The sequence below is a fragment of the Pezoporus flaviventris genome, unplaced genomic scaffold (genome assembly GCF_033815535.1).
Source record: "Pezoporus flaviventris isolate CSIRO_AGI_PZ_B2104156 unplaced genomic scaffold, CSIRO_AGI_Pfla_v1 ptg000015l, whole genome shotgun sequence".
Lineage (NCBI taxonomy): Eukaryota > Metazoa > Chordata > Aves > Psittaciformes > Psittacidae > Pezoporus > Pezoporus flaviventris.
Window position 1 is genome coordinate 11208427 of NW_026892563.1, and position 144179 is coordinate 11352605.

Genomic DNA, 144179 nt, shown 5'->3' on the forward strand with positions numbered 1-144179 from the left:
ACGGGGGGTGGAGATACAAACAGCAAAGCATACAGTGCACCCTGCCTCAAGGTGTCAGGGCACTGAAGAATGCCAATTCACAGTCTTATCAGACCTGACATAGTCTTGTCAGGATATAGCTACCCTGACTGGGATGTCAATACTCCGAATTGTATGGGCTTAGTTAGTTCCCTTGAGATAATGAAGAGATGCTGACCACTGATTGCCAAATCCAGCCTTCCTTGCATCATAGATGTTTCAGACCTGAAGTTCAGATTGGAAAGCTGTAACTCCCACAGCCACATACAAATGAAGAAAATGATTTATTTCCTCTAGAAATCAGATCTTCCATGAGATGAACTTCGTAGAACTTCTTGACAGTCAGAGGTATGTATTCTGCCGAGTTGTATTCTTCACATATTGACTATGCTTCCCATGAAATAACAAATACATTTAACATGAAATTGGACGGATTTCACTAAAAAATTTCTCATTTTCACCTTTGGAGAAGGATCTTACAATGCTTAGTGATTGGGCAATAGAACGACAGAAGAAATTCAATGTCAATAGATGCAAAGTGATGCATATGGGGAAAAAGTAGCCTAACTACATACAGAATGACAGTTTCTAAATTAGCTTCTAATGTACAGGAAAGAGATTTGGGAGTCACCACTGGCAAGTCCCTGTGAAAATCAGTTCATTGCTCAGTGGTGGTTAAAAAGATTATTAAGAATTACTAGGGAAAGAATAGAGACCAAACTAAAAAAAAATAGCTATGCTACCACATAAATTCATGACGCATCTGCATCCTGAATATTATGTGGTGAACTCATCACCACAGCTCAGAATGGAGAGCTGAAAGTGGCCCAGGAAAAAGCAGAAGCAGGCTCAGGGAATAGAGTGACTTTTGTGTGAGAAAAGGCAATATATACTGGGTATTTTTGGCTTGGGGAAGAGATGAAGCCTGATAACATCATGAATGGTAATGGGTAGTTGAGGAAAGAGATTAATTATCTTTCCTGACGATATAAGAATAAGGGCTGATGAAATAATCAGCTGCCTGTTTAAAAAAGGAGCACTTCATCACCCAGCATGTGGTGAAGTTGTGCAGCTCATGGCCATGGGATATTATGGAGACCAAAAAAATAAATGGGTTAGAAAACTGATGGGGCAAATTTACAGAAGGTGGTTGCACCAGTTTCTGTTTAAGATGATGTTCAGGATGAAACCCCCAGCTCAGAAGTCACTATGTCACTGATGACCAGAAGCCGGGATACAATGAAAGGTCACTCAATATGGGCATTATATCTCATGTGTTTCACTTAAGCCTTTCCTTCTAACCGCATTCAGGGTATATATCTTTGTGTGATGACAGTATGGCTATTCTTCTGTTAGCTTTTCTGTCTTTAAAATTGATGACTGAAGTATTTATTTATTTTTATTTGTATGCTTTTCTACATCTTCCATCACTGTATCTTGTGGATGACCTAAACATATCAGTGAATTTGTCCCTCACAGTTATTCAGAATGACAGAGAAACAGCCCAGTTCCCACTTACAAGGGGATTCTCACCCTCAGAAGAGTCTGCTGGTCTGGAAAGAGCCGTGAGGGACTGATAGCTGCCTTGCTCCTCCTCACGCTCTGTGTGGTGCCCTGGAGAATTGGCCATGCAGAACCTTGTCATGCCAGACTTTTCTTTTGCCAGCCCTCCCAGAACTGGTCGCCTCTGGGCTGCATCTAATCATTATGACTAAGGCACAGTGAAAGAGGAAAATAAAACCCCTCTGTGTGGCAAAGCCATCAAGTCCTTAGTCAGCACTGAAGTGAAGCCTACATGGTCTGGTCCAAGTCCATCTGTGGAGGAGGTGGAAGCTGGATCCAACCCCTTTTTTTGCTTGGATAGTAACCTGTAATTACAGCTGTCAATGCAAGACACCTAATATATCCTTCATCAATGTTCCTTTTTTCTCTTGCTGTAACTTTTTCTTGCATCCAGTGTGGTGGGTTTTCTCTTTATAGCAGTTAGTTTCTAGGCATAGTCCCTGACCACAAATACTTTTGAGTGGAACATCTGGTTCTACTGTCCGCTCTAGAAATGTTACTTTCTGCAACACTACACTTTTCTCACAAATGGTATTTTTCCTCCTATGTTTGCCCAGAACAGCTTGTAAGCTGATCTCTATATCTGAAGCAACAAAGAATCTGTTTGAGAACAAAGACTTTAAAAGCCACATAAGTGATTTTCCAGAACTCGAGTGGTTGCAGGAGAGGCAGTTTGCAGCCTGGCCGTGCTCATAGGAGCACTCATAGGGGCTGCTTTTTTCCTCTCTCTCTCCATGCTGGCTTTCTCCACTGCTCCTACCAGTAACCATAACTGCAGAGCTAATCTCAGCTTGTTTCCTGGCTGGTGATCCCACCTAGCTATCCTTTTTTTCAGTTCTCCTTCACTTCTAGCCAAACCCATTCAAATTCTCAGAGGAGGAAATATTGTTACCTGGTTCCTTCTGTTGTTTCTCATTGCCATTACAACTGCTTTTTTTTTTTTTTTTGATTTACTAGTTCAGGAACCATCCTGCATTATGTGAGTAAGCAAACCTTCACCTACATGCAGGGGGAATACTGCTCTGCATAAAAGAGGCTGTGTAGTCAGTAAAGTGGAGATACAGGATGAAGCAGGAATGTTTAATGTACTTTCAGGCATGGGAAACATGAAAAGCTAGCTGAACTCCAGAGAAAACTGTAGTGCGCTTCTGGTGTGTTTGCAATGCAGATGATGTAGATAATATATGACTCCTGGAAGGAGTGTAGGAATATATAAAGTTTTACGTAGGAGAGCACTGCATGCATATGGGAGATTCAGATGCATCTACAAATCACAGACTGGTTGCCAAACAGTTCAATGGTGCCCACTGTAAACCAGGCTTGGGGACTGAGTTACTTAAGTAATTAAAAGTTAATTGTGACTCACATGTTGAAAGAGTAAAACGTGCACTGCCACAATCCACCAGCTTATTTAACTTTGGAAAAACAAAGCCCCTTGGTGACGAGGGAGAAGGATTTATTATTCCATTATTTTATCTTTATAAGCCAAGCTGTAGGCAAGTACAATCATGGTTTTTAAGAGTTTGCTTGAATGGGGTTTTCTTGCTGGCCAACCACTTCATCATTACCATAAAGCATAGAGAAATAAATCATTGTTCAAACATGTGATAAAATGTAGCTTAACCATTGAGACCTGAACAAATTACGCATGCTTTGAGGAGCCTGTTGTCCAGCCATGTCTGTGCTGGCAGCTGTGCTGCAGCTGTGCAAGGTGGAGCTTCCTCTGGTGAGGTGCTCCCACCCATCCTGGGATGGACATGTGAGGAGTGTTGGATGGAGAAGCCTCAGCTCCTTGAAGGCTGAAACCTCACTCAGCTCCAAGGAGCCTGCCTCATAGATTTCTGCATCCTGAAAACCTGTTGGTTTAATTTCTGGAGCTGGAGACTTGCTTTTCCAACTCTGCTCTTTGAGGAACATGTGGGATCTGATCTTTCATTCAACTGGCCTGTCTCTTTGCCCAGACACTCTTCTTTATTTACAAAGGAAGTTACAAAGGAAGAGAAGGTCTCAGCTCGATCACAGAATCACAGAATCCTAAGGGTTGGAAGGGACTCAAAAGATCATCTAGTCCAACCCACCTGCAAGAGCAGGGTAACCTAGAGTACATCACACAGGAACTTGTCCAGGCAGGCCTTGAATATCTCCTTGCTTCCCACTCCAAATTCATCCTCTTGTTAGTGTTCCTCCCTCCTCTTCACCCAGAGAATATGCCTAGTGTCTTTTTCAATGTTAGGATCTACAGCTATTCTTCTTTGATAGGCTCATCCATCCATTTAATGCTTAGCAGGACTATGAATGTTTGCCATATGGGCCTGTCTTTTAGGTCATTAATAAGCAATAAAGAAAAAAATTGTCACACTTGAGATAAACAGAGATTTATTTATTTATTTATTTATTATTCCTCCAAGGCCATATTCCTAATATAGCTTCTTGGACACTTGAGAAAATGCTTACACTTTTTCTTGTGACTGTGTTGAAGTGATGCCAATAGGACAGAGATCCCCTCTGTAATCATTTGCATGCTTTTGATGCTATTTAAGCTATGGTAAATATGGTGAAATAGAGGAAAATTATTTATGTTGCTGGAGGTCAATGGAAATTTCAATAATTTTACAAAACATGCCTGGAAAATTATCTGTCTGGGATAGTCACACCAAGGAGACCTTGGTCATTTTGCGTAGAAGCCAGCAGCCTCTTTGAAACCTCCTGAGAAATAAATCAGCAGGAAGTCTAGTCTTCAATGGTTGCTGCACAGGAGTTGCATACAGCCTCTGGAGCAAAGCTGCTTCTGTGCTGCACTGTCACTTTCCCACTGGAAGCTCTAGGAGCATGGTGGCTGTGGGAAAGAGCTTTCATTGCAATGGAGAAAACCAGAGAAAATGGCTGAGAGCTCTGAAGGAGCAGGGAGACTATGCTTTGGTGGTTATTGAGGCTGCAAAAACTTCTCTTTGATATAAATAATTCAGCAGTCAGGTAGGAAGCAGCAACTGATTTTGTCTGCTCACAGATCACAGGGATCACAGCCCTTCGTCACCCACTTAGTGCAGGTATGCAGTGCTAACAGATCCAGCCCTGGGGTCCATGCACACCATAGAAACTCCACAAGGAGTGGGCTGCTGCCAGCACCTGACCAGGAAATGCTTCTCAGAAGTCAGAGCAATCAGGTTAGAGATTGAAGCAATTCATCACTATTTTATAAGAAAAACTGTGATAGAGGGTTTTATCCTTGTTTATTTAAACTATTCGTTGATCTGAAAAAAAAAATCTCATTTTATAGGAATAGTGTTTTCTGGAAAAGGTATTTTGAACTCATTTAGACAGAACTGGCAAATTTTAATTATAGATGAACACTTACTTTAGCACTTTTTAGTCATCTTTTACTCCTCTGAAAGCATGCCTGGTCTGAGTCAGCAGGATTCACAGCTGACTCCAGCCCAAGGAGGAGGTTGGGCAGAGCAGACTCTGCAGCCTCCAGATGTTGTGCACTATTTTCTTTCCAGTGGCCTTTTGTAACCCTCTTGGAGACTGGGTGATATACAGATTTAGGGGATTTTTTTTTGTTTTAAAGGGAGAATCTAGATGACAAAAATTACTAGGAACGGTACAAAGTCTGTTGGTCTAATTCAACAGCATCTGCTTCACTTAAAGCATTGAGAGATTATTGAAATAAAGCAGGTGTCCAGGTTTCATTGAGGAATACATTTAAGCTGTTTTCATAAGGAGGAATGGCTGTAAATGCAAAGTTGACTTATTCTGAGGGAAACGACACAGATGAAAAACAAAACAAAAAAGCAGGGAGTATGAATTTTCAGCTTTGAACTGTCCTTTTTTGAGCAGATTAGAAGGTTGGTGTTTTGGACATGTACCTAAAAGACTGACATTTTGAAGGAAAGGAAGTGAAAGAAAGAAGAAAACCTGCACCTGGGTACAGAAATAGGGTTTTGCTGTGCTGCAGGGGAGGATGGCGACGCATTGGAGGTGTGGAAGCGAATTTGTCTCTCTCCCGACTTTTTCCAAAACACCCTATATACATGCTGTATCAGCATGCTCTTAAAACACCAAAGCAATGTGCAGTTTTGTCAAAATGATTTTTATTTTACCCACCATTCTGATTTCTGCTTCTTAGAAAACAGAGCCGCAGTTGGAAGAAAAGGGAAAAGCCATATGGCAGACTACTGCCAAACAAACAAACACATACAATATAGATGCCAAACAGCTTTTGTACAAACAAAAGGTGCAGAAAAGCAATCTCATCCCTGCTTTGATGCCTTTGCATGCTTTCATGAAAGAGTATGTACCTGAGGTTTAACCTCTCTTTAATCCTTCTGAAGAGGCTTGCTTTATTAGAGTGTGTGCTTTAGGTATTTCCTAATGCATCCCAGTTTTAATAAGATCACAATTTACAGAGATAAATATTCCTAACCCTGTGAATAACTCTGGAACTAGCATTAATTTTAAGTGTTATCACCATATTTTACATAGCTGAAATATTGTGAGAGGGAAAGCAGCTGGCTAGGCGGGGACTGTCATACCTCAGAAATGGCACTTATAAAGGACCTCTGTCAATCAAGACTAAAAACCTACGTCTTGCTCATGCAGTGCCTGCTGTTCTCTCAGCCCTATAATGGCAAACTCTAGAGCAACCCTCACTCAGGCAAGCAGGACCTTGCTTATTTTGGATCTGCTGGGTGGCGGGTGTGGGGATGCTCCACAGGAATCTGCTATTACAGTTAGTGTTATTTATTTTAGGGGATATATCTCACATGATTTTAAGAGCCCTAGAGCATCACCAGTGTACCTTTTTGTAAAAGTTAATGAGGAAACAAATAAAATTCTCTCTCTATGTTTTATTAAAGAAGGAAAGCACATTTTGTTTATTGTGGAAGCATTTTATCTGATGCAGGCTGCACACCAGATATAACTGCATGCACACACACGCACACACGCAGAGCCAGGCACTACAGGCAGCACAAGAGCAGGATGCTGAAATGGGACTGGGAGCTCCACAGGGAAGCAGTGGCTGATGAGGAGTCTTAGAAGAAAGGAACAAAATTGATGTTGAGAGCAGGGGTGACAGTAAAACCAGGGTTTTTGAAGTACATTCTAGAAGGAAGGTTGGAGCAGTTGCACAAGGCAATAGAGAAGTGCAATGGGCCCAGGGCTGATAGCAGCCAGGAAGATGCCTGGGGCTTCCTCCTGTTGTCCTTAAATTGCTCTGTTTCAATGTTCCCCTGCTTTCAGAGAAGGTCTGTGAATGCCTTAAAAAAGTGTTTGTTTTAATCCTCTCTCAAACAGATAAATGTTGAAGAAAACAACTTAATGTCCTCTGCCATTCACCTTCAGCTTCTGAAGGCAGAGATCTGGACCAAGGACTGTGCCATGGCTCCAGGTGCTCCACACTTGGTGTTTGCTGATCCGACTCCCCATGCTGGAACTGATGTATATTTAAAGTAAGAGATGACATGTTTCTTGTTTCCCATCCCCCTTTTTCTCCACATAGATTTGCACAAACATGCTGAAGCAGGGTGCTCAGCCCACACAAGACAGATCTCTGCAGGTCTGGAAATGTGAGTACTGAATTAATCTCTGGCCCTGACACAGGGCAAATCAGCCTGCTTGTCTGTCAGAGCACTTGGCCATAGCTGTGCTAGCCAGGAAGGCCTGAACTTGCCTACACCCCTTTTCACTTCTGCCTGTATTGTGGACATCGACTACAAGAAGGGACTGTTATGGGTTGTCTGTGTGTTCATCCATAAGAAAATGAGTAACTTAATGAGAACTTACCATGGATGTGGTAGGTCTTATTCCACTCAGGAGAACTTGTGTTAATTGATTGTGTTAATCACATCCTCCCCTATTCATCTTAATCTCTGCATTTAATTTTATTTGGGTTGCACAGTTCCCTTGAGGAGCTGTGCGTGATCTTAGCACAAACTCAGTTTAGTTTCTTGACGTGCCAAGGGGCGTGGAAGAATGCACTGATGATACGGCTCAATCCAAAACAGAAAGCACAGAAGGGGGAAAAAGGAAAAGAAATCCAGATGCAAAACCTAAAGTATTGTCCTGAGGCTTGTAATTATAAAAATATTAAATAGCTATGCCTGCTTTAGGAAGTAAACAGAGGGGAAGAACTCTTTCTCACTGTGGGACATGAGGTAGCGCTACGTGCTCCCATAATGTTACATTTTCTTCCTCTCATGAAGCGGGTGTCCTTGCCCACATAGCAAATGAGGGCAGCCATGGCTCAGTGCTGCTTCTGGGCCACATATTGCATGGCAGAGTGCTGATGGATATGAATGTAAACCATGCCAGGTAGTGCACTACTGTGTAAACAGTATGGACATTTATGAGTGCTGTTTGAGCCCAGGCCATGGCTCTGCTTGGTTTGCTGCTATTGATGTAGCTCATGGGTCTCCAACCTGTGGTCAATACACTTTTATTTTGTAAAGTCTCTGAGGTTACAGGGTGCTGTAAGAAGAGGCTGCTAGACGGGAATTTCAGATCCATCTTTGAGATCTGCCACTTTTGCAATTTCAGATTCTTAATATTACTTGAATATAATTTGTGTGATATAATTTGCCTTGGCCTCAATTTTAGGCTGAGAGACATTAGCCCAGTAAAATCCTGGAGGAACAAAAAAACCCACCTAGTCTTTTTCTTCATCATTTGTTGTAAGTGAGGTAGTTAGCAGGGATTTAGAGTAGATAATTTTACCCTTGACAATAAATTGGCAATCATTTGTGATGAGGTAAATAGACATTCAAGCTGGGCAGAGAACAGCTGAAATAGAACCTCAAGAGATTATAAAAGAAACCTGCTGATGTGCAGTATTCTGGCTTTCTGGTGTCAGCACTAAGTGACACTATTCAGGTTAAATAAACCATTTTCTGTGTGGAATAAAGCTTTGCTTCCAAATGCCTTTTTGTACCCAGTGAGGAAGACATGACAATTTGTGTAGGTAGCTATAAAGCCATGTGTCTAATCAGCTTACTTGAATACTAACCACTCCCCAGCCCCCTAAGTTTAGCAGGTTACAGTAACCAATCTGTTTACAATACAGTAATGAAAGCACAAAGCACAGGGTATATGGACCAGGCAAATATTGTTGTCACATATAAAGAGGGGGTAAACAAAGCAACAGTCTAAACTGAAGCATCAATTACAGCCACACCCCTGGCATCTGGAATCAAGACGTGGGTGGACACAGATGCTCACGGTGTGTGCTCTGTGGCATGGTCACAAGAAGCCAAGCAGCATCTTGGGGGGGCTAGAACAGATCAGGGAAAACTCTAAACAACACAATGTAAATAACTTGTTAAGCCATACAGATCCTGATATCCACACAACTGGTGAAAACTCCCTTGCAGAACCTTCACTAAACAGTCCTGCTATGATTTCTTGCCACCAAACTCCAGGAGCAGCCTAGAGGTAAATTGACACTGCACACTGCATCTCGGCCTCTCTGTTGTCCTAGTTAAGAGCAGAGTCTCTCTTTGCTAGAGAAAGGATGCTCCAGCCCAGCTGCCTGTGGGCTCACCAGCAGAACTGGGTTTCCTGCAGATGCCCTGTGCTCTGATCCTGTGGCAAAATGTCTTTTTGGAAGTCACCGTAGAACTACACTTTCTCTGTTTAGAGGTACACAATGCTGAAAGCGAATGTACTCAACATACTTTGCAACAGACTTTGGAAACTCAATAATTTTTAACTTTATCAAGGTTGCCTTTATTAACGGTGCTTTTACTCTTGTTCTCTCAAGGCAAGTCTATTCGTACACTGATAATGCTTGATCCTTGACCTCTTCCTAGATAGATAAGCAGGCTGGCAGCAGTTCTATTCTCCCTAGCACAGTAGCATAAGTTATAGCACCTTACAAGAAATTTTTACGGATCTGAGCAGTTCATATAATCCCAGTGGAATTAATAAACATGCTTCAAGATATTTCTTTTCTTGCAGCAGATTAATTTTTATTTTATTAATGTATCACATCTTTGAATGTTGTAATCAAATCCTAGCTCCAGAAAAATGCTGTGATCCCTGCTACAGATCTCTCAAAATGTTATGTTAGTCACAAATCTATTACTGAGATTAAAGAACTAAGACAGCAAGGGGTACAACATAAGTCTGGTGATGACGGTTACAGCTATGAGACTGCCTTTTCCCCAGGGGAATCATAGTTGTATCCCAAGATTTAGGATCATTTCTTGTTTTTTTTTTTCTTCTGCTAGCATTGTATTAGAATTCACTCACGTATTGGTATGCATTGTGTGAACTTCAAAGGGAAAATTTTTTGGGTAAGGAAAAAGCGATGAGAGTTTTCCAAGAGAAGTCCCCATGAGCACCCTAGGCACTTTTTTTGAAGTAGATATCTATACTTTCCAGCTAATTTAGGCAACAGTGGAGGATTTGACAGCTTCTCTAGGCCATGAGTTGGCATAAAAGACAGACAGCAGTGTTCCTCAGGCTGGTACCTTACCTTCCAGTGCTCTTGCAGGTATGCTTGGGACAGAAATCCTCGCTGCCTTCATACCCCCAAGGCCATACTCATGATTTGTCCTTGCACTGGTGGAAAGCAGGTGCCATGGTCCTTCACCCAAAGCTGTTCCAGGCATCTGTGGTAGTGGTGCAGCTTCTTGCACTGGACTGGACCGGTCTCCACTGCACAGCCATCCTATGCAAGACTGTAGATGAGGAGCTATATGTCATTTTAACTGCTTCATGTACTGGTTTCTCAGCTTCCCACTTTGGTGCTATGAATTCTGGTTACTGCTCAGTGCTGACCTACAGGTCATGCTTATGTTGTGAAGAGGGCTAGAAATGGTCAGGGCTTGTCATTCACAACTTTTATAAAATACAATTGACTGCTTTGCCAAAATGGCTTTGGAAATATTTGAGCTGGTTAGGGGAAGGGTGGGAAAGGGAGGCTATTACTGAAAGTCTGTTTGGCAAACTGAAAAGAAGATATTTTGGGAAAGGCAGGAGAAAATAGTTATTAAAGCCAATACATCTTTTCTGGATCTTCTCACTGAGTTTGTTGTTTCTGAAAATGCAATGACATTCTGAAAATGTAAATGACATTAAAAAATGCAAGAAGAGAAGGAAGTTTTGACTAATCGTAGTGTTGAATGTGGATATGTCTGCCTTCTGTAATAGAAAAAGCTTGTCTCATTCCATCTTTGCCTTTCTCCTCTCCTCTCCCTCTCTCCCTCCATCCTGAGTACTGAAAACATGACAGTTCTTGCAACTGTGCAAATTCTTGTCCAGCCACAATTTAAAATTAGACCCAACCAGGCAATGACACAGTAATGTTAAAACAGTGGCCTTTGAATTTAGGCTGAGCTGATTAAAAGAAAATAATGATAAAAGTATTTTAAAAGCATTAGCAGATTCAGCCTAGCCAACAACACAACAAATAGCACTTTTATTTACTTAGTTCTTCTCTGCTTTTAATGACTTTTGCATCAAAATGGTTGCTAATTTAAAGTAAGAAAATCACCAGCTATGTCAGTATAATTTGCATCAATTAGTCACCCAGAAGTCAGTGCAATTCTATTTTGATTGTGCAAAAAAGCAATAGCCTAAGGGTCTCTCTAAAGTGAGACTAATAAGCAGCCATAGGACATTACTAAAAATACCTCATAGGTGAGCATATCTGCGTAGGCCATAGAGAGCTTCTGCTCCCTGAGGAGAAATATCTTAGTGAGTAAATCTGTGGGTTTTTTTTTGTTGTTGTTGTATTTTGTTGTTGTTTTTTTTTTTTTTTTTTTTAAGTATTTTATTAGTTATTTTATTAGCAACCTAAGAGGCATTTAAATATGGGGATATTGTTGTCTAAAATACAAAGGGAGAAGGAGAACATATATAGTAATCCAGGATAAGCAAACATTCCAATTAACGAATTTTTTTTCTGTCTATCGTTTCCCCAGTTACAGCTGAAGATATTGTTCTGATAAAGACACAGTAGTTTCTATTCAAAGCAATTTCCAGGACTGTGAGAGGTAGCAGAGTTGGCTCTTTGCCATCCTGCCCACCTTGTTTCTAGATATTGGCTGACTGAGTGCCGTGGAAGGGTCAGTCTTGCAAATGTGCTTGCCCTCCTTGAGCCGGTTTGGCCCAAGGGAGAACTGATGACTTAGGCTGTTTCAATACATTGCTTTAAAAAACCCCAAGACAACAGTCAGAGAACTGCAAGTGATGGATCCGAGGGACTTAATTCCCTGTTATTTGGGCTTTTTACTGTTTACGTGTTTCTTTCAAATATCATACAGTCAAGTTTACTCAATTTTCACTCACAGGCCTACCATGGATGAAGGCATGCCTACTTTTCCAATTTGTTGACTTCTTCTGAACATATGAGTTCAATTATAGACTGGTACTTGCAAGAGCAATGATGTAGAATGGAGGTGCCATTCTGGGAAGACAACTAGTCAGCTGCTGTTGCAAAGATTTAGCAGGCTATTACATGGCAGTATTAAATCACAATTAGGTAATTTCAGGTGCTTGCTTTGTCTGTGTGGATGCAGATATGGGGATTGTGGAGTGTGAGTGTCACTACTGTCTGTGACAAAACCGTCAGGCCCTAGAAGGGTCAGCAGGTGGTACTTAGTCAGAAATGCTCCTCTCTTCCAACACAGCAACATGCTTGTAGCTCTTGAGAGGAAAGAAAGCAGTGTGTTTTTCTTCATTGTTTGGGATGATTTTGCCATTCTCTCTGTTATTTGCTGTGTGGAGAACTAACAATTTTTCAGTATGGAAATAATTTCAATTTTCATTTTGATTTGTATCTGGAAATCAAACCAGAGCCTCCAAAGGGCAGGAGGGCCTATATGGCAGCCCTCTGGAGTCTCAGTGGCTACAGTGTGTCTGTCTATATGGAAAATATTGTTTAAAACATGCTTGCTATGAGGACTAAATGGCAACATGGGCTGTCTGCCAATAACCTCAAATCTGTAGTGAAAAGTAATTCAGTCTGCTTGCAAGCTGAGCTCTAGCCTTCCTCTCCTGTATAGACTGTCAATTTCTCTGCGCTTTACTAAGAGTAGGTACAAAGTATATTTTATTAAGGCAACATCTTCCACTCCAGTCATGGTTCTCAAAGTAAAATGCCAGCATTTTACTCACTGTCTCCGCAGCACATTTCAGGCCTCCTTTTAAACTTGATATACTATGGTGAATGCAGATCTTCATCACCGGTGGTAGCTTTCAGCATAAGTCATAGTTAGATCTAGCTGCTGCTCTCTATATATCACCAAGTAGCTTGAAGTGAATTCATTACCAGAAGGCTGGTGTGTGTCCTTGCTGCATTTTTCCAGCTTATCTAAACTGCTGAAATATTTGAGTGTCGAGCACTTAAAAGCGGAAGTCCAGAAGTATCAAGCTGAGTTTCAGCTGGCTGGTAGGTGAAGATGCAAGTGACATTTACCACTTGCTTCTTATCGAATCTTGTAACGGAGATGACAGAACGTCTCCTTGAGAAAGCCCTTGCTGTTCTTACCAAAAGCAAACATGAAACTACGGAAGTCAGGCACGAAAGATGTTTAATGACCTATTGTAATAACTGCCATGTGTGGGTTTACAGACATGTAGTCTGAAATACATCTCAGTATCACTCCTAATTGCCTTTGGGGCAGACCCTTGGAGGCTGCAGTCCCACTGCAGCTTTCAGACAAGCTGCATTGAATGGTGATGTGACATCACGGTGTGATGGAAAAAAGATGAGCCTCAAAGGAACTGTAGAACTGCCCAACTCAACATTTAGTATGGAAAAGGAATAAACATCCAACCTGTGTGCATGCTAAAGATTTGAAAGCCTGTAGTGCTGGCATGACACAGCTCTGTGGACTCAGCGGTGAATGTGTTAAAGCATGACACCAGTTTTTGTTCAGCCAAGTTAGGAACTTGCCCCCCACAGTCCTGATGTTACTCTCTGCTGTTAGTTATGTCTCTAGTCACATCCTTTGTTTGTATAGCACAGGATAGTAATTTTACATATTTGCACAAAAATTAGTTTTCAGGTTGTAAGGACTGCACATGAAGTGGGTGGTTAAGCTGAGCTAACTGTGGGCTGCTGCCAAAATAAGCAGCCCCACTCTTCTTCCCTCCATCCAAAGAGCAAGACTTCTTGCTCTGGCTGCTTCATTTGCACCAATATTGCCCTGTGTTCAGCTCCACGATGTGCTGGTTCAGGGAGTTCAGCAAACAAAACATACATGGAAGAGCTGTTTGGCCTGAGTTGGCTGCTCACATGGTTATATCAATGCTGGTTGTAGGAAAAGAAGTGGGGCAATGTTGATGGGGAGAGAGAGCGTAAACATACCTTTTTTTGTCGCAGGGATGTTTCATCACGGTTTTAGGATTAAATGTCACCCTGCTGGAGTGCAGGGAGCATCTCACCCATAGTAAGTACATGTACTGCTTGAAAGAAAAATGACTAACTAGGTCATTATTCTCTGTATTCATGCTCAGGAAGGGCTGGAGGTCACTGGCCACACAAGTAGTGATACCAGGCTGTGTCTGGCCCTATTAGCCCAGGGGAGATTCACGTTCCTAAAAACAGGTTGTCAGAGATAACAGACCTACAGGTTGTATGATAATAATGATTTGATTAAATATTGAGTTTATCAGCTGCAGGTAACACTTCGTGTGATGCCTGCACCTGAACAACCTGCGAAGAAAGGAGGGGTCTGAAAGAATGGGATCATCCCTAGGGCAGCATCCTATTTTAGGCCTTGCCTAAGGAGCTGGAAAGTAATGAAGGTGTTTGAGTTCAGCATTAACTGCTCAGGCTTTCTTAAGGCTCTGGCTGTGGCTTTTGGAGCTGAGACAGGCCCTGACAGCACTTCAGCTGGATGAAATAAAGAGAGCAGCAACTGGAGCCAAGCCAGGATGCAGTTAGCTGAGAGAGAGTGCTTCCTTCTCATTTTAAAAAAATTGTTCCAAGACTGTTTTATTAAGCTTATTCTTTCTTTGCAGAATGCTGGTCTAATTTTCAGAAGGGTTTCAGGCTGACTGGCAAACCATTCTGCCCACAAGGACACATTGATCCCAAATGCCTGCCTGCTCCTGTGGAGCCTAGCAGTAGGCACAAGGCTGGAGTGCTGAGGAGATGGGAGGATCCCCCCTTTGAGATGGACAGGGACTAACTTCTCCCTTGGAGCCAGCATACGCTGTCCTTTGGTGGGGCTCTGGCTGGGCTTTACAAGGTGTCTTCTCAAATGCATAACAACTAGGAACAGGGAAAGACTATGTAGCAAAATCCAGGCAGACTTAGCGCTAGGTTACTGTAACTGCAGCATTGCTGTGATCGAGTTCCCTGAAAATTAAATTAAGAGGGGCTTCCTAGAAACCCTGTTGCAAAACTAGCCTTTTCTCTATGTTCTTATGGCTGGTTTGGGCTGCAGAAACACCTCCCTGGCAAGTGAGGGGCACACCTGCAGGAAATCTCCCGGAATTTTGGGGCCATCCGTCAGCACAGACAGACAGAAACCAGGGAGCTGGAGCAGACCTCCAGACAGCCAGACTGACAGAGAAAGGAGGATCCTGCTGCAAGAGTGGCAGGTGTTCTTGGAGTGTGCTGCACGGAAGATAAAGTTGCTGTGATGAGAAAATTAGAGGCCAGAGTGAAGATGCTAAATAACACTGATCTCAGGTACAGACACAAAAGGAAGAGTTTGAAGAAAAGTGTCAGAGGACCAAGTGGGGAGGTTTATTAGAAGAAGGAGTAACAAGCCATCCCTGTGTGCTGAAACTCAGTGTGCAAGTGAAGCCTTGATTTTAGGCACAGAACAAGGGAAAAGTATAACTGTAGGGAAGGAGTTGTAGGTACATGCTGGAAATATGGACCAGCCAAGTGCCTTCCCTCTGAGGCCAGAAGTACTGTGCAGCAGGGGATACTGGTGCTGTCAATGGGAGCATGTGTCTCTTAAGTATCCATCATAACCAGGGCTTTGGAGACTGATCCTGAAAGCTATTCAGAGCTCCCACTGGTACTAGACATCACAGCCATGGGAGCAGAGAGAAAAGAATAGCAGAGCCAGGATCAGGTCCCATCAAAGCAGAGGCAAGCATTTCTTTGTGGGACAAAGTATATATATCTTGATTAACAGGAGAGTATTTAAGTCTGCATTGAGATCATAGGTAAGACACTGTAGTTTAGGATGTGGATCATGGTAAGAGCGAGGAGACTTGAGCAAATTGTATTGCAACTTGAATCAATTTGTATTTGATTTGGTCAGCAAGCCCCAAAGCCTGTATAGATATTTGTATTTCAGAGGAATAATGGATTATTCCAGGTTAGGTCATGTGAGAAAGGAATTGACTTCAGCCAAGATTATAGACAGGTGCTCACATTTGGGCTGGACTTGTTTGTAAAGCTGATGCCCCTTTGTGCTTAAAGGACTAAGCGTGGGCAACTCAGTTAATTCCTGCAGCTCAGCTGATGGACTGTAACCTCTAACTGAGGGCAAACCCTGTAAAAAGGTGTGCAAGCTGTTTGCCTTTAAAGCTGAATCAGTGAATCCCTTTAAAACCAATCTAAACATCTTATTGGAAAGAAGCTTTAGAAAACATATTTTGCTTTTGTTTGATTGCATCAGCTTAAAATACACCTTTCAATCAAACTAGTAGAAACTCACCTGTAGTCTAGTCTACTCTTTAAGCAATACAGTTCTCAAAAATTAATCTGGCCCCAGACTGAAGAAAAATGAACAGGAGAGGAAAAACCTATATCCTAGTACAGTGATCTTGAGAGTGATTCTGTTCTTCTCCAAGTTTAACCTAGTACAGTGACACTGATATCAAAGCAGATATTCTTCTTTTACATGTAATTAAATCTGATCAGTGGTTAGGATGTTAATTTGGTATTATTCAACTAGATGTAAGGTTTTTATAACATTATTAGTTTATTCATAGTTGAAAAGTTAAACTTTACATTAGTGTCAGTGATGTGGGGGAGAAGTAGAATGAAGAATGAAGAATGGAAAGAGATGATAATGTTTGCCCAGGGCAGATGATTAAAGAGCAATCTACTTTAACAGTGTCACCTATATATAATTTCTCCTTTCTACCATTGTCACAGCTTTCCACACATGAGAGGCAGAGTTGAAATTCTTGTTCATGTGAGGTGCTCCTATTTATATTTATTTATTTATTTATTTCCCCCTGAAAATCAACAAGTAAAACCACCTCCAGACTCTGCAGAACAGCACAATGAAATTAGTCCTGCTGCTGGCAGCAGGGAGTCAAATGTTGCATAGCCACTGCCTTTCTGCTCTTATTTCATTGCTTTGGCAAGATGACAACTCTGATTTTCACATATGTTAATACATTACATGGGTTTTCTGAAAGATACCACCAGCTTCTCTTTCCTGCTTATTTATTCAGCAAACCTTCCTCCATAACAGAAAAAGAACCTTTAATTTTCAGGAATCTGTATTCTTTAAGTTAATGTCTGTTAAAATGTTCTCTTATGTTTAAAAAGCCTAAGCTCCTACAGTATTTTGTATCTACTTTTCCTATAAGGTTGTGTCTGAAATTATATTACTATTGGTATAATCTTCATGCAACTTCTGTTGTCTCTCAATGTTAGCCACAGGTTTCTGAAATTCAGGTATGGTTGTATTATTCTGCAGCCTGCTAAACTTTGTAGACAAGATCCCCCAACACTATTAATGTCACGCTACCACATCAGTGACATTGAATGTATTTTGTTCAGACTGGAGAAAATATAGCTTAGGGGAGACCTTGTAACAGTCTTCCAATGCCTAAAGAGGGCCTACTGGAGAAGAACTTTTTACAAGGGCATGTAGTGATAGAACACGGGGGAATGACTTTGAACTGACAGAGGGTGATTTAGATTAGATATTAGGAAGAAATTCTTCACTATGAGCATGGTGAGACACTGGAACAGGTTGCCCAGAGAAGCTGTGGCTGCCCCATCCCTGGAAGTGTTCAAGGCCAGGTTGGATGGGGCTTGGAGCAACCTGGTCTGGTAGAAGGTGTCCCTGCTCAAGGCAGGGGGTATGGAACTAGATGAGTTTTAAGGTCACTTCCAACTCAAACCATTCTATGATTCTGTGTTTGATAGAGGGTATTTCTCATGCAATCAGTAAAGATACCTGGTTTGTTTGTGTTTCATTCCAGTGTTGCCTTACCAAGGATGCTGGTTCTTAGGGGGGTTTACTCTTGGAGGCTGACTGCAGGGTTCCCATTGACTTTTATAAGAACGTGAAGTGCAGAAGCCTTCACTTCAGAGCAGTTATTTAGAGAAAGTAGGAAACCCTTTGCTGCTACAGTACAACACAGGGATAAGTATGGAAGCATGGGATTTATCTGAGGATGGAGTTTGAAGAAGGTCATTAGTCTATCAAGTCTGTGTGTTTTTAAAGCTTTATGGTTTGATTTGGCCCTTATTTCAGTTATTACATAAATTACCGGATCTGTTATGAAAATATTTGAAATAACAATCCTTATAACAGGGGATAAAAATTTTGATGGAACAATTTGCTTAAGGACTGAGTTTCTCCAAGGGTGTGCTCACTTTGTGTGCTTCGTATTTTATGGCCCCAGCCTCCGGCAGATGCCTGTCTGTCAAAGGCACTGCAGATATACTCCTGGATTTAGGACAGAGTTTCAGATGTGCTGTGCTGTACCCATGAAACAGCATCACAAATGCCTCACTTAAAACACGCAGAGAGAATACCTTCATGAGCATTTTAATGAAATGTGGCCTTAAAGCTGTTGCATTTCATTCCAAACCTTTGTTTTGCATTTTGTAACCAGCAAATAATAATGAGCTTTTCACTCCTGCTGGTGGTTGTGAATAGGATAAATGATCTCCCAAAGATGCATGTTGACAGATTCCTATATTTAGCTTCTGCTTCTTTTGTCTCCTTCCCTGGAAATTTTACAAGAGTGCCCATTGCCTTGGTATCTAAAATCTTTATTTTTTTAACTGTCCTCTTTTGCTTCTGGTATTAGCTTTTGGGTTAGTTACTTCTGTGGGTAAATATAAAGCTAGTTTACACAAGGAGTATATATTGGTCCATACCTCCTCTTTCCGAGGCTTAGACAGAGGCGTTAACCGTATAGGATGAACCTATATGGCAATTCTTAAAGTTGATTTGAATGTTTCTTGCTTTCTTATTGCACAAAATTTAATTACATAGCATTTATTTGTCTTAGGGGAAACTAATTTTAAGAATATCTTTAATACTACTTCTAAATCTACTCTAGGAAACATAGACCAGAACTGCAAGGCTAAACGTTTTTAATATAAGCTCTATATAAGAAATTCCAAGTTAATAATAACAACAACACAGCAACACTTTTCATTTCACTTCATTTTTAAAAGCATATCCTTCACTGGCATGATATTACAGATCAGGCTAAATGTTCAAAAATGAAAAAACAAAGCTAAAATGCTGTTATTAACTTATCTTTAAAAGCTCATGTATTTTCAAATAAGCCTTATGGCTTTGGTTGTAGAAAACAGTCTTTCTGTTCTCAAGTCTGTCTTAAGCCCTTAAATTCTGACCAGGCTGATGTGACCAGGAGTTACTACCCATTCGACTGCTCTGTGATCAGCTACAAAATTTAGAGCTGTAGAGGTCAACTGTTTGGCTGTCTGTCATAATTGGCAAGTGTTGAAAGTCTTAACAACAACTTCAAAGAGGGAGTAACTGGTAATGAATACAAAAGCTTTCTCAGCCTGAGGGTCATGCTCATACAGCTGTCTATTGGTCTCCATAACGTATATCAGTTTTTTTACACTGGCTGTGTCATGTATGTCTGCCTAATCTGGGAGCAGAGGGTTTGAGAGGAGCTCCTGTGGATTTCACATCTCTCATGAGGTCACAGTTAAAGGTAAAACAGAGCTGGTGCCTGCAGGAACACACAAATAAACACCATATGATAAACAGCTTCTGAGAGACGATCTTCTTGTGTGTCACCTGAAATTGTACAACATATGGCCATAATGTTCCAGCAAGACTCTGAATATGATTTTTAGGAGGTCTTGGCAGGGAAATCTAGACAGCCTCTTTTATTTTTTTAATTTTTTAAATGGAGTATGAACAAAGTCAAATACTTTGATGTCTTGAATCACACTATGAAAAAAAAGGGCTTCTGAGGAGCTACTCTCTGCATTCTCTGCTTTCAGTATTATTGATCATTAACAAATTTTGAAAATCAATATGTTGACAGAATGTGCAGGAGCAGATTTTGAACTTGATTATTGGGATTCTTTTTCCTTGAATCCTTCTTTTAGAAAAAAAGAGAAAATGATGAAATGGCATAAAATTTTCAAAATCTGATGTATGTGCAAGTTATCAGAGCAATTGTATAAAAGTCTTTTCATGCTTTTTTAATCAGGAATTTCTCTTTAACAAAAGTGTAGATAATAATTTTATTTTATATTTTCTTTGAGTTGTTTCAGCAGGAGGCTGAGAAAAGTACTCATAGAAATACTAGAGTATTAAAAAAGGGAGACTCGAGGTGCTTACTTAACTTTCACCATGGCATGTTCTTTTTTATGTATAGAAGATCTGAACTGAATTTCTTGTATTAAAATACTCCCCATATTGAAAAATGCAGCCTGCTGAGTAAAAAGACCCTTCTGACATGTACAGAACTTCTAAAGATCCTTTTGCATGCAGTCTTGGCATGTATTCCTGTGAACATATTGAACAAATAGGTAAATTTGTCAATGATGGGAGGTGATAATATGTTAAATCAGTTGTGTGGCACTACCACAGCTACTTCCTAGCAGGGTGTGTTGGCAGTTGTCTCTCTGAAGCCAGTATTCACCAAGGGAAAGAAAAGCAGCAAGGCTTGTAATGTTTGATGGCATCACTTAAAAAATGAGATTTGCTTTTTTTTTCATTGCCTTTGAATCCCTTTCCTACTCTATCTGTCAATTAACACTGCTAACATTTTTCTTATGGAAAACCAGAAAAATCCATCCAAGGAAGGGAGGTGATCCTTTCCCACAATATTTCAGGTCATTTTGGCACATTTGAGAGAATGTTTTAGATTGGATATAAGGAAGAAGTTCTTTACTGTAAGGGTGGTGAGGCACTGGAATGGGTTGCCCAGGGAAGTTGTGAATGCTCCATCCCTGGTGGTGTTCAAGGCCAGATTGAACAGAGCCTTGGGTGACATGGTTTAGTGTGAGGTGTCCCTCCCCATGGCAGGGGGGTTGGAACTAGATGGTCTTAAGGTGCTTTCCAACCCTAACGATTCTATGATTCTGTGATTCTATAACGAAGAACCAAGTTATTTTACTGTGTTGATGGGCTGCGATATAGCAACTGCTTGTTGGAAACAACTGGCTTACTTTTCATATACCCAAGCATAATCAACTTAAAAATAAAAACTGTTGCAGTTGTTTTGACTGAATGTCCATGTAGACTGTCCAGAAGATCTGGCAACCAAAGCCCAGGGAAGGACAATCCTGTCTCTGTTTTCCCAGGTAGGAAACCACAGCTCAATCACACAATCATGGCTAATTAAACAAACCAACCAACCAAACTGTTAAAAAAAAAAATCCTCAGCTCTGAGTTTCTAACCCAGCATCAGTGCCCATGTCACTGCAGGAACAAGTCCTTGCCCTGACTTTGTTTTAATTCCCCTGCACCCTCTGGCATTGGCTCCTGTTAATCTCTGTGTAGCTGGGTTATTGACAGCTCATTTTCTAAAGACAGATCAGAGACTCTGCAACTTCATACTATCTCAATTTGGTATTTTAAAAGCAGGACTGGGCTAACCCCTTCTTCTGTATGAGGTCAGGCTAGGGAAGATGCTAGCCTTTCCTTTCATTTTCCCTGGAGTGGATAAAACCCTTGGTCTGCCAGGGACAAAAAAAGGTCTAGCAGTTTCACTGCTTGTCTTCTGCTTGCTCGCCTGCAGGGAATGACTATAATGGTTGTCTGGCAGCTATAGCACCCTCTTCTTCACAGCATGTGCCCCCACCCAGTGAAAAAGGTGCTGCTCAGCCCTGTGCACATGCATCGAGTCCTTCAAAGAAATGCAGTTTTGCTTTCTTCAGCTTGCTGAGGGTTTGCCAGAAAGCAAAGCCTGATGAGTTTTTACCCATTCAAGTATGAAGTCTAATTAGCAGAAATGGTTGAAATAATGCAGCTGTTTTTAACAGGGAGAAAAGGAGAGAACAAGATTTTTGTTTTGCTTTTAGAATTGGGGTTTTAATTTTTCCTAATGGAGTAATAAACACACAGCTTCACTTCTGGTGACTAGCGTATACTCCACACCAAACTAATAAGACAAAATACATTTATGACTGAGACAGTAGTGTTGGTTCTGCTTCTGAGAGCACACCCCATGCAGGCTCTACCTTCTCTTCAAAGTACTTGTACAGCACAGGGGACAAGAGGGTGTGGGCTGCAGCTGAAGCTCACACTGCTTCCTTATTGTTCCTGTGATGGGGTTAAGAAAAGGCTCAACTGGTACTTTGCTCAGCTCAGGAGCAGGAGCAATGGACTAACTGCGTCTGCATTTATTAAAGAGCAGAAGTCAATTATAGCACCACCCAAGAGCAAGGGCAATTGGGGTACAAGATTCAGTGGCAGGTCTTTGCCAATTCTCCCCTTTGTTCAGCACAGTTATATATTCAGTTGTGCATACATTTATATATTCAGTATTATGAATGTAGGCCATGCTGTGGAAGAAATCTACCTCATGCTTGAGATTTAAAAGCAAACTCATGTTTGAATAATTCAAATACAAAAGGCCTCCTAATTTTTATTTGGGATGTATTTTTGTTTCTTTCTATGGTTGTGTAACACACAGGGATGTGAGGGAGGTCTTTGTTCTCTCTATCGAGGGTGCTGTACATCTGCCCAATGCAGAACTACCTTGGCTCATTGTACTGACATTAAGAAAAAAATGATCTTTGTCTGCAGACTGAGCATGAGGAGTGCCAAGAATGACGAGAGTTAAGTCATGAAGGCAGAAAAGTAAAGTTTTAAGGTGGCTTTTGGTTTGTCTGACTGAATTAGTTATAACTCTCACTAGCAAAGAAACCAGCAGTGCAGCATATATCCCAGGCTTACAATGATCAATACTGTAAAGTGATAAAGCAAGTCCTGAATCTGGAAGCTAGGAGGACTCAGGTCTTTTAGCTCTGCTTCGTAGAAGAGGACACTGATTTCTTCACTCTGTTAAAATCTGCTGTGTCACTATGTATTACCTTTGGAAATATCCAGGTCCTTATTATTATCATTATTATCATGTCAGGTGCTGCAGAAACCTAGAAAAAAAAAAAGATGCCTGCTTTCCTAGGAAATGTTTAGTATCAGAATGAGAGGCAGCTGTCAGAAGCAGTCAGGAGATAAAACAACACAAAGGAAGAGTGAAACACCATTTATCAGCAGGAGAAATAGTGGTTTCAGCATACCAGGAATATTTGAACCATTGGCTTTCACTGCTGGTGATGAAAAAAATGATTTTCCACTGCTAAGTTACAAAATCCCACTGACTTCGAAAGGAGATAATTTGTGCTTTTAAGCATAAATGCACAGAGATGACCTAGTGCAATAATATCACAGAGGGCTCCCTAAACACTACTTAGGTTACAGCTTGCTTTGGTTGCTGCTTATTTATTTATGTGATGACAGCTGACAGTTTTAAAAGTCTCAGACACTGTCACAAATCACCATCATTGTTATGAAAACTTCCTATTGATATTAGGCTAATAAAGAAAAACAATTTTGAGCACGTGTGCACTTACCAGCTGCTGCTGGAGCTGCTGAATGTTGTGTCAAGCATAAAGGTGGTTGATCTTTTTAATGTGAATCAGAGACTCTAATAACCTGTGCTCCCTTTAGTTGCTTGCAGAAATCAGCATTAATATGTGTACTCCAAAGAGAAACCCAGAGTGTGATTTATTGCTGCAGTAATGCCACGTTGTCCATTTGTAGCCAAGGTAATTCATATACCTGTAAGAGTTAACCAGGGCAGGTGCAAGATACCAGGCATATGGTATGTTGTCTGAGCAGACCCTCAGGTGCCAGCTAAGGGACTTATTTTAGATACTGGGTTGAGTTTCATATCATTAAACTGTGCCAAACTGTAGATATTGACCCCAGCCCCAATCACCCCTGGGCTCACTATAAGTCAGCCTGGAGAAACAGGCAGTTCTTAGGTTCTCAATCGTTTTAGAAGTCACCTCTGAACAAAGAAAACCAGTTATTTGTCACTGCGAACTATGACAGAACCTCAACAACAAGTTTCAATGTGGATATCAACAAGGTAGATGATACACATATTTGGTTTGATGATTTCCACACTAGATACTGCCTTCATGCTCAGAAGAAACTTGCTGAGGAGCCTAGGTGAGGATGGCCAGCCCCATGGATGCTGGGCTCTCTCACAGAGGAGACTTGGCCTCATGACAGAAAAATTGACTATCCTGACTGTTAGACTAGTGGAGGACAGAAAGGAAGGGCCCTCTGTCTCCTGTGATGACTTTTGGCATGGACAAAAAGTATTTCTGTGCCCTTTTTAGTTTACCTTTTCTGATCATGAACTGCAGTTGACTGAGCTTGAAAATACATTGGACTTTCTGGGGATTGCTTACTTCTACAAATAGAAGAAATGATGTGAAAAAGGACAAAATTCAGATGTCCCTCTGCATCCCATCCAGGACTGTTTTCCCCTTCAGACAGTCTCAATTCTCCATAAAGGAACGTCACCTGTGGCAGGAGAGGAAGGCAAAGATATTTTGTGTTGTCCTGCTCCTTCCAGCCAGTGACCAGAGATTTGCAGAGGAGGTGACCTGTGCCCATGTGTCTGCTGATGGCAATACAACCACAGAGAAGCAGAAGGGAGAAGTAAATGCTGTGGCCCCATGCTCTCCCCAGAGCATTGTCAGTGACAATGCAGCAGAGCTGCTCTGCCCCAACCCTGAGGACAATCCTGCAAGGGCAGGGAAGTTGCCTTTAGCAAGGTGGTGTGCAAGTATATAGCATGTTGCAGAAAAATAGCAGTTTAATTACTTCCTTAATGGGACCGTCAGCATACCCAGGTTAGAAGGATATGGCAGGCTTGCCCTTTCACTTTGTTGTGGCATTTGTATGACACAAAATAACCCCAAATGTGCCCTCCCCATAACTAAGCCTCACAGGCCGGTTGGGCCATTGCCCGCACCAGCCGCAGTCCTGCTTCTCAAAGAAGCTCTGTGTAAAGAACTGGCTGCTTCTTCACTGGGTGCTTAGGTGTGATGAACGAAAAGAAGCCAGAGCAGGAATAAATGCATTATAGAATCATAGAATGGTTTGGGTTGGAAGGGACCTGAAAGCTCATCTAGTTCCAACCATCCCCAGCCATGGGCTGGGACACCTTCCACAAGACCAGTTTGCTCAAAACCCCTTCCAACCTGGCCTTGAACACTGCCAGGGATTGGACAGCCACAGCTTCTCTAGGCAACCTGTTCCAGTGCCTCACCACCCTCATTGTGAAGAATTTCTTCTAATATCTAATCTAAACCTTCCCTCTTTCTGTTTCCAGACAGTCCTTAGCAAAAATGATGGAAGAGCATGGGGAGCTTCTGCACATCACCTTGCCCTTCATCTCTGCAGCCCTGCCTCCTTGTAACTGCAGGAGGCTTGGCTGGTATGTGTGCTGCTCTGCTGCTCTTTGCTGAAGGGTGGCCTCCTCCAATGAGCAATCACTCAATGGTAAATGATAAGGGAAGGCTGCTGAGGCTTTACTAACTGTGTTCATTACAAATGTTGTAATTGTAAAGATTTGCTATAATTTAGTTAGCTGCCCTAAAACCCTTGGTGAGCTACATTATTGAAATTATTATTGTGACAAGATTGTTGTAAATTGGAGTCAACCATCCAGACGTGAAATTGTCTTTTTTATATCTGTGTGGTAGGCAACTGTCTTCTTCCTTCTATTTCTTTAAATTAAAATCTCCCGGTTATTGTACCTAGAGCAACATATTGGACAATGGGATCCCTTCCTAAAAAAGCAATTAAAACTTCTCAACAGAGGAGACTTGCATCCTTCTAATCTGGGAACTCACACTGTTGCTCCCAGAAGGATTTTGGTGTTGTAGAAAAACATCTGTCAGGGATTTCTTAGGTACAGTTAACTCGACTTTTCAGTCCAGCTGGATTGGACCAGAGCTTCTCCACCTGTGTCCTGTGGGAATGGCTGCAAAGCAAGCAGACTGATCCAGGAAAAATATATGTGGACATTTTTGCACACATGCCAAATGAACACATCATAGAAAAGTGATTAATAAATGTTCAAAGTTTCAGCTGATCTTTATGGGTTATAAACTGGAGAGCTGCTGTGAAAGCTCTGCAGAAGATGCCCTGCTAATTATTTTTGGAAGAGAATCCCTGGATTTGAAGCGGTGGAGAAGCACTGGCCTAGCCCATCTCTGAGGCTTTGCAAATCTTGACTCCTGCCTGGTGTTCAAGACTGGTGTTTATTGCAGTCTGAGGAAATAGGTGATCCTCTACGCTGCTTCTGCTGGTCCCATTGTGTCCCTTTGATGTTTCAGTTGCCATAGCCCTAATGGAGGGGATCATGTGCATATCTGGGACATGTCACCTGTCATTGGCATAGGCAGGTGAATGGCTGGAGATTATTCCAGCTATTACAAATGCCAGTTTAAGGGTGGAAGTTACTGTGCCTCTTAAAGGAATAAGATATTGTGCACTATATAAAATGATACCCCCAGTTAGAACTTCTTAGGGCTAGGTCAGTAGCTGTGGCAGGCTTGGTATCAATACTCTGTGGGAGAGGTTCCTTTTACTTGATAGGAGGTGCAGATATATAAGTGTCAGGCAAAATATAGCCATAGTTGCTGGCAGTAGCTGTTCTGGTGTTTATGTGTCTTCCCTGTGGACTGCCAGCTGAGTCAAAAAAAAACCTGTCTCTATTCTCTGTTTGAGCTCTGTGCCCCAAAGGAGCAAGAAGAGTTGGAAGGAAAGAGAAGTTTGTGTCAGTGGGTACCTCTTTAGACTGCATGGCCAGTTTCCTGTCTAAACGAGGATAGGTGTCTTTAATCCTGGGTTTGTACCTTTAGTGCAAAAAGAACCAGTCCTTATGCCTCTTTTGGCTCCCTTGTCAAGTGATAGCACCTGGTGCTGCTGTGGAAATTGTGGAAACAGGCACTTCAGCTGTACTTTGTAAAATCCTTAAAATCCTTTCTCTGATAAGCAAAGATTCATGTTGTTTTGGAGCTGAAAGCATAGCTAGATCCCAGCAGCCATGAAGAAAACAGGGGTAAAAGGAACAGAACATAGCTGTCTTCAGGTCTCAGAAACATGGATGTTCTTGCTGCTTTCTGTTCCCTGTAGAAGCAAAACTGCCCCAGAGCCTCCTTTCATCTCTGCCTGATACATAGAGACCAAGCAGGGCAGAGAAGTCTGGAGTGGGAGAAGGAAAAACCCCAGGGCTTCTAGTCTGGGTGTATGCGGTCTGCCATCCTTGCCTGGTAGTGCAGCCAGGGATGCCCCCACTGCTCTTTCCAAATAGACCTCCCCCCTCTACGTGTAGCAGCACTGAGGAAATATATTTTGCTCATTTCTCTCCACTGTGGAACAAAGGGGTCATATCTTGGGGGACACCCTTTCTCTTCTTCTATTTTTGACTGAAAGAAAGCGCAGACTGCCCTTACAATCTGTCCCCACACACCATCAGCTAGAGCATGGGTGGCTGTGACAGACACCCCAGCAACTCTTTTTGGACATTTTTCATTTATTTTTATTTTTACCTCCTTTTATTGTCCCTGGGTGCATGTTGTCATGATTCGGTGTGCTGTGCTGCGTTCGCAGCGCACAACCTGCCAGACAAGGGAGAGCTTCAGCCTCAATTGTTTGGCTTCAACTCTGCCCTGCTCTTAGGGTCAGTCAGAAAAGTTTGTTAGTGTGTGACTCTCAAGGGTCCTTCAAACCATTACAGCATTCATCAGTGTCACTCAAGTACTGCCTACCAAGCTTTTTTTATCTCATACTAGAAAAACAGGTGACTTGACTGTGGGGGCCATGAAAGATATTGAGAAGAAATTCACTGGAAAATAAATTATTTTCTTCCTAAATGAAAAGGTGGCATACCCTCAGGGAGGAAATACCAGGTAAGGTCTATGGATGCTACTCCTACATAGAGCCCAGCAGCCAGTTGTAGATTTTTTATCATATGAGCCATGCAATGGTGTTTTATTCTTTTTAATTCAATTTTCTGTATTCAACTGAAACTGATGCTATTGTTGTCTCAGTAAGATCAAATATCCTAAGTCCAAGTCATTACCTCCCCTGGGAAGGGAGAAACATCAGATGTCTTGCAGATGAATTTGGGGTAAAGCTAAAAATGAAAAATTGCTAATATCAAAGCAGGCAGTGAGAGTGCTGGTAAAATTGAGGGCCAGTTCCATTACTGAGCTGAATATAAAGCTCTTTGGTTAGTTTTTGGTGTGGTGTTTTTTTTTTGGTTTTTTTTTTTTTTTTTCCTTCATCAAAAGGTTTTCAAGGCATTTTAATAAAACCAAAATGATACAATGAGTATAAGCCCATAAGAAGTGACTGAATTAGTAAGTACAGCCAGTGCTATGGCTACATAATGTAAGCCTTCAGGTTTTATTAATTCCGTGCTTCAAATTCTTGATTAAACAGACAAACTAATAAGTCAAAACATTGATGTAAGATCCAAAGGACAATGGCATTGTCACTTTGTATAGCAGGGCACTAATTCAGTGCTTAATTAATACAAGAGCTGTAATAACATGGACCATGTTTAATTAATAAGGCTCCTAACTGGTCATGAAACTTTTAAGAGCTTGTGATACTGTGAAATTGTTGTACTCTACATCTAGTGTGCTACAAAGCCTCAGATCTCTGCAGGCCATATGTGATATTGGGTTAGTAACTGTATGCAGGCAAAGACTTCACCATGTTGCTGAGCAGTGAGGGGTGAAGCTGGCTTTTGTTTCCTGGGGAGGTGAGTATTCACAGCTTGCAGACAAAGGGCTGGAGCCTGGTGAACCTTCTTTGTGGAAGACTCATGTGTCATGGGGACTGCGTATGCAAGACAGAGAAACTGGGTTGTTCCAGAAAAGAGGTGAATACTTTTGTTAAAACTAAGGCATGAACAACCTTTTTAAACATTGATTAAGAGCACTTCTGAATTTTGGCTGGCGGTTTGTGTCGCCTTCTAATGTTAGTGTTGCCCTGAGTCTAAGGGATGCTGTATGATGGGCAGTAAGCATGGGGCTTTCCTCTCACAGACATCCCACTCCAAAGGGGAAGGTTACTGGCTGGAGGGGAATTTCACTGGATACAGGCAGCACGTGTTTATCAGCATACCGCAAAAGGAAAACTCATATGTGAAGGAGTTTTACCACCCATCTAGTTAAAAAGACTGGAATTCATCTTATGTTTGCTTTCTCCTCAGAGGGGTAGGGCAAAATGTGGAAAGCCCAGGCAGTCAAGGTGAAGCAAATGAAACACTTGGTGATGTGACCTCCTGATCATTAGCTCCTACTATTCCTTTTTTACTGATGAATCCAACAAGCAAGCACAGACTGATTATCTCGAGAATAGGGTCTCTTCACACTTTATAGACTTTCCAGGCAGAAGCTTTCTATATTAAAGGAACACTGTTCACTTTAATATTTCAGCCATATGCCAGAATATATTATCCTTCTCATTTAAAGCAGTTCATCTAAATTTGATCCCAGTCTTGTGCAATAAAAAAATATAATTAAAAGTGAATGTAAAAATTATTGAACAAATATAATAGAAGGGCAATTAAAGTGATCAGAGTGAGAGGTTATAAAATTGCAAGAAACTAATGTTAGCAATAGCCTCTTAAACTATTCCTACAGCAAATATATTTAATCATGCAGATACCATTCTTTCTTTATGTCTTGCAAAGACCTACATGAAATGCTATTAAATCAGGGACACATTCTGGGTATTTTTTCTCTAGTACCTACTAAGATTCATAGAAAGGATAACTTGCTAGTAGCATAGGCTTCTCTACTTTTTCTTGAAATTAGAATGCTCAAGGGAGCAATGGACATGATGAGCACAGCATCTTGTTTAACAATTCTGCATGGGTTTCCACCTCCTCCCCCAGTGAATATATCAATCTCTTCTTCTAAAGCTCATGTGAGTTTTCAGCACCCTCCATGTTCCATACAAAAGGACTTCAAACCTTAATTCTGTGAACTACCAGCTCTACAAGTTTCACTTAGTGCTCTCTCTGGTGTTAGAGGAGACAGTGGGAGTCATTCTCTTTTCCCTTTCTTGTTCTTGCCTATTCCCAAAAAAACATTTGTAGAAGAGCAGTCAAGTCAAATTGAGTACTCTGCATGAGGTCATCCTTCATCCTAAGATAAATGGGAAAAATGTTCTAAGGAATGGCCATCTGGAGAGATGTTACAGCCAGAGATGGTGTTATATGGTGACCAGGGGACTTTGGAGGAGGTGGAGCTGAACAGCTGGTTCCTGGAAGAGAATTAGCTTCAGACTGCAAAGACACTGACAGGAGATGTGAAGAGAAAACCTCCATAACCATATTATTAAGTTTGAAACCACACTAATCAGAAAGTAGTTTAACAACCAAACTTGACAAATGAAAAATAAGCATTATCAGTATCTTGTGAACATGAAAATAGTGTATTCAGTATGCTCTGTAACTTGAGAGCAGCATTTAATGTGAGGTACATTTTTCTTTCACCAGATTGTTAATCTGAAATCTAATGCCATTAGCAGGTGTGTTGCAGTGAATCTTCTGAGCCTTGTGGCTGTGATCAAAGATGGAGCTGGCTGTGAATGGTGATTAATGAAGATACCGGCTCTTTTTTTTCAGTGAGCTAAAGCTGAGAATTTGTTTTTAATCCTTCATAAAAAAAAAATAAATAAATAAAAATCAAGCAGAAGATAAGTCAGGCAACCAATAAGGAGACACTTCTTTGTGTGAGGTACAGCAAATAAGATAAAAGCTAATTGTGGATTTAGTGGTGGTTGCTGTTTAACACCTATACATTCTCTAACAGCAGTTGTTTCTGCTCAGTTAATGCACTTGACTCTTGGTTTGCTGGCTCGTGGCTTTGCTTTGTGGAAACATTTAAAAGCTCACTGATGAAAGGAATGCTTCAGAGTGGAGTTGAAGATGGGCTGGAGTTTTTGAATAACTTGAAATCTCCTAGTTGTAGGAGAGTGGCTAAAGTCTCTAATTTTCTACAGTTGCTCTCTGGCTTGCTGTATGGGTACTTAGTAACTAAAGCCCATGGAGTGGTTTGTGCCATTCAGTAGCTACATTAAAGTTGATAACTTCTGCTGCATGGCAAAGGTCTGTGCTTTCATGGTTAGGGCCATCAAGAATATTGTAATCAGCTGCAGTGGTTCTTGGGACCCACAGATGTTCTGTTCTTCTGTGACCCCTCAGAGCCACAGCCATGGGGTCAGGGCTGCCCTGTAAGGAGTGGAGTAAGAGTGGTGGAGGCTGCCGGGATGGGTAAAGACTGCAATGCTGTGCTTGTCCCAGGCTCTGCAGTAGCTCTTGGTGGCCCCACTACTGACCAGCACTGCTAACTGCTTTTCTGAGCTGTGCTTCAGTCAGCTCTGGGGTCAGGGGCCTCCCTTGGATAAATAGGAATTTCTCTTCTGTCATAGCCATGTCCTGGCAAAGCAATTGTTTGCTTGAGAAGGGACCACTGCCAAGGGAACAGTGTTTCCCTCCTTTTGATCCTTGTCTGTAGCATCCATGTTAAAGATGTGACACAAATGCTGGATTTGGAGGAAAGCTCTGGCTAAAATCCTGTCCTCACTGAAGTCAATGGCAGCCTTCCCATGGACTTCAAAAGAGTCTTGTCCTTTATCCTTCTGTTCCCAGCCTCTTCATCCTGGAGAGGATGTTTGCTTAAACCAACAAATGTGATATATCATATGTATGATCCTAATGTTGGAGAAAAAAAACAATGCTAAGAAAGATTGCAGTGGCTTGGGAGTGCCTGGAGATGTGAGGGATGGGGGCTTTTCTCAGGAGTAAGGCCAGCTGGCTTCCAGACACAGGCTATTGGGGATGCTTAGCTAATAGTGTGATGATAAATGCAAAGAAATAGCAAAGAGAAATGTCCCAAAGCTTGGGGATATTAGAAAAAGCAATAATAAGCTCAACATCTGTCTGCCAGAAATCAAACTGACACAATTTAGGAGGAAATATGCTGGCATGTTCCCCCTTCCCCCTTCCGTTTTTTATCTTCTTTCATTTTTCCAGCTGGCTCCAAATTTGAACTGAGTCTGACTTCAAGTTCCTTTCAGGATTTTGCGGAATATTTTACATAGCAATATGTCCGACATCATTACATGATTGTGAAATCTCCAAACCACAGTTTGTCCTTGCTGCCACAATGAAAACACAAATGATAGCAGTGCCCCATTACCCCTTTAATGGTTGCAGCACAACTTCCACTTGTGGTCTCTATGACTTGGGAGAAAACTATATGCACTGGCTGAATTTTTAGCAGATGTAATAGCAGACCAAGTTTGGGAATTTGGGGAGAGGGAAGCATAGTATGAAACCAAACACAACTAACAGCTGAAAAATGCAGTGTGCTAACAAATGTTGGTAAGTTCTTATGAGAGGTGGACTTGAATCAAAACTTTGACTACACCACTCTGTGAAATATGGTGGGACTTGAGAATACAAGCCCATATTAGCCATCATGTCAACCCCTCTCTCTGTAAAGGATTGAACAAAACTCACAAAACTCCAGGTCTGTCAGTTAAGAGTCCCATCAGACATGGAGACCAAAATAGTGCAGCCTGCATGAAAACAGACTACGTTATTTTGAAGCATGTCAGGACAAAGACAGTCAAGGAAATGTATTGCAGAGGTGTTTTATTGCCTTTTCAGATGATTTCTGTGGAGTGTGTTTTATGAGCTTTGGCCACATTTTTACATTATTGGTGGATAAAACTCTCATTGTTCAAAGGGAGTTGTCTGGTGACTCATGAATTTCTTCAAATGCTGCTTAAAAAACTCTCGTGTGATATTGAGAATGCTACTACATATACATAACTATAGACCTACAGAAAAATGAGCCACTTCTGTGCTTGATCAGTTACTGGACTGGGGAGGCTTAGACAATTCAAGATTGATAGACACAGGGAAAAGGCGAGAGTGTAGTATCATCTCTGCTCCTCATGGTAAATAAATCTTCTTGATTTTGTGTCACAAATGCTGATTCTGTATTTCCAGCTCAGGACCTCACTCTGGAAGTATGAGTTGAATTTAAAATGAGTCTATGTTATTTTTTAATGAATGTCTGCATTCTTCCTCCTTGAGTGAATGCAAGTGCAGACATGCATTGCACAGAGCTAACTGATAACAGGGAAGTCAAAAGGATGCTTAGCTAGGCAAACAACTCTTTTGCATGATTTACCTAATTTTCTAGGTCAGTCTGGATGAAGTGAGTCTTTCAAACCAGTCTTCTTTAGCAGCTTTGCAGTTGTGTGCCAGGAGAGTCCCAGTGTCCTGTATGCCTTCAACCCAAGCAGCATGCTGGTTTTGAGGGTAAGTGACCTTCCCAGGAGGGTGAGGGACTGTAGTCCGGAGCTGCAACTTCATAGCTGGAGTTAATTTCAAAAAGTAGATTTTAGGGCAGAAGTGCACCAAACCACTTCATAAAGCAGCTGCAGTTTAATTTCTAGTCTTAAAACATTTGTATTGCATTGTTGAATGCAAAAATGTCAGCAAAAATGTAAAAAAAAAACCCCAACTAAACAGTTTCACCCCTCCCCAGAAGAGTGCCTGGTTATCTTGTAGATCAGCTTTTGCCATATCTAACCAAAACTGCACCTAGTGCACATGTGGCAGATTTACCTACATGTCAGCTATTGGGTTTCTTTTTTTCTTCCATTAGTTTACTCTTTCATCATCTAGTATGTTATGGACATTTTTGAAATACAGTACATCATCCTCTGGCAAAAACTGGTTGAAGTAGTTCATAGATCCATGTTAATGTCTACTAAAAGGGGTTGGTAAAGATATTTTCATAAAATGTTTTAAACTCTTGAGAAATATCTTTACACTTGGTATCAACAGCTGGAAATGCACCCTGCCTAGGGAAGAAAATGACAGAACAGTTTGGGGAAATCTGAATGCATGTTTACAAATGAGAGCTTGAGATTTTATACCCATGATAGTACAGATGGGACAAATTGCATTTGCTACTATTACAGACTGTGCCAAGGGGGATGGTCTTTTATTGTGTTTCTTACCACTACATACCTGTGGAGCATCAAGCTCTCCAGATGCTCTCTTGTTGACCATGCTAGAGTTTGAACCAGGGCTCTTAGAAGATGGAAGGTATGTGAGGACCAAGGGCAGCACTGCTTTCTGCCTGCTGAGAGAGAGTCATCCATTTTGCATTGACAGACAGGGCCATATAAGGGGTACTCACAGCTGAGTTTTGTGCCTTGTCTTGAAATGGGTCTGGGGAGAGCAAGTCCCACAAGGCTATGTCAGGGAACTTGAGAGTTGCATTCCCCGAGCAAGGAGCATTGATATTATCACCCATCTCACAACGTCCCTTCTCTGGGAGGCTTTGCTGTATTTTCTATTTGCATTCTACAGGTTTTTCTACGGAGGGCTGCTTTAGGCAGATGGTTACTGTGCTCCTGGAAGCACAAGTGGGAGAACTGGAGAGCCAAGCTTATTCTATACCAGAGGAAAAAAAAATGTATCTTCTTTGGCAGCAGGGCCTTCAGGAAAACTCGGCATTGAAGAATTTTTCCCTTTTCTGCAATACTGAAATACTAGAAGGAAAGAGGGAGGGCAGGCAATCTCATTATAATTCCTTCTTGCCTCAGAAATAAGGAGTCAGGGGACATCTGCAGGCAGTTCCTCTGGGAGCCGTGTAAGATGGTCTGTGCACTGACTATAAAGGCCTAAATAACTGATTAAAATGTACATACAGATGTTCAGGATTACCAGATTTTCAGAGGTGCTGAGGACTCACAAATGCATTGGAACAGGCTTCTCTGGTAAGGAAGGCGCTGAAACAGGCTTCTCTGGCAAGGAAGGCATTGGAACAGGCTTTCCAAGGAAGTGGTCAAATCACCATCCACAGAAGTGTTCAAAAACTGTGTAGATGAGGCCCTTGGTGACATGGTTTAGTGGTGGACTTGGCAGTGCTGGGGGAATGGTTGGACTTGACGATCTTAAAAGTCTTTTCCAACCTAGATAATTCTATGATTCTGTACCTTTGGAGACGTGGTATATTTGAGACTCTGGTACTCTTAGAAGCTGAGCTTAATAAAACTGAGCCATGACTTGGTACAGATCCAAAAATACGTAAAAATGGCCACCACATAACATCATGTACCAAGCAATTTTAAATGCAACATTTTAAGAAAAGATAAAAATGAATGCGGCGTAATAACTTAACTTACAATGTTTAGTGAAAATACTGATATTTCTGTCCTAAACACTGCACCTTTAATGAGAACACAAAACTATGAGCAATTTACACACAAATCAATGCATTGACTAGACAACAAATCTTCAAGTTACTCAACAACTCAAAGTTAGTGTATTTCTCCATGTAACCTTTCATATAATTATCGGCAGAGTCCTAGTTACTCATGTGAATGCAACAACCAACCAGTAAATAGCTAAATATCCTGTGCTGTTACAATATGTCTGACTGATAATCCTGCTAAGCTTCCTCAGTTTACAAAGGCAATACTTGAACAAAACCATGTGTGTTTAAGGCCTCTATGTCATCTTTTCCCAGTGCCTGCATGCTATCTGTAGTCCTGTGTCCTCTAAATTGGGCTGCTGTGAGCAGCAGCCGTGTTCTCTTCTGGTGACTCCCCTGACTCCAACCTAACTTCATGTCACTGTAAGTTCCCCAAATGAACATGGGTCCTTCTCCCTGGCAGTGCTTCCCCCTCCACAGCTAGGATAGAAGGGGCCCAAGCTGGAAGGGAGCGTGCTGTTTTCTGCTGGGTGGATTTTCAGAGGACCCCAAGGATATCTGCAGCAGGACATGCCTGTCATTCATTTCCCATGCATTACTGACAAGTACTATTTTCACCTTGTCTGTGGCCACCACATACCTGTTTTGACCTCGTATTATGCACCAAGAAGGAAGTCTTCAGTACTGTCAGTTACCCAAGTGGCTAAATGGTGAAACATTGAGTGAAGCAACTGTTTGTTTATGCATCCACTTCTTCCACAATTACCATTGAATGTGTCAGTCAGTGCCCTTTTGACAGAGATTTTGGTACAGGGCAGGCACATTTCCAGTGTGAGTTGAGTTGACACAATTAGCAGTGAAACAGATGCTTTGTTTTTTCCTTCCTCTTCTTCAGGAACAGTTCCAAGCCGCTGTTGTCATATGGTGAAGCATGGGCCTGACCACAGGGCTGGGTGAGTAACGTCACTGAATAACTCATCTGGACACAGTCCTTGCATGACCCACTTTATGCAGGACATGGGAAGGAAGGGGTCAGAAAACTGGGCATTGAAGGAAAGGGAACCATTTACTGGTTCCCAGAATTACCTTTTTAATACGTGAAAATTGAGTTTTCTCTGAAAAATTAACTTTTCCCCTGCAATGGACACTAAAGGTGACTAAAATGCAGCCCTAACCATTTTATTTCAAAGAGATCACAGGAAGCATCGGGTGGCAGGGACTTTTCGTGACTGATGATTTGAGTTACACTTTTCACTAATATAACTCCTGGACTCCAACCCCAGGTGCTGGAGGGGAAACAACTGACCTCAAATCATTCTGCAGAGAGTACAGGGGATTACACAGTGTTAACATGGGAAAAACAAAACTAAATCTTTATCCAGCTAAAATCCTTCTGCAGTTAAGCAGCAGATTTCATCATTCTTACTAAATGGGGTAAGACATGTACCAAGGGGCTCCCATTCTGTAGCATCACTACATTATCTATTTAAGTGCTGGCCAGTTTCAGAGCCAGGGAGATCCTGAAAGGGTGCAAGTACCAAGAGACAAATATTTTCCATTTTTGATTGATGACTCTGAAGAAGTCTGACTTGGACACCTGTGGTTAAAGAGGTGAAGTCATCTACTATGGACGTAAATTCTCTGAGAAGCTCGTAGATGATATCCATGTTTGGCAGCATTCCCCTTTTTAGTTTGAGTTTTTGGCTTTTTTTCAATCTCTAGTTAAAGCTTCTGCTAGACTTCATTCAACCCCAAAACAATTAATTCTGTTTTCTTTACTAGGTAAGGAAATACTGGAGCTCTGTTTCTGAAAGTGATGATACCTGTGTGCAGCAAGGGCCAGCAGCTCCCTGGGAGCAGAGAGCCACAGAGGTCTCCACAGGAGCCTGCAGGGTCTCATCAGTCAGGGCCCATCCCACCTCTGCCTTTAAAGGAGCAAAGGAGGCTACTAGATCACAGACAGGCTTTAATGAGTTTTCAGTTCACCATGCAAGTTCACGCTTGCAGGTGATGCCCGGGTCAAGCCAGGAAGTCAATCCACAGGTCAGATCCAGTGAATGCCAGGTAAGTTCACAAAGACGAGGGAGGTCCAAGGCCAACCTGGAAAGTCAGTCCCTTGAGGAGGTCCTTCCAGGCAAAGACATGGTTGTGGCTACATATTAGAGTTTTTAAGAACTGTAGATTTTAAAACTGTAGAAACCAATAGCCAGTACTGTTTGAAAAGTTAATGTCATATTTCTTCCACATTCGTCTGTCCATCTTAAACCATGGCATTGCTTGAGAGTCCTGGGTCAATTTTGCTGCTCCAGTCACAATGACAACATGGCCCAAAGAGATAATTCTTGCTGCAGAGACCTTAGATAGGGATGAATGTTTATAACTGTAGGCTTATAGAGCAGGCACAAGGGTACCGGTGCCTAGATTTCCCCTAAACACTTCACAGTGCATGGTACTACAAAGAAGAAAAATGCGAAAAGTAGAAACCTGTCCTATATAATTTAGCTCGAATGTGTGCAGTCACTCCCAAGAAGAGATTTAGTCTACTAGACTCATTTGTAGTTTTGCTCCAGCCACTCAATTGTAAAGGGGTTAAGCTGGAGGCAGTGATTCAATTTTGTGATGAGACTGAAAATATGAATATATCTACTGCTCCTGTGTGCTAACTGTAATGCATGCCCAAGTGCAGGATGCTTTAATTGGGTATAATAGCTCCAGGTCTGGACTTATGTACATGCATATCAAATCACTCCTTTTAAGCTATAAAATGCTATTCAAATAATAATTTTATTAGCATCATCATCTTTCTATATGGAAATGTGGAGCATATGGTAAGCTCAACAGATGTGTACAGCCACCATCCAGATAATGTTATTAAAAAAAAAAGAAAAGCTATTAAATTTTTGGCATATTGGCTTAGAACACTCAGGAGGCTGAACTGGAGAATGCTGTTGTATTTGTCATCCTGCTGATTGCCTAATGTGAAACACAGAAGGCCAGTGAAGTGTGAGGAAGGGAGACATTGTGGAGGACCAAAACCTGAGCACTGGGACTAAGAAATTACAAGCAGTGACCTACAGTAAATATATAACAAAAGTGCAGAAACCCAGCTTCTTTCTGCCAGGGGACGGGCTGCTGACTGAGAACAAAGCTTCAGATTTCTCTGAGTGATTAGAAATTCTCAGTGTTCTGCATGCCATGTCCTAAAAAGTCCTGGAGGAAGAATATGGGCAATGGACTGCCAACTGATTCATGGGGAGCAGCTGCAGAGAAAATGCCTCTTCCTGCCCTCCCAGATGGATGAAAATCTCATGAAAGGGCCCCTACAAAGGAGGGCTGGGCTTCAGCCTCCAAGCAGAATTGTGAAGGGGTACTGTAAGTCCCCAGATAGAAAAAAAACTTTCCAAAATTCCTGAATATCCTGTTCAAAGGAAAAGCTGCTTCTCCCTGTGAGAGGTGTTCAAGGTAATATAGGGCACCAGGGAACAATCCTTTCTGCTCTCTTTGAGCAGGAGCTGCTGCCTGCATCTGCTGGTTTAAAATTCCTGTGAAGCTAGGCTTTTCTGAGTCGGAAAGTTTCCTCCTATTCCAAAGAATGGGAGAGAGGAATGGAAAAGGAACTTCAAAGAGAAACTCAAGATGGGGAATCATGTGTGAATGAATGCCCTTGAAAAAGAAGAGCAGATGCTTGAGCTGGGTGCTTATTTATTCATTTTTTTTTTTTGTGAAGGCTCTAGAATGGGGATACTCTTGATTAGATTTGCTTCTTTCTAACATCTCTAAGCAGCGCTTTCTCACAAGCAGAGTAACTATAGGGAAATACTTTTTTTTTGCTATGGAAACACCATGGTGATTTATATCAGCTTAAGGAGCCCCGCCTCTGCAAGTCCTTCTTTGATTTCTAAGCAGGAATAAGAGATTTTATTCTTTTTTTTTTTTTTTTTTTTAAATAGGGAATGCTCCTGGTACACAACATGGTGCTTCTGACACTGCCCCCATCCCAGAATTTTTGAGTATTTAGCTGGGTATTCAATGGCAATATACAGGTAGCTTGGACTGAGATGGGGCAGCTGTCTTTGGGTTTGAAATGTGCATGGGTTTTGTGTATTTGAGTCAGCATTGGTTGCAAACAACCAAAATCAGGGCGAGTTATGAAGGAGGGTCTTAATGTCTCTTTCTTAGGAGAGCCATGTGAGTAAGAGAAAGGAACGTGTGTCTGTGAGAGAAAACATATTCGTCTTCTAGTGCCATCTATTTCTGCCCAAAATTTGTAGGGAGCTATTGTGTTCTTTTTCCATGACTGCTTTCAGGAGACATACGCAGAAGGTAAGGAAACAGAATGTTTCAGATAATTGACTTTACTGAGCAAACACACGTGGGGGTGGAGAGTTTACACAGCTTGTGTGGAGCTGTAGGCAAGTGGGCTTGCTGGAGCGTGAAGCAGGACTGACCAGGAGTGCCATCTTCATCACAGATCGCATCAGGCACACCTGCACTTGCAGATACGCACTGTAACTCATTGGGCCATGGTAAGTGACTGGTGAAAGAGATTGATTCATTGTTAATCTGTCTTTTCTCTGTCTAATAGCCTGTGTAACAAGTAGGTTAAAGATATACACCAGCTAATTAGAAGACATTTTCTAGATGGGAGTCAGAGCTGCTTGATGTGCAATTCCTGTAATCAGTGAAAAAAATGTAAGGGTCTTGTTTACACACTTCAGATGTCCAACTTCAGCTACACTGCCACGAATGGCTGAACTTGTAATATACCTTTCTTCCTGCACAGTAAATATTCTGTGAGAACTGGTAATGCTGCCTATAATACCAGTCATTAGGCTGCTCTTGAAGTATGGTTTGTGTGCAGAAAAGCTTGACCATATTTTTCCAACAGGAGCTGTTGCTTGAATAAAACATGTTGTTACACATCCCCTGCAAAATTTGTTTCTTGTCCTTAATATTTTCTTCCAGTGATATTGCTAGTGTGATTTCTAGAGCTCCTCCAGGTTTCCGTAGGGTTTTTTCACCCTTAGATAAGGAATGATTTATTCTTCACTACCTCAAATCTATCATTGTTTTTGCTGCATGCTCCCCTCCTCCCTTACAATACTTAAATGATTTGAAGACTGTTTTAAGGAAATCCCTAGCTGTTTACCTCTGTGGCATTCATTATTAGCAATTATCACTTTACTGCGCTTTTTCCTTACTTAGATGTGTAAAATACACAAAGAACTCATTTTAAGTGTACAATAAATACATATTACAGTGACAAATATAAAATAGAATTGCTCATACAGCATATAGTCATTATTGTATGCTGTATAATGTTAGTGTATGCAATAATATGTATTATACACGCTATGCAGTTGGCTGTATTCTGTGCACCATACAGGACTTTGAATGTAACAAAACCAAAAAATAGCTTCAATGGACTATAAGCAAGCCCTACTTTCAACTTTATTTTTCCTTTTTCATGGTTGCATTTTTGAAGTTGAGATACTAGAAAGCCATGAGGAAGTCTTCATCATGAAAGATGACCTTCTTCAATATATCAGATCCTGTATGGTATATACTTTATCCATGGCTAAATGGCTTATGTGTCTATTAGGACCTTTAGATACAGAGCCTGCCCACTTGGTGTTAGCAGGGGTATATTCTGCCTTGTCTGCTGTCAGTGAGTGCTATAGCACATTCCAGAAAACTCTAGAAAACCTGTGGAGAAAATGTGTCATAGGTTTAAGACTCATGAACCTTATATTGTTTGGAAAACCTTTAGATAAAGTTTGAGAAAGACACAGGCTTACTCATTGCAAATATTGACTAGCTAAAGGACAAGGCTTAGCAAATAAGACTTGATAAAGTCAATGGAACTCTTCCTATTATGTGTAGATTAAGTGCTGCCTTCCCACTTTAAAGGATTTTATTTTGCACCCACTGACTTTTTAAAGAGGGTTCCTGTGATCCTCCAGGATACTGACAGAGGAGTTAAATTTGCAGCAGGGAGATAATAATTTTCAGGCTGTCACAGAAAAGCAGACTCTGGTAGAAAGAGATTAGGCCCAAAGGATACAATAAACCTCCACCAACAGATCAGAAGCTGTCCTGGAAATCTGAAGGGTCACACCAAACTTCTTTACTTGAATTATCGAGTTTATCAGGAAGTAATTAGAGGTGTGAAGATAGAGACTCCACTAATGGTGATACAAAACTAAACTCTGAAAGGTTGGAGAGCTATGTGAGTCTTTAGAGAGAGCTATTTTAGAAACAGAAGGTGGATCTTAATATCCATATTTAAAGATTAATCGTCTGCAGTTCGTGTGAAATATTCACAAGTGAGAATAAAAGGAAGCCTTCAGTCCTTCTGGTAAGGAGATAATCAGGTGGTTATAACATTGCACTGACAGCAATAGTTTCATGCTTTTCAGGGCCTTGATACATGGCATATCCTTGTCAGCAGGCCACTCCTATGCATGTTCTGTAGGTGGTTATGTGATTTCCAGGCTATGAAGTGTAACTGCTTTTTCACAGGCATGTTTTTACTGAGACAGTTTCTAAGATAATAGCTCATTTTTTACCTAACAACAGGAGTCAGAAGACAATTGCTGCTTAGTCAATAACAGAATATAATTTGTCTAATTATAATAATGTCCATGAAAAAAAAAGCACAAACAAAATTCTGTAGACCAGTGATTCCGCAAAACATGAATGTTGGCAGAAATGCATGTATGGATACCACCATGATCACTTCTTTCTCAGGCCCTGGGCTGGTCAGTGAATCCACCCTGATTTACCATGTGCGAACCGGGCCCTTGATAGGCAGTGGTTGCTGCTAGCTCTGTGAGTAAAGCTGAAGTTCAGCTCAAGGTGAGCAGGAAAAACTTGTCCATGTGAGTAAAGCAAATGGTCATGGAAATCAACATAATTTTAGAAATAACTGAACAATTGTACAGATCAAACAATATTCTTTATCTCCTTCCATTACCTTTGTGCTCTGAGGCAATCAGCTATGGGAATTCTATTTTAGTTCATCTTGACATCTTTTTATTATGTGGTGTATGTAGAGGAATATAAACATATTTTGGCTCAGAAGGGCTTGGTGAAAAAACTGGGCTTGATGACTAAGCCCAAAGAGTTCTGGTGAATACAGTTAAATCCAGTTGGTGGCCTTTCATAAGTGGTGTTCCCCAGGGCTTAGTATTCAGGCCATTTTGTTTAATATCTTTATCAATGATCCGGATGAGAGGATCGAATGCACCTTCATTAAGTTTGCAGATTACACCAAACTGGGCAGGAGTGTTGATCTGCTGGAGGGTAGGAAGGCTTTACAGAGGGATTTGGACAGGCTGGATTGACAGGCCAGGGCCACTTGTAGGAGGTTCAACAAGGCTCAGTGCTGGCTCCTGTACTTGGGTCACAACCCTATGAAACATTAAAGGCTTGGGGAAGAGTGGATGGAAAGCTGCCTGGTAGAAAAGGAACTGGGGGTGTTGGTCAGCAGTCAGCTGAATGTGAGCCAGCAGTGGCCAAGTGGTCAAGAAGGCCAACAGCATCATGGCTATATCAGAAATAGTGTGGCCAGCAGGGCCAGGGCAGTGATGGTCGCCTGTACTTGGGACTGGTGAGGCTGCACCTTGAAACTGAGTTCAGTTTTGGGCCCCTCACTGCAAGAAAGATGTGGAGGTGCTGGAACAGGTCCAAGGAAGTGCAACAGAGCTGGTGAAGGGTCTGGAGTGCAAGTCTTATCAGGAGCGGCTGAGGGAACTGGGGTTATTTAGCCTGGAGAAAAAGAGGCTGCAGGGGGGACTTTGTTGCACTCTACAGCTACCTGAAAGGAGGTTTTAGCAACATGGGTGTCAGTCTCTTCTCCCAAGTAACAAGAGATAGGACAAGAGGAAATGGCCTCAAGCTGTGCCAGGGAAGGTTTAGATTGGATATTAGCACACATTTCTTCATGGAAAGGGTTGCCAAGCATTGGAACAGGCTTCCCAGGGAAGTGGTGGACTCACCATCCCTGGAGGTATTTAAAAGGTGTAGATGTAGGTATGGTTTAGTGGTGGACTTGGCAGTGCTATATTAATGGTTGTCCTTGATGATCTTAAAGGTCCTTTATGATTCTATATACAGTTGTCAGCAAATAACACCACAGAATGGGAAGAAAATTGCAACTGTGTGATAAAGACTAGAGCTGGCCTTATCTCAGATGCAAGGTCTCACTAGAGCCTCCAAGGCACCTCTTCCCATCATTGGAAATAGTCAATTACTTTTCTGGGGAGCAGCTGGAATGTGTGTGTGTGTGACATCATTTGGCACAGGCAAGTCTTTTCCCACATGATTCTATGATTCTAGGATTCATACTTGTTAAATTGCAACATAATATTCACCAGAAAAAGAAGGTAACTGTAATACTTCCAAAATCTGCCTGTCTTTGTGAACACATTTATGTGCGTGTAAGTAAGGCTCAGACCTGAACTCAGTATAGGTTGTCCAATGCCTAATAAAGGTTGAGTTCATGCTGTCCCCTCCGCTAATAGCAGGAACAACAATCATGGTTACACAAGCTTAAAAATGAGGCTGAAAATAATTTATTGCTACAATAGTATGTAACTCTTTAACATCACAGAGCCACATTCCACACACAGGAGAGGTCCTAGAGAAAGACAAGAATGAGATCCAGAAGGAATTACAAAACCTGTCAGAAGTACTAATGAGCTACGGCAAATTGTGTAAAGCCGGGAGAGATTCTCTCTTCGTCCCTGTTCCCATCTTGTTTTGTTTTTGCTCTTTTATCTGAGCATCAGCTTCAAGAAAAATGATGTTTTAACAAATCATGTTATTTTGAAAAAAAAAAAAAATTGCAGGAATACAGTATGTATAGGCAATAGGCTCTAAAACTCAAATTAATATGTTATCAAATATTAAAAGTAGAGTTTTGTTGAAAAGAAAATACACAGGTACCTGGTATGTAGGAGGCTTATACTAGAATAATAGTTTGTTTGCTCTCCTTGCTCATAAACCATGTGTTCTAAGTAGAAACATTTAATGCTTTCCTCCTGGATGACTGTTGACATTTTTTCCGACTGAGTACTCAGATGACTTGAACCAATCACCTCTGATGAAAAACTACACTGAATACTCCAGGGAAATACAATTTTCCGTGTTTCTTGAACACGGTGCTGGTAGAAAAAAATCATGAAGAAACCTTACGCTCCAACCATACTTCGTGTCAGGGCCCCAAGGGCACTAACAGGTCTTAATTGCCAGACCAGCTTCACCTGTGGCATCCATACATATCACCTGCCCATAAGCCTAGGAGCGTATTTAAGCCAGGTCCTGGGCCTTTGTGACCTGTTTGTGTAATGCTGTTAGAGTGCTGGTCTGCACATTAATTAATAGCTGTGCTTCTGCCTAGTTATGGGTCTTCCTGATCCAAACCAGGACCTACAGGCTTATTTCTTAGCTGGGTAATTTTAAGACCTGACCTATGGATTGACTCTCTCTGTTTATTTTCCACTTTTTGCATTGCCATGAGCTTGCCTGATGTTTTGGACTCTTAGATGGGCCTGGCCACCTTCCTCAGGTATGCCCTATGATGGGATGTGACTTGGCTGGTAAAGGCCTGTGGACATCCTGTGGGCTCCTTGCTTCCTGTCCTGGAATTTGTCTTGCTGTGTCATCCTAGTGTAGATTGTAGGTGGGTAGGAGACTAGACCACTATTTGCTTGAGTAGTGAATTGGCACGGCTACAGAAAGTACTGTCTCTTCTCCAGGAACACACCTAGACCTTGCTGTCCTTATGCAGGCTGCCAGCAGCTACAGATATGAGATCTCTGCAGCCCCAAGGCGATTCTTCTGCAAGAAACAGTGAAAGAGGGTGCAATGTGTGCTGCCTTCCTCTTATCTTTCTGGCAGTGGGCTCTTTAGGTTTGCTCTATGAAACGTTCATCTTTTCCTTTCATGGTGCATGGTAATACACTATGAGAAGCACTTTGACCTTAACTATGTGAGATGATATCTTTGGTTGCTGCAGTGATAAACTTTGAACAAAGCTTTTGCACCTTGGTTAGAAATATCTAGCTTGGATTGAATCCTAGATGCTTGATTGACAAAGAGTAACTTTTTTATTTGTTGTTCTACAATTCAATTTAGGTTGACTCAAAATGGGTATTCCTTTTGGTAACAGCTATTTATTTATTTTTTAGCATAATACAACCAGTACATGGAGTAATCAATGTTTTATTTTGGTCCTGGAGCTAAGGCTAAGAACTGTACAGTGTAGGTCAAAAATATAAATTCTGGGGCTAATCAGCTGCTGATGTGTTTCCTAGAGGAAGCTGACAGCCACTGGACACTGCCTTCATCATTTATCTCACAGTGTTCAGCAGTTGTTGCTCATTTTCAACAGCAGATTTGGGGGAGGACTCATTTTCCTCTTTGAAATGTCCAGGGCTCTCGCATGGTCTGTAGAAACAGAGAACCAGTCTTTCTTCCCAGATTTCAGTAGCCACATAGCATTTCTGGGTAGGTGGTGATGTTTGCAGCTTCTTTTGATAAATAGAAACTATAGCGGGGGAGTTGTTAGAGGAATGTTATGGTTAGGTCTTGCTTTAACATCCTGCGTGACAAAGCTGTTTCAACACTGCTGCTCAGGCTGCCTCCAGATTCTGGAAGGCACTGTGACATCTACTACTTTTGCTGCCATTGTCATGCTCTACTTAAATATACAAAAGAACAGCCAAGCTCAGAATGACTCGTAATTCCTCAGGCAGGGGTCTGTAATGGCTGGGTTGGCAATGGCTATGCTTACATAGCCTGTCTAGGAGCTGGCCCGTTTTCCCTTTTGGTTCACCACAGGTTTTCAATTTTCAACTGACTTAAATGGGCTCACTACTTAGAATCTGTGAGATATGGTCTTAAAATTGCTTAGGTTATTACTATAGTCCAATGATTTGAAAGTTGATGCGGTTGCTATGGTTTTACACAAAGGGCAGAGTGATCTTATTGCTATCTCTTTTCAAGCGATCAGCACTATTTGATCAGTACTATACTTACAATATGAATATTTGGGAATGGCAGGAAAGAGACAATCATAATCGTGCAGAACAAAATGACAAAGCAGTCCCACCATGTCCTTCAATGCAACTGAGCAGTCTGCTGATAACTCAAGCCTTTACAGAGTGTCTTCTGCCTTGAATAAAGTAATTGCAAGGGGTCATGACGCACAGCAAAGAAGAAAACAGCTGCAAACCACAGTGGCACATCAAATATCTACATGATCTTAGGAATTTCTTCATCAGATCATCATGTAATGAAGCAGGAGAAGCAGTACTATCTGCAGCTTTCAGAGTGATGGAGAAAAAATATTGTCACTGCTTTGCACTGGAAAGACAGATGGGCAATCATCGTGACAGGCTAAGACAGCATTGCCAAAGCAAGTGAATGTACTGCCTCTAACATTGCTGACAAGTGTATGGGGTCCCTTCATATCTGTACAAGGGGCTAACACACACTGAAGGCTCACTGCAATTATAAGTCATTGGTAGGTGAGCTGATGGGTGGGTTACACATTACAATTGTGAGAAATGTGGCTTCTTGTGAAATTTTGGGCTAAGAAAGAAATGTGCAACGTATGTGATCAAGATTTTAAGACCTTAAAGCTTTAAATGAAGTTCCATGGCAGTGGTCACTGTTATCTGGAGACTGAATTACACAGTAAAATCTCTTCTTTTTGACCAGTTCTGAATACCATAGACTCTTGTATGTCCTGGATCCAGCTCTGAACAGTGGCTTGCAGAGCTGCAGGGGACTTCCTCTGCATGATGTGCTATGGCAGATGCTTTCCATTTCCTACCTCAAACAGTAATTTCACTAAGATCTTATGTGGTCTATATGTTGATAGAAGAGCTGTATTGCACACCCAGCACCCAAATTACTCTTTCGAAGGGTTAAGTACAGACCTTTATTTCCAGATAAATACAAGTGTTTCAGGGCAGAAGACCATATGGTCCACTAAAGCCCATTCCTGTAAGGCTTTAAAAATTATCAGCCACTTTTCTATTCAAATTCAATTACTGACAGCACCTTTCCAACCTCTTCTCTTGGAAAAGTGTGTCCAGTCATCTTGTAGGCACTCTTTTTATATATTTAGTGCCGATTTTAAAAAATAAAGTGGTTGTAGTCAAAACAAATAGTCGAACTGTTAGTCTGTCTACACAATGTAATGTGTTTGCTATCAGGGAAGGGAGTATCAGGCTCTGACCCCTTGTTCACAAATTGGATATTATCTTAAACAGCTTACTGCATTAATCTGTTAACCTTTTTCTCTTACAGTCTCTTTATTCACTAAGCCAGAGGCCGCCTTAGGCAAATTGTTCTCCTTGAGTCATGCTCTCTGAACCCAGCCTTAGCAGGGGTTTCCACCCTACCGGTCCTTCTCTAATGAATAAAGGTGGGGAGCTAAACACCACTTAGCTAATATGCTTTGTGATCTTGTAAAATCTTGTGACAGTTAGCTAACACTGTTATTTTGCACATCTATATTATATATTACATGTCAAAAATAAAGTTTAAATAGCTTGAAAAGTCTAATTTGAATCTCTCAGAGTCATAAAATTCATCATGAAGACTAAATTCTGTCCTTTAATGAGTATACTAAATTCTGTTTCTGCATCCCTAGTTTCAAGATGTGTGTAGAAACATCCAAAAGACCTTATCACATTGACAGGCGAAATAGTGCCCCAACTGAAGGTGCTAAAGGCAGATTTGGTGGATATAAAATCATACAGTTTTGGCAAGACTGCCTACTAATAATTGCTAGGAATCAGAGAATGAGAACTTGTTAGTAAAGAGTTGGGTGGTTTTGTTTTTTTTTTTTTTTTTCTTTTGATTTAACTCATTTAAATTTGCCATATTATAAAAAAGAGATTTGAGTTTCTTCATGACATTAATTAAAAATCTTAGTAACTTCACAGAGACTGAAATTCAGAAGCTCACTGCTTTGAAAGAATCTATCAGTGTAAAAATAAGTTCTTTATACTTAAAATGAAAATCATAATAAAATCCATAAGGATATTGCCTTGCTTAAGGCAATTGTGAGTAGTAATCTTCTGTTGATTCAGTTGGTGCCAGTATTTACTTGGGGACTCAATTACAGGGAGTAAGAATGAAATTATTTTATCCCAGAGGAGTTTTTGTGCCTTTTTTTTTTCCCTTGCAGAGTAGGGAAAGAAAACTGATATCCTGAAAGTTTTCACGGCCTGGTAATCCAAGATAATCTAATTTTCAAGTAGCTTTTAAGAGGAAATTATTAGGAATTATTGAACAGAAGTATTACAAACTGGAAAAACTCTCAAAGTTCACATTTAACTTTTGTGTTCTGAGTCCTGTGAAAGAGAAATCACCTATTGAAAAAGCTGATTTATGAAACATTCTCCATCAAAATCAAAGATCAAATCATTTTTCACAGAATCACAGAATGGTTGAGGCTGGAGGGTACCTCTGGTGGTCATCTGGTCCGACTCATCTGTTCAAGCAGGGCCACGCAGAGTGTGTTGCCCAGGACCATCTCCAGGCAGATTTTGATTACCTCCAAGGATGGAGACCCTACAACTTCTCTGAGTGACCTGTATCAGGGCTTGGCCAACGTTGCAATAAAAAAAGCATCCTGTGGTGTTACACAGAGCTGTCTGTGCTTCAGTTTGTGTGTGTCCAGTGCCTCTGGTCCTGTCACAGGGCACCACTGAAAAGAGCCTGGCTCCATGGTCTCTGCACCTTCCCTTCAGATAGCTGCACACATTGGTGAGATCCCTCTTGAGCCTTCCCCACTCTGGCTGAGCAGTCCCAGCTCTCTGAGCCTTTGCTCACAGGAGAGATGCCGCAGTCCCTTCATCATCTTAGTGGTGGCCTTTTGCTGAAATTTATCAAGTGTTTTAATGTCTCTCTCGTACTGGGGAACCCAGAACTGGATGCTGTGACCTCACCAGTACTAGAGGGGGAAGGACCACCTCCCTTCATCTGCTGGTAATGCTCCTCCTAATGCAGTCCAGGATACTGTTAGCCCTTTGCAGGAAAGGTACATTGCTGGTTCATGTTCAAATTTGAGCCCCCAGCCAAGACCACACAGGGCCTTTTCTGCAAAGATTCTTTCCAGCTGAAATGTGTTTCAGAGAGAAGCTTTGTGTGTAAGGTATTTCTGAAATAAAACAGTAGCCTTTAATATGCTTCTGTGTACATAAGACATATTTTGTAAATATATATGTGAAGTTAATATGCTAATTTGGCAGTCTTGTCTGAGTGCAAATCCTGAACGCATAAACAACACAAATGAAATAGGTTTCAGACTGTCATTACCTGTTTTCTTCATTGGATTCCTATCCACTATATATGCCTTCATGCAGATCATTCAGTCCAGCTATGCTGCAGCTGGCCATCTGTAAAGCAGAGGTGGTGCTGCTTTCTTTGCCTGTCCCTGCTATCCAGATTGTAAAGTGCGTGTAGGCCTGCTACTTCAGGTATAATTCAGGTCCTCCTGGTTTATCCTTCAGCACGCTCAGTGTTAAATCTGAGTGCATCTCCACCAAATGAATGAAAGTTTCAGATCAATCTGAAGCCTGATAAAGCAGAGGAAAGACCCATCAGAGCAGCTATGAAGGAGAAAGCCCATGTAAAGGCCTGCCCCAGGGCATAGAACTGTTGTCCATCATTGCCCTTCACAGAGGCAGTTACAGCTGTTGCTTGCTATGTAGGCTGAATTCTTTACCTCCATTTCTGGCCTTCAAAATGACATGAAAACTGCTTACAAAACACACCTCTTAGTTAACATTGCAAACATAACTTTGTCCTTTTTGTAAATATGTCCTTTTTGTAAAGATATATAAATATTATTATGCATAAATATAATATACATGTCCTTTTTGTAAATATTAGTAAATATGCTTTGTAGTTGTGTTTGATATTAGTAATTCCAAACTCCTCTATGTAATGGTTCAACAGATTTAGTATATGTAGCGCAAACCCACTTCCTTCACCGCCATGCTGCGCAACCCCACTCTCAAGAGCTTCATATGTTTAAAGGGGAATGTGCTTTCTCCCATAGAGAAAACAAGATTATTTCTTATCTACACTCTTCCTTCGTGGGTTAATGAACTTAGTTTGCTGTTTCCAAAGTTCAGTGAGGAAATCCAAATGTTAACCTTAAGCCCTATAAAGATACAGTTGTTATTGCTTTATAAGGACATACGGGTCTTTGTTGGTGTTATAGAGGGTTTTATAATAAACCCTGCCTACCACAGGAGCCCCTTTGTCTCTTCAAAAATAGATATGTCTATTTTCATGAATCTGATCTGTCCTTCTGTCTTTCTGTTTAGAAGCAGATCTTGACAGCTGATCAAACCTGAGAGAATGAAATCAACCAAAGTGCTTCTAGCCTGATATCCCAGCTGTTGTGGTTGCAGGCACTATACAGAAGATTTCATCCCTTTTTGTACTGATCTAACCATATCTAACCATTCGATATCTTGAAAAAGCAGCAATTCCTTGCTTCTTACTAACCTTATCCTCTGTTGCACCCACAGACTCCAGCTTATGCATAATTCTCCTCAGCAAGGAACATCACCAGACATCACTGTGCTTTAGCCTGTACTCTGTTCAGGCCCATTTTTATCAGATGACCGATTCCTGTCCTGGGTCCTGGTACTTTGTAAGCTCTAGTCTGGTGTGCCCACAGTCTTATAGACAGCTCCACCTGAGACAGCTGAAACCAAAAATAAGATTCTCACTGAATTTCTATGTGTAAGATCTTACCTGGAAATTGGGAAAAGTCAATTGTAGAGCAAAAAGTAATTCTGTCAATCGCAGTGTGATTTATTTGCCTAAAAATAAACATGGAAGGTAATTTCATATAACCAACCCTCTTGTGTGGTTTCCAGGAGACTGAGAGACATGGCACAGGGTTTCATCTAAGCCATACCTCCTGGAGCTGGCTGGGGTATCCAAACAGTAAAAAAAATCTCAAACACATTTACACAGCTGAATCCTCCCCTTAGAAGCAAAGAGAAACAAGAATAGGAAACCCCCTCAGCCCTGGTGTGCTAAGTAGCAGCAGCAAATTGTTCCAAAGTAAAGCAGAAGATGGCTGCATCTGACCTGCTGGCATGAGAAAAGGCTGCAGTCTTGCACCTTCTCTGACCTTCCCCATTTTCAGAAAGGCAATAAAGTCTAATGTTCACTCTGTCAGTCTGACCAATAAGCCTCAGTGTTGTAGAAATACTAGTAATGAAGAAAAAGTGCTGGTTTAGGCGTATCAGTCATTTTTAATAGGATTTGTCACACAGGTACCCACCAGTGAGAACAGAGGCTGGATTATATGTTCCTACATTTGTTCTTGTTCCCAGGAACTGAAATGACTGTGCAAAAAGGATCACACTGGAAATAGCTTCTGGTTTGGGTTTCAGCAACATGAATTCAATTTTTTTTTTTTTTCTCATCAAAGTGAGACCCAAGGAGATGGCAAAATTCTCATAGACTCTAGTAAAGGCAGTTACAGACCCCTTGACTTTGCTACTAGAATCAAATAAAGTGATAACAGAGCAGTAAGGGGGATCAGTCACTGTCCAAGCAGGTGTCACTCTGGAAATCACCAGACATACTGAAAAAATGTTAAAGCTATTGTGGGACTGCAAGAAAGGTGAATAGGATTTATAATTACAGGAGGGGTTGCATTTTTTTTCTATGTATTTGCTTAAATTTCTGTTTACACAGTGTTTCTATTTCAACCCCTAGGTGAACAAGGATAATTTTTTAAGTTCACAAGCTCACTAGCTTCACAAAAAGGCAATCCAAAAGGGAAAAAGTAGACTTCCAAGTCTTCTTTAATAAGCAATGTGAATTTTTGCTGGTATTTTTTTTCTTTTTATGTTTTTGCTGAATTAAAGATGGCTTCTGAGAATGTTGACAGTTCTTCCTGAAAGAAGCTTTTATGTTTGGTTCTCTTATAATGTCATTTGATCCTCTGTTGTGTTTCTTACAATGTGAGAGGAACCACTAATTCATCCATTATTTATTTCCTTTTTTGCTTTGCTACGTTTCATTTTGTTCTTTTTAGTCTCTCTGTTTTACCACATTTTTGTCAGGTGTTTCAAGTTCTTTTTCTCATGTCTTTGACGCTGTCGTAAATGAGGTTCTTGATACTATTTAAACTTCCTTTTTTTTTTATGTAATACTTAAAAGTCTCAGTGTATGTAATAATACATCCCTGTAATAATTACGCAATTATGTAATAATGCTCCATCCCTGGCATTGTTCCAAGGCCAGGTTGGACAGAGCCTTGGGCAGCATGGTCTAGTGTGAGGCATCCCTTCCCATGGTAGGGGGCTGGAACTAGATGATCTTAAGGTCCTTTCCAACCCTAACCATTCTATGATTCTATGAATACCACATGTTCTCCATAATGTACTGTCATGGTTTTGTCTGGAATAGAATTCATTTTCTTCCTACTGGCTGGTACAATGCTGTGTTTTGGCTTGTCTGAAATGACATGTGAGCTTGGGATTGTACCTTACAAATGTCTCATTTCAAGGAGCTCTGCTCATTGTAGTCTTATCGTCAGTTCCATTGCACGTGTGTTTGCTCTTTCTGGCATATGTTGATCAAAATTCTCTACATTAGAAATGCCAGATCATGGATGTGAGGTTGCATAAAGAATCATTGTTATTAAATAATGGCATTCCCATTTATCTAAAGTATTTGTTATGCCTTTTGGTCAGGACTTTTGTTATAAATTCTTTCTTCCATTTGAATCTTTGGGAGCAGTGGGTCAGGCTTGCAATCCTTATCCCAGGAATCATAAATATTTCTAGTACTTTCTTGAACTTTCTGATACTTTTCCAAATCTCTAGCCAGATCCTAGAATTACCAACAAGACAAAACCAAAAAAGTATTCAAAGAAACAGAAAAAAAATGTTTATGTGTATTCAAATCAATCTTTGGTTTGAATAGATCTGACCTCTACCTTTTGACCCAATCCAGTTCTGACCCTGACTGTAACAGGCCAAAGTATTTAATATTTCAGATCCATTTTCAGAAAGTATTCAGAGACTTCATCAAAGACTTAGGAGCAGAAGCTACGAATTTATGTGTAAGAAAGATAATTTTTATATATATATTGATAAGATATATCAGCTGGATTTTAATCAACAAATACAATTTGGTATCTTAATAGTGAAAGATGAAATTACTGCTGTGATTATTCCCCAAATTAATATTCTAATATTCTGATTTGTTAAGTAAGAGTTTAGAAAACTTTTATAGAAAACGAAACCTATTCTGGTATGTCTGGTCAGTGTGTCAAATAACTTTAATTCTAAAATTAAAATAACTAATAAAATAACTAATGAAAATAAAATAAAAACTGCACTTCTGCTGTAAAAACAACTTTGCTGTTAAGTATGTATTTGCCCCAGTGTTTACCTACAAACACTAGTTGTTTGTAAATCAGAGAACTGGAGCACTATATATTTAAAAGAAGGCTATCTTGAAGGCAGATAAGCCATCTGCTTCAGTGCCCATGAACAGGAAAAGGACAAACAAGTTTTTGGAAAGAACTTTATTCCAGCAGTTACTGCAAGCTCAGTTCTAGTTCACAGCACATCTATTTCAAAGTTTTAAAAGGTTACACTTTCTGAAAGGTATTTTGAAAAGAATCATTGTAGAATAATAGAATACTTTGGGTTCAAAGGGACCTTTAGGATCATACAGTTCTAAAGGTCCCTTCCATGGGCAGGGACATCTTCCACTAGACCATATTGCCCAAGGCCCTGTCGTACCTGGCTTTGAACACTGCCAGGGTTGGGGCAGCCACAGCTTCTCTGGGCAAATTTTTCCAGTGTCTCACTACCCTCACAGTATAGAATTTCTTCCTAACATCTAGTCTAAATCTACCCTCTTTCACCTTAAAGCCATTACCCCTACATGCACTTGTAAAAAAGTCACTCTCCAGATTTCTTGTAGGCCATGTTTAGGCACTGGAAAGCTCCAGGTTCTCCTTCTTGACGGCAGTAATGACTCTTGCTTTCTTCTGGTCCTGGAGGAATTTCCCCTGGTTGCCCCAGCCTTTTGAAAATAATTGAGAGTGGCCTTGCAATGGCATGGGCCAACTTTTCCAGCAGGCTTTCTTCCAGCTGCCTGAACAAAACCTCATCTACTACTTCTTCCTGATCAGGCAGCTTGACAATAGTGATGATGTGAAGGTGTGGATGCTGGCTTTGAAGATGTGCTGAGAAGCAACTTGGAGACCATGTCCAATGCGGGACATCTCAACTCCTGCAAGTGTAAGTGCAGATGCAGTTCACAGCTGCAGCTGTTAAACATCCTATATTATTTTAATGATGTCCCTCTCTTTACTCTTTCATAGAATCATAGAATAGTTAGGGTTGGAAAGGACCTTCAGATCATCTAGTTCCAACCCCCCTGCCATGGGCAAGGACACCTCACACTAAACCATGCCATTTCAGTAGAAGAATTCTCTGTATTTTAGCGCTGTTCTCTCATGACATGTTATACCTCTCATACATGTAAAGCACTCAGAAAGACCTGCAGAGCAGTAATAGTTCTATCCTTCTAGTAGAGATGTGGTGTCTCTTAATCCCTTTTGTGTCTGCAGCTGTTTGTATTTTGCATCTGGGTGATGTACATGGAGGGTCTCCCTGAGGGAAGGACAGCAGCACCTCACATCTCATAAAGCTCAGGTACGATGCTTCTATAGGAAATTAAAATCATAAACACAATTCCTTAACCTTTGAGCAAGTAATTGAAGGAGTAGATGTAAACAGCTCCCAGCAAAACCGTATTTCCACAGCAGCCAAGGCAGTCATCAGTTGCTCTGTTTCAGCTTCCTTTGCACTGGGATCATTAAAGTGTCTCTACAGCATCTGGAAAGACTGTTTTCCATAAAAATCAATACACACAATTTTTGGCTATTTAAAATTATCTTAACTTTAGCAACAATGTCACCAACTAGCAGCCTTCATCTAGGGACAAAAAGAAGGCTTTAGCCATATTAATTTTGTAGGTTGCAATATTTTCCTGTCAGCTGACAAGCCCTTTGAATGTTGTTTGTTTGTTTTTTTGTTTGTTTGAGGTACAGATGAACCCCTTAGATATGTGTATCACAGGTTACCACATGCTATACATTTTTCATATGGCAACCCACATCAATAAGATGCTGTTTGGCATTTAAAAATACATTTAGCATTGCCAATTAGTCAGTCACGCCTCTGGTAGCCTTATTCAATGTTATGGTGCTAATCACTTCTTGTAGGCTTGACATATTTTATAATTGAACTGCCAGGTTTGCATTTTGCTGCAATCATTCATATCTAAGTGTGACTTGTTAACCACATTAAGTTGATTTCTTTTGAAGGCTTGTGGGAACCATGGATTCCTGAGTCCCCTGTTTGTATGTGATTACAGTATTCCACTGGAGGAGGTGAAGGATTTTGCTATCATTCTGTGAGGTAAATGAAAGGTTGAGGATGGCTCATCTCACTGCTTACTGACTGACTGGTATTAGTTGTTTGTTTCCTTTTGCTTTCATAGAATGGCTTGGGTTGGAATCAGAATCAACAAGGTTGGAAAAGACCTTTAAGATCACCAAGTCCAACTGTTACCACAGGTTTGCCAAGACCACCACTAAGCCATGTTACTGAGGGCTCCATCTACATGGTTTTTGAACACTTTCAGGGATGGTGATTCTACCACTTCCCTGGGCAGCCTCTTCCAATGCCCGATCACAGTCTCTGTGAAGAAATTTTTACTAATATCTAATCTAAACCTTTCCGGGTGAAGGAACTATTGAAAGTCATTTAGTCCAACCCTTCTGCCAGGAGCAGAGACATCTTCAACTAGATCAGGCTGCTCAGAGACCCATCCAACCTGACCTTGAGTGTTTCCAGGGATGGGACATCTAACTCCTCTCTAAGCAATCTGTTCCAGTGTTTCACCACCCTCAACACAAAAGATTTATTCCTAACTATCACCATGTGTGTGTTCCTTCTTGTCTAAAACTTTGGTCATAGCTTTTGGGATTAGGAATCCTATTCAATTTTATTTTCACAGGCCTTAATCAAGTGCCATGACTTTGAGTTCTAAGTCACATAGAAAATAAACCACTGCCCTAGTATCGTCCCCCTTTTTTTTCCCCGTATTTTCCCTACCTATTCATTAGGTTAAAGGACTTGGCAGCCACAAGAAAGGGACATAATTCCTAGTGTAGATTATTGAGTAGCATTAAGCCTACTTCAACAAACCTTTGCATCAGTAGCACTGCAGTACCTATCCGCATGAAGCACAATCTTCATGGATAAGCTTATATCAAAATGCAAAGACAAGTATCCGCACGCCCAGCAGCAAACTGCTATACCTGCCTGGACTTACTTTCCAAAGTTAAGATTAAGATGCTTGAACTGAAATCTCTATGTCACGCATGGCACTGAATGAAGTTACAAAGAGGGTCTATATGTGGTTGAGACCGGAAAAAAAACAGTTTAAGGAGATACTGTTTCCATGGGCCTTTATGTCCAGAACCCTTAGGTACCTAAAGCAGCAATGTCCATAATCTTTGTAGGGAATTAAAAAAGGGGGGAAAATAACAATTCAGTTGTGCGACTATTTAAATAATACCATCAGGCTGGGAGGTACCTGTTCTTCTTGTATTGCTTACTGCAGCTCCAGTTCTCAGCAGAAACAATCTGTTGTTTATTCTTGCTGGACACATTCAAAATCTGGCATGTTTAGAGTTTTTAATGCTTTGAATTTCAAGAAACCAGGTAGCATTAACTACTTCCATTTCTCTGTGCAGGTCTTGTGAGCCATAAAGAAACTGTAACCTCTTCAACCAGTCCGCAGCTAATTCCCATCCCTTTCAACACATCAAACTGAATTCTTACTGACCCACGGGCTTCAGAAGAGTGGCATGTAGGTTGAATTTGACCTCTTGCACCTTTCTACCATATAGTATTGGACACACTACTTTCTCCTGTAGGCCTATTTAGATTTAAATTCCTGATGCTTGGTAGTTACTTTAAATGAAGATGGTCAACAGCTCTCCACTACAAACAGGATAAGTCTGTTCTTATTCCAGTCCACTGGAATAAGTGTCCACTTTATGAGGAGAAAATTGACTACTAATGTTGGAGCACTAGCATATAAAAATGTAATTAAATCTGAGATAGCTATTTCTTGAAAAAGGTGAGAAATTTATTGTCCAAAGTGAATTCTCAGATTTGATCTTTGGTTGACCAAAATTAATCTCTGAGTCTCAATAAACCCTTATTCTGCTGGAAAAGATCCTTCTTTATCGCTAGTCAGTGATATGCCTTTCAAAAGCACCACAACAATAGCAGAGCTGATAATACTCTAACCAGTTTAAACCCTATTCACCAAAAGCCACCTGGAAATAGATTTTTTTCCTACAGACAAGTAGCTGTTTGTTAAAACTGTGGTGTTCTTTTTCAGCTTTCAGAACATCTGTCCTGTATTTCATTTGCCACATTTGCAGGGTGCAAATAACAGCAGGCACACAGACAGAGCTATTAAAAATGTAAGAGCTATTCCAGTAAATCAGTTAGTTTGCAGTAAATCAGTTAGTTTACCATTATTGAAGTTCTGTATGAAGTGAATCTTGCTGTTGGCAGAACAGGATTATGTAATAAATAATACAAAATATTCTCTGTTTTTAAAAGGGATTTTGTAGAGAGACTTGAACAATAAATGATTTAATGGGATACAGGACGATCAATGGAGCTGCCTCATTGCATCTCAGAACACTGAAAATCCTGGTGTATAAAGAATCTTTGGAGGACCTCTGCCTGCCTTTTAAAAGATTGTTCCTAGCAGCTGACACTTACTCTTTTCTGTTTTTGAAAAGGTAAAATTCTGAAATTCTAAGTCTTGTGAAGAGTTCAGAAGAATGAATTATCTCTCCCTACTGGAGGCTGCAGTAGCAAGTGAGTTACTTTGTGATCAGCAGAGGCATCTACCTTGATGGGCAGAGATTCTTCAGAGGTTAGAGAGTGCAGAGGAAATGATTCCCCGCTGAAAAGGGAGACCACTACAGAGCATTAGATGGACACAGAGTAGAAAGTATCTCAGAAATAGATGGGCTCCATCAAGCAGATTTCCTGCTTTGCAGAGAAGGACAGAGGCAGAAGTGCATTAAAATCTGGGGAAGCTGGACAAGATAGAAAGAAGACATAAGGTGTTATCCTATGTCCAGCCCACCCTCTGTCATAGCCTGTTGTCATCACCAGATACACTGGTATGCCAAAATCTCATAGATGTGGCTCTGTTCTCTTCTCAGATATTGAAGCTACATGTGTCCCACAGGTTGGCTCTATCCTAAATCATGCACAATCAAGAAAAATTTCTACTCCCTTATCACTCTTGAAAATTTCAATTCTCACATTCATCTCACATTCATTATATTGTCTAACACAACTGGATTGAACAGCAGTTTCATCATTAAATATAAATTTAATACAAAATCCCTACATTTATTCTGCTTATACATCTAAGGACCACACAAATTCTAGTAGGTTCTTCTTTGTTTGTTACTCCTTTAGTTTCCTGTTATCTGCATATTTTGAAGATAAAGATGTTCTTTCACTCCAGACTGAAAAAACTACTCAAAACTACTCAAAAACCTAAGGCCAGGTCCATGCAGATACTCATGAGAAACACCTCCACTCAACCGTTTACAGAAGCATTTACAACCCATGTTTCCAGAAATGAAAAAAGCAAAAACAAACAAAAAAAAATGAACTTGCATGCTAAGCAAAGGCAAAAATTGAGTAGGTCTTGAAAGCTCATGGGTGGTTAATCACAGCAGAAGGGTCTGTAGGGACAAGCCTGTAGAAATAGAGGAAAGGAGTCATCAACAAAGAAAACTACATCTCAGTGATCATGAAGTATTAGAATAGACAAACAACATCTGGGATTATGAAAACCAATCAAGGGAAAAATGAATGGGGCCATTTTGCCAGGATGATGTCATGGTCTATGTTTAAATTAATACTTCATCTTTCAGAAAAAAAATGGTCTTCATTCTAGTAAGTTAGGACACAGATGTTGGTTAGTGTAATAAGTGTAAGGAAATGCAAGTTACTGCTCCCCAGGTGGAAGTGAAACTCGAGGTTGATGCGCCTGGATCAGATGACCTGGCCAGTGTTCATCCTATACACTGAATGAAGTAGCATGGAAATTTTGGAGCTTTTTAAATGAAACTAGCAAGGTGAGAACTTGTGCCCTATGATTAGCAAATAGGAAATGTACTGTCTGCACTATCAGAAGGAGAAAAGCAACTTGAGCAACAAGAGGCCCATTAGTCTGAATTCGTGGCATATAAAATTAGAGAACAAATCTTAAAAGATTTGCTCTTTTAAGAACAAACAAGAAAATAATAGAAATAATAGAATTGTAGAATCATTTAGGTTGGAAAAACCCTTAAGGTCATCAAGTCCAACCATTAACCTAACACTGCCCAGCCCATTACTAAACCATGCCCCTAAGTGCTGCATCTACACATCTTTTAAACACCTCCAGGGATGGTGACTCCACCACTTCCCTGGGCAGCCTGTTCCAGTGCTTGACAAGCCTTTCCATGAAGAAATTTTTCCTAATATCCAATCTAAACCTCCCTTGGTACAAATTGAGAACATTCTTCTCCTGACATTTGTTACTTGGGAGAAGAGACTGACACCTACCTTGCTACAACCTCCTTTCAGGTAGTTGTGGAGAGTGATAAGGTCCCCACCTTGAGCCTCCTTTTTTCCAGGCTAAACAACCCCAGTTTCCTCAGACATTCCTCACCACGCTTGTGCTCCAGACCATTCAGCAGCTTCATTGCCCTTCTCCAGACCTGCTTCAGCACCTCAGTGTCTTTCTCGTAGCAAGGGGCCCAGAACTGAGCACAGGATCTGAGATGCAGCATCACCAGTGCTGAGTACAGGGGGATGATCAATGCCCAAGTCCTGCTGGTCTGCAAGCCAGGATGCTGTTGGCCTTTTTGGCCACCTGAGCAATACTTAAATACATGTAGATAAACTGATAAAACACAACTTGGTTTCACCAAAAATAATTTTCATCTGGCTTGCCTCACATTTTTCTTCAATAACTGAATTTTTAGGCAAGAAAAAGTAAATATAATTTATCTAGATTTCTTTCGTTAATATGGTACACACAAGAAGTTATTGGTTATGCTGGTGATATATAATGCTTACAAGGGGATAAGGCACAGAGCAGAGAGCAGATAACAGTCTTGTAATGAAAGGGAAATTATCCAGGTTGAATGGAATTATTAGTGCATTCTTCTAAGGCTGCCCTTGTGACTGATAATCAGTTTATTCAGTATTGATAGCCAGAATAATCAGTCCAATATCTCTTGCATTTTGATGTTGTATGGTTTTCCTTTAGCTAATCAAATAAATTATTGGAAAATTTTGGGCTGAGGGGAGGTCAGTCCTCAAGGATTGTTTTGGGAAACAATGTTCAATGTCTTTTATAGATTACCTTGGCACCAAAAAAAGGATATTAGAATGCTTTACCAATGCAGAGACATATAAAGTTTTGTTTATAGAAGAACAAGGCAACCTTGAAGACTAGAGTGATGAAAATAAAACAAAACATACTAATACACTAGGAAAAGCCATGACTTCAGGGATTCATATGCAGTCTGCTTCCTATACAAATGGGTGTCCTCAGTAGGAAACTGATGAGGAGTGGAAAAACCCAGGTGACAACCTCAAAATAAATCTTATTGACTACATATGGCCTAAACTGATTTAAGAAAAAAACCTGTAAGTCTTTAACCTGAGTTAGCTGTTTTTCCAGATTATCCTCTTAGGTCAACTCCTCTTACAGCCTATCCTTTCATGGAGACATTAATCTCTTACCTTACCGAGATCCTTCCACTCTGACCTGAGGTTCTGTCATGACAATGTCAAGAAACTAGCTGCTCTGAGTTGGAAGGAAAACCCCACACCTGACAACCGTGTGGCAGAAGATTGCAATATACGCCACTACGTATTACTCAAAGGAGTGATAAACTGCCATCAAATTATAAAACACTGGAGACTGCAAAAGCAGCATCCCTGAGGAGTTTACTCAGACAGCAGGAAACTGTGCTCAAGGCAAAAAGGAAAATATGAGTACCCAGGAAATATTAGTAAAAGTCCCAGGTGCACAGCATGCTTCTGAATGTTCAGAGGATTGGCAAATATTGACTCCGGCTCTAGCTGCTTATTATGATTGCTTTGCCAAGTCATAATGATGAAGGGTGATTGTTTGCCTTTATATATATATATTTTTTTTAACATCTTTCCTTGTTACAGGTGGTTAATTTTAGTGTGGCAAAAAGAAAGAAATAGCTCTAGAAATAAAGCTCAACTATTCAGTAGGCTACAGTGAGCAAAGAATAATCTGGGTGTAAATTCTCCCTAGCAAGACTCCAAAAGAGGACCCATCGGTTAGAAAGTAACATTTTATCATACTTTCCAGACGATTCACAGGGTTAAAGCAACTGTGCATACAGTAAGCTCTCTTTACAGATCTGAGAGCAGCACAGGCACCAAGACCCATTTGTTTTGGATGGTTTTCAAGACACAGCTATTGTTTATATTGCACAGTGGCCCAGGGCTGCAGAAGAGGAAACTGTAAATTTTAACAAGCAAGCCAGAATGTGCACAGAGCAGCGCTCTAGGAAACATCAGCTCTCCAGCTGGAAATTGAGGCACTGGGAGCAACTGCAACTGTTGATGTTGGAAGTGAGCTTTTATGTTATAAGGAAAAGCACCCTCAGGGGTTGGTGCTGGGACCAGTGCTGTTTAATATTTTCATCAACGACCTGGATGAGGGAACTGAATGTACCCTCAGCAAGTTTGCTGATGATACTAAACTGGGAGGAGTGGCTGACACACCAGAGGGCTGTGTTGCCATTCAGCGAGACCTGGACAGGCTGGAGAGTTGGGCGGAGAGGAACTTGATGAAATTCAACAAGGGCAAGTGTAGAGTCTTGCATCTGGGGAAGAACAAGCCCATGTACCAGTGCAGGTTGGGGGCTGACCTGCTGGACAGTAGTGAAGGGGAAAGGGACCTGGGGGTCCCGGTGGATAGGAGGATGACCATGAGCCAGCAATGTGCCCTTGTGGCCAAGAAGGCCGATGGCATCCTCGGGTGCATTAGAAAGGGTGTGGGTAGTAGGTCAAGAGAGGTTCTCCTCCCCCTCTACTCTGCCTTGGTGAGGCCGCATCTGGAATATTGTGTCCAGTTCTGGGCCCCTCAGTTCAAGAAGGACAGGGAATTGCTTGAAAGAGTCCAGTGCAGAGCTACAGAGATGATTAAGGGAGTGGAGCATGTCTCTTATGAGGAGAAGCTGAGGGAGCTGGGACTCTTTAGCTTGGAGAAGAGGAGACTGAGGGGTGACCTCATCAGTGTTTACAAATATGTAAAGGGTGAGTGTCAGGACGAGTGTCCCCTTTCTCTGTTGCCATCTCAGGTCAGGTGCAACATAAAACCAATTACCTGTGTTTGATATTTGCAACTTCACATCAAAAGTAAATTTTGACATTGAAGTTCAGTAATTAAATCTTGACATTGAAGTTCAGTAATTAGTGAAACAAACTGATTTAAGGGTGTCAGCATGATGGAGCTAGGTTTTTTTCAGTGATGTCCAGTGATAGGACAAGGGGCAATGGGTGTAAACTGGAGCATAGGAGGTTCCATGTGAACATCAGGAAAAATTTCTTTACTGTGAGAGTGACAGAGCACTGGAACAGGGTGCCCAGGGGGGTTGTGGAGTCTCCTACATTGGAGATATTCAAGGCCCGCCTGGACAAGTTCCTGTGTGATGTACTCTAGGTTACCCTGCTCTTGCAGGGGGGTTGGACTAGATGAGCTTTTGAGGTCCCTTCCAACCCTTAGGATTCTGTGATTCTGTGAAAGAATAAAGAAAATGCTTCAAGGGGATATGGCCAGCTAAGCATGGCATTGACTCAGCTTCCAGGTGTGTTATTCAGCACATTTCTGTTGACAGTAGTGGTGAAAAGCTTGTGAAAGCAAGATAATCAGAAGCAGATTTTGACTGAAATTTTTGGTAGTTTGTTGGGGTTTTTTTTGGTGTGGGTTCTTTGGGTTTTTTTTTTCCCATTAAGGGTTGAATTTTTATTCAGAAAATTACCTTCTGGGGCCTTGGTAAAATTCAGTATGTTGCAGGATCAATATATAAGTATTAAGGAGACTTGTTCAGAGGTTGCCTGCTGGCTGTGGGCATGTTGTTGCAGAGGGAACGATGAGTTTACAGAAGATGTGACAAACACTTGCTCTTGCACCATACCAGATAAATGCAGGACAGACGTATTGGTTGTTTTCCACTTGAGCATCTGAACTATATTGTCCTGAGGTAGCCTAATTATCAAGTGAGCAGGAGAGAGGAGAGACCTGCAGGAAATAGTACTTCTGTGGAACACTTGAGAAAGTTCAGTAGTGAGGAGGAATGAGTGCTGGAGATAGTCTGGCATGTGTCTGGTGTTACTAGAAGGCATCTGTTTAGCCTCAGCTTAAAAGAAATCTATGATAAACTCAAAAGTGGAGTCATGAAGTGGAGATACATGGTATTTGTCTAGACAAGTAAAATCCTTAGTAAATATGTAGTGTGCTAAGCAAAAGAAGACAGAGAATAAAACATGTGCCACATGATCTGTGGGCTGACATGAGGGAGAGGTTGGAGTCAGGAGGCAGAGGTGAAGGCAGGCAGCACAGGCTGAGCCCCAGCCCCAACGGCAGCCCCCTCCCTAAGCAGACATCAAGGCTGGGTGCCAGGAGAAGGCTGATGCAAGCTTGGAACTGAGCTTTGCTTGCTCCTCCTGCAACGGGTAATATCCTTTTCTAATATGTTTTTATTTTCCATTATTAAACAAAGTGGTCAGGTTTCTGTGTGTTTGCTGGTTGGGGGTGACTTAAGGCAATGGGTAAGGGTAAGGCAATGGTATGGTCAGCCTGCCCAGCTGGCTCAGCCCATAACCCTCTGTCCTGGCCTCCTGAAACCCCAGATCTCCCCTTTGCAGCTGCTACCACTCTGTCAAAATGCACCAAGCAGTGGGATGGTTTTATATTAGGAACTATTTTAAACAGAAACTGATTGTAGGACACTACTATGAGATAGCTGAGCTCTATTTTAATCATATTTCTGTCCTTGCTAGCAGGCAGAGTTGTGCTAAACCTCCCCTCCTCCCAGTCCTGGTTGAACAAGACTAATATCTGAACATTGCCATGCAATACTTCAAGAGGAAAAAAAATACAAAGAGAGGAACCAGTGGGGAAGTGAGCGTTACGAGCAGTCGTTTAGCTGAGGTGCTGGGGAATAGAGAAGGTTTAGAGACTGTCACCTGATGTAGCTCCTCCAGCAAAACCCAGAAGGCTCAGTGGTTTCAGTTTAGAGGACTGAGAAAATGGAAACTGAAAAACTAAAACAAAGCAATATGAAGGAGCAACGATGTGACTGTACCCAGACAGGCAGCTGGAGGGATACCCAGTCTCTACAGAAGAATTTAAGTGGAGAGATTTCAGATCTGCCTGAATATTGCTCCTATCCCCATGCAAAACATCACTTGTTTTAGTGAGCTTAAAAGATGGACTTTGCAGATACCATTTTTCATCTGGCTTTTCGGAAAAACATTTAACAGCACTTCTGACCAAGCTTAAATGAAGCTTAACAGGGGTGTGCTTACTGCCTGATGAACAAGGTGTATGTTTCCCTTCCCTCAACCTGCGGGGAAGAAGACTTTACGTATTGTTCTGAAAACAATTAGTGTTCGGAAAATCAAGTTGTGTGAATAAGTGCGTCTTTGTAGGCTGTAATGGAACAACTTCTGTTCACTCAACTGATGTGTCTGGTCTCTTACCCTCTGAAACTCAGAAGGCAGGGATTGTTTATATGAAAGTGCTGACCTTCACCTCTGCTTATGTTGTCAGTCACCTCTAAAGAAAACAAAAGTCCTCGGGTGATTGGTTATTAGACAAGTGTGGCAAGTCTGAGATTTTTGAGCACGAGAGTTGTCTTTTTGTGCTCTTATTTTGTGCTCTCCTGCCTTCTCCCTGATCTGAGATCCCACCAAGTCCTTTCTCTAGACCTTCTTCCATACAGAGATTACCCCCTGCATGCCCTCAACCCATGTGGACCATTGTCTCCACCACTGGGAGTTGAAGTAGACCGAACGGCTTACTGAAGTGTTTTCTTGATAGCATTCCTGGAGCGTGTCATTACCAAATTCACACACAGACTGCTAATAAAGACCCACACTCATCTCCTCAAAGAGAAGATGTCATAACTTCTTTTATCATTTTCACTCTTGTCAGTGAATGTTACCTATTTATGGGGAGTAGCTCAGGTTGGCACAGTGACGGCACCAGTCTAAAGGCTGATTATATTAAGAACACTGAAAACCGTGTTATATCAAAACAGGACTGGGTGAACATCTTCATTTTATAAAACCTTCTGATTTCAAATAGATTTTTTTTTTTTTTTTGACAAAACTGCCAAGAGTATGCCTTTGTGGAGAATTAAGAGAAAAATATGCATGGATGCTCCTATTTCAAAATGGGTATTTCTATCTGAAAGCAGAAATCAGAGTGCTGTAATGACTTTGTGAATTATAGGGTGTTCATCATACATGCAGAGCTGTGCTGCCACGGTCAGTTTGTCTTTCATCATGTCATTCTAGAATTAGTAATTCTCAATACACTTTGTCTCATCTGCAAAAAGTTGGGATCTGGTACATTGAGGGAAAGCCACCTTGTCCCAAGACCCTGTCCCACAGAATTGAATGAGGGTGAAGTCCTGGCTGTACAGCTCTCATGAGACATTGTGGCAACTATTCTCATCTCAGGTTTTGAGTGCTTGAAAAGAAATATGTAGATTTTTATTTGATGGTTTCTGAAACTCCTCTAGAATTTCCATAAAAATTCAATAAGATTTTGTAATCTTCAATTACTTCTGAGTTACTCAGGAAAATCAATGATTTTTGTTAGAGTGAAAATCTTCTCTTTTCTGTGCTAGCTCCACAGTTCACATGTGATCAAAATCCAAGTCTCCTTTTAAGAAAAGGCAACTTCGAGTCTGTAGCTTTTGCTGTTTCCTGTACTGCAGAGACTCTGCACAGTTTCACTTTTCAGCACTCAGCTGTGCCAGAAATAATGTATGCCTATTAAAATGCTTTTTTCCTAAACAATAACTTTCAGCTAAAAGCACTTTAGAGAATAAGATTTAGGGTCAAGGTCTAAAATTCTTGAATGCTGCTGGGAGAGCCTCTTGTGTAGCTCTGGGCTGGCAATCACTGAGACTTTTCATTAGATTGATTGAGAATTTTCCATTAAATGTTTGTCCTTTTGCTGTCAGAAAAAAAAAAGATTTTCCAGAAATGTGAAAGTATCCAAAGGGAATTTTCTACTTAGACCAAAACATTTGCTTTTTCCTTAAGCCATCAAAGTGAAATATTGCATTGCTGTTCAGACCAAATCATAGTGTTTCACTTTTTTTTATATAAAAAGGGAGCCATTTTGTTTTGTGCTCAGCACCAAAGTGTAGATGCCTCAAAGGAGATGTAATTCATGTTTCCAGCTTTCCTTCTGGGTGTACTACAACTTCCCTGAGACACCTGGCTCTCTTAATATTACACTGCCTGATATTTCCTAGAAATGGAATAATTCAGCTGAGCTCTCTGAAATTATGCTAAAATTTGAAGCATTTCTGTCCTGCAGAAAATTTTGTTAATTGTGTCCCCCTTTGGTCTGGGATTAAAGAAAAGTAAAAATATTGGAATTTCTCAAAGGACAGAAATTAATGATTTTTTGCTCAGCTCAGTGGCCTCTCTGGTTATTGCTCAGTCACTCACTCTTGTGAAGAGGAAAGAGAAACTGCCCCAAACAAAGTGCTTTAGTATGGTTACGTCTTCAGTTTGAATTCAGCTGCACTGGGAGAGAGTTTGGCAGATGTGTAATGTGTTAAATGACACAAAAATGTACTTATTATGATATGGCATACATTAACTGAGAATTTCTGATGTAGGTGAAAAATATTGCAGTCCTTAGAAATGGACATCCCTAAAGAATAAATGGTGGGCAAGCGGCAGGGAAATGAGACATATCTTTTAAATTTCTTTTAATGGTTAACTTTGGCTGTAAAAATAAAAATGCTGATTAATTACCTTTTTTAAGCACTTTAATAATGCAACTATTTAACCTTAACGGCAACCTGGTGGAGCAGCCGGTTTTTAGTACTGCCAATTTAGAGATAATTGAAGAGCAGATCTGTTAAAACATCTTCATTTTGGATGCCTGCTATACTTTTAATGCTCACCCTGAGACACCCAGCAGCTGAAGAGACTGTACCTTCTACTCGTCTCAGGCTGAGTTGTGGTACCTCAAAACATTTTGCCGCTGTGGCCCCACTGTGGGAACCTGCATCCGTGGGCATCCATAGTGATACACTGCCCTTGAATACACACTCTTGTGACTGCGATGCTTGGCACAGTCAGGTGGACAGTTGTCAGATACTGAGCAGATGCAGGATACAGGAATTTATCCTGGATTTCCACCCCAAGTGTTTTCCAAGTGTTTCCAGTGGCATGTTAAAATTGTTCCCATAGCAAGACTGAGAAGTAAGGTCTGAGTTTTGGAGCAGGAATCATTTTGATGTACACCTGCAGAAGAGCAGGGAAGGTCAAAGACCTACCTCCAGCCTGAGCTGCCTTTGGCAACTGTCACAGAAGGGTTTGCATCACCTCAAATCATGTTGCACGTAGCCTCAGATAGCGCTCCTAAAGTCCTAAGCTGTAATTGCTAGGGTACGTTTTATCAGCTTGAGATGTCTGAAATAACACTGGGGCCATCTTACAACACCAGATTGGAGAGAAGGTTTTTGCAGGCACCTAGAGGCATGTGTTTCATATACCAGAGTGTGGCATAAGGCTTTTTGAGATTGAAAACCTTTTGAGATAATGCTGGACTGCCATATGGGGCAGAGACAGATAGTCAACTGCATCTGTATTTCCTTCTGGAAGCTGCTGGTGTTTTCACAGCCCTGATAGATTTTGCTGAAGACAACAAAGTTTTGTGTTAGGTCATTCTTCAGCTTGCTTTCAAGGGATGCAAACCTATCATCAGTAGGAATCTGTGTTCTTCTGTCCTGCAGGTTTCGGGACAGTTGCCGGTACCAAAGCAGCAAAAAGCAAGAGGAAGGGCCAAAGAGGATACTAGTGCTTAAAAATACTTCATGAGGGCTTCTGTTCTTACAGAAAAGCCAGCAGGGATGGAGAAAACTTGAAAGCACAGAGGCAAATGAGTAGGTATGGGAAAACATGTGCACTTCCCTGCCACAGATTAATAAGAGAAGGAACACATTTTAAGGCAATGGATAAAACCCTTGTCTGAATGGCAGAGGTTTAGTTCCTGAAGGAAACCAACCATTTGCCAAATCTGCATTTTTTTCAGTTAATAACAAAGTTAACTGTTGGAACAGGAACACAGAAACTTTCCTGTTTAAGGTCTATGCAATCTGGCCTCCTGCTTCTGATGATGACCAGCACCAAATGCCTCAAATAAAACTGCAAGAAGCAGGTCGGGACTGGGTTATGAAACAAATTGCAAGGCCAGTTTCTTTCTAAACTTCACCATTTGGCTTATGCCTTGATGTAAAAGGACTGTTTCCCATTTCTAGTGTTTCCAGATCTCACAGTATATGGTGCCTTTGAAGCCCTGTTATTTCAGATTTCCTTAAAACAATTGAGCAAATGAACCAAACATAAAGACGAAAAAAGAAGAAAAAAAAAGAAACTGACAAAAATCCTTCCCATTTATGAAGGATAACTTGAGAAAAGATTTCAAAGGCTAACACGGGTTCAAGGCAAGAAATAAACGTGCTGTGTGCTACTAATTACACAGAAACCACTTCTACCACAGCAGCTGTCTTTTCTTCAAGATAGAGGCTGGAAGAATATGAGAGGAGAATTATGATCTGTCCTTGTCCTGCTCTTAAGCTTCCCTTGGGAAAAGCAGCTATTGGAGACAGGACTAAACAGATTTTTGGTTTGAGGTCTTTCATACAGTAAATATAATTTACATTTTGAAAAGTCCTACCCAAATTCATAAGCCTAAACCAAATATCTCAGATTATTTATGTTTCATTCACAAGCTATTTTTGGTATATTATCTGGAAAAATTGTGGTTTTTTTTTTCCCAATGTTTAGGATTAAGCACGTGTCTTAGAATCTCCAGGTATTACAACAGTCAGTGTTGAAATACTGGATATTGTAATTTTAGAATGGTAGCATGTTGTATTCTTTATATTTTTTTTTTCTATAAGAATAGTAAGAATGTATTGAACCCTCATAGAAACTACCATTGAGAGTTCTTTTTAAAAATAAAAACTTATAAGGACAGTTTTATTTTAGCAACAATTCAAAATAACCTTTTTTCTTTTTTCTTTAATCAGGGAAAAAAAGCAAACCCACTCAGCTATTGTCAGGCAGTGATTGCTTTTACTGCAAGGCTGACAGCACAGCACAAAGTTACATTCTCCCCCAGGAAACCACTTTCCCACATGGCTTCATTGGAACAAGAACTTCCTAGAGTTGAGTGGGTGCTCAGTGCTTTGCCACAACAAGGTCCTAGCTAAGGGGAGCCATGGTGTCTTAAATAAGCGGCATCCAGCCAGAGCCCCTGGGCTTCCACAGAGATGCAAATTCGGAGGGAGGATAAAACTCTGAGAGAGGAAATGAGCCCGCTGGCTACCCATGATAGAAAAAACCAGGCGGAATTTGTGCATGCCAGCACAAATAGTGTTTTTAAGGGCATAGAGAGCATCTTCAGGGATGTTTTATTTTTAGCTTGAAAACTTTAATACGGCTAATTAACTTCGAATGGGATGTAAGCATAAACAGGCAGAAGCCTGCTGGTGGAATTAATTATTCACCCTAGGAAGGGACAATGTGTATATGGGGATGCTCCAAATGGGAAAGAGGAATTTGCTGCCTGGAAATGGCTAAAAGTAAAGGCATAACCTGAGTTCTTCATGGAGTGCTAGAGGTTTATATTTATGTGATGATTATATGGGACTAAAGTTAAGAAGGCAGCAAAATGCAGTTTGTGAGGGTTTCATTGCACAGCATTTCTGTGTGAGGGCAGAGGCGTTACAGCACCTGAGAAGGTCTCAGTTCATGGAGTCTTCACTGGAGGAAGAAGTTTGTGTATGGTGTCATCTAGGGTAGCACATTACAGCAGGGACAGAACACTCTAGAAACAATGGTTTAAAATGTTGACTAGAAAGGAGAAGGCAAACTCCTTAAAAACCTCTGTAGGATCATCTGACCAGCCTGAACTCTGTAATCTACTGACATGAGGGAGGCATTAAAAACCCTGAGTGTGGTCACTTTGGCTGGCACAGAGGTAGTTCTCCTTGGCTGGAAGTTAAACAAAAACCCCTGCCCCTTCAGTGGTGAAGCCTATGGTCGCTTTCCAGCGAAGCTTTGATTAAGTACTTTGCAGGTGAAGCAACAGGACGTTACACAGGCAAGATGCAAAATTTCACAGCTTGATACTCCCTCATTGTCACAAATCTGTCTAACTCAGTCCTGTGGGAAACAGCCTTTGAAGTCCTGCTGGTACAGTCATAGAAACGCGACATGGTTTGCATTGAAAGGGACCTTAAAGATCATCTGGTTCCAACCTGCCTGCCACAGGCAGGGACGCCTTCTGCTAGACCAGGTTGCTCAAAGCCCTGTCTGACCTGGCTTTGAACACTGCCAGGGATGGGGCAGCCACAGCTTCTCTGGGCAACCTGTTCCAGTGCCTCAGCACCTGCATAGTGAATTTTTTTTCCTAATATCTAGTGTAAATCTAATCTCTTTCAGTTTAAAGCCATTACCCCTTGCCCCATCTCTACATGTCCTTATAAAAAGTTCCTCTCCAGCTTTCCTGTAGGCCCTCTTTAGGTACTGGGAAGCTGCTATAATGTCTCTGCAGAGCCTTGTCTTCTCCAGGGTGAACAACCCTAGCTCTCTCAGTCATGTGGCTCCAGGAACCCTACAGACACTGCAGCAGGGAAAAAGCTGGACATAGCCCAGATGTATGACCTCCCTCTCTAGAGCTAGCTTCAAGTAAAGAGTGCTGCAACATTTATTTTGGGCTTTCTCTGTGTGCACATGTACATATGAAAGAGGGAGGGGGAGGCTGCTCTTTTTTTGTGTCCCTTAATTAGAAGCATTATTACCATGGCTCTTAAAAGAATTCTGCCATCATGGAGATGGCTGTCATCACTCCCCCATGATACAGCTTGCAGTCAACTTTCTGACAGAAGTAGAGGTCAGAGTGGAAGGCAGAGGATATACGTATCAGCTCTGCCCACTAGAGAAGACGAAAAAAAATGCTTGTGAACCACTGCTCAACATGTGTCTGTGAACACTTTTCTGGGCTCTCCACCCTGGACCCCTCAGACAGAATTCAAGGCCACTGTTGCTGGCTGTGCTGGACTCCCAGGGCTGCATCATTCCTCTAGGCAATTGGGCATGCAACCCTTCATTTCATGGCTGGGCTGTTTCTTGACTGAGAAAAAAGGAGAGGGAGAGAGTCTTCTCACAGCTACGCCTGCCTTCTGCATCAGCATGATGCGGTGCTCACACCTCGATGAGCAGTGCAGGCGCTATTGCTAATAAGCCACTTCCACAGCTTTCTGACATGAACAAAGAGCTCAAGCTTCACAGGTGTTTGTGCTGCCTATGTAGGTGCCCATCCCTGCACCCCATGACACACTGGTACCCTCTGCCCAGTTTTCCTTGCTTGCATCTCATTTACATTGTAAGAGATGTAGAGAGATGGGCAGAAAGCAAGCTAAGTTGCCATGAAAGCATAGTCTCTGTGAAACTTATACAGATGTTACTCCTGAAGACAAAAAGAAAGGGAGGGAGGGACAGCAGAAACTTACTGACTTTTCCCTGAGCCAGCAACCTCCCTCAGTGAATGAGTGTATGTGAGCACCTGTGACTGCAGTTTATAAATGCCAATAATTAATTCTGAGCTAGACCACCCAGCAGCCTTCCCCTCCCTGTAGGTGACTCAGTTCAGCAGGGACTGCTTGTACATTCTGGCTGCATACCTCATCTTAGCAAATACGTGATGCACAGCCTGTTTGCGTACGGTCACTTTACTTGCCATCTGTGAAGATGCTGTTGTCCATAGTCTGATCCCATCTCTTCCTCCTTGCAGACTGGATATGACCAGAGGACCCCATTGCCACTGACGTTAGGGAAGAAAAAGGCACATAATTGGCATTGTTTTGCATCATTTTGTTAATGAACCAGCTGTATGGGGAAATGTCACTTAGGCCTCTATTCGAGACAAAACATTTTTTCGTGTCTAATTTAAAGCATTAAAATCTGCTAAATCTAGGTATTGAAACTTTATATGTAAATTAAAGCCATAAAGTTATCCAAACACTTACAGCTTAAGTAAATTTGCTGTAAAATGCACATAGATTTATTCCACATATGGCTCCCCTATGGGAGTTTCACAGCTAAATCCCTGTGCATCTTACATCTTCTTATAAATACATACAGCAGTGATGCACAGAAGTGGCTTTTGCAGTTGTGTCTCACAAGTAATTTTTGCTTGCATTACATTTTTTATAGTATGATAAAAAATTAGTGATGATTTAATATTAAGGAATTCCTATCACTGTGGTATGACCCTCTGTCAAGCAGAAACTAGCACAGAGGTCTTCAAACAGTGGTTTAAATTGCCCAGCCACTCTATTTCACCTACTTGCATATCAGTAATCGTCCATCTGCTGCTGACAGTCTGTTCCAAACATAATAATATAACGAGTAATAGTACTATAGTAATGTAACACATTACAGCAAATCATCCCATAAAGAACACAAAGTATTTGCCAGGGTAGGTTTGAAAATACTTTGTTTGTGTGTTATCTTTTTTTGCCAGTATCATTATGTTATGAATGAGGCTTATGTGAATAATTGCTTGATGCTTGAGCAGAAAAGTTAATATTTATTCACAGGAATTGTCTATATGGAGAAAGATTAATGCAACTGGACACAAGTCTGTCATTAAAAGAGCTTTTTAATATTTTGACGGTGGTAAATTTTTCCTGAGTGCTGTGACTTATAATTTTGCTCCTTTTTTTTTTTTTTTTTTTTTTTCTGAAACCAAGGGTAAAAAACAGTATTATACAAGTGGATTTAGCAGTGGGATACCTACTGGTGTGATGAGAAGGGGCATGACTGTGTCTTCCTAATCCACACTACTGAACGTTTAATTCCAAGATGCACAGAGAAACCTTTTCTTCTCAGCCATGTTTGAAATGTCATTTCCTTTGATGGGGAGTGAGCTAGAAAGAGCAGTGGTAACTGGCAGAGAGAAAAGTACCAGTACCACCTAAGAGGGAAGGACTGCAGGAACCCTAAAGAAGATGAGATCAGCTGAACGCTGTTCAGACCTGTATCAACTCTGCAGTTAAATAATTCAACAGGAACATGAAGCCTTTAGGCACAGTTATGCTTCTATATTAGTGCTCAAGCTTTTATTTTAAATTGTACAAAGGTTTGCATCTGAACAAGTATACATACCTTAAGATTTGTTTAGAGTTTGGGTTTTCTTTTTCTTTTTTTTTTTTTTATTAGTGCTAGTAGATTTATTCCTTCAAGGAATTCTGCCAATGGCATTCTGGATATAAAGTAGTCTTGTTGCTAAAATGAAAGCACTGAACTATCTGCCTGATGGATACTCACATTTATGTGTATCAGTCAAAACTTCTGTGTATGTAAGTGATAAATCATTAAATATTTGTAAATGCCCACCAGTTACTATACCTTTCCAGTGATCCCTCATGTCTATGTTTTAGTCCAAGTAAAAATAATCAGAAGCATCTGATTTTTTTTCTTTTCTTCCTGATGGATGTCCTTCAGGCAGTGTGAGAGGTGGTCAGATAAACAACAGTCCCAAACCATCTCATTGGGAAACAGGGGCTTGTGTTAAATAAATACAGACAGGCAGAAACAAAATGGAAATTAAAATAAGAAGAATAGAAGGGAAGGGAATGGTCTGGAGCACAAGTCTGATGAGGAACAGGTGAGGGAACTGGGAGTGTTTAGTCTGGAGAAGAAAAGGCTCAGGGGGGATCTTATAACTCTCTATAGCTGCCTGCAAGGAGGTTGTAACGAGGTGGTGTCAGGCTCTTCTCCCAAGTAACAAGCAACAGGACAAGAGGCAATGACCTCAAGCTGCACCAAGGGAGGTTTAGATAGGATACTAGGAAAAATTTCTTCACAGGGTGGGTGGTGACATATTGGAAGAGGTTACCCAGGGAAGTTCAGGAATCCACTTCCAGTCCCTGGAAGTGCTCAAAAACCATGTAGATGAGGCCCTCAGTGATATGCTTTAGTCGTGGTCTTGGCAGTCCTGTGTTAATGGTTGGACTTGATGAACTTAAAGGTCTTTTCCAACTTAGCTGATTCTATGATTCTATGACTGATGATACCTGTTCACGAGCCCAGCATAGTGTGAATACATGATGTGGTATGAAGCCTGCCTGTGCAAACATAACCTCTTGATATTGTTTCAGCAGATTTGAGCTGGCAGATTGAATTTATACCGGATCAGTGCTTTGCATTATGTGGCCACAGCATTTCTGCTTCTCTGTTAACAGCCCTGGAGTCAAATTTGCGGTACAGTCAAACCATGGCTTGAATTGGCATAAAAAGAAAAGCTATTTAAGGTCATGGCTGTGGCAGACTGCTGGGTCTGTCTTGTGCAGCTTGTGTAACTGCTCCACAAGCTCTATTGGCTGCAAGAATTGTGGTGTCTCAGTCTGTCACAGTTTTTATTTCTGCAAGGGGGAAAATAGCTGGAGAACTACAAAGGGAACATGCTTCCACAGGTTACCCTTGTTATACAAAAACTTGATCCAGCTACAGCATGTGGTGAGGTTGTGGTTGAAGCAGGTTCTACTCTCCAAGGCCACATTTTATAAAGCTAAGACACACTTCTGTCTTTAAAGAGAAAGCATTGTTCATTAAAATCAAATACTCTGCTGTTGAGATCAAGCTTTCCTGGGACTTAATTATATCAGGTTTGAAAGGACAGCAGCCAAGGATGGTAAGCTTTCTCTCCCATGACAAGTTCCATTTCCATAATTTTAAACTCCCTTTAAAAATAAAGGCTGGGAGAAAGACTTTAGAAAAATTCTGTCTTTGGTTGAGAATTAGAAATGAATATATCTGAATCCTTGCATGAATACTGGTGAAAAATGGGTCACTATAAACCTGTCTACTGTCTAGTAAGAACAGAGGACAGCAGCTCCCTAGATTTCATCTAAATGCTTCAGGGCAGAGGTCATTCAGTCTAGACAGACATTAGCCATTCTTTGCAGGATGGAAAACTTTAGGGTGACTAGGAAAAATAATTACTGAAATATTTAAAGTTAGGCTAATACCTTGGACATGCCATCATTGGTATGTTTCTGATAACATCTTTTCTACACAGAGATTTTTTTTTCCAAATTAATATCAGTGGCTTGATTTTGCTTCTTCTGTCTGGACATAACATCTGCCAAAGATCCAAGGTTCAGATAGAGTTTCCTGACAGATAGAGTTGTTTTCCAGTACCTAAAGAGGGCCTACAATAAAACTGAAGAGGGAATTCTTCCAAGGGTATGTAGTGACAGGACAAGGGTCTTTAAACTGAAAGAGGTTAGATTTAGATGAGATATTAAGAAAGAAATCTTCAATATGAGGATTGTGAGGCACTGCACAGGGTGCTCAGGAAAGCTGTAGCTACCACATCCCTGGAATTGTTCAAGGCCAGGCTGGATGGGGCTTTGAGCAACCTGCTCTGGTGGGCAGGGGTTTGGAAATAGATAATCTTTAAGATCCCTTTGAACCTGAACCATTCTGTGATTCTATGGTATGATTTTCTTTCTCCCTCAGGCACAGCATGAAACTAGGCTCCTATTTTTAAAAGTAGCTTTAATGCACACCGCTGCAGAATAGTTGCATATTTAGTGTAAAAAACATCTGAAGGATCGGAAGAGTTCTTTTTTATTATGACAGAAAGCCACTAAAATGATTTTTTGGAAGTCTAGTGGGACCAGTCTATCAGACTTTTTCAAGTCATGCAAGAGTGTCTAAGTTCAGACACTTGTACCACATGGAAGGAGTGGGTGGAAAGTGCTTGTGGCAGAAAGCAAAGGCTGGGACAAGACAGTAAGATAAAACTTCTCCAGGTGTGTGCTGGAGCTGTAATTCAGGTTGGAGAGCCTCTGATCAGACTGGATATATTACCTGCAAGAGAATCAAACACCTAGTCCTGCAAGGGGTCATGCTCTTACTTTGTTGAAAAGACTCTATGTCTTTGGGAATCCTTCCAGGATGCCACAAAACTCCTCATCTTTTAGCTAGCTATCAGTCGTATACCTATACCAACAATCAATCCTATACCATTTTAAAATGCAGCAAGGTCTTAGGACTAAGGCGTTCTAATAAAGATTCACAAAATAAACCAGCTTCCTTTAATGTAGGCTGGGCCACTTTTAGTAATTTTTAGTAATTTTTAAATTAACTGACCTAAGAACGAAAATCTTTATACAAAATTGCACAGCCCTCCTTTGTCACTTTATGGAATAAAATGACAGCAAAGGCTGAGACTGTTGGTTTAAAATGCAAATAAGAAACGTGCTCTGCAGGACTTACGATGACTTCTGTGTAGACGCAGGCGGAACTTAGGGAGAGATTTCTTCCTCTTTTAAAGTTGACATTTAAAGAAAATTACCTTAATTGGCCACTTTTTGTCTTGATTTTTTTTTTTAAAGGGGCAGAGAAATGAAAAAAAAAACCAAAACAACCAAAACCACAAAGCCAAACCCCATCACCAAACATGTCTGAAACATCTGCAGTTTCATGATATCTGGAATTACACATGCATTTCACTCCAGCATTTAGCACAGTAATAGCATTATGGCGTGAGAAAAAAACAATTGTTCTTATGTAGTGGGATGTTATGCCTTGACAGGATCACATTTAAAAAAAAAACTATTTCACTTTGCCTATAGACAGACACTGTCTTCCATGTTGAATTCCACTAGTGGAAAAAGATGCTTACCTCAGTCTGTCCTCAGTTTCTTGGTGCTGCCTTGCAGCTAGAGTCTATTGCTCTGTATATGTCAGCACAGGCACTTCTGTGAACACTCCCCAGCTTGCTTCAGGCCAAAAGGGACTGGCTAGCTTAAAGAAATCAAGCGGCAGGTGTTTGTTCATAGAGGTCATTTTCACTAGATTGCTTAGGGAGCAATCAGAGGAGCAGCTCTGCATACATGAGCTGGGGTGATAACCTTACCACCAGCACAGCTGCTGGAAAACAAATGTTTGTGTGTCTTGTGTGGGGGCAGACGGCAAGTTACATTACCTGACTACAATGTCAATTGGATGTGAAATTGTGTGAATGGGAAACGGAGAAAACCTCGTTGTTATGGATTAAGTAATATAAATCATCTGCAAGTATTCACTCAAGTATTTTTTTTAAGAACTGGTACATATTTATATTTTTTTACAGAAAACTTTTGATTAAGAATTTATCATGAGGAAGCATGTTTTAGTGGTTTCAGATAGGTACTGTTAAGTACCTCTTCCCACATTTTAACGGCAAATGCATTCTTGATAAAGAGTATTCCTGATTAGATGTAGTGGGGAAACTTCCGATTCACCAAAATCCCTTTCAATGAAACTTAGCTAAAGTCAAAGATGGGGCAACAAAAATATACTGTGTTTTACAGCAAAAGTTTGCAAAGATGAAACCAGAATGTCAGTAGGTACATTTGACTGATTCAGACACTGGTGCAGGAGAAACAGAAATGTGTGTGGAGAATTTAGACAGTTGCTTCAACTTCTGGATCTCAGATTGCCCCTGTGCTGCATCTCTGTCTAGGAAGTCGAATGTAGCTGTTGGTGCCGAGACTAACCAGTACAGTACAGCCCATGTCCATGATGTTGTATCTTCTAAATCTGCTCTTTTGGAGTGGTCCCTGGCTCTTGCCTGGAGACTATTTGGGAAAGTGCTGGCTGGTCCAATCTTGAACTGTACCAGGGACTGCTCTGCCCCAGCCTGGTAGAGGTGATTGAGTTTCAGTGTTTTGCACTGCTTAATAACCTAGCACAGATTTAGCCTGAGCGTTTCACTGGTCCAGCCATCACTTATGGCAGTGGTTCATTGCAGGTTATTCAGTATCACATATCAGATGACGTCTGTGATCTTGTTGGTTGAGTGATACAAGTCTATAAGCAAAACCTGGAAGCAAAACATTATAGTCATAATGTTTCCTGGAAGTCAGGCAGGGCTGGTTTTCAGAGCTATAGCTGCAATTGATATTTATGCATACCTGTATGGAATCTCAGCACTCCACAAACTCCTAAAGGGGAAGATTTTGCCTCCTTGTTCCTTTTCTCTAGAGGAAGAGTCAGAAACCCCCTAGGACTGTTCCTGTGATACTGACAGTACTTTTTATTGTCCTTTTGTTGTTGATAGTTGGGAGGAATTAGGAACTATATCCCAACTATCAACATCCTTTTGAAGTAAATAGTAATGAGGCATTTTAGTTATTTCTACCCCTAAGAACATCTCTGACCCCTGCTAAATCTTGGTACCACCTCTCCTGCCAAAGCTCGGTACCACCTCCCCTGCCACAGTAATTTTGATTTACCAGAATAGATAGGCAACTAGTAAATGGCAGGAGTGAAAAAAACTTAGTGATAACTGCTGACAGAGGATCCACCCAGGATGGTCTATCGATTGCTGTCAGCGTTTCCCCTTCTGTTAATCCAGAAACACTGAAGGAAGTGGCATGGATCAGTTCTGCCATCATTTGTCTAATATTTGCAGGCTGTGATTTCTGTTATCTCAAACATGCTGAAGGAGATGATAACAAGTGCTCAGTTCCGTTTTATCATTCAGCTTAAAAAATCAAAAGATAAAGAAGATGTAGATCTGATACTTAAATAGGATCCAGTACTTCAAAGACAAAACTGTTTTTCTACTCTGGTGTTCAATAAATTTTCTCTCCAACCCCACCCCCACTTTGTTCCTGTGTTTTAGAATATAGAAAACACAAGGTAGTGAGTCTTGCCCCATTTATTCTCACAATTTCATTCTTGCTAGAAATCGAAGTACTACAGAGGAGGCAGAAGTTTAAAACTATCTATTCTCCTACCATTAAAAGATGTCTTTTGTATTCAGTTTCAACAGATTTGAATGTGTAAAACAAAAGAATCTATTTCTAAAAATTTACTCCCTATCAAATGTAATTATAAACCAATTAAACTCTCCAGAACCTTGCTTTTTAACTGTAAGAGCAACTCACAAAAATGTTCAACAAAGAAAAACTTTAGAAGCCTTTATATATATTTATTTATATACACGCATACACTTCAAACTTTAAATGATATTGCCCACTTAACAAATCCACTACATGCATTAAGTGTGATTTTGATCGCAGCCACAACTTTAGTGAGACAATAAAAGTAAAACAGTTCACTGAACTGAACAACAAAATCCTAAAACATGCCTGGGACAAAAGTAATTTATGTTACAACAGTTTCTGAGTGTATGTGTTAGTGCCAAAATAATCCTTCTTCAATTTTTTATCAGTGTCTTTCCTCGTTTGAAAACTATTCATAAGATAAATATGAATGTAATTATTTTTAATGAAAACAAACAAAGCATCATTTCTGGTTATTAAAAAAAAAAGAGCGTTTTGGTCAGTAATACCAAGTATTTGGTCTGTAATACTGAAGGAAGTTAACGCAAAGCATAGAAAAGCAGCCTGTGTATCATGTTGGTGAAGTCTCAGGTAGTTTTTCTGAGCAGCTTTAAGTACCAACAAGATCTAAGCTGAGGAAATGGAGCCCAGGAATATCTCAGGAAACATGAGCATACACAGCACTTCATGCCCATTCTGATTCAGAAAATGCTTACCTTCACGGTTAAATAAAGTATGTTTTTCTGGGGGTGGTGTTGTGCCTTAGCATACTCAGTCACCTGTTTATTTGTGTTTAGCCTCTGCAAAGAAGTTGGAGGGGAATTCCCAAGTTCTCTGGATGTTTACACTCTGCTAATATTAAGTAACTGCCACCACCAGCTATTCCCAGCCTTCAAACTACTGCTCAAAAAATGGAGCAGTAAAGCATTTCTCACGGGTACACACAGAGGTTTGCAGCTGATTGTGATGGGACTTGCACGGGCACATAGGGATGGCATTTGGATGGTACCTCAGAGATCCAAATCTTCAGTTGCTGTCTGAACTTGTAGAGAGGTAAGCACCTTTCTAGCTATTGCTCCGTGAAAGTGTGACCAGTTATAAATGAGACACTGACAATGAGTAAAGGGTTTCTATGCAGTGGTTAATGTAAATACCTCTCTGCATTTGCATTACATCAGATAGGCAATCCAATTAAAGGAGGGCTGTATTATAGGTGCCAGAAGCCCCCAGGTACTATGTGTATTATACAGTTCTGCTACACATGAATGTAAAAGCGAGTTTCATTGTGCTTGCTGCACATGCACCATAAAGCTGACACTGAATTTATGGCACTTCTGCCTTAAGCAAGGTACAAAGTGTCAGTTGAACGGATTCTCATCAGTGACATAAACCACGTGAATAGCATCAAAGGCACTGACCCGAGAAAAGGATTGTACTGCAAGTCTGGACTTGATTCTAGATCCATGCTGTTGCTTGCACGTCAGGTATCCCACAAGCCTGGTGATGAATGAGGAGGGGAAGCTGAAAAATTTGGCATACCAAGTGTTTTTTGTTTTATCCTGACTTTTAAAAAGTGGAGAATGTTTCATGTTTGAGGATGATCGTGATTAAGCAAGGGCCTCCTGAAACTGCTCTGCAGATCCACAGCAGGAAATTTACTTGTAGGTGAAACATTTTAAAAGATTTTATCCCGGCTTGAAGTAATACTATGAACAATCACACAGCTAATTGTACATCACTATGTCTGCCAGCCACCCCTTCACACTAATGTACTGTCTGCACTTTCCATTCAAGGAGATCTATTGAGAGAATTGTCAGTGGGACACTTTGCATCCTCTCCTTTCTTCTCCCTTTCCCTCTTTGCTGCTCCTTAATGCCAGCAGTCTGCTGCATTGCTCCAAGTTATTTTCTACAGGGCTGTCTACAGCAGATGTTATGAGCATTTTGTTTTCACTGACATTTTTCTCCAAAGGCCAAGCCGCACTGATGAGGGTTGTCTCTTCATCTAGCTAGGGGAGGAAAACCCCTCACACCAGAAACATCACCCAGTTGCCCCCAGACATGGTGTTTTCAGCACTAAGAGAGCTGATGGATTTATACTGTGCACATTTTTACCCTTATACTCTCTATGTAGTAACAGCAAATAGCTATTACCTGTTTGTTATTTTCGTTGTTTGCAAAAGTTGTCTTCCCCTGTACAGCTGCATTGAACCTTACCTCCACCTCAATCAACATCAAATCCAGATGATGATTCATTTTGTCAAGTAAGTTTGAGGTTTTCCACAGCTGCTGGCTTTCTCCAGGAGATAATGCAGTAAAAAGACCTGGAGGATTTTTTTAATAGACTAAATCTTTTGGGAATTATTACCGTTCATGCTTGTCCCTTTTCTTCCTCTGTGAGTCATTTGCATTACTGGGAATATAGTCGGAGGGCAGTTCAAGACATAATAAAGTTTATAGTACCATACCTGTTTATCGCCCCTGGTTCTTCTTGAGTAATGGAACACTGTATGGGAAGTTGTTACTAACAGATTTCTTCCTTGTACCTTGAGTTACTGTTTTTCCATTTCTCTTGGCTTGTTTTTTCTTTTTATTCCTCTGTGGGATATTTTTTTGCTTTTCATGCTTGCCTGGATGCATTTTTGGCAACAGTCTTTCTTTTGCAAGAGCCCCAACTGATTCTGCTCCTCCATACCTTCCTCTCCCCTCGGAGAGAAACCAGGTGAGATTACACTTCCACAGATTCAGATGAGGTGCAAACATTTTCCCAAAGACTATGTACCAGATAAACCTCTCTATTTCAGCACATGGTTTATTACTGAATATATTGTCTGCCTACACATGTAGGAACAGGTAACCAGTGATTTATATTTTCATAACGACTACTGCAGTGATTCATCTACTCTGTGGTATATTGGTGTCAGAGCAAATTTTTTATATAAAAGGGGAGAGAGATCGAGAAATGAATGGCAATATAAAGTGAGTCAAAAAGGAGCAGAGGATAAAAAAAAAAGCCTGGACAGACATGAATACTTTTGATGGCCTGAGGCATCGTTGTGGCCAATGAGTTTTGGCAGAAGTTGTGCAGGAGAGTTTTGCTGTTCCTGCTGCATTTTGTCACCTTCTCCCTGTTTTCCTTTGTGGGTTTGCTGCTCTACAAAAGTATGTTGTTCATGCCCAGAAGAACCAAACCTTCCTTCCTCAGGAGGTTAATTCAAGTGTCAGCATGGCATGGAGTTTGGAGTCATAGAATGTGCTTGCTAATGTTCCTGCTTCAAACCTCACACTGCTCAGGACAGCTCCTGACCCCTGAGCAGAAAGCTGGAGGGACTTAGGAAAGCAGTTAACTGCAGGCATGTGGCTTGCCAAATTGGCTTAGCTCAGAGCTCTGCTACAGGTTGCTTCAGAATAGGTTGTTGGTTGGTAATGTTTCCACGGATGTGAACAACATGCTCTAAAATATAACTGTCCATAAGAATTCTTCCTTGGTGTGAAAAATCTGCTATGTATTTCCAAGTGCGTTTTGCATGGCATCAAGTGCTGCTTACTCTTGCACTATATTGAGTGGTTTCTTTACAGCCTGAACATACATTTATCATTACTTGGGATTTCTTTCTATACCTGAAGAAACCATGATGAGTTTAATCTTTTCACATGCCTTGCTTGGGAATAGTCCTCTAGCTAATTACTTTGAAAGACCATTAAAAAATCTGCCCCAGAAAGGCACAGGGAAGGTGCTTAGGACATTCCAAAGAAGAGGCAGTTCACAATCACCTCTACCAGAAAAACTTTAACTGAAGTGGTTAAGAGCAGCTATAGCCAAAATTTAGTAAGCACTGTTTACAAGAGTGCCTAATTTGGTGCTGATCAGCTGTGGGCTGATAACTACATACATGTGAATCTTTGTTTACAACTTCATTCACACAAAGAAATGATGCCTTAAATAGTTGTGCAAGGGTGTGCATGCATCTGGAATGGGAAGTCACAGTATCACAGTATGCTACAGATTGGAAGGGACCTCAAAAGATCATCTAGTCCAATCCCCCTGCCGGAGCAGGTTAGGGAGTCAGAAGCTAATGACTTACCAAATAAAGAAAAATGCATAGCAAATGCTCAAAATTATAAGGCTATGGATACTTGCTATGCATACTGAATAATTAGCTGAAAAACTTTTGACAATAACCACATTTATCAGCACTAAATGTATTCACCGGTACTTTGTAAATAAAAAAGGAGGGTAAGGTTATGAATAAATTGTTCGGTGTTTTTGCTTTTAACTGTTTTTGCTTTTAACTCTGGAATATTTGCTGACAGCATCGTTGAAATCAGAGAAGGAATTTATGTGATAATACTGAATAAATTAAAGAAGAGATAACATCAAGACAGAGTACATTCTGAAAGAATCTCGTATCATTAGGAAAAATAGTGATTTTCTCTCCATAAATTCTTTCACAACTACCTTTCAGCAGTGTCAAGAAAATCAGCTTTTTTTGTTGGTTACATGTGAGCTGAGACTTACTATATCTTCTGATTCAGAAATATTTAGTGGCAGAAAGCATGTCACAGCCAGACTTCAGCAATTTCTATTTCAAAGAAAAATGCAGCTTTTAGTTAACCCAAAGCTCTTCATGAGTTAATGGAAAACCTCGGTGAGCAATTTCTGGTCAAAGTGAAATATTTCACTTAAGCATTTTCATTTTCTTGGTTTTTCTCATTTAATATGGCTATTTGAAATAGCTTTTACTTACATCTTATTAAGCTTTTTTGAAAGTGAAATTAAAGAAAGAGACCAGGGTTTGTGTGTGCATGAAAGAAAAAATTATAAAGCATAATTTCTCCTCAGTTGCCTAGTCTCCCATCATGTTGACCAAAGCCAGTGTTTTTTTGCTATCAAACCATCTTTTCTGTTATTCGTCTGTCTTTAGTTACCTCAGTCATACAATGAGGAGACTGCTGTTAGCTTTCCAAATTATTGGCTTGTTTTACACCCACTGCCAAAGAGGTGGGGGCAGGTTTTACATTCTGCGACTTGCTGGGCAGCACAATGGCAGATGTATTCTGGATGGTAGGTTGGGGAAGGCTTTTCACAAGAAGTTGGGCAGGTTTTGCACCACTAACTCGTCCTGGAGGAATTTCTTGAGGAAGAGATGTGTTTCACTCTGTCATCAAAGCTTCCGCTAATAAAGTCAGCATACTCCCCTGGCTTGCATCAGAAAGGCCTCTGGACAGGGCTGTTCCAGGTCTCTGGCAGGAAAGAGTTTGCTCTTGCCTGCATCTAGCTGTTTTCAGGTTTTCCATTGCTGAGCTCTGAATCTCGATACCTACTCAGGGGACATATTACATGAATTCAGGCAACTGTATAAAATGTAAGCAACTGTGAACTTTTTCTGCTGCACCTGGCCAACCACTCTTATTTCCTGTGCTAAAACCAAAAAACTTTCCTTGTCCTTATTCCATCTGGTGTGCTACAGGATACAGGTAAGAGAAGGAGGGTATATACTGTTTGTCAGAGAGCTGTGAGAGCTGGAAGGCACAGGAAAGAAGAGCTGTGACTTTCAGCCTTCCAAAAAACAAAGCAACAATTGCTCATCCCAAAGTAAACCACTGGAAATAGTACGGATATTTTTAAAACCTGCAGATTGTCTTCACAGATACCCAAGTATGTTTTCACTTGAGCAGTAAGATCTAAGCATAGTGTTGTTTCTGTCAGACAGTGGGTTAAATGTGGTGTAAATGGCTTACAGGCAAGTGCAAATAAATGGCCTCCCGAGGAGCCACCTATGCATGGAATTGGAATCATTTAAATCACCCTTTGCTCACGCCTCTCACGATGTCTGCTCCTTCAGTAATGGAAGTAAAGGGAGAGGAAGGCACAGAGGAATCTGTTTCAGTACTGAAGGAGAAATGTATTGGTGGAACTGGATAATGCTGCAAGCAAATCCAAATCTCAAAGCACGAAATGGGACCCCTCTAATATACTTGTTTCTTGAGCATTACCTCCTTCCTCCTCCAATCAGCAGCTGATGAGGACCAATAAATGCCAGCATAGCAGCTCTTTGGAGAGATATATTGGCATCATTTTGCCTGTGGGAACTAGATGGAATTGCAGTATATCTGGACTGTTTATTTTTCCTACTTTTAAATATTCATATGAATACTTTTGAAGTTTCCTTTCGCCCATTGCCTTGAATGAAAGATAGCAACAGTAATTTGGTGTTAATATTTCTGCCAAGAAAAACAGTTTCATTTTAGCCAGGATGTTGTTGTTTATAAACTAGCTGATGGAGAAGCACAGTGGCTTGTGAAATGTAGACAATGGCCACCTCTATTCTACAGGGTATTTTCCCCTCTCTGAAATAAGCATTGTACCACATACAGGAAAAAGGCAGCTGCAGACAAAATGAGGGGGATCTAAGTCAAAACAGTGCTATCCTCTTCACCTGCCTGAAACAGAGAAGATGCTGTATGTAGACACTGCAGATTTTTGGTTTTCCTTGTTTGTTAATGTTTTCCAACCCCAGCTTTCACTACTCACCATTCTCTGCTTTGTTTCACTGAATCATTCTTCCTCCTGCTTCCTCTCCGTTTTCTCTCTCCAGTGTCTCTGGACTCTGGACTGGGAAGCAAATGGTTCCCCTTTACGTCCTTACAATTCACAGACCTGGAGAGTTTCACATGAGATTGCTATGTTCCTTTATCCTCCTAATTACTTTTTTCTTCCGTCAGAGAAGCCATGATCCATATACACACCTACTTAGTGTGTGCCTGGTTTTGCCCATTTCTTCCATCTTTGGCTTCCTTCCAGTACATCTTCTGCATGTCTCCTCTGCCTGTCCTTCTAATGCTGCATACCATTGCCCCCTCCTTTGACTTCCACTACTCACTCTGTCTTGTTTCTTCTTACCTCTCCTTTGTCATACATGTCATAGAATCATAGAATAGTTAGGGTTGGAAAGGACCTTAAGATCATCAAGTTCCAATCGCCCTGCCATGGGGGGATAAACACACTAAACCATGTCACCCAAGGCTCTGTCCAGCCCAGGCTTGAGCACCACCAGGGATGGAGCATTCACAACTTCCCTGGGCAGCCCATTCCATGTCTGAAAAGAGTATAGAAAATAAAAAAAGCTGAGTGGTTTGTTTGATATTTTGTGTTTAGAGACCTATTTCCCTTTTCCTAACACTTTTTCCGAGGAAGTCTTCTACTTCCCTCACATTCCCCATGTTGGTGGTAAGTGTGGTGGCCTATGCTCTCCTCTCTGTTCATTTCTTTAAATAAAAAGCTCTTTTTCTCTCCTGCATATTGATGCTACATATCACTGTCCTTGGACCTATCTCCTCCAATTTAATCTTATTGGCAAAATATAACTCCTGGTTCTGTCCTTTCTCCTTTCTCTTTCTCCTTTCTCCTTTCCTGCTCACGTTACATAACTTCAGTGGAGAGCTTGAGGACTCTTCTGACCCATTACCTGCTCTTAGCTGGCTTCTATTTGGAGTTTAAATCTCTTTTCAAAGAAAGGATAAATCTCTTTTCAAATAAAGAACTTCACCCACTGTTACCTATTTCTGATCACACTTACCGTAACTTGTCCTTTTCTCTAACTGTGTAAAATTCAAGCTAGATTCATTTTGTTGCCTCAAGATTACTGGAGTTGTCATGACCTCTACAGTCATGCCTGCAATCAGTCAGCGCACATTTGGAATTGTATAGTCAAGTTTGCATGCCAGCCACTTTGTTGTGCCAGGTTTTGTTGTTCTCTGACACCTTGTTTCTCTCTTGCCCATTTTACCTCAGAGGAGTTCTAGGAATTTCAGAGACCTTGTTGAAAATCTCCTTGTCTGTGGTGTCTGTTGAACAGAACACCACTGAAGCTGCACTGCTTATTAGTGTTTCATTATCATTTTGTGTTCACCCATTTGTTTGCATCTAACCCCTGTCACTCCTATTGAGGCAGCCTCTCTTTTGTTCAGTCCACACAGTACCTTGGTCCATGGCAGGTGGTGCTTGATGTACTGCCAGTGCAAACACTGAGGAGAGTAAAATATGACCAGAAATAATGGAATAATGGTAGCAATTATTTGAATCTTTTCTCCTATATCACTTGATTCTACATTTCTTGAAATGAGTTTAAGACACTTGCAAACATGTCACGAACAGGATCTATCATGCAGCTTTTTTTATTTGAAGGGTGTGCTAACTTCTGCTATACTTTTTGTTGAGACTCAAACTTCATCTGAAGCTTTTAGGTCATTATTATTACTCAGACTTTTTATTGTCTAACTCCAACTGTTCTTGAGAAGAAGCTATAAATCATAAAGCAACAGTTATTTTAAACACGTTTGAAACATCAAGAATTATCAACAGGCATTTATGCTATCAATACTGCTAAAATCAGATTAAATTCAAGTATGACCGACCAAAAAAAAAAGAAATTTTAACTGGCTGCTTGAATTAAAAATATCCAAAAGAACTAAATATTAATCAGCATTGATGAGTTTTGTTTTTTGCAGGCAATCAGATAAAATGCATAGTTGTTCCTTTAGATTTAAAACAAACACCACCACCTCCACTGTAAAAGTGAAACTTTGTATTTTTTTATGAAACATTTATCTACCTCAGGGTTTTATTTGTTATTAATTTTCTGATTAATTTCAGTCATTTCTAGACTGATTTAAAAATATCTGAAACAATTAAGAAGAAATTCTGATTTTGGTCATTTTTTGACAGAAAAATCTTAAAATCTAGTTACTTTCACACTTCGTCTACCACTTACTGGCTCCACAGTAAAGAACATAATAGAGAAAACCAGGAAATAAGGAAATGCTTCACTGTGTGTCTCTAATGCTTCCTTTTAGCTATAAGGAACCCAGCAGGTTCGGTAGCCTTTGGAAGCCTTTAACTGAGCCCCATCTGCCTGCCAATTGTGAATGCTACATGCCTCACATGGAAAACTGCCCTCAGACAATGGTTCTTGGCACATGTGGAACAAACACCCCCCAGATTTCGCTTCTGTGCAAGAGCCTCAAGTGGCAAAAATACTGCCACAGTGATAAATATTTCCTGAGTACAATCAATGAACAGCACCACGCCTGTTTTTTCTGTTCCCTTCTTCACCTTGCAAGGATTTAATCCTGTCTTGTTTGACGTTTCAGGGGGATTATGTAGTATAATGATTATTTAGGTAGTATTAAAGTATTTACGGATGGAATCTAAAGGAAGGCAGCAATACGCACACTCTTTCTTTGTTAATCCATATTATTAACTATGCTTAGTTTCCAAATCTGTGTTATTATCTAAGGAAATGTCTAGATAATCCATTCAAAATTGAATATTGATGGATGTTTCTTCAGTTTGCCAACCACCCTCCCATACACTGGATAATGTCTCCCTTTCTCCTCTTCAGTGATGTCTTTCCTTACAGCAAAGAGTGAGCTCAGAAACGTGACCACTCACTCTGAAGTACCGCTGCCATGTTGTGTTAAACAGTCATAGGCAGATGGTGTGAAAGTTTAAAGGATGCTCAGGGCTCAGCCGCGGAACTCAGTCAGGGTTCCCTAGGTAAATCTCCACCTTTGCAGGGGAAGAAAAGCTCATCTCACCCACCTGACCATCACTGGGCATGGCAGTTGAAGGGAGGACCTCAAAGAGCTCAGGGGCTTATAAAATAAGGTAGATGATGGGTCTTGGTAATCATCAGTCAGGCTGTGGGTCACATCATCAGTATCTGTAAGTAAAAGACAGAAGGGAGGCTTGGGGGGATCTTGTAAAGCCTTCCAGATGTCTCAGCTCAATGCTCTTTTATGCATTAGTCTCACTTTAAAATTGAGGTTGTGGGCACCAATAGCTTAATCTGCTAGTCTCTTGGGAAGCGGATGCTGTGATTTGACCAGACATTCCATGGTCATATATGAGAATAATTCAGCATAGCATTCTTAAGAGAGCAAGTAAGCATACTTAAGAGAGCAAGTAAGATATTTCAGGGACAGCTGTAGAGAAAAAAGCAAAAAGAGAAAAACCATTTTTTATGGCAATCTATACTTTTTCTAGCTTGAGATAGTCTATATCATCAGATGGGAACTGATTTGGTGTAGAATCATAGAATAATTAGGGTTGGAAAGGACCTTAAGATCATCTAGTTCCAACCCCCCTGCCGTGGGCAAGGACACCTTACACTAAACCATATCACCCAAGGCCTCGTCCAACCTGATCTTGAACACTGCCAGGGATGGAGCATTCACAGCCTCCCTGGGCAACCTATTCCAGTGCCTCCTCTGACAAGATCTGTCTGCAGAATCTCTTTTTTTCCTGAAAAGGATACTAAGCTGGAAACAAGTGCTTTCTCCCATAATCTTTTTCTCCCCCAGCTTCCATTCTGACTCAAATGAACCATTGAGGGTTTATTACACTTCATAGAATTGATACTTAATAAGGATCTCATGTGTTAATACTTCCCACAAACAGTCACTAATTTCTAAAGATGCTCTGGAAATGCTCATGTCACTTGGTCACAGTGACATGGAGTTACTACCTGGGTAGACAGTAAACAAGGTATTTAAAGCAACACATAGTGAAAGACCTGACACCCAAGTGCAGTATAAACATATCCTTCATCCATTATGAGTTAAGTTCTCCTTGAAGCCAAATAAAGAAGATTTTAGACTTCCACAGTAATTTACACACCTTTATAACATACACAATGGAACACAGACATATAAGAGAACTAGAAATGTTACTCCTTGCTAAGTCATGGTGGAGATCAGACATGACATTAAATAAGTAAAATCTTGCGTGAAAGCCTTCCTGAGTCATGTGACTTTTACAATGGTTTTTCAGACAGAAAACAACCAAAAAGTGAACTGCATTAACGTATCCTGACGGTTTTCACACAAAGGCAACAACCTCAAATGAGTAACATTGATTTGAAATAGCAGATTTAGGAGGCTTTTAAAAATAACAGTCTTGTTTCAGTTGTTCAGTAGATATTCAGAGCTTACATAATTTTTTAATGGCTAGTAGTATTATCTGTATTTTTTAGAAGTTGCTGAGATCACAAGATCAGTCAACAAATCAGTCTGCAATCTTAGCGCTTATTGATCCAGTTGCTTTTCTCCAGCAAAACCAATTATTGCTGTGTTACAAAATCCTACTATTCACTGCTTAGTACGTGCACCATGTTTTGCTATTCACAAAATAGTTGAGTCAATCTAGAACTTACACCTCCTTTCATCACTCTGGGTATCACTTTTTAAACAAATATGTGTAACTATACTTTCTTGTCACTTTTGTGCAGATGGCTAGGGATGGAGTCCCAAAAGCAAAGATAGCTTTGAAACAAAGGGATGGGGAATGTTAAATAGATGTTGGTATTATATGCCTGTGGAAAAACCCGGAAAATTTAGAATACAGTGATGGTGTAATGTACTGTGAAGTGGTCAGAAAGCTCTCTCTGTTAATGACTGAAATGAAATAAAAAATTACAAGACTTTCTTCTACTGGTATGGATGTTTTTTAACTCCTGAGAAACAGGAAAGAAGTAGCAAGGAGACGAGTAGGGCAACATATTCTCCATGAACAGAAAACAAGGAACAGCAGCAGCCCAAGACAGCAGCACTTAGGTTTCACAGGTTTGTCTGAAACAAATCACTTAATCTGTCAGTTTGCTGACAAGGACAAAACCCTTATTGGCTTAACCAGTGTAACTTTCTATTGTGCACTGGTTGCTACTGCTCAGGTGAATGTTCCTGACTTCTGCTATATTGTTCAGCTTGATTCAAACTTATGAAAATCCCTACAGGGGATTACCTGTAGGGTAATTCTCAGGAATTACCAATACATGTAGCATAGTGCACAAGCAGACCTCCCTGAACTAGAGTATATAAGCCTTTTTTTGCATGGAGAGCAGCTGGCCACAACAAAAGTTATGCCTATCATCCGAAGTCACAGTGACCACAATGGTGGACCACAGAGCATGTTGAAGTGACATCACTTTGAGGTTGTCCATCTACATGGAAGTGCTCATACCCGTCTGGAAAACCTAGGTGACTTCAGACCCCTGTAGGAATGACCTGAGTCACCTGGTATATGTGATGGTTATATGGCATCATGAAAAAGCAGGCAGAATACATGGAGGAAACTGGGCCAGACAAATTGCCCTAGAACCCATTCACAGCAAGTTCATCCACAAAAGCTTTTTAAGACTTTGGGGAAGCCAGAACTACATACTTTGGCCACCAGGGAGGCCCAAAGTGGTAGTCTGGCAGGATGTTAGTATGACAGATTAGTGAACTTGGCCTTGAAACTGCTTTTACTTACATGCCTGACCGCTGCTTACCTAGCAACTCACATGAGAGGGCATTAAGAAGTTCAGTCTTAGTTTTTTGTTCTTCCATTGCTTCTTCAGAAATCAGTAAACAGAAACTAAACTGCCAAGAAAACATAAGATATGTTTACTGACACTCTGAATTAACCTAACACAGACTATGATTTGGACCGTTTCAGGACACAGCACTACATTGGTCTTCATGGTACTGGCTCTGGCTACCAATTTTCTCCCCCTCTCCTCCCCTTCCTTCCCCTCCCTCACTTCAGCCTACTTTCAACAGCTTAGACGCTGATAAGCTGGCAAGAAGTGCAATACTCATGATGGAGCTAGGTGGATGTGAAGCAAATAGTTTTTCTGCGCATATCCCAAATTTAGGAGTCCTGAGAAGGACTCAGAATGACAGTAAACTCATTAACTTCAGAACAAAATGCAAAGCTCATTTGATCTGATTCAACTTTCCCATGAAAGAGTGTTGAAAGCAAAATTAGATGGAAAATAGAAGGGAAAATAGAGACCAAAAATGCAAGTGGAAAATAATTGCTTTTCAAGTTGCAAGGTATTAAGCATGAACTGGGAAATCTGGGTGTATGCATTCCTGCCAGGAGACAGACAGACAGAGCCCTAAAGCTTTAAGCAAAGTGGCCATGGCTGGGAGATACTGTACATAAAATGCAGCCATGCATGACTGCAGTACTTGGAGGAGTCAGCATGTTTTGCTCATCCTTCAGCTATGACATTGTTTAAGTCAAAAAATGAGAGGAAGCAAAAAACTCCACTGCTGTGGCATCTTTTTGCTGTCAGATGTAAGAGGTGATGTACCTGGGGCAGAGACAAATGGCTCCAGTGCCTTATTTCAAGTACAATATCCCAGCAAACGGCAATACAACCCTTCCTGAGAAACACCCAGGGATATTTGCATGTGTATTCCCCTCCCTCAGTGGAAGGTGGGGGTGGAGGAGAGTGGTCCATGACACAGTACTTGTTGTTCTCTATCTCCCCGTGGAGCAGCAAGTTGAGCATTGATCATAACTGAAGGGTAAGGGGTAAGAGTGCTCATTGTGCCATTGCAAGCATCCTCACAGTCACATGATGTAAAGCTGCCAGTCTATTGTGCCATTGTGCCATTGCAAGCATCCTCACAGTCACATGATGTAGAGCTGCCAGTCTATTGAAAAGAAAGCAAACAAACGTGCTCATTAAACGCATGTTTTGCCCTCTCTTATTTCTTGCCATGTTAAAAGAAGTCTATGTTCTTCTCAGCCTGAAGCCCGGGGTCTTTTGTGTTGAAGATTTCCGGTTTCAACAGTTAAACTGTACTTTCAGGTTCTAATTTTTATTCCTGGTACCAGCTGGTAAGAAGCAAGTTAAATGATTCGAATTCACACTGATTTAACATTACTAACTGCACTGTCAATTGCTTTCTAGCCTTATATTTTTTAAGAGACTTCAAAAGTTGTGATAAGTTTAAGATCCTCAATACTTAAAAGAAGGGAAAGAAGGAAAGCAAATAAGCCAATAAACCAGAGTGGAACGAATTAGCTATTACAATCAGTTTACTGTGTTACCTAGCACCGTGCCTGCCACAGAGAAGGAAATCAGCCTTTTCATTCTCTGTAGGTGTCTATACATGTATGGCAATAAAAGTATATGATGCTGTTTCACCAGATCAAAGAATGGCATGGAGTGGCATTGCACTGAACACAGTTAAAGAAATAACCCAGGGGAGAAGGGAAAGCCCTTGTTCCCATAGTAACCAGCGAGGCATTAAGAAGATGCACACCTCTAAATGCCGAGTTTTTAAAGTGCTTTTAACTCAACTCAATAAAAAAATTTATTTAATTTCAGCTTTTATTCCCGAATATTATAATCCTGGGTGGGTTGCACTTACTGCTGCTACAGCTCTGTAATACACACCTTCAACAACTGCCCCAAAGAAATCAAGAACACACTTTTGAGTTAATATACGACTCATCAGTAGAACTGAGTCTCTCTCCAGATGCTCTACATCTGATTTTTGTACTAGTCTGACTACATGTAAGAGGGGTGCAAGTGTTTAAGTCAAAATAATAGTAAGAGTATCCTGGAAGTAAGGTGCATACAGGTCTAGTAGCCATCATAGCTTTTTCCTCTGTCATAAAATAAGCTATGCTCATATACGCACTAATGTAGTTGTATTTACTCTGTTTGCATGTGTGTGTGGGATTTGTCCTTCTGTAATTATAATAGTGCATGTAGCAGTCTGTGTAAAAATAAGTTCTTAAAATTATTTTCAGGAGACACATTTTCCCCTTGAAACCTCCTTTGTTTGCTGTTATATAACCACATTTTGCTTTGAAATATTTTCTCTTCTCTGTTGCTGTTGGAAATGCCCACGCAAACCAAGAGTGGAAATGGGCTATAAAGGGAACAAAACGAAACTGAGTATTGACTTAAATTGGTTTTGGTCTATTTCCAAATGTTGCCAAATGCGCAAGATAAATACATAGAGAGTGGAAAAAAACCCTCCTCCTCTCTCGCTTGTTTATGGTGCTAGTAAGTGTAGGTGCCATTTACAAATACTGTAAATAAAAACAAAGGTTAGCACTGCTCCCCATAATTCTAACACATGCAGACTGCTTATAATTATGACTTGGATTTTCAAAAGTATTTAATATTAATATATTTGAGGACCTGGTGAGAGTCAAAAGTACATGTAGGTAAAGAGAAGACAATACTGCCTTCATTACATTTATCTCAAAGATATCCTCTATTTCTCTATTTTTATCATCTATTATTCGCTTTTTTTACTGTTGACAGTCATTCAGGCCTACAATTTTCATGTCATTCAGCCCTACAATTTTACAATCATGCTTTATTGATAAACTGAAGCTTGTTTTACAGTATTTTCTAGAGGCTCAGCTGAAAATTGGACTCTGCTATAAAAAGCTGCACCCACACATGCATATACACCCATGTATAAAGGCTATCCTTCTCCCAGCAAATTTACAGATGGATACTTGAAACCAAGACAAGCATTAGAAATTAAATATGACTAATAATTCATAAATGGAGAACTGAGAGAAAGAAGCGATGGCACATCTAGTATCACATAGGAGATATTTGGCAGCGCTTGGAAACAACCAATTTGACTGAGACCTTATTCTGTGCCTAAATCACAAGACATCTTCCCTTATCTTGGGCCATGCCCCCTCCTTGGCACCACAGTTATGTGATAGCTTTTCAATTTTCTCTTTGGGTGTTTTCTTTTAGGGTAATCTATTTTGTGGTATTTCAAGCATCTCATATTTGAATTCCACCCCAAACTCTCATTTAAGCCTTTCTTGCCTCAGTCCTTGACTAATACAAATCTCTTTGGCTGTGCCTCTTCTTGCCCCAAGTTATCCTTTGCAGAAAGCAGATGCCAGAAGCAGCTTTCCTGTTCCTCCTTTCACAGCATCATTCCCTTCTCACAGAGCCCCAAACCACTGCATGTAACTTAAAGTCACCACCTTCATCACTAACACACTTAAAACTAAGACGTCCTATTATCCCCTGCATCACCACATTGTGTCCTGCCACTTCTGCTTTGCTACCAACACCACAGCTGACTGCATGTGTGCTTCCTTTATCCTATGCTGCCTGCAGTGCATATGCAGGCAATAGGCTTGAGGCACATAAATCAGGTGTTGCTACTGTGAAGACATTTAAGTTTAAGAGAGAAAGGAGCAAATTACGGTACCAACATTGCTGCCAGGATTCACAGTCGCTGGAGAGAAGGGGCTACAATGAGCAGATTTCACTTTATGGCAGGCAATCTGAATACAGCCGTTTATACTTTCTTCAACCTTGACTTTATGGATGGATTGGCTGATAAAAACTGAATCACAAGGTCATTTCCTTTCCCATGATCCTTCTCAAGAACCATTTTTAACTGAGGTACCTGGAAGAAATTAGCCATGGAAAGGGCAGAAGGGTCACTAGGGCAAGCTTAGTCCAAAGGGAGAATTTTTGTGTAGACTTCCTATATTGTGTCTATAACTTGTGAGATTTCAAGGCAGGTATGTCCATAGTTCTGTTGGAGGACACGCCCCGTGAGTGTTACTGGAATACTTACCAATAAGTGACAGGGCTAATACTCAGGACTACTTTTTAAGAGATCCATATGAATGACATTTGCTAAATAGGCAATTGATGCCATCCTGCACCATTTGGGTCACACTCATAAAGCACTTCAGAACCTAAGAATGCCTGAGAGTACCTAAACTCATTGGTGATTTTGGAACCCAGTTTACAATTTTGCACTTCGTGTGCATGCAAGAAATATTTCCCTACTATGTTAAATGGCTCTAGGAGCAAATTAATTCAGAAAAATAAATTCAAATAGACTTTTCTGAATCAATATTGCAGCATTTCACATTCTTGATAACGTGAGCGATAGTGCTGGAGCAATATTCAGATGCTGTAAATTGCCATAAATTTCCATAGCTCCACTGAAGCCAATAACATTACAGTAATTTATGTCATATGGGGATGTGATTTTTACAGAATAGCCCTGACCTTATTTAGTTGTGGGGGTTGTTTGTTTGTTTGTTTTGATAAATGGGGTAAAAAGGGCAGACTCCTGTATTTGTAGATAGAACAAAGGGAATATTTTTGCAAACAAACTGGAGGTACCAGTAAGAAAGCTAGGAATGTCAACAACCGGTATTTTATGAGTAAAAGAGCTCAATCACAGAACTGAATCAGGGAAGCTGTGTATCTTCGTGTATCTTTCCCTCTCTAAAAGACAATGTTGAGTTATGGAAACACATTGGAGATATTTAAAAAATGTGCATGCTGTAACTTCATTCAAATATACTAAGCCTGCAAACGCATACATGTCCCATTGAATTTTTCTTGTGGCCTCTAGAACCTGGCTTTAGCGCTGGTTAGAAACAGAATTTCAGAGAAGGGACAAATGCACAAGGATATTTCTACAAGCAAAAAATGGCAACTTTGGGAACTGCTCATTGAAGAATTTTCTCACCTGGGCAGGATGCTTCTAGGCCAGAGGTGCCATCAGCCCTGCATTCAGAGACTTTCAGTGACACCTGGGAGAAAATTTATGCTCTTGCTCCCATAGCTTCCTGTGAGAATTAATTCCCTGGCCTTATATGAAAAGATTTTTTTTCCTCTGCTTTGAAACTGCTGGTTGATAATTTCATTATCAGTATACCTGCTGTTGTATTGTGAGAAACAATGAATAAATCATTTCCTATTTATCATATCTACCTCAGCCATACTTCATCTTTGTCATGTATTTTCTAGTCTATTACTATCTATTATCTGTCACCTAGTCTATCCACTCTCCTTGTAACAAAACTGTTTCATAAGTTTGGTCTTCCCTTCTCTATATTAGTTCCAGTACATCTTTCTGAGATGGGGTGAAGTGAATAATAAATACATAATGTACAGTGGTAATATACAGTAGCATAATGTTATTTGATTTTTTCTTTTCTCCTTTCCTAATCGCTCATAATGTCCTTTGTTCCTTAAATAGTTCCTGAGCACTGATATATTGTGTATTTAAAGTATTTAAAAAATCTTGAAGGACTCCAACTATTCTTCTTAAATGACATAAGGAAATTTACCATCTACCTATATACAATAGCCTGTGCATACATGCGTGCATGTACATACACACGTATATCTCCATTGCCTGTCTATATTTAAACAGAATGTTGCTCTTCAGCATCACACTGCATTTTCAGTTGGTGTGCGACCAGCAGGTTGAAGGTTATCCTGACCCTCTAGTTTGCTCTTGTGAGACTTCACTTGGAGTAGTGTGTACAGTTCTGGTGTCTTCAACATAAAAAGGACATGGAACTGTTGGAACAAGTCCAGAGGAGGGCCACGAGGAGGATCAGGGGGCTGGAGCACCTCCTGTATGAAGATGGGCTGAGAAAGTTGGGGCTGTTCATCCTGGAGAAGAGAAGGCTGCGTGGAGACCTCATAGCAGCCTTCCAGTATCTGAAGGGGGCTTATAAGGATGGTGGGGAGAGATTCTTCATTAGGGACTGTAGTGATAGGACAAGGGGTAATGAGTTCAAACTTAAACAGGGGACGTTTATATTGGATATAAGGAAGAAGTCCTTTACTGTAAAGGTGGTGAAGCACTGTAATGGGTTGCCCAGGGAGGTTGTGAATGCTCCATCCCTGGTGGCGTTCAAGTCCAGGTTGAGTGTTCAATGCTCATCCCTGGTGGTGTTCAAGTCCACCAGCCTTGGGTGACATGGTTTAGTGTTAGGTGTCCCTGCCCATGGCAGGGGGGTTGGAACTAGATGATCTCAAGTTCCTTTCAAACCCTAACTCTTCTATGATCTTTTCTGTTTCTTTTTTACTAACATGGAATTAGATATGAAAACTTATGATCTTTCGTAATACTTCATGGTACTTAGTTGCCAGCTGGGGTTAAACTAAAACATTCCCCTTGTGAAGGAGTTCCCTGGAAAAAACACCTTTTCCAAAATGATTGTTTATTTCTTACCTTCTCACGTGTCATTCCCTCTCTTGCTTTGTGTATAGGCTATTAATGTCCTCTGGTAACAACACGGCCATGCGCTGCTGCAGTTAGCCTACATTGAAGTCACATTACTTTTCTACCTTGTCCTAACTAAAGCAGCACATTTACCTTCAGATTTTTCTATTGTGTTTCTTATTGTGAATGTTTGTCAATTAGTTCTAGATGATTTTCAATGTGAAAACAAATATTGCAGATTTTGCCTCATTTCCCCCTCTCCCAAACAGAAGCATGCACATAGCCGTAACTCCTTAATCATAGATAAAATCACTGTTTTCCTTTTGAAAACAAAGAAATAGTGAGATGTCTTTGGCTGGAAGAAATGGATTTCTTCAAAGACTGTCTTTGAAGAGCTGTGGTTTATTTCACACAAAAAAGATGAGTGTACCTGTCTGACTGGTTGACGACATATTCTAGGTGTAGACAGGGCGTTCAGAATATTTTATAGATAGAATTTGAAGACAGAGCATTAGGAACTTAGTTTCCCAGTACAAAGTGTAAAATCATATATGGACGTATGAGTTATAAGAACACTTGCTGTCAGTAGATGCCTACTATTAAAGTCCCTTCTGCTGGGATGGGAGAGGAAGAGAAAAGATAGACACACAACGTTCTACACAGGTTGTCAACATGACAGAAAGGCAAAGACTCTGGAAATCCAGGATGGATCAGGTGGGTTATTTCCTGCAGAAAGAGGGGTGTACACATGCATTACTAGCAGGTGGGGTATAATTTGGTTACCCAGGATCATAAATGATTGCTTTAAAGTACAACACATGATTGACAAGGGCTATTAAGATGGTTAGCAAAATAGAGGATCTTACCTACGAAAGGATACTAGAAGAGCCTGGATTGATTAATTTACCAGAATGGGGGTGATGGGAAGCATGGTTTCTGTTGATAGACACCTCAGTGGGGTGAATGCTAAATAGGAATAAAGCTACTGTGGCTAGGGAGTAACGCTGGCAGCAGAACAAACAAGGCACCTGTCATGTGAAAGAAAATGGAGCTTGAATGTCTGAAAGAAGTCCCCAGATGATGGGCTGGTGAGCTTTTGGGGACTTCCTCCTGGAGTACCACGGCAAAGAAACGAACCTTTTCTGAGAGGATGCACAATATTGTCACCACCTTCAGGTTTGAGTTCCTCTTGTGTTTCCTGCCTGCTTACTAAGTATTTAGCCACGGCTTGATGTTCACTGGGCTCTTGTCTCCACACTGGTAAAATGTAGGTAATTATGCCTACGGCTTCTGTAAAGAAGGTTGAGACCCGCCAGCAAAGGTGGTGTTGTGCTCATTTCCAGCTACTTCAAAGGAAAGCAGAATCTGCTTTTTCAGCCATCAGGTGAAAGAAAGGTGTGTGAGTGGGTGAGAAAACCGGCTGAGAGAATAATGGCAGTGTCACCTGCACAGCTGCAGGCAAGACCCCAAGTATTATTCATGTTTTTTATAGAGACAGCATAAGTTAAAGAGAATCTTTATTTATTTTCCAATAATTCACCTCTCACTGTACTGATAATGATGCTTTGAAATTAATAAATTTCCTGGCAGCAGTGACTGTAACTCTTTTTATCTTTTGCTGACATTTTCATTTGATCATTGCCTTTTCCACAATAAGCGTCTGTCCTGAAAGTAGCTGCCTCTTGCTGGTAAATGAATAGCTCTCTTCACGGTCTGTGCCACAGTTATTTTAACTTGATCATGCTGGCTAAAATTAGATGAGTACTACTGAAATCTAAAACTCATCTAAAGGACATTAACCAGATCAGTGTGTTATCAGCTCATTTCAAAATCTTAAAAGATAAATGAAAGCCCTAAAGTATTGGTGTATTTCCCACCAACTGGGGAACATTAATTATGAATCAGAGGGGAGAAAATGCAACTGATCCCACAAATATTTCCAAAACAGAATTTATGGAACCGTTGGACACCCACAAATACATTCCTTCATCTGTGCTGTCAACAGTACCTTTTTGATAGGGATTCATCAGGTATCTGTCCTCTTTGGCCGTACCTCCATCCCTCATAGGCTCTCCAAAGCTGGGAAACACCAACAGACTGTCACTCAATTTGTCAGCTGTGATTTCAGCTGGCGCACAAGGCTATCAGGCTGGGGTCAACGTCAGCATTGTTTGTTCAAAGCATTTTCAGCTCCAGTTTTACTGACATGGGAAATTCTTGACTATGTAACAGTACTTCCATAGCACTGGCAGTATTAGGAGATATGTTCTTTTTTTCTTTTCTTGTGAAAAATGTTTCATCCTCACTCTGTCGGAGGATGTTTAAATGAACAAATAATATTAATGTCATTTTGTAGCAATATTTCTTCTAGATAGACACAGAGAAATACACACAAGTACAGTGTTTAGTTAGTTTTTTCAGTGCAAAGGTGAGTAGTGTCAGTTGTCTAATAGGAATTTTTGCAGGTGGCAGAAGAAACTCTGTATTTAAGGGAGATGCCTCCAGATACAAAAGGACATGATTCTCCATTACTCAAATAAAATTTCTCAGGTTATTCAGATGCACATTTGACTACATTGACAAAGCCTGATAAAAACAGGAAGCCAAACAGAAAAAAATAAAAAAGTTACACAAGCTAAAAGGAATATGAGCTCAAAAAGCTCATTGAGATATAGAGCATGGTCAGGTTTATACTTTAAAGTACTAAAAGGCTGTGTTTGACAGTACTAAGTGTAGTATTTAGCTCTTTTTGCTAGAGGTAACCCCTCTTGATGGGTACAAGCATCTGTCTCTATCAGGAGGCTCACTGAACCAAAGCAACACGTAACTTCTGCCTTCAGCATGACTTTTTATGGTTTCCCTCTCAGTTTGCTTCATCTTAAAGTGCTTTCTTCCTGGTGTCTTCAGACAAATCAAGTATGAAGTGTGTCATGGACTCTGGTAATGCTACCACCTCAGCTGAAGAGGCGAGCTTCTCTCTGGGGAAGTGTCAGTTTAGAAGAGTACCGCTTAACATACATTAATACGTAACACAAATAACACAGTAGCCTCTCACTATGCCAGTGGTACTTCACTACTGCTTCTTTTCTCTGAACAGCTATGAAAATAATAAAGCACTAGTATTTTGAGCTTAAAATTGAAGGCAACACAGTGCATCCACTGACCTAAAATTCTAAATGTCTGCTCCCTGTTACACTGACAGTTGCTAGATATCTTCTATTCTTTTGCATACACTGAAACTGGAGTCCATCTTACGCAGTTTTGTGGAAGTTAGGCATTTAGGTCAAGTCATGGATGTCCCCTCTGTACCCAAACAAGAGCGAAGGACAGTTCTAGAGGACAGGTCCTTCCAGTTTACATTGTCTGTGTGCCCAGCAAGTGAAGATAAAAAGTTTGTATTTGTGACTAACTCTTTAGACAATCTCACCTTCACTGTCACAATTGTATTTTAACTGAGCAATAGTGTCCCTGTTTTGTAAGCTTTTACCTTGAAGAAGGTATTTGGTTCATGGTTCACCAAAACCAGGTCTGTTGGAAATAAAACAGATTTTTTCTTTTTTGGGCAGGCCTCCTTACATATATTGTCTCTTTTCTGAATCACATACCATAGCTTACCAGTTACTCCTGGTTTCATGCAATAAGATAGAACTTTCTAAAACACTTCAAAGCATAGCAAAGGAGTATTACTCATGGAGTATTGCATTCCCATCACCGGAGAATGTTAGGCAAAAGCTAGTCATTAAGGAAGGTTTCAGTATAGCTGAACTTGAAGCACTGACAATATGGGTGACTTACTGAGGTTCCTTCCAAACTGTTTTCCTATATGTCTCTGGAATAACTAAAACACTGAAAGTATCATTAATCTAAAATGACTGGGAGATGGTGAAAAGGGTTATTGCTCTAAAACAGTGTTTAGTGAAAAAAAAAAGAAAACCATGCATTTTTTATATCCCAATCATGTGCTGCTGATTCCCCAGTCCTTCTGAAAAGCTTATTTCAGGATGTTAATACTGTATTACTTGACAGCCTGCTGCTTCCAAAACTCAGAATTCCTGGTGAGCTGCAGTCTGCAGTTAAGATTCAAACATTCAGAAAGGACTGTATCTGAATTTAGATGCATGTAATTCTTAAATTACACAGTGCTGTCAAGTATTGATGTTTATACTTGATAGCTTTAATATTACTATTTATATCTCAATAAATTATACTTGCAAAACTAAAAATGGAAAAACCAGACTATCTATACTAAACATAAATCTCAAAACATAATTGATATGGATATTAGCAGTGTAATTTCAATAATATTAAACGTGCCTATGGCTTGTGATGGGATTTTCTAAATTCCATGTACAAGTGATAAAGAAAATCAGGTAAGAAGTAGTTTTTGCAGAACACCTGATTTGAATGAAAGATTGAAACCTAGATATTGGGTACCAGACACTGATTTGAAGTGAGAAATATAAGGCCTTTGATAAATCAAAGCAAGTGAAAACACATTGTTTTTAATATCACACTAAAATGTGCCTTGAATTTGAGTTTTGCAAATTACTTCATCTTTGTGATTTGCAGATTACATCATCTTTGTGGGTTTTGCAGTGGAGCACACTTGTGTTATTTTCTCCGGAGAGAAGATAACTTCTTACTTACCAGTCATGCTCCACAACAATTGGAGATCGGAAACATCCCCAGAGTAAAACTGTGTCTCTTAAATACCTAAAAATTAGCAACTATAGCAGAAGATATCTGACAAGTCAACTGCTAGCTTGCTGATGGCCTTTTTGAAACAGCAGGGCACCGCATATCACCCTGAAAAGGGATGTTTTTACGACAATAAATCTGTCTTCAGCTCTTCTTGATGATCTAACTCACAAGACTTGTTCACATTATATATTTCTGCTTAGTATAGACTAGAGGAAACTGAAAACCTCATTAAATTAGCTTATCTTTTGTGTTAAGGTGAGAAGTGCTTTAAATTGTTTCAACCATGAACTCCGTAGATAGTGTAGCTCCCATATGTGAAATTACATTCTATAAAACAATTTCACTCAAATCCATTAATGAATTTTCTATCCTCCACGGGTTCCAGCATGGTTTTAATCTGAGTAGAGCATCTGCAGAGGAGGGGATGATTGTTATTTGGGAAATAACAATGTATAGGGATAGACCATCCTACTCTGTGGAGATGCCTCAGGTAAAGCTCTTGAAAAGCTGGCAGGGTTGCCCCTTCTGACTCCTTGGTGCACTTTCACGTATGAGGGAACTGAGTGGTGGAACATGAGGGACTGAGCAGCCATGGTGCTCTTGCTTCATTCGGTACAGGAAAAATTAGGCATGGAGTGCACGTAAATTACTATTTTTTATTATTTTTTTTTATATTCAGCCTATATTCCTTTTAAAATTTCATTTCTTTACCCCAGCAATCTTTTAGTGTCTTCTTCAGGTTATTTAAAGATGTTTCAAGGTTTGAATGGTCTTTGTGGCTTTCTGTGAATGCCATGCAGCAAAACCCGACGGCATTGAAAAAAAAAGAAATAAAAAATTAAAGTTCTGAAATAAATTATTGTATAAATAAAGAGAATAAAGCTTCTCTTTTAACTCCTTTTGCTTAGCCCTTGACTTATTACAGGAGCTGGTGAACAGAAGTCACCTCCAGTATTACAACATCTTCAGAGTATAGAAAATAACTCAAATAGCTTCTGAAATGAATGACACATCCTTCTAACATAGCATCATGGTAAACTCCCACTAGTGAAGACAACTTTTACTTTATATGAGGACTATATGGCTTAACAAAACAAAATTATGTATACTTCCATAAATCATATTGGGAGACTGAAGAATGCAGTATTGGTGGGGTTTGATGCTATTTAGACAAAATTAATAACTTGGTTCATGAAATAGAAGTCCTGAACCTGTCCATAAATGGAAAAGAATATTTTAGGCTTCATAAGGTAAGTACACGTTTTTGCTTATCCATGGTATGCTTATCCATTCCTTGTAGATTAGACCACTCATATTTTCTATGATGTGGATTTATATCCCAGGAAACTTGTTCAGGAGGATTCAGCTAGTGGAGTTTTATGCTAGCATCCTGTAATACCAGAGTGCTACAGACTTCACAAACTAGCAGCTGACTTCTGAGTAGAGTTTATTTTGGTTTTCACATGCATGGAGCCACTCTAGAGCCAGCCAAAATAAGCAGGAAGCTACCTGTTGTCTCAAAATTAGATTTAAATCCTTAACTGATTTGGGTCTACATCACCTGAAGGTGGTTCATCTTTTCATATAAAATACAACTGCTGCTATCAGTATGACAAAGCTTTTTTGATTTAAAAGATAAACAGGTACCAGTAAGGGATTTTCTGAGAATTGTTTCTTATTCTGGATTTTCTCCTTCTGCCATGAATGTCAGAGCTCAGGTCAGGTAACCTCTCCATAAATACTGCAAACACTTTTTTTCAGAATTCAGAAGTTTGAGGAGAGTGGAACGAGGTTGAGATGGCTTGTTGTTTGCAAGCTATAATGAAGTCATGGGGGTAGTCCAAGTTGTGACTCTACAGGCTGACAGTGGCCTCACAAAGGATTAATCTCCTTTAACTACAGATGTATTGAAGTATAACATTTCATCCAGACTGGCTTCTTTTGAGTGAATATGTGTCTAAGGTAGTTGGGAAGAAATTCCTTATGCAGCTGCTTCTCTTTCAACTGAGTGTGAAGAATGGGAAAGCCTAGCTCACACTTGACATCTTAGGCAAATTTTACCCATCTTTAAATTCATATATTGTAAATTTTCACAATCTACTGAATTCTTGCTCTTCTATTTGATGATTGAAATACAATAGTGAACAATCTGCCATGTATATGGGGAAAAAAAAGAAGTCCCTCATAAAAACCCCTTTAGGGACTTTAGCTCCCCTTTTCATTTGGTTTTGGGGTATTTTAAATGGGTGTCCTGGGTTCAGCAGTAGCAGTCATGTTTCTCCTTTGTGTTAGCTGGTGCAGTGCTGTGTTTTGACTTCCAGCCTGGGAACATTGTTGGTGAAACCGATGTATTCGGTTGCTGCTAAGTGATGTTTACCCTGACCAAGGACTTTGTGAGGCTCATGCTCTGCCAGGGAGGAGGGGAAGCCGGGAGGAAGCAGAGACGGGGCACCTGACCCAGGCTAGCCAAAGAGGTATTCCATACCACAGCACATCATGCCCGGGGTGGGGGTTAACTGGGAGTTACCCGGAAGGACACGGGCTTCCAGGTGGGACTCGTTTCTTGGCCAGTGGTATTGTATTCTCTTCCCTTGTTATTTTCTCTTATTGTTGTCGTTGGTGGTAGCGGTGGTGATTTGTGTTGTACATTGGTTGCTGGACTGTTCTTGGGGTCAGGCACCCAAATATTTAAACTTTCACATTTTAGTGAAACTTCTGTACCAATATTACATTAAAGGTTTCATAGAAAATGCGAAATGTTACTAGAAGCCTCAAGCTCACTTCTGTTTGGAAAAGTCATCAGATGAGTTATGTTTCTTTCAGATGACTTTTCCAAATAGAAGTAAATATGTAAATACTCAGAAGGTGCTTATGGCCTGTGTAGCTTGCAGGCTCCAGATTAGAACAGGCTGCAAGGCCTTGTGTTGCATTAAAAAGCCTTTGATCAGCTACATTAGTCAGTGCCGGCGGGAGATGCAAAGGGGCTGAGCGGGAAGGAAAGTCGCCGTACCCCACCGTACCGCACCGCTCCCGTGGAGCCTGCTGCAGCCTTCCCAAAGCCACCGCGCGCCATGTCCTTCCGCCAGAGGAGCCTGCACGGCAGCAGCACGAGCAGCCCGCAGTCCCCGCCTCACTGGTCCCAGGGAAGGAAACGTGGCGCTGATGGGAAGCGGAGAAAGCAGCACGAACCCGAATCATCCGTCTTCAATGAAAGCAAGTGCGCGGGTTAAGACAAGAACAGTCCAGCAACCAATGTACAACACAAATCACCACCGCTACCACCAACTACAACAACGATAAGAGAAAAAAACAAGGGAAGAGAATACAATACCACCAGCCAAGAAACGAGTCCCACCCGGAAGCCCGTGCCCTTCCGGGTAACTCCCAGTTACCCCCCACCCCGGGCATGACGTGCTGTGGTATGGAATACCTCTTTGGCTAGCCTGGGTCAGGCGCCCCGTCTCTGCTTCCTCCTGGCTTCCCCTCCTCCCTGGCAGAGCATGAGCCTCACAAAATCCTTGGTCAGGGTAAACATCACTTAGCAGCAACCGAAAACATCGGTTTCACCAGCACTGTTCCCAGTCTGGAAGTCAAAACACAGCACTGCACCAGCTACCACGAAGGAGAAACATGACTGCTACTGCTGAACCCAGGACAATGGGAGAAGTAAAACATGACAGACAGTACTAGTCTGGAGCTCAGACCACCATCTGCATTCTCAGTTCACCGGTGTTTTTTCCTCTTCCCCTTTCTTGCCTTCTCTTACCATTACTTGCCAAACCTGAGATCTTATCATCCCTATCCTCCACTGGTCAGAATGAGCAAGAACACTGTGCATGGATCAGTGTCTGAGTATTTCCTTACAGATCAGCAGCCTTATTGGCTCCCATGCATGGAGAAATTTGAATTTCCCAGTAGTTTAGTGCTGTGATATTTCATATTTGTCTTTCAGACTGTTCTTCATCTCAGGCCTAATGGGCCCAGTCAGGCTTGCAGCTGAGGACAAGCATACCGGGAGATGAGGAGTTGCCTTTGAGAGAAAGCCTTCAAAGCTTTATTCTCCAAGGCTCTGGGTGTTGGTGAGATACTCTAAAAATCCACCTCAAGCAAGTCTGAGGGTGCTGCCACCTCCCAAAACCTAGCTCCCTGGCAGAGAAGTTGGAGGGCAGTGTTGTGACTTTGGAATACAGGAAAACAAAACAGCACAGCAATTGCTTTATAACAAGCAGAAAGTCACAGGCATTAACTGAGAAAGAAAAAGGTCAAGAGAACAGACTTTGTCACATGCATCTAGCTTGCTTCCTAATTCCTGACACTCTTTTTTTTTTCCTTCCACAAAGTTATAATTTCTGGCAGACACTGCAGTCTGATAGTGTTGCAATGACTTTTTTTATTAAGGACATCTCCCTTTGGAACATTTTTTGTGTGGTTTCTTTGTTCGGTGAACAGAATATGCCTGCCAGCAAGCAGAATCTCATTTACTTACAAAATACACTGATTCTCTTAATGAAGCTGTGGATTCGTTCTGCGGAGAAAGCACAGATGAGGGTCTCCTCAGCTTCTCTCTGTAGGGTAACTATGGTTCATACTAAAACTGCAAAAATTTTCTGAGGCACCAACTCCTCCTATATTTTAGCAGCTTTTGTTGAATTATGTGTAACAAAGGTTTTACAAATTCACACTGCATTCCATCCTGAGAGAAGGGCTTCAGTTTTCTGGGGGGATTTTTTAGTCTTCATTTATCACATTGCTACTCTGCAAGGGTTTCCTTGAGCAATAAGAATTGAGTTGTGCCACTTGAGCATGTGTTTTAAATTAAGTTGGGGTCACTCTCTTTTGTGTTTGATAACCATCAGTTGCTTGAAGCATACAAGATTTTCTCAGGTAGGTAGGCTTGTGCTTTCTGGCCCTGGAAACTGGGCAAATCTTAAAACTTGTTAGGTCACACAGTTAAACATTTGTTCTCTGGGTTTTTTATGCCCTGTAAGGGTATTCTTTATGCAGTATGCCTCTCCCTATAAAGACGAATGTGGCAATCATTCACAGAGGCATTTTGCCCTGATTTCTCATATTAATTCAGCTCTTCTCCTTGATAGTTTCATCCTAAAAAATATTTAAAGTACTTAACTGCTTCTGCTACCCATTCTAGCCACACTGTTGACTTCATAGCATTGTACATACACTCTGTCAGGCATTTTTAACAGCTAAAGGTGCTGTGTAGTGTCAAAACTTCTTGTAACATTCATGTTTTTTTTTCTGTTTGAAAATCTGCCCCTTTTTGGGCCTTTCAATGTATTCTCTTTCTTATAAAAAGTACAGCTGCTGTTGGTTTTATTCTGTTGCAGGAGTGCTTATAGGACCCAGATGAGACTAGCAGAGTGCTGAGCTAAGCACAGAGCTTACCTAATATGTCAGTCTCTGCCCCCAAAAGCTTGTGAGCCATACAAGCAGCACCAAGAGTGGGAGGAGAGAAGAGAGGTGAAGTGACAGGTCATGGTCATGCAGCAGCCATTGGTGACAGCAGTGGGACCAGAATGGAATTTTTCTGAGCCTTAGGATAGCACCCTCTCACACCAAGAGTGGGGTATTTTACAGGGAGGATCCCTGGTCTCTATTTTTTTGTTGCCTTCCCTCTGCTCCCCTTACATGTGACCAGCAGCAGCTGTGGTTTTGGCTATTGCCAAAGTAGTAAATAGTGTTTTATCTCCACTGAAAAGAGAGTGAATGATGTAATTTGGCTTCTCTTTACTCTTGCTGGCTGCCAAGACATTATTTCTGTATCAGTGCATATGGCCATTTGGCATCAAACGAGACCCCTCTCATTGTGGAAGTGGAGGCAGGATGTTAATTCTTTTTGATGTACCGGTAACGTATCTGAAGTGGTACAGCAGCATTTCTTTCCAGGAGACAACTGATTCTCAGTGTTCCCTAAAAAAATAGGAGTGTGAGCTCCTTTCATTGCACGTAGAGGAACCAAGGAGGAACCACACACCTCCTTTAGTGCAGCCCTGCTAACCACAGGTCAATTTTGTTGTGTACTTTTAAATTCAATGGGATAGCAAGGTTGTTTGTTTTGCTTATTGTGATAGTTCTGCTTCAAAGCACCACTGCACTGATGCATCTACATCCTTTACATTTGGGCAACATCACTCCTAAAGGCTGGAAGAAGGATTCAGATTCTGTGTAACATAAAGTCATCTGGCACCTTCAAGGCCATATTTCTGCCTACTCTCCCTCCATCTTCTGACCATATGAAAATATTCTTACTCCAGTGGCTTTACATCAGATCATTAACTTTGGTTTATTGCCTGTGAAGACAGTTCTATGAATTTTCCTTTTGGATTTTTCTGAACAGACACAATTTAGAGGAAAGGGAGGGGGAGGAAAGCAATTGCCTTCTAATGTCAGTCCAGATTTATGTGTTTGCCTGGCTTGTCTAAGATCTGGAATTACTGTGTTTCTTCCTTGAGACCTCCTGCACCTCACATTGAATGGGGTGATGGTATCAGAAAATCTTTTTTTTTCTCTGTTAGGAAAATAAATGAGGGTCCTGGGCAAATGATGAATGTCAGCAGAGGTGCAAGAACCAGTAGCCAGGTGATTGTGAGTGTCTTTTGCACCCCATGGCTGCCTCTATAACGAAAGCAAGAGGTTGCTTTCATTCAGGTAGGACAGATTACTGAAGCAGCTCGATCTGCAGTCTCAGGTTAATAAAAAATACACACTATTCCATTTCAATTTGAACAGGCTAGAGAGTGCTTGCGTAGTGTCTACCACAACGGACATGGAAATTCACACTAAGAGTACAAGCTGGCTCAGAGCATCTCCCCAGGGCTGTTCCTCTAACCAGGACAGCATCAACAAAGCATTATTTTTGAATTGCGCATTATCTATAAGCTTGACAGTTCTTTTTCATTTTTACTGTATTTTCAAGTTGGCTTACCTAAGTTACCAGAGGCAGATTCACATGTCTGTTCACAGGAGTGTTGCTAATGAATGGTTGAAGGTTTTCATTGCCTTTGTAAGTTGACACAGAGGCTTGCTCCTTGCTTTGCTGTTTGGCAAAGCAAAGGCAGATTGGGCATGCCTGCATCTGTAGCATCCAAACTCTCTAGTAGTTATGTTTATTGCTGCACACTCACTGGTAAATCCAGTGGATACTTGAGCATTGGTAAGTAGCTCTGGCACTGGAGAGAAAGAATAACTGAAGGCCCCAGTTTCAGGCTTTGTATGCAGATGAGGCGGGTCCAAAAGTTCTGGGGCTGGGGCAGCCTAGTCACCAAAACAGACTCTATGAGGCACGACTTCCCTGTATCCCATCCTGATAAGGTATAGGTTTGCTCCTTGTCCCACCACTCCATCCTCACCACACCAGTGCCATGGGACAGATGTGCAGAGGTGCAGTGCAGCAGCACAGAGAGCAAGGCAGCAGGATGAAACCTATTCAGGCAGAAGGCTGGATTTGTCCCTTCATGCACATGGAGAAATTATTTCCTACTTCTCTCCCTAGTTAAACATATCCTCCCAAAGTTGGTTGCACCATTTGCATATATTTCTCACTCTAGCATTTTATCTGAGTGGCTTCTTTTTCTTTCTCCCCTTTCACTGTGAAAATGCTTCATTAAAGATTTTTTCCCAAGAGGGGAGGTGTGTGGCCAAGAGACAAGCATGTGTGCATGGTTTTCCAGTAACAGGATCACTGCAGCAAGTCAGGGCCAATCTGATACAAGAAGGCTCAGACTCCGATTCCCTTATTTCACTGTGGAAAAAGCACTTGACCCAAGGGTTTTGCCATGTAGAGATGAAGCTGTTCCTCTTCAGTAAAGGATCACACTTCAGGGGATAGCCACAGAGAATCAGTCTTTTGCTTCTGCTGTTTCTGGGGGAAGGAGGAGGCATGCTGCTGATGTGAGGAGTTGTCCTATCGTGTTTTGTAGCCACCTGGGTCATTAACATATTCTTTAGAAGTAGTCTGGCCATAAGTGAAGGAAACTGGCTGTAGTCACTGATGTCTTCAGCCACTGCCTGATTTGTGGGTGCCTAGACCTTACCATGTGTGGGCAAGCAAAACAGCTGCAGAAAGTGTGTCCCCAAAGCTTGCTTGCTGCTTCCATCAGAATTGCTCTTGGCAAGTATGGCACTACCAGCTTGTCAAGTGCCCATCTCTGGCTGTCTGTGAGAAAAGCCCAGTATTTCAGCTTGTCACTGGCCTCTCATTCCTGACTGTCAGCCACCTCAGCTCTGTGTCTCTGGCTGTACCTCTTTCTCACAGGGTTGCTGAGTGGTAATCACTCAGACAAGCATTCTGATGACTTGTCCAAATAAGTTTTTACCCTGTCCAAAATGTATGGATACTTTGTTCATACAATTTGCTCAATCTGAATCTAATGCAATAATGCTCGTAACAGCCTTAACTTACTCCACAGTGAGCTGTGGATCTAAATGTTGGCTTCCTTAAAAATGAAGGTGAAACTCAGATGACACTTGTGTTAGATTCAGCAATGACAGTCATGGAAAGAGCCAGAGGCTATGGAAAAAGGTCCTTATAACCAACTCAGACTTTCACTGAGGAGAAAACTGGACTTTGGATCAGTATCAAGTGCAAGTTTTGGAAGAGAAAAGATCAGCTGGTCCAAATGTCATAACAATGGAACTGTACTCAGCTTCTGCTTAAGATGAAAGTTAAGCCAGCGACAGGTCTGGAAACTCCCAAGCTGTGGAGCCAAGGAGGAAGGTTCACATCTACAGTGCAGAACAGGAGCCAGATGTAATCTGTGAAGTGGAGTCTTTTTGTGTACAAGAAGGTTTAGATGCAGTTTTCTCTGAGCTACTTCTGGTGATAAGACAGTGAGAAATAGGTGGCGTTTCTTTTCAGGAATTAGCTAGCTTTCCCCTAATGCTTCTGTGGGAGAGACAGAGAGGAACCTGTTCTCAGCCTTGCCTGTTTCTGTGTTTGTGCAGAATAGAAGATGCACAGTGTCTGCTCTGTCCTTTGTGACAAAGACATTATGTCCTCAGTCACTTGGTAATGGAGAAGACTTTCCTCTCTGGTCCCTGGGCATGTGCGTGTTTGCATGCATGTGCATGCATGTGGCCAATATCTTAGCTCTAAACCCCTCCATAGTTTATGGGAAGAATTCAAGTCCCCTACCTTAAGGGCTGGTCACTTGGGTATATCTTGACTAACAACCTAAAAGGGAAGTCCTTGTGGATGCATTGGGGATGCTCTAGTTGGAGCTTTGGTTCCCATATCTCTGTCAGAGCTGGTCCTGAGTACATCAGTACAGTACTGCAACAAATGGTACATTTATTCTTGCATAAGACACTGTTTCAAAGACACTTACATTATCAGCCAGTGCATTTCAATAGGATTTATTTCCCTCTCTTCCTATTCATTTACTTCTATTCATTGCAATAAAACTCTGAACAGAGGGGGGAAAATCTGGGTGTCAGTTTGAGATGTTGTAGTAAATAACTCACAGTATTATAAGGAGAAATTGGGTTTTGTTGACTATAGCTTATTCAGAGCATTGCATGCAGCTCACCCCTGATAAACATGGTTAGCTTTGGATACACAAATTTAAAGTCTGTCTTCTGTTTCAACCCTGGCTGGTGTCATGTAGTGTATATTAAGACTAGAGCCAGGTAGCAATAAAGAGTGGGGTAATGCATGCTACAGCTGGCTGAGGTTAACACAGGACAGTTATTTATTATCTCAACCCCTTTTCTCCTTCACTGCTTTTGTCACTGAGAAAAAGAAAACAGAGAAGTGAAATGTGAAGCCTTCCAGTTGCCTACATTTGTTAACCAATATTTTTTTTTTTAAGGTAGAGAAAATGGGAGGGTAAAAAGATGAAGGTAGGAGTATGTCTTAAACTACAGAAGATCTAGGTGAGCGAATAAATGTAATCACTCTTGGAGTTAGTGCGATCTATGTCAGTCACATTAACCTGTTGAATCAATGACCCATGTCTCCCATCTTAAGTGTGACTGGAAATAGTTTTAACAATGCCCCTGACTGCAGATAGAGCAGAGCCTTCCTTAACGCTACAAACAGTGATTGAAAACTATCTGGATTATAGAAAATAAAACAAACATATAGGAAAACAGCAACCCCTGTCTCTGCAGCTGGTTGACAGAACATTGGTTCAGATGCTGTTTATAACATAAATCCTTGCTTAGTTTCCAAACCCAAGCTGAAGCAGACAGACTAGAGTTACTGGACTCAGTATCACAACATGTGCTTTTTAAAGATGCTTTTAATCTTTTTGATCCATGACAGGGTAAAATATTGGGGTCTGACAGAGCTGGCCACCCTGCAGTGGATAATCCAGTTTGTAAACACATTGTCTTGGATTACCAAGTGGGTCAAGGAGAAAAAGGTATTGGTAAAGAGGTGTTTAGGCTATTAATTACATTTAATATATTAGTCTGTTGAATACAGTAGTTGCACAACAGTGAGAAGAGGAGTGGGGAGAAATCTTTCTGTTTCTATTCCATACTTCTTAAATAATATGGCACAAATTTTCATTCAGCACCACATGCGCTGTATGTTTACTATTACTTTGATAGCCAGCCTTGCAAAGTAGGGCTCATGAGTGTAGATGATTTGAAAGTAATGACTCTGACATTATATGACCTTTAGGTATGTTGACAGCCACTCTAGACTACATGCTATTTTATGAATAAAAGAATATTTTTTCATCTGGGAAGTCTGTTGATGGAAGAGTTTTAAATGTAATGAAGTCAGAGTTATAGTCAAATGAAGTGACAGTCCTTGTTGTGGAACCCACTGTAGGGGACATGAGATGATTTCTGTGCATGATAATGCATTTGCTCTTAAATGCCATCACTAGATTGATAATTATAGAATTCTGCATATTGTGCCTGGCAGGGAGTCAAGGCTGAATCTTACCATTCTGTAAGAGTGTGAGATAGAAAAGTATGCTGCAAAAGAGAAGAGTTTAGTCAGAGTTTATGCACGCAGCTGCTAAATATATTTAACATATTACAGAAGAGATAGTTTAGTCTTTTCTTTTCAGAGTCAGCATAAAGCCTGATGATGCTTTATTAGCATTCAGCATATTGACAGGAAGGCTCTTAAGACCTCTTTGTTGCAAGCAATCCATAAGTGACCACCACACAAAGCCTGTGTTTTCGCAGTTGGGTTAGGTATGTGGTAATTGGTTGACTTCCTTGTATCCAGCTTTTACTGCTGCAATTTTTAGATGCAGAGAAATGCTTGAAAATCCTTTCAATTCACTTTCAAAATACAGTGAGAAGGAGAGAGCATCTGGAGCAGCATGAAGATATTCAGTATCTGTAGCTGAAGGAGAGAAGAGGGACTCTGCTCATCATGCTCTACCACCAACTTCCTCAATCAACTTATTTTGAATAAAATAATAGGTGGAAATTTTAAAAGCATCATGACCTAGGGAGTGAAAAAGAAAATAAATGAAAAGGCATAAAGTCAAAATTGCATTTTATGTATTTGGTACACTGAAAATCATGGTTGCAATTGCCCAGACACAATCAATGTCATCAGCACAGCTCTCTTTGCTGATTGCAAATACACTGTTTCACGCTCCTCTTGTAACGTAGTTGAAGCCTTGTGAATTCTACTGGTGAAAAGTGGGGTTTTTTTTAAGTGCCTTAGTAATTTAAATACGCCATTGTTGACTCACAGCAGGATATTGTTTTAAAGCAGGTAGAAAGTAAATTAATCAAAAATGAAAGCCCTTTTTGGGTGGACAAGCTGTCTGTGCACCCTCAGGTAAATATGATGAATGGTTTCAGGAAAAAAAAACAAACAAGAGGGGTATTCTTTTAAGAATACAAATATGTTTTATCTGGCCTTTTAACATGGTATTTTGATATTCTTTCCTTTTAAGACAGATTTTTTTTTTTTCTTAAATATTGTCCAGATTATTTAAAGGGGTGCTAAACACTAACCAGAACACAGTATTTTATTTTGTATCAAATCAAATCACTGTCCCTGGAATTGTTCAAAAATGTATAGATGAGGCCCTTAGTGACATGGTTTAATGGTGGACAGGGCAGTCCTGGGGTAAAGGTTGGACTTGATAATCTTAAAGGTCTTTTCCAACCTTGTTGATTCTATGATTCTGTGAAATAAACCATTTTTACATTCATCCAAAATTTTCTTTCTCATTTCCCACCCACACAATCTCAGTTTGGGAACTAAACCGAAAATACATTATTCATCCAGCCCTTTCCAAATTCTCTTCCATGATCACTCAAGGACCCTTAAAAGGGCAGATTACACTGAGGGTACACTGAGGCTTCCTTCCTGCTTTGATGAGGAGATCACACTCATAATGTGAAAGTCTAAATACCTATGTCTAGGTCATTGGCTGCAGGGACAGCAAATGCCAGAAAGAGAAGATGGCAACTTCCCCAAATCTTCTATAGAGTTGTTGAGAATGAATGATGAAAAGAAAATGTGCACCCCTAATTTCTCAGCAGCAAAAGCAACATCCTAAGTGAAATCAAGGCAAAAGAACAAAATACTTAGCAGGAAAAAAGAATGAGAAGGATAAGAAATTGACAGAATAAAAACCCCCATCCTCACACAGAAAGCAGAAGGGGAATATGCACACTAAAAGCAAGACAACAGCAGGAGTGTCTGTTGACACTGTGTGCCAGTGCAGAAAGAGGGCAATTTAGCAGTTGTATCTGCAGCATGAGATGTCACATATGGGCAAAGATGGACAGCCATGATGGAAAATCTGACAGATAAAAATTAATTCCTTGAAATAATATTTTATCTGTGGGACAAGAGATCTTTTACACTGCCTGGACAGGGTTGCAGTCTAACTAAGAGCCATGTTGCAAAAAATGTTTTGGGACATTACGAAAACAGAATACAACACACATACAGGAACACTGTCGTATATTTCTGCCTCAGAAGCACATTTATTTATTTACTACATTAATGGGCAGTGCGCTGACAAAGTAGACATGCTTACTGTGCATTGCATCCATTTCTAGCTGTAAGTTGCAAATTCTTCTCTTAGGAAGATCCCCCTGTGCTGCACAGGTGTGTGGGGAATTCTGAGCATTTTTAATGACTCTACATCTTATTTTAGCTAGAGAGGTCTGAAGCAAAATTTCTAAATTCAGATGAAGAACTTCAAAAGTGACATGATTTTCAAGAGCTCTGAATTCTAGAGGTATGCAAATAACTTCTTTCAATTCCTTGGCAAGTGTAAGATATTCCATCTCCAAATGATATTTTTAGTGAGTACAATTTTTAAATATTTTTTTTCCAGGCTGAAAGTGAAACCAGCAGTTTTGAAGTTAAAACCTGTTTAAATGCTCCAGTAAGAATGTGTCTTTCTTTTCAAATGGGAAGCTGTTTACAGCATGAAAAGTAAAATTATTTGTTTTGAAAAAATATTAAAATGGAACATTTGGACCTTGTTATAGAATGAAGTATTTTATTGAAGCTGTGATGAATGAGTAAACATTTCAGTGTCACAGAACCTACATTTTTTCACTGAAATAAAATTTCATCAAGAAGTATTAGCTTTGCCAAGCTCCTTTCACTTTTCAGCAGATGTGACTGACAGACATTTGTTAAAGCAAGCTAATTATGTGTGTACGTAAGTCTGGAATTTGCAATATAGCAGCAATTTATGGTTTTGTAGCTTGTTTGGGTTTTTTTTTCAGTGAAAGACAAAAGGCCAGTGGTGCACTGTAGTTTCTTTTATAAGCAGCAAGAGTGAAGTCAATAGGTATACCAGACAAGGGAACACAGCAGAATGAAGACACTATAAGGTTTTAGTTACTGTAAGTTTGCTTACTGTCATTGTCACAGTTACATCAATAACTAGCTCACCCGACGTGGCTCAGCATTCCTTAAATGAAACAGCTGTGGATCTGACCAGGTGCTGAACTACTCAGTTTCTCTTGATTCTTTTTTTTCTTATTATCCACATTGCTATAATACTTACTTGGCTTTGCAGGCAGTTTTATTTTCCCATATCAGTTCCTTTCTCAAAGCAAAATTTAAAAGAGCCGGTACACTTTCCCTGGCACTTCTCCCACTTTTTTTTTTTTTTTTTAATGGATAGATGTCTACTAAATGGCTAAATCAGGAGTATAGACTGTCATCTGCTTCTGCAAGTAGGATATGTGGTGCTGAGCTGTTTACACTAAGGACTTTAAACAGTTATCACCATCAGACAAAATTGTCTGTAAGTGACCGAAGCCTTTTTTCAGTCTTTTGTGACTGCTGGTTGAATTCTCTGGTGTCTAATTTGTCATAAGATCTGACTGAACATTATCCCTACAGCTGAAGCTTTCATACCATCTGCTCTTTCTATCTTTCTTCCTCTGTTTCTGCCAGTCTCTGACAAGGTGCTTTAATGTGCTCATGTTAAACTTATACTTCCATAGCAGCACTATAAGATCTCAAACCCTTACCAGCCCTCCTTTCTCCCTAGTTCTGGAAGGACTGGCTTGTTTGGTTTTTTTTTTTTCAAACCTTTATACCTCTATTTAATTTGGTTGCAATCATCCAAGATTTTCAAAGCTTGTTTGGCATAGGATATAATCTGAGCACCAGAAATACATTCTTGTAGACAATCACATCCAAACATACCTAACATGAAACAAGGCTAATGCATCTCAGAGGGACAACATTCCATGTAAATCAAGACTTCTGGAGATATTGAACATCTGTGTTGAACATTAGCAAGTTTTTGATTTCTTATGTCTCGGAAGTTTCCTTGCTATAAACTTATTGTGATACAGGCAAGGATTAAAATGAATGAAAGTCAGTGACTCTGTGATGAACCCATTCATAAAGCACACTTGAAAGTTCCCTTCCTAAAAATATGTGAAGAAATTAAACAGCAGGTAGAAGGGTCAAGGTATTCTCATGGACTAATGTGGGGTTAAAAGACAGGAAATAAATCTGAGTATAAATGCTAAATTATCACAGTACAGAAAACGCTGCAAGGGGTTACCACTCAGGTAAGTGCTGGAACTTGAGCTCTCCATTGTATTAATGAATGATCTGGAAAGGAAACCAAAGAGGAAAAGTGAAACCTTTGCTGAGGAGTAATAAAAACTAAAATTGACTGTGAAGGCTTGCACAACATTAGCTTGATGCTGAGTGATAGGCAATAAAACAGCAGGTGAAATTATCTTTCATCAAGCTGAAAACCTGATGCACATGTAGAATAATAATCCTACCTACACATAAAGACTGAAAAGTCCCATATCAAATGGTACCATTCAAGGAATTAGACATTCAGATCAGTGCAGCTTGCTCTGTGAAAATAGCTTACTGTTCAGGGGCAGTCATACAGAGTACTAGAAGCTGTTAGCAAGGAAAGAGAAAAGAAGATAAAAAACAGAGAAAAAAAACAAACACCAAACATGAAAAGAAAACAATGCATGTCTGTAAGTCAGCAAATAAAGCAGTGGTGCACATAAATTTTACAGTTCCAGTCTTTTCTTCTCTAGAATCAGAAGACAACCAACAAAAGTCTAAGAAGGGCAACACAGATGACTGTTGCTATAGAATAATTTCTGTATAATGAGAAACTGAATAGAATAGTTATCCTCTGTGAAGAAAAAGGATGAGATGCGTGTGATTTTGGAAATGATAGGTGATGCTGAAAAGAGAAATTATTTTGTATATCACAAGAGGGCTAGTTTTCAGATAAACTGTTGAACTAAGGTTTCAAAAGAAACAACAGGCAGGGTTTTCCACACAGTGCATAGTTAAACAGCAGAACTTATTGCCACAAGGTGTTGCAGAAGCCAAGAGTACAAATTTGTTAACAAAACAATTAGACAAGCTTACAGATGAAAACTCCATCCATTGTTACTAAGCATCAAGATGCCAGTCAATACACTTCAGGATGAAAAAGTCCCTGTTTCATATTTGCCCTGTTCTGTTTTTTTTTCTCAAGCTACTTTTATTGTTTGATACCAGACATGGAATAAACTAGATGTGTTGGGGGCGGGGGGCATCATTCCATCCCAACACACCGAGTCACTTGCCAGAACCTATAATAAATGCTCAGAGCAATGTAGAGATATCCCAGCTGCTCCAGCCAACGAGCCGGCTTCATTTGGAGCTCAGCTCAGATGCCTCTATACAAATGCCCGTAGCATGGGGAACAAACAAGAGGAATTAGAGATGTGTGCACATCTACGGGGGTATGATATAATAGTGTCCTGGGTTCAGCAGTAGCAGTCATGTTTCTCCTTCTTGGTAGCTGGTGCAGTGCAGTGTTTTGACTTTCGGCTTGGGAACAGAGCTGATAACAATTATGTTTTGGTTTGGCCAAGGACTTTGTGAGCCTCATGCTCTGCCAGGGAGGAGGGGAAGCCGGGAGGGAGCAGAGACAGGACACCTGACCCAAACTGACCAAAGAGGTATTCCATACCACAGCACGTCATGCCCAGGATGTAACTGGGAGTTAGCCAGAAGGGTTGGGAGTCTGCAGGGTTGGAGGAGGTATGGGTTGGTGCTTGGTCAGGCTGGGGGGGGCAAGTTATCAGTTGGCTGGTGGTGAGGTGATGTATTCTCTTCCCTTGTTATTTCCTTTATCATTGTTATTATTGGTGGTAGCAGTAGTGATTTGTGTTATACCTTAGTTACTAAACTGTTCTTATCTCAACCCGTGGGAGTTGCATTCTTTTCGATTCTCCTCTCCGTCCCTCTGGTAGTAGGGGGAGGGAAAGAAGGGGGGAAGTGAGCGAACGAATTACCTGACTGGGTTTAAACCACGACAGTTCTTTTTGGCGCCAACGTGGGGCACGAGGGGTTGAGATAACGACAGATCTGACCGGATAAATAGTCACTCGTCACAATGCTGATTTATTGGCTCTCAGAGTTGTTCCTCTTGATCTCACAGTTTCAGAATGCAGTACATTACTTAGAGCCGGTATTTGCTGTGTTAGTGTTTATCAAGTGTGGGGCTTGGGCTAAGGTTCTTGTCTCACTGTGCTTTATGGCAATGACTTGTAACACGGGCGGGCTCCAGCAGCAGGGCGGGACGGACGTGGCCGTGGACTTGTACCTGGCCGTCCGGCTGCTCTTCACCGTCCTGGCCCTCGCCCTCGCCTCCGTCTTGGTGAGGCCGCGGGGAGCAGAGGGGGAGCGGCCCCGGGAGCCGGCGGCTGCTGAAGCGGCCCGGGAGAGCGGCCCAGGGGAAGCAACCGGCGGCGGGAGCGGGGGGGCGGAGGCCGCGAGGGGACGGCTGCCGGTGGAGGAGGTCGGGGCTGTCGAGGAGAGGAAGGAGGCGGCTGCTGAGCAGCGGGAGAAGGCGGAGGAGGAGCCGAGCCCCGCGGCCGAGCCCAGCCCCGCGAGGGCCGAGAGCATCCCCCGGAAGCCGCCCGCCGAGCCCCAGGAGGATGCAGGAGAACACGCAGCACTTCCCAGCAAGGCAGAGGAGGAAGAGCTGGACTCAGGAAAAGAGAAGCTGGCGGTGGGAGAGCCGGCAAGCACAGCAGCTACACCAGCCCCAGTGACAAGTACAGCAGCATCAACTGAGAGTTCTGAAGGTTTTGAATGGCCTTTGGGTATCCTTGGGACCTGCCTGCTGACTGTGATAGGGATCAGCATGTTGGCACACACACAGAATGTGTTCTACCCACAACCGTTTTGTCTGACCTCAGAAGTTAAGCAGAGTCAGGTTTGGGTCTTGTCTGGGGTTAGACGAGGATATAGGAGGACCAGGAGATTTTCCCCAAAGCTGGACAGTCAAGAGTGGCAGGGTGTGTGGGACAGTATGGGCAAGTATCTAGTCCACTGGGCCCCTCCAGTGCTTTGGAAGCGTCGGAGATGGAAGGCAGCTGTATGGAGTCCCCAGCAACAAGCTGCAGAAACTGCTTAAGGGAACAGTGAATTATTTTAAGCCTGGTGGGCCCATGGCACTTCAGGCCATCAGAGCAGAGATGCAACATAGAGATGGACTCATGATTGAGGGGTGGACTTAGCAATGGACACTATTGCCCAGGTTATTCACGAGTGTGAACACTGCACACAGTCTCTCCTGCTCTGGAAGGCTGTTACAAGAGATGGAGCCTGACATCATGGACCAGATGGATGCAGCAGCTTTATAGCTACTGGCCCATGCACTTGGATAAGAGTGATGGTATATTGAAAATGTGGGATCTGAGCATGACGTGAATGGTATGGAATAAGGGGTGGATAATGTCCTGAGTTCAGCAGTAGCAGTCATGTTTCTCCTTCTTGGTAGCTGGTGCAGTGCAGTGTTTTGACTTTCGGCTTGGGAACAGAGCTGATAACAATGATGTTTTGGTTTGGCCAAGGACTTTGTGAGCCTCATGCTCTGCCAGGGAGGAGGGGAAGCCGGGAGGGAGCAGAGACAGGACACCTGACCCAAGCTAGCCAAAGAGGTATTCCATACCACAGCACATCATGCCCAGGATGTAACTGGGAGTTAGCCGGAAGGGCTGGGAGTCTGCAGGGTTGGAGGAGGTATGGGTTGGTGCTTGGTCAGGCTGAGGGGGCAAGTTATCGGTCAGCTGGTGGTGAGGTGATGTATTCTCTTCCCTTGTTATTTCCTTTATCATTATTATTATTATTGGTGGTAGCAGTAGTGATTTGTGTTATACCTTAGTTACTAAACTGTTCTTATCTCAACCCATGGGAGTTGCATTCGTTTCGATTCTCCTCTCCGTCCCTCCAGGAGTAGGGGGAGGGAAAGAAGGGGGGGAGTGAGTGAATGAGCCGTCTGCCTCGTTTTAAACCACGACAAATAGGCATCACAGAAACATGGTGGGATGACTCCTGTGACTGGAGTGTTGGAATGGAAGGTTACAGGCTCTTTAGAAAAGACAGGCCTGGCAGGTGGGGAGGGGGAGTTGACCTTTATGTTAGGGATAGGCTGGAGAGTATGGAACTCTGTCTGGGGACAGGTGAGCAGTCCACAGAGAGCTTGGGGGTCAGGGTCAAAGGGAGAACAGCGATGGGAGACATTACTGTGGGGATCTGTTACAGATCAAGGAGAACCTGTGGATGAAGCACTCTATAGACAGATAGGAAAAGCCCCATGCTCACAGGCCCTTGTTCTCATGGGGGACTTCAATCACCCTGATACCTGTTGGAGCAACGGTACGGCCCGGCATAAACAATCCAGGAGGTTCCTCAATTGTGTAGAAGACAACTTCCTTTTGCAGGCAATAGAGGAGCCAACCAGGAGAGGTGACCAATTTGGTGGCCTTCTATGATGGGGCAACCGGAACTGATGGACAGGAGTAGAGCAGTTGCTGTCATCTACCTGGACTTGTGTAAAGCGTTTGACACTGTCCCACACGACATCCTTGTCTCTGAGTTGGAGAGATATCAATTTGATGGATGGACCACTCGGTGGATAAAGAACTGGCAGGATGGCCGCACACAAAGAGTTGTGGTCAATGGCTCAATGTCCAGCTGGAGACAGTAATGAGTGGTGTCCCTCAGGCATCGGTGCTGGGACCGCTCTTGTTCAACATCTTTGTTGCTGACATGGACGGTGGGATTGAGTGCGCCCTCAGCAAGTTTGCTGATGACACCAAGCTGTGTGGTTCAGTTGATACCCTGGAGGGAAGGAATGCCATCCAGAGGGACCTCGACACGCTTGTGAGGTGGGCAGATGCCAACCTCATGAAGTTTAACCATGCCAAGTGCAAGGTCCTACACCTGGGTGGGAGCAATCCCAGGCAGAGCTACAGGTTGGGCAGAGAAGAGATTCAGAGCAGCGCTGTGGAGAAGGACTTGGGGGTGTTGGTTGATGAGAAAATGAACATGGGCCGGCTTCAGTGTGCGCTTGCAGCCCAGAAAGCCAACTGTATCCTGGGCTGCATCAAAAGGAGCAGGACCAGCAGGTCGAAGGAGGTGATCCTGCCCCTCTGCTCTGCTCTTGTGAGACCTCACTTGGAGTATTGTGTGCAATTCTGGTGTCCTCAGCATAAAAAGACATGGAACTGTTGGAACAAGTCCAGAGGAGGGCCACGAGGATGATCAGGGGACTGGAGCGCCTTCTGTATGAAGACAGGCTGAGGAAGTTGGGGCTGTTCAGCCTGGAGAAGAGAAGGCTGAATGGAGACCTCATAGCATCCTTCCAGTTTCTGAAGGTGGCCTATAAGGATGCTGGGGAGGGACTCTTCATTAGGGACTTTAGTGACAGGACAAGGGGTAATGGGTTAAAACTTAAACAGGGGAAGTTTAGATTGTCTATAAGGAGGAAATTCTTTCCTGTTAGGGTGATGAGTCACTGGAATGGGTTGCCCAGGGAGGTTGTGAATGCTCCATCCCTGTCAGTGTTCAAGGCCAGGTTGGACGAAGCCTTGGGTGACATGGTTTAGTGTGAGGTGTCCCTGCCCGTGGCAGGGAGGTTGGAACTAGATGATCTGATCTTAAGGTCCTTTCCAACCCTAACTATTCTATGATTCTATGATTCTATGATTCTAATTCAGAGATAGATGGACTTCTGATTTGGCCTAATATAACCTCTCTTATGATCTTAACTTTGATAAAGTTAAACAGGTGGTGACATAATCAAGGTTACTTATGGGATGGCCACCAGAAGTGGAATTAAAATGCAGAACCTTTTTCTGTTCTTGACCCACTGACATGCTGATGGGGGAAACCTCTTCTTTATATCTGTATTTTACTATTCTGCAAGACCTCTTTTCATTCTTTATAGGTTGCAGATTGCATTTAAGCACCTCCAGGAGAGTCTGAGTATTTGGATTTGAGCCTGGCCTTTGAGAAATATGTATGAACATAAACAGCTCAAACAGAATTTACTACAAACTTGTGCATCACTTCTGAATTTTGATTGAAATCTCAGGAGTCAATCATTTGGTACAACAGGGAAAGAACTGCTAGCAGTGCTTCAAGGCCACTGTAAAATTTAAGTTCCTCCTAATCCTCTAGGGAATTAATTGGAAAATATGCAGTTATGGGAATGTTAGTGGGACCCTGAAACGATTTTGTCTATACTAGCTTGCCTAAGAACTAAAATGAACTTGAATGTTTCAAGAATTTCAAAGAGAGAAACAATAATTGACATTTTTCCAGAAAATTAGTGCTGGAGAGGCTGGGGGGGGGGGGGTGGGGCGGGGGGGTGGTGCTGAAGGGAGGGGAGCAACTTACTTTTGGCCAATGGGAGTGGACCTGTGTATCTGAAAGTGAATGTAGCCTCTGGAGTTCACTATGGGCTTTTAAATTTAATCATAGTCTAAGTACCGTTTTTCATTGGGGAATAAAAAGGTTTTTAGAATGTCAAGCCTCCTTGCTGGTACCCTCACTAGTGCCAGGGGATACTGAGACAATAGGAAAATATTAATTATTTTATATTCAATTATAAACAAATTGGTGCATACTGTGTAAATCAGGAAAGAATTTTAATGAGAAAAAAAGAGACTAACATATGTATTCGGAGAGGGATTATTCCATTAAAGGGCCAAAGAACAGCTATGCAACACGCTACTGAGCTTCATCTGCTTTTCATTGTTTTAAAGTGCTGCAATTGCCCTTCGCAGAAGTAGGAAAATTGGTCAGAGACAAAACAACCATTTCAGCACAGTGGAGAGGAGCTGAGAGGCAGGAAGTAAGGAAGTGGCAGACAGGCTTTGTGGGAAAGAAACTGGAGACTCCATAGCCACAGACTTCCTTTGTGTCACTTAGGCATGATTGGGGATTGATTTTTAAATGCAGTAGTAAGCAGCAAAAATGTTGCTTACTATTACTTACTGAGTAACTTGAGAAATAAAGCATTGGAAATGCCCTAGTGCTTAACCCTTACATGAAGTATGTCAGGCTTTTCACTGTCACTTATGTTGACTTTGATGTACGCAACATACTCAGGCAAAGGAGTCTGAGACAAAGCCATATAAAGGAGCAAAGGAGTCAGAGACAACCATAGCTTTGTAGGACTGAATTGGAGAAAATAGTATGCAACTGCATGAGTATGGAGCATGCCTTAAAATATGCTTACACAGAAGCAGGAGAACGAATTTAAGCATGTATTACCTTTTCGGGGTGAATTTTGTGATGTTATCAGTCTTCTTTTTAAGAATGTGCTTATGCGTAGGTTGCTTAGGTTGGTTATGCAGAGAAAGACAGTTACCAGTAAGTTATGCATGCATCGAGTTTTGTGGAGGGTTCAGGATCAATCTCACAAACACGATTTTAAGATAAGGCTGTCAACTTGTATGGTTTCTCTTTAATATAACAATAAGCATCAGGAAAAAGATAGTAGAAACAGAAGAACATGAGTACCTCATGCACAGCTGCGGGAAACCTCTGACATCTTATTTTGTAAGGGTCATGTCTATGCAAGACATCATAGGGGACACAAGCAAAGGGGACACATCCCAGGAGCTCGGAGCCGATTTACGACTTTCTCCTTTTCCTTGTTGACTACTTTTGTAGCATGACTGAATGGAGGGGTCATGCTTGGGGCATTTGTGTCCTCTGGGGATCTCACTTTTAGTTGACAGCTGGCACAGGTTGCTTTAACTTCTGCTATGGACTGGACTAGCACACAGAGAACTGAGGTCAGGCCTTGGCATTTTGGGGCTCATCTGTGCTGCTGCTCAGCCACAGCTGGGAATCTGGGTCATGGCGTCTTGCTCAGGATGCAGTCCAGGACTGTGCTTATTGAAGAGAGGTTAATCTCTGTGTATGATTGTGTCTGCTAATCGTGTCAGAAGTTCATGTCTAATAATAGCCAGGCTCCACCAGACATTTACAGGAATTAATCAGCCCCTAAAGTGTCTGGTTGTGACTTGATTTCTTTAAGTGCAAATTAAATGACATGCAAGACTAGCTTTTTTAGACCAGGAAGTGAGTAACCATGGAACAATGGCCTATGCATACACCACACAAATCAGACATGGAAAACCAGGCATCAGATCACCCATTCTCTTGTATCTACTAGTGAAAGGATGTCTACTAAAAAAACATTACCTAGAGTTTTGCTCAGTCTGTGCTTTAATTTGCATTTAGTGCAATGCATTTTTTTTAATCTACATTAATTCCAGTCATCTGCCTTGGCCATCAGTATCCTTGACAATGGATTGCAAGCATCATTAATCCTAAAAAAAGAACCAACCCAAAACAGTCAATGAGATCATTTAAGGAAAACTAAATGAATTTAGGCTTCTTACTGTCCTAAAAGTTGCCCCTCAGCAATATCTCCATTCTCCAAAACTTCCCAGCAGTAATTGATTTTGCAATACACCTCAGAGCACAGCAATTTTGTGCTATTTGTTGTAAATGCCAAAGTCGATGCATTACCCACATTGGCAAACTCCCTCCTTTTAAACCAGCCTCAGGAGTTTCCATTGAACTTGGCTCTGGCAACACAGCTCTTCCCACTCACACCAGGGAAAACATGCAGTGACCCAGTGGTCTGCAACTGCTTCGCCTCAGAAGACCTTGATAAGATTTAGACTGCTGTTGAGCAGATGCAGCAGCTCAGGCAGCCAGAGGCTTGAATAAGCTGAATGAACTTTATGGTAGCCCTGACTGCCCCATCCATGTCAGCCTCCAGGGTTTCCCCCACCTGCCCATGGCCCAGGATCCCATGTCACCCCCCTGGGGCCATCAGTCCCAGCCCCAGTCATGCCTGGTTCCAAGCTGGTTCCAAGCTCCCCGCAGCCCTGCTCTGCTGGTCCCACCCATGAGTCCTGGCCTTAGCCTGCCCCCATCCCTGAGGATGTGTGTGCCTGATGCCCGGGGCTATGGCTGCCCCAGTTCCCCCAGCTGCTTCTGGCTGGGAGTAGGATGGCTGGAGCTGCCAGGCCCTGCCCTGTCATAGAGATCCCCCAGTGCTCTCAGTCCCAGGAGCTGACACCCTGGTTGCACTGTTATGATGGCTGGAAACAGCAGAGGTGTAAGGACATGCCAGAGCCAAGCAAGGCCCTCAGACAAATGTCAGTCTTGTGCTCTATTGACAAGGCAACCATGCCAGCCTCTGCAATAAGAAGATTTAGTTTTTTCACATGCCAAGGACACCAGGAGAGACTCGTTGGCCTCCAAATGTGTCTGTAATTCCATTCTCGACATTATTATTTTCCTGTTAGTCCTTGGCAGGTGATTAAGAGCATTGCCCCAAGCCTCTTTTGCACAATGGGGGCCTGATGTGTCCCTCAGCTGGGCAAGGCCACCCTCCTGCCCCATGCCCACCCAGGTGCCGCTCTGAGTCCTGCCACACTTGCCACAGTGTCTTGTTGCGGAGCGGGATGGGGCAGTGCTTGAGTTGGGGCATGATACTGGAGAGATGCTGCATTCAGGCAGGATGGATGGTGGGTCTGTTTCCTCTGAGTCTGACCTCAGATAAATCCTCATCGAGGATGCACAGCCAGGCTCCTCCTCTGCCAGGGCATAATACATTACATTCTTAACGGGGGAAAAAAGTTAATTACTTTCCAGATGCATTAGGGGAGTAGCTATGAGTGCTTTCCTGTTCATCTTTTATTTATTATATATTACCTAACTGTTTAAAAATTTATTGTTGTGATGCCTATGATTGTCTGGGTTACAACAGACCATGCTTACTATATGTTTTTTATTTCAGAGCTTCTACCATATACCTTGCAAGACAGGAAACTGGGAGCTTGAATGTCATTTCATGAGCAAGGAAAATGCTTCTCTCTGCCCAGTGAACATTTATAGCCAGATTCACTCTTTGGGAACTTCATTTTTGTGTTGCCATGTTATGAATTTCTGCCCGGAGCACTTAAGGGCACTGATTTGCAAAGCCAGTGGATCAATATTTTCTTGTTAATAGGCAAACCAACACATAAACAAACCTACTAGGTGTCTGCATGTACTGGTCCAGCCAGCTACTCACTCCACAAGCATGCTGGCATTTTTCTCAGTTGATAAAAATGTACCTTCTGTCCTGATCTAATCTTGTAACTCTTTCTTATAGCTCACTTAAAATTAAATCATCTGGACTTCTGTTCCATATGATAATTTATGTCCCAGTGCAAAGAATAGGAGACTTTTTAGTTATATTTTGGATAAATCATTAAAAAAAAGAAAAGAAGCACAAACGAAAAACAAAAACCAAAAATTAAAACACAAAACAAAACAAAACCCCCAAATAAAAAGTGACCCACTAGCATAAACCTCATTTATACCATTTGTGAACTTGTTTCAGATCTCAGTTTAAGCCCATTTGTAGAACTGATATACTCTTTTTTTACTTCATTAATTTTCTCCCTTCTTCATTTTCATGCCTTTCAGTAGCACAGTTCTTCCCTAAAGTCTCACAATATCCCCAAGTAGAAAAAAAAAGATTCCTTAAAATAAAATCTGCTTCATCACCATCTTATCATCCAGCCTACGAGACAGTGTTTCCACTGACTTCTCTAAGCTGTGGATAAGGCCCCATATGTCTTAAATACAGAGCTTAGCATAAGCTCTTAGCACAGAGCACAGCTTTGTCACTTCATCGTGCTGTACTGAACACCGTTATTTGAGGGAGGCTGGTGCCTAGAAAACAGTTTTGACAAGGGCATCACTGGTCATGTAGCAACAGACAATCATAGTCCAAAATCTTCCAAGTTATACAGGGAGCATGGACAAAATGTGGTGGAGGGAGGACACCCCTGAAGAAAGGAAGGATCTTGCTCTGTGTTGCATCAGAGGTTTGGAATAGAATAATTATGCTTTATAAAATTAGTTCACAAGCTGACATTATGAGACCATGCCACTTTGAAAGTAAACTGAGTCTTTATGGAAATGCTGTGACCATGTGGACTCCTTTCCCAGTATCTTCTCAAAATGCTTTTTTTGTTTGCAAATCATCTGCTGAGCTTGATAGAGGTTGCTGAATCTTCTCTTTAACTTTCTATTGGACTTGCATTCTTTTGCAATCATTTGCTGGCTGGCCAGGACCAAAGATTGCTACTGCATCGTATTTAATCTTTGGGATGATGTCATGTTTACTCTCTGGGTAGCTCACGTACATCATCTCTTTTGAACTCAGTTCTGAGGACAGGAGTCTTTTTGAACCTGGAAGTCCCAGCTGCTTCAGGTCAGCCTGCCAATATTCCCAGAATAACTTTGGTTATTTCAATGCCAGTGTGCACTTGCTGGGTATTAACAGGAATTTGAATTCTTCCTACCGTTCCTGATAAGGCTTTATTACCTTCATGTGTCAAAGTGTCTGTAGAGCAACCATTTTTTTTTCAAAACTAATATTTTATGATTGAAGGTTGCTGGTTTGTCACTATGCTCACAGCCACCTGAACTCTTTTGTCTCTTATTTTTTGACCAGTGTTCATGACTCTGCTATGACTTAATGCTCTCAGAGTCACTAGACACATTATTCCACCACAGCTTCAAAAAGCAGTAACTGCATGTCGTGGTTTAAACCCAGATACACAGCTTGTTTGCTCACTCCCCCCCCTTCCTCCCTCTCCCTCTTTCTTTCCTTCTCCCTCCACCACCCCCACCCCCCGCTCCCAGAGGGATGGGGGAGGAGAATCGAAAGAATGTAATTCCCACAGGTTGAGATAAGAACAGTCCAGTAACTAAGGTATAACACAAATCACTGCTGCTACCACCAATAATAATAATGATAAGGGAAATAACAAGGGAAGAGAATACGATACCACCCACCAAAATGAGTCTGACCCCAAAAGAGAGCCCGTGCCCTTCTGGCTCACTCCCAGTTACATCCTGGGCATAACGTGCTGTGGTATGGAATACCTCTTTGGTCAGTTTGGGTCAGGTGTCCTGTCTCTGCTTCCTCCTGGCTTCCCCTCCTCCCTGGCAGGGTATGAGGCTCAGAAAGTCCTTGGCCAGACTAAAACGTCATTGTTATCAGCTCTGTTCCCAGGCCGAAAGTCAAAACACAGCACTGCACCAGCTACGAAGAAGGAGAAAAATGACTGCTACTGCTGAACCCAGGACACTGCAGCAAGGGAATCTACCACTGCTGACTTTTCTCTCAGGAGACCCTGGTATGCAGAAGCATTTCTCATGGCTAAGTCTCCTTTTCTTAGCTATCTATCCAGGAAACCTGAGCCAGATGTTTCACAATAATAATGTTGATGCATTCAGTAAGCAAGATTTTAAAAGCTCATGTAACCAGAAGCTGCCTTAGGCATTATCTCATAGTCCTTCATGGCCTACTGTCTGGGGGCAGTTGCAAAATCTAAACAGGATCTATTTGCCACATGCTGGGCAACAGTTTGAAATCCCTCTGGGTTTATAAAACTAAAATGGCCCTTTTGTAAGTAAGATACATACAAAGATGCTGCAACTACAGATTGCCCAGCGAAAGCCTTTTCCACACCTCTCCTCTCTTGCACCTTTGAGCTACATGGCTTTCAAAGACAGAAGTCCGAAGTATTTGTATAGAGCTCTGAGATGTTATGCTCTCCAGCCGATCTCAGTTCAAGAGCAGAGCTCATCTACTGAGACTATTTTTTTATTATTCTTTTTCTTTTCCTAATTCTGAAAAGACAGCTATTAAAAAAACGTTTACAAGGGTTTATTGCTTGTGGTGTTTCTTTCCTGGAATGCAAAGCAGTTAAAAGAGTAGTTTAGGATGCCTTCTGGAAAGATCATATATGTTTTCTAGGAAGTGTTATGATAGCTAGTGGTGACATAGTGCTTGGTTTCCATTAACTAATACTAATGGCTTGATGATGTGATAATCTAAGAGAAAATGCGGTATTTAACTAATGCTACAATAACATCTCATTGTGGTGTTATAAAGAACTGCTTCCCGAACTAGATGCCAGCACAGTTTATGTAAATGAAGTCTGTTCTGGATATGTGCACCCTGTGTCTCAGCTACCTCTTTCCTCAGAAAATCTGATTCATCTCACACAGGAACTGACCCTGGCACTACAACCCCTCAGTCATGTAATTCTCCTGTTGTATTAAGGTCAGTAATGACAGCACTACATCATTCTCTGGCAAAATGGTGACTTTGGAAATCATGAGCTGATACATCTTCCTGGAACTCTGTAGCATCTCTCAGAGATATTTTATTAGCTTGAGCCAATGTGATGAAGGTAGTATAAAAATTTTCCTCCCACTTCCACAGATACAGGGAAGATACATGGCATCCACACTGAAAAGAGCTTCCATAAACTCAGTCCAAGTCACAGCATTGAAAACTCTGCTCATCCATATTTTTACCAGAGAGGTTTGCTGGCTGTGAAACACCATCACCCCAGTTTCATCAATGCAAATAGTTACAGCTCAGACAAGATTGGTTTTGCTGAAGAAAGAAGCAGAAATTTTCTGCAGCAGCTATTGTTTCTTTTCCTAAAAGTGATAATATTTTCTGACTTTATGGATCATGCTATTCATCTTTACAATTCATGCTTTTCAAGAAGCAAGTAATTACTGGGAGCCAACATACATTCTCCTTCCATTTAGAATAGAAAAGAGCTGTGTCAACTCTTGACCACTACAGAGTACATAATTCAGTTATTTGCTACTTCTGCATGTGCAGAAAGATCAGTCTAGCAGAGTAAGAGTGAGAATTTCTAGAGTATAAGAAATATTTTTAAAGGAAAATATTTTCTTTAATTACTTTTCATTTGGTTTGGGTAAAATAATTTTAAAGTACTTGAGAACTGTAACCTGTAGAAACAATACTTAAGTGTGATGCCTACCATTTGCTTCCTATAGGAGTCTTCCTCTCCTTTCCTGCATACGCATACACTTGAACAAGTTTATTTAGTAAACTTACGACTCCAGCACTGACCTAAAAGCAAAGAGCTATGTGTAACCATCATTCCATCAAGTGAAGCCATGATGACATATTGTTTGCTGGTCTTCTAAGCTGCATCCTCTAGCCTAAAGCTGCAGGTTTAAAATAGAAGGTGATGCATCCAATCAAAATGATGATGGTTGCAACAGGCTGTAATGGGTGTGTTGAGAGCTTTTGGATTAGTTATCATCTGTGGGGGTTTTTCCACCTTTTGTACCATTCAAGAGATACATTAAAATGTGTAGGTATTCATACAGAAGCAGCCTGCCAGTTGCACATAAAGGGTGCACCTCTGATGCAAGGAGATTTTAAAAACTTCATTTTTTCCCATAACCAGCTGAGATTCCTGGCTGGAGGAGGAGGAAATGGAGCTAGCTCTGTATATCACTTCACACCGAGACACAGCAACACCGGCTGATAGATTTATTTTACTGTGAGGACACTTATTCCCCTGGGGGTTTTGACTAAAAATGATGAAGAGAGAAACTGGGTAAGAATTCAATTGAACTTCCATGTCAGCTTGTGAATCAGGGAGGGCTTTTCGGATGGTGATAAAGTAAAGCAAAGAGCTGTTTTTCAAGCAGTTCCTCTACAGGCAAAAGCTGGAGTCACTTGTTGCATGTAGAAAGCTTGAAGCAGCAAAAGGATAAGCCTGGGATGGGGTGGCAGGTTTTTGCTGGGCCTTGGGGTGAATGTAATGGGCCTGCCTAGCCTTGTGTGTCTGGGAGTGAGAGAAGGAACAATGCCAGGCTGAAAGAAAGAAATAAGGGTATTAAACGAATAGCTGTAATTCTTGAATTAACACAGTGTACTGTGTCTGCCCTGAGAGTGAATACAATGGCTTTCAGTTAAATACATTTTCCTGCTGAGCTGGTTTTTGGGACAGCTCATTGTAATGACTTCCTAAAACACTGAACTTGAATAAATAGAGAGGCTCTCAGGGACTTGCTCCAACAAGTAATTTTTTCCATTCTAACACTCACCATGTTCTTTCCCTCCAGTAATAATTGCTACGGGAGCCAACAGAGAGCAATTCCTACCACGTAACAAGGCACAACATTTGCAACTCAAATCATTGTCACGTGGCAAGAAACAAAGGCATACACCACAGTAGTGTTTAGTTATCTTATATCTTTCTTGTGTCATGTCAGAACTGAACCAATCTTGCATGAGAACAAAGGAAACTGAGCTACCTGGGTAACTCACTCTTGAAAGGTTTGTGGGCTAGATATTTACAGGGGCAGTACTGGCAAGCAATGAAAGAACTGTATGGACATGACATAACAAAAAAAAATAATAGAATATAGAATATAGAAGTAAATAAATCCCACTTCTCAGCTTAGATTGTTGCAAAGGAAAGGTATTCAAACCAGATTTTGTGAAAGATACAATATTTGTAGTAAAAGCAGCTATTCTGTAAAACTGGATTGCTCCCAGGAAAATTTGCAAAGGAATATGGTAGCAACATGCATCCACAGGCATAAAGGGCAGTGCTCTGAGGTTAGTAAAGAAGCTTGGGTCACCCAATACATTCTCAAGTCTAGGTATTACAGCTGACCAGCTAAGAACGTGTAAATCACTTTAACTGAACATTTTACTGCATGTTTCCTGGAGCTACAGAACAGTAATGTCTTCATAGGAAAGATAATATCTGTTTCTGTACTCTCAGGGGTCTCAGGGGCAGCCCTGAGGCCTTGCCCAACACCAGGCTTGTCTTTCTCACATACTGGAAACCTATTATTGTCATTAGGTATCAAAGGCAAAGTGGGACACAATAGGTTTACACTGCTCCCGGAAAATGCAGGTTTAGTAACAAAAAAGAGTACTCTAAGGGCAAGGAAATTCAGGCAGCTGAAAATGGTACAGCTGGATGATTAAACAGCATAATCACAGGAGTTCTATCCTAGTAATACAAGTAATATTTAGCCAGCAGCATTTGGGGGTGTTTGTATGTGTGTCAGTGTTTAATGTATTCTCTGGCACGGAATGAAAATTTGCTTCGTTTACCTAATATGGGGGAGGGGTGGGGAAGGAGAAAGTATTCAATTTGCAAAATCAGCTCTGGGTTCTACAGGCCCAGGTGTTCCCAGCTTTTACTGGCAAAACAGAAAAGCTACCCAATGAAAACATTCCAAAAAGCTTCCATAAATACCTTCCCTTCTCCTTGGAAAGAGCACTCTAAATCTGTTACCTGCATAAAATGCACCAGCTGTTTTTCTCTGGAAGAGCACTGCAGCCTGTTGAAATTTTGTGCTCTTCACCTCAGTGAATTTAACATGAAAATAATCATTAGCAAAACCAGATTTTTTGAACTATTTGAATGGCTTGTGTGCACTACTATTTAGTGGTAGGGAAAACCAGTCTGCAATTTTGTTTGCACTCATTCTCTGCAAAGTTTTAAATTATGTTTTTTAGCTTACTGACTAGAAATAGGGGAAAGGAGAAGAATGGCAGCAGAAAAGAAGAGTGATAAAGAAAAAAGATTGAAAATGAGAGCAAATGTGAAGAGTGTGCTTTCTATTTTCCTCTCCTTTACAGGAACTTTCTGCCATATCAAGAGTGATTCAGATTCAGTGGTTCCAAATCTGAAATCAACAGTATAAAAGCAATTAAAATATTCAGCCCACTGATAATACCTTTTTTCAAGTGGATCTCGGAGCACTCTATCCTGCCCTGTTCTACAGTGTAGCTATTTGAGGAACTGAAATCATCTTTGCCTGCCTGTGCATTTTAGCAATCACACAGCATATTTTTGTTTTTTTTTTCTTAAACTCTGCCTTAAGGCAATATTGAATGACTGAAGTTTCTGCCTCTCATCTTAACCAAAATGGAATCTTGGATCCATTTCCAAAAAGTGTTGGCATGCCTTCACATTTCTGCATATATTATGTACTTTTATTACAGGCCTGTTTACTATCCTAATAAGATCATACAGGGTAAGATATATATGCTATCAAGCCTGCAAAGAAGTTATTTGGACTGTGGTTAGACAATTCAATAACTGGCTCTAGGGCTTCTGATGCAAAATAAAAAATGATGCAGCCATATAGTACAAAGCACTGGTCCAGCTAAAACTCTCTGTTCTTGTTCAGATTTTCTCAGAGAGTTAGTTTTATGGCACTGACAGTCTTTGTAAGAAACCAGACGTCATCTTTATTCTCACAGCTAGCACTGAACATATACATATCAGCTCTTTCCATATAGCTGATGTGGCACAGATACCCAAGATTGATCTGGGTCTAATTTGTAATCCTGGAAAATCCAGAAGTTCATAGATCCAGTGTTAGTGATAGTGGAACTATAACACTGTAGCTTCAGAAAACATATGAATGTTGCTTTATAATTAGCATAATGTATCAGTGACAGCCCTTATTATCAGTTAGTGTTCTGGAATAAAAATCATCAACAATTGCTTAGTGTTGCTTGAAGACAGACAGGAAAAGAAAAATTGACTGGTTTATATTGGATAAAATATGAATTGGATTCTATTGTTTGCAATACAAACAGATTTTCCTACCACATTTCACCACAAAACTCTGAAATGAAAGCAATTTGTCCTGGGTTCAGCAGTAGCAGTCATGTTTTTTCCTTTGTGTTAGCTGGTGCAGTGCTGTGTTTTGACTTCTAGTTTTGAGAACAGCGTTGGTGAAGCCGATGTTTTCGGTTGTTGCTAAGTGATGTTTACCCTGACCAAGGACTCTGTGAGGCTCATGCTCTGCCAGGGAGGAGGGGAAGCTGTGAGGAAGCAGAGACGGGGCGCCTGACCCGGGTTAGCCGGGGAGGTATTCCATACCACAGCACGTCATGCCCGGGGTGGGGGGTAACTGGGAGTTACCCGGAAGGACAGGAGCTTCCGGGTGGAACTCGTTTTCTTGGCCGGTGGTATCGTATTCTCTTCCCTTGTTATTTTCCCTTATCATTGTTTTAGCTGATAGTAGCGGTGGTGATTTGTTGCTGGACTGTTCTTGTCTCAACCCGTGGGAGTTGCACTCTCTCGATCCTCCTCCCCGTTCCTCCGGGAGCAGGGAAGGGGAGAGCCCCGGTGCAGGGAGGGGGGGGGAGACGAACACGGACCTTGATTGTTGTCAGCTTGGCACCACTCACTGGGAGTGAGTGAACAAGTTACCTGACTGGGTTTAAACCACGACAGTTCTTTTTGGCGCCCAACGTGGGGCACGAGGGGTTGAGATAAGAACAGATCTGACTGGATTGATAGTCACTCGTCACAATGCTGATTTATTGGCTCTCAAGGTTTTTCCTCTTGATCTCACAGTTTCAGTATACCATATCTTACGTCCATCCGGTATTGGCTGTATTAGTGTTTTTCAAGTGTGGGGCTTGGGCTAAGGTTTTTATCCCATTGTACTTTATGGTAATGACTTGTAATACAATAGAATCATTGATCATGAAACTGATCTGGCTTATGTTCCCAGTGTGGTCACCACCTTTATACTTTGGGAGGTATATGATGGAGGTGCTTAGCAATTACACATCTTTTTTCTCCTTCTCAGGTGCTCAACCTGTGAAGGAGACATCCTTTTACCCTCCTAGTCGTCCCCCCAGACCATTTACATTTGAGAATTTCGAATTTTTTAAATGGCCTTTTAATGCTCTTGAGACTTGTTTGCTGATGGTGATGGGAATCACCATGCTAACACGCATACAGAGTGTGTTTTGCCCACTACTGATTTCAAGAGTTAAGCAGAGTCAGGTTTGGGTCTTGTCTGGGGTCAAACGACGATGTAGGAGGACCGAGAGATTTTCCCAGAGGCTGGACAGCCATGAGTGGCAGGGTGTGTGGGATAGTATGGGCAAGTATTTAGGTCAGTGGGCCCCCCCAGTATTTTGGAATTTCACTACCGAACAACTGCAAAATCCAGAAGAATTAGTAAAACACTTAAATGAGGTGTGTGGTCATTCTGGCCATACCAGAGATGGACAAATCACGGCAACGTGCTGGGGCTTGGCCTATGCTTACAGGGCCTTGTTCAACACTATCCAGCACCTTCAAAAGGAAAAGAATGTCGGCGGATTTGAGGGCAAAGCGACAGTCGCTACTCAAACTTTGGCTGCAATGAACTGCGCAGCTACCCCAGTGGCAAGTACAGCAGCTGCTCAAACTTCAACTGCAACAGACAGCGCGGTTACCCCAGCTCCAAGCACGGTAGCTACACCACCCCCAGCAACAAGTACAGTCGCTACTCAAACCACAGTGATAATCACTGCAGCCAAACCAGAGGACCAATTCGTACCAATATCGGTTGCCCCTGTACGCAAGAGAACAAGCAAAAAGGAGGCAAAAAGGGTGAAGCGAGATGAAGAACCAATGAATTCACCACCCGGTCCAGAATCTGATCCGGAGTCATCCTCACATGACGAAGAAGAAGAAGAAGAGGTAACTTCTCGACCTCGGACCTCAACCGAGCTGCGGAATATGCGAAAAGATTTTACCCGTCAACCAGGGGAGCACATCATCACCTGGTTACTCCGATGCTGGGACAATGGGGCCGATGGTCACGAACTAGAAGGTACAGAAGCCAAGCAGCTGGGATCACTTGCTAGAGAAGGGGGAATTGACAAAGCAATTGCAAGAGAGAAAAAGTCCCTCAGCCTTTGGAGGAGGCTCTTGGCAGCTGTGAAAGAAAGGTTTCCGTACAAGGACGATGTTACGAGTCGTTCGGCCAAGTGGACTACTATAGACAAAGGCATCCAGTCTCTGAGGGAATCGGCCATCGTAGAGATGATCTATCACATCAAGCCGAATAACGGGGATACACCTATAGATCCAGATGAAGTTGAATGTACACGACCCATGTGGCGAAAACTTACACGGAATGCACCGTCATCATATGCCCATTCATTGGCAACAGTGACCTGGAATGATATAGTACCACTAACAGTGGATGAAATGGTTCATAAACTCTGAGAGTTCGAAGACAATCTCACTCCTTCCATCATCTCAGCTGTGAAAAAACTGTCCCAGGACCTCGACAAATTGAGGGACGATGTATCTGATTTATCCAGCTCCTCACGTGTACCAACACGCGTCTCAGCTATTAACAAAAGACGTCCTATTGTTCAAGAGAGGAGATACAGAAGGTATACGCCACGGGGTACCCTATGGTTTTACCTGCTGGATCACGGAGAAGACATGACAAAGTGGGATGGAAAACCTACTTCAGCTTTGGAGGAACGGGTGAGTGAACTGAAGAGGGGAGCAAGGGCCAAGACTGATCGTCCCATGAGAGCTACGGCTTCAGTCTCTGGTGAGCAGTTTCCCAGATGGAGTGGAAGAGCTGATTTTACTCCAGCTCCTGTGATAACGAAGAATAATCCCTTTCAACACGACTTAAGTGTCCAATGCTGTGACGACCATTAGAGGGGCCCTGCCTCCAGCCAGGTGGAGGTAGGGGACAATCGGATTTACTGGACTGTGTGGATCAGATGGCCTGGCACATCAGTCCCACAGAAGTATAAGGCTCTAGTAGATACCGGTGCACAGTGTACCCTGATGCCATCAAGCTGTCAAGGGGTGGAACCCATCTATATTTCTGGAGTAACAGGAGGATCCCAAGAGTTGACTGTGCTGGAGGCTGAAATCAGCCTGACTGGGAGGGAGTGGCAAAAGCACCCTATTGTGACTGGTCCAGAGGCTCCATGCATCCTCGGCATAGACTACCTCAAGAGAGGGTACTTCAAAGACCCAAAAGGGTACCGGTGGGCTTTTGGTATTGCTGCTTTGGAGACTGAGGAAATTGAGCAGCTGTCCACCTTGCCTGGTCTCTCAGAAGATCCCTCTGCTGTGGGGTTGCTGAAAGTTGAAGAACAACAAGTGCCAATTGCGACCACAACAGTGCACCGGCGGCAATATCGCACCAACCGAGACTCCCTGATTCCCATCCATCAGCTGATCCGTAGACTGGAGAGTCAGGGGGTGATCAGCAGGACCCGCTCACCCTTCAATAGCCCCATATGGCCAGTGCGAAAGTCTAATGGAGAATGGAGACTAACAGTAGACTATCGTGGCCTGAATGAAGTCACACCACCATTGAGTGCTGCCGTACCGGACATGCTAGAACTTCAGTATGAGCTAGAGTCAAAAGCAGCCAAGTGGTATGCCACGATTGATATTGCCAATGCATTTTTCTCCATTCCTTTGGCAGCAGAGTGCAGGCCACAGTTTGCTTTTACTTGGAGGGGTGTCCAGTTCACTTGGAACCGACTGCCCCAGGGGTGGAAACACAGCCCTACCATTTGCCATGGACTGATCCAGACTGCACTGGAACAGGGGCAAGCTCCAGAACACCTGCAATACATTGATGACATTATTGTGTGGGGCGATACAGCGGAAGAAGTCTTTGAGAAAGGGAGGAAAATAATCCAAATCCTGCTGAAAGCCGGTTTTGCCATAAAACGGAGTAAGGTCAAGGGACCTGCACAGGAGATACAATTTTTGGGAATAAAATGGCAAGATGGACGTAGACAGATCCCCACAGATGTGATCAACAAGATAACAGCAATGTCTCCACCAACTAATAAGAAAGAAACGCAAGCTTTCTTGGGTGCAGTGGGGTTCTGGAGAATGCACATCCCAAATTACAGTTCGATTGTAAGCCCTCTCTATCATGTGACCCGGAAGAAGAATGATTTTAAATGGGGCCCTGAGCAGCAACAAGCCTTTGAGCAAATTAAACGCGAGATAGTTCATGCAGTAGCCCTTGGACCAGTCCGAACCGGACCAGATGTAAAAAATGTGCTGTACACTGAAGCTGGGGAGAACGGTCCTACCTGGAGCCTCTGGCAGAAAGCTCCAGGGGAGACTCGAGGTCGACCCCTTGGCTTTTGGAGTCGGGGATACAAAGGATCTGAGGCCAGCTATACCCCAACTGAGAAAGAGATACTGGCAGCCTATGAAGGGGTTCGAGCTGCTTCGGAAGTGATTGGCACTGAAGCACAGCTCCTCCTGGCACCCCGGCTGCCCGTGCTGGGCTGGATGTTCAAAGGCAGGGTCTCCTCTACACATCATGCAACTGATGCTACATGGAGTAAATGGGCTGCACTAATTACACAACGAACTCGAATAGGAAATCCCAGTCGTCCAGGCATTCTAGAAGTCATCATGGACTGGCCAGAGGGCAAAGATTTCGGAATGTCACCAGAGGAGGAGGTGGTGCGTGCTGAAGAGGCCCCACCATATAATAAACTGTCAGAAAGTGAAAAGCAGTATGCCTTGTTTACTGATGGCTCTTGCCGTATTGTGGGAAAGCATCGGAGATGGAAGGCAGCTGTATGGAGTCCTGGACGACAAGTTGCAGAAACTGCTGAAGGAGAGGGTGAATCGAGTCAATTTGCCGAGGTGAAAGCCATCCAGCTGGCCCTGGACATTGCTGAACGAGAAAAGTGGCCAGTACTTTATCTCTATACTGACTCATGGATGGTGGCAAATGCCCTGTGGGGGTGGTTGAAGCAATGGAAGCAGAGCAACTGGCAACGCAGAGGTAAACCCATCTGGGCTGCTGCACTGTGGAAAGATATTGCTGCCCGGGTGCAGAACCTGGTGGTGAAGGTACGTCATGTAGATGCCCATGTACCCAAGAGTCGGGCCACTGAGGAACACCAGAACAACCAACAAGTGGATAAAGCGGCTAAGATTGAAGTGGCTCAGATGGACTTAGATTGGCAACATAAAGGTGAATTATTTTTGGCCCGGTGGGCCCATGACACTTCAGGCCATCAAGGCAGAGATGCAACATATAGATGGGCCCGTGACCGAGGGGTGGACTTAACAATGGACACTATTGCCCAGGTTATTCATGAGTGTGAAACATGTGCTGCAATTAAACAAGCCAAGCGGTTAAAGCCTCTTTGGTATGGAGGACGATGGTTGAAGTATAAATATGGGGAGGCCTGGCAGATTGACTATATCACACTGCCACCAACCCGCCAAGGCAAGCGCCATGTGCTTACCATGGTGGAAGCAACCACCGGGTGGCTGGAAACATACGCTGTGCCCCATGCCACTGCCCGGAACACCATCCTGGGCCTTGAGAAACAGATTTTGTGGCGACACGGCACCCCAGAGAGAATTGAGTCAGACAATGGGACTCATTTCCGGAATAACCTTATAGATATTTGGGCCAAAGAGCATGGCATTGAGTGGGTATATCACATCCCCTACCATGCACCAGCCTCTGGGAAAATCGAACGGTACAATGGGCTGTTAAAAACTACACTGAGAGCGATGGGTGGGGGAACTTTCAAGCATTGGGATACACATTTACCAAAGGCCACCTGGTTGGTCAACACCAGAGGATCTGCCAACAGGGCCGGCCCAGCCCAGTCAGAACTTTTACATATTGTAGAGGGGGACAAAGTTCCCGTGGTGCATATGAAGAATTTGCTGGGGAAGACAGTCTGGGTTATTCCTGCTTCAGGTAAAGGCAAACCCACTCGTGGGATTGCTTTTGCTCAGGGACCTGGATATACTTGGTGGGTAATGCGGGAAGATGGGGAAGTCCGATGTATACCTCAAGGGGATTTGATTTTAGGGGAAAACAGCCAGTGAACTCAATTGTATGCTGTTGCCTGCTGTGTAATGCTTTTATAGCCCATCAACTAGATGTCTCCAGGTCACCAGCGACTGGCCCTGACTTCCCTCCAGCCATCATCCCAACAGAGAATGAACTTGGAACATCATGGACCGAATGGACTCGGCAGCATTATAGGGATTGGTCCATGCACTAAGAAAATGATTTTTTTCCTCTTGGTCTGTATGTATATGGATGTATATATGTGGGAGAGCGATGGTGTATTGAAAATGTGGGATCTGAGCACGACGTGAATGGTATGGAATAAGGGGTGGATAATGTCCTGGGTTCAGCAGTAGCAGTCATGTTTTTTCCTTTGTGTTAGCTGGTGCAGTGCTGTGTTTTGACTTCTAGTTTTGAGAACAGCGTTGGTGAAGCCGATGTTTTCGGTTGTTGCTAAGTGATGTTTACCCTGACCAAGGACTCTGTGAGGCTCATGCTCTGCCAGGGAGGAGGGGAAGCTGTGAGGAAGCAGAGACGGGGCGCCTGACCCGGGTTAGCCGGGGAGGTATTCCATACCACAGCACGTCATGCCCGGGGTGGGGGGTAACTGGGAGTTACCCGGAAGGACAGGAGCTTCCGGGTGGAACTCGTTTTCTTGGCCGGTGGTATCGTATTCTCTTCCCTTGTTATTTTCCCTTATCATTGTTTTAGCTGATAGTAGCGGTGGTGATTTGTTGCTGGACTGTTCTTGTCTCAACCCGTGGGAGTTGCACTCTCTCGATCCTCCTCCCCGTTCCTCCGGGAGCGGGGAAGGGGAGAGCCCCGGTGCAGGGAGGGGGGGGGAGACGAACACGGACCTTGATTGTTGTCAGCTTGGCACCACTCACTGGGAGTGAGTGAACAAGTTACCTGACTGGGTTTAAACCACGACAGTTCTTTTGAATAATAAAATGCATGAAATAAACATGTTTCTCTAGTCTGGTAGTGAAGATGATCTCTCCATTTACAGAAATCTCCATTAGAAGAGGAGAAAAATGTGTTTAGAAACATGGAATATTTCAGTATTCTTCAGTGGTATGCAGTTCAAGATATTTGAGATTTATGGTAACTTGTCTGGCAGTAGAAACTACTCCCTCACTGAAACAATCTGAACATGTATTTCCAGATGCCTTAAACAAAAGGAGAGCTAATATACAGTGGCATATTAATGTTTTCATTTACTTTAAAGCACTATCTGACATAACAATAAATTACTTCCTTAGGTCTGAAAAGATTCATGAAAGCAATGGACCTAAGGAAAATGGGTAATATAGCCCCCATTTTCAAGAAGGGGAAAATGAATGACCTGGGGAATTGCAGACCAGTCAGTCTCACCTCTGTGCCGGGCAAAATCTTGGAGCAGATTCTCCTGGAAGGGATGCTAAGGCACATGAAAAACAACAAGGTGCTTGGTGACAGCCAGCATGGCTTCACTAAGGGGAAATCCTGCCTGACCAATTCAGTGACCTTCTAAGATGGGGCTACAGAACTGATGGACAGGGGTAGAGCAGTTGATGTCATCTACCTGGACTTGTGCAAAGCGTTCGACACTGTCCCACACGACATCCTTGTCTCTAAATTGGAGAGACATCAATTTGATGGATGGACCACTCGGTGGATAAAGAACTGGCTGGATGGCCGCATGCAAAGAGTTGTGGTCAATGGCTCAACGTCCGGCTGGAGACCAGTAACGAGTGGTGTCCCTCAGGGATCGGTGTTGGGACCGGTCTTGTTCAACATCTTTGTCGCTGACATGGACAGTGGGATTGAGTGCGCCCTCAGCAAGTTTGCCGATGACACCAAGCTGTGTGGTTCAGTTGATACCCTGGAGGGAAGGAATGCCATCCAGAGGGACCTCGACACGCTTGTGAGGTGGGCAGATGCCAACCTCATGAAGTTTAACCATGCCAAGTGCAAGGTCCTACACCTGGGTGGGAGCAATCCCAGGCAGAGCTACAGGTTGGGCAGAGAAGAGATTCAGAGCAGCCCTGCGGAGAAGGACTTGGGGGTGTTGGTTGATGAGAAAATGAGCATGAGCCAGCTTCAGTGTGCATTGTTAGGGTGGTGAGGCACTGGAATGGGTTGCCCAAGGAGGTTGTGAATGCTCCATCCCTGGCGGTGCTCATGGCCAGGTTAGACAGAGCCTTGGGTGACATGGTTTAGTGTGAGGTGTCCCTGCCCATGGCAGGGGGGTTGGAACTAGATGATCTTAAGGTCCTTTCCAACCCTAACTATTCTATGATTCTACAATTCTATAAGGAACAACAAGAAAGCAAAGTCACCTAAACAGAGAATGAAATTGAGCATAAGGTATACTAACGACACTAGTGCCAGAACCAGCACTCAACTTCCCTGTGATAAAAATCCTCTTCTTTATTCAGGTATGAAAGGGGAAGGAAGTCTAAGTCCCATGGAACTAGGAGGTATCAGCTTCATGCAATAATTTATTACCAGTGTTGTATCACTCCTATCTAGGATACACTCAACTGAAAAATCACTTGGTTGTGCTAAATGCCATGCATACATGTCACTGCAGACAGCTTTTGATCAAAGTTGCTGACAAGCCAAGAGCAGAGAACACACATCAAGTTAGAAAAAAAAAATGCCATCCTTATTTTCTGAACAGGCAAGGAGGATGCAGAGACAAAGTAGTAGGGAATTGAAGTGCTTTGAGACTGAAGTGCCCTGGGGCAGGATTGCAGCCCCTTTTCTCCAGAACCACAGTTGCTCCTGGAGATGGTATCAGGTGCTCTGCAGGGTTTTGGTAGGAGGTAAGCATTAGCATGCAGATAGCCACATACCTTTTCTTTCAATGAGACTAACAAGATAACACTAGATGCCAATGACTGGTAGGAAATTCCCTCACAGTGAAAACCTGAAGCTAAGCAATAGGAAAAATTTGTCCTTGTCTCCTCTGTTTCCAGAGAGGCCTTAGAAAGGATGGGTATGTCCCAGATTTG